General features: G+C 40.5%; 2 protein-coding genes across 3 annotated transcripts; one reads left to right on the forward strand and one right to left on the reverse strand.

Moving 5' to 3' along the window:
* Positions 1–3,202: 3,202 nt before the first annotated feature.
* On the forward strand, positions 3,203–46,705 carry SPAG1 (sperm associated antigen 1). The gene is made up of 19 exons (XM_069854433.1): positions 3,203–3,266; positions 5,175–5,316; positions 5,865–6,024; positions 6,380–6,505; positions 10,785–10,852; positions 12,717–12,832; positions 13,299–13,404; positions 19,711–19,841; positions 20,484–20,590; positions 22,985–23,147; positions 26,680–27,099; positions 27,498–27,597; positions 30,947–31,099; positions 35,411–35,583; positions 38,571–38,712; positions 39,609–39,735; positions 42,827–42,991; positions 44,953–45,330; positions 45,483–46,705. Exons 2-19 carry the CDS (start codon positions 5,177–5,179, stop codon positions 45,612–45,614), a joined length of 2,907 nt encoding a protein of 968 aa, XP_069710534.1. The 5' UTR covers positions 3,203–3,266; positions 5,175–5,176; the 3' UTR covers positions 45,615–46,705.
* Positions 46,706–53,659: 6,954 nt separating this feature from the next.
* RNF19A (ring finger protein 19A, RBR E3 ubiquitin protein ligase) lies at positions 53,660–110,079 on the reverse strand. Of its 2 annotated transcripts, XM_069854426.1 has the most exons (11): positions 109,987–110,002; positions 107,969–108,126; positions 73,162–73,913; positions 68,331–68,539; positions 66,239–66,383; positions 65,500–65,662; positions 60,780–60,894; positions 58,580–58,741; positions 57,670–57,883; positions 56,258–56,401; positions 53,660–55,872 (listed from the first exon to the last, which is right to left on the reverse strand). In XM_069854426.1, exons 3-11 carry the CDS (start codon positions 73,776–73,778, stop codon positions 55,182–55,184), a joined length of 2,460 nt encoding a protein of 819 aa, XP_069710527.1. In that variant the 5' UTR covers positions 73,779–73,913; positions 107,969–108,126; positions 109,987–110,002; the 3' UTR covers positions 53,660–55,181. The 2 variants fall into 2 exon arrangements, with proteins under 2 accessions (XP_069710527.1, XP_069710529.1); XM_069854428.1 differs by lacking the exon at positions 107,969–108,126 and having other exon boundaries at positions 109,987–110,079.
* Between the last annotated feature and the right edge of the window lie 34,100 nt (positions 110,080–144,179).

Genomic DNA, 144,179 nt, shown 5'->3' on the forward strand with positions numbered 1-144,179 from the left:
GAAAGGTTTTTTTGAAAATGCTGTATGCTCACTCAGCTTTTGCTGAAGTGCAATAGTCAAATCCTCTCTTACCTATAGATAAATCAACAACTTAAAACTTGGTGATTTTGAGTCATCCCTTCAGGAATCTCTGAAATACTTTATCTTTTAAGAAAATGAGCTTGAGGCTTTGGAGAGCTGAGCTGAAGTTGTCATTAGTGGACAGTCTAGTAGTACCAAGAGTGGAATGTGTTCTGTGCAGTATCAATTTGATGATTTTTAGCAAGATCCTCTTTGGTCTTATTGTAAGTGAGGTTTGCTGATTTTTTTTTTTTTTTTTTGCACAATACCTCGGTATCATTCAGCTCTTGATACAAATTTGCTACATTTTTTTTTGTTGTTTGTTTGCCATAAACAGGAATTTGACTATTATGACTTTTGAAAGTGCATTAACAATGTTGGTTTTGTTTACCCACTCCCTTTCTCTTCCTCTTTCACATCAGAGTGTCATACAGAAAATGAAATAAAGGCGAGAGATCCGATCAGATGCAGAGAATGTGGCTACAGAATAATGTACAAGAAGAGAACAAAAAGATGTATCCTTTTACACATGCAGTTGAATGCAATTGGAAAGCTGTGGATGGAGACAAGGTCTGTGAGGGAAACAGAATGGAAGATAGGAGTAATTATGTAAGAATCCTTCAAGGCCAAAACTCAATACAGTAGAGCAAAGTACTGTAGGTAAATCTCAGCAGTGTGGTTGGGAATCTTGTTTTCCTTCCTGGCACTTTCTCTCTTTTTTCAGTTGTCTAGGCAAAATATAATCCGCTGTGATGGTCTGCTGGGTGGTGCACTGTAAATGGGTGATATTAGTCAGCCTTTAACAGAAGGGAAGTTAAAGACAGCTTTTGACATGCTTTTATGCAGTTAGTTGTGACTTCAGATTTAGGGAGTTTCTCTTTTGTTCTCCCTTCATCCTTTCTTCTCCCTGATCTTGTTTCTGACCACAACATGTTGTTTTTCATTAACTGCACTATTCCAGTGGTGGTTTTTGATGCCCGGTGACCTGTGCTGAAGATACGGCGACTTTATGTTGCAGTTTAATCTTTCTGATATCTTTGCTCTGTGAATCCATTGTGTATAAATGCATGCTCATATTTGTGTTTTAAGAGTATTGAAATATTAAAGTTTACTGTCTACTAAAGCTTGTCTGTGGTGTCTTCTACAAAGGGTTTCTAAAGCTGCAGTTTTCCAGTCAGAGGGTGGAGCAGTTAAGTTCAGTGATGTTGTATTCCTTTGAGTAGATTCATTACTCTCATCTAAACTTTATTCGCGTTTTAACTTTGTTAAATGTTCCTTGGACTCCTGTATGTGGTTGTGGTTTGAGTTGGTTATGTGTGAGATAAACATAAACACAAGATAGTGGCAAGTGGGCTCTTGACAGGCAACCCACCCCTCAGCACAGCCCTGACACCGCCTGCCCTCGCCTGCGTGGTCCTGCGGATATGAAAAGTAGTTACTATTAGAAAAAGTGGAACATTTTTTTTATTTAAGCTAAAGTGGAGTTAAGTTTCATCTAAGTAATTGTATTTTTTGAAAGTTAGGATGTCCCTCTGATTGCATGTTTTTTTCGGGCAGTGTTTTCCCAAACACTGTTCATTATTTGGAGACGATAACGCTTTGTGTTCAATGTGGTCTGTGCTGAACAGATGTCTCTTCTGTGATCACCTCTGTTTGCAGCCTTTCTCCATCTCAAATGCGAGGTCAAGCGGAGCTCGCCCCGAAGCTCCAAATCAGCAAGAGTTTTGACTGTTGTGAAGTTCAAAATAACAATAAAATCAGTCCTTGGAAAGTAACAGAATGTGTGTAAAATTTCTGGGAAAATTTATACCTATAAAGTGTGAAATACATTCTGTAACCTGCCTTTGTCTCATTGCACAGGATCAACAGAGATCACTGATACAATATGTGGGATATTTCAAAGTGGAATTTCTTGATTTGAGCTAAAGTACAGTTAAGTTTCGTCTGAGCAGTTGTGGTTTTTGAAACTTAGACAGAATGTCCCTCTGATAGCATGCTTGCTTTAAAATGGTATTTTCCAGACACTGTTTGTTCCTTGAAGATGATAACATCTCATGTTCAGTATGCTCTGTGCTGAACAGGTGTCTCTTCTTCTGTACTCACCTCTGTTTGGAGTTTTCATCTATCTTAAAGCCAAGGTCAAGCAGAGCTGGCCCCAAAAGCTCCAAATTGGCAAGAGTTTTGACTGTTGCGAAGTTCAAAATAACAATAAAATCAGACCTTGGAAAGTAACAGAACATGCATAAGCTTTCTGGGAAAATTTAGATAGATACATGTAAGTGGGAAATACTGAATCATAGAATCATGAGTGGTTTGTGTTGGAAGGGACCTTAAAGCCTGTCCAGCTGCCATAGGCCATAGGCAGGGACACCTCCCACTGGATCAGGTGCTCAAAGCCTCATCCAACATGGCCTTGGACTTCTCCTGGGATGGGGCATCCATAGCATCTCTGGGCAACCTGTTCCAGTGCTCCATCATCCTCACACTAAAAAATGTTTTCCTAATATCTAACCTAAATGTCCCCTCTTTCATCTTAAAACCGTTACCCTTTGTTCTGTCACTGCACTCCTTGATAATGAGCCCCTCCCCAGCTTTCCTGTAGCCCTCTTTAAGTACTAGAGTGTTGCTATAATGTCTCCCTAGAGCCTTCTCTTCTCTAGGCTGATCAATCCAAACTTTCTCAGCCTGTTCATGCATGGAAGGTTCTCCAGCCCTCTGGTCATCTCCATGGCCCTCCTCTGGGCTCTCTCTAACAAACCCATGTCCTTCCCATGCTGAGGACTCAGAACCGAATGCAAACAGATGACATTACAGAAAACACTTTCGGAAAAGGTGTATTACATTTCCCACTGGATCAGGCTGCTCAAAGCCTCACTGGGCCTGGCCTTGGACTTCTCCGGGGATGGGGCATCCACAAATTCCCCGGGCAACCTGTGCCCCTGCCTCGCGGCGAAGAAATTCCTCCTAACGCCTCACTAAACCCGCCCCGTTCCCCTCCCAAGCCCCTCCCCGGCCTGGCCCAGGCCTGCCCGCCGGGCGCTCGGGGCGGGGCGGGCGCTGCGCCTTCTCCCGGGGGCGCGGCGGCCGGGAGGGGAGAGTCCTCGCCGAAAGGGGCCGGGGGCGCTGGAGCGGCTGCACGGAGCGGGGCGGAGACGCCGTCGCTGGAGGGCTTTATAGATGAGTCTAAAGACTCCTTTGCAGATGAGGTGCTCAGGGTTGTGTCTGGGGCTGGCTGGTGTGGGTGGAGACGATGGTCTCCAAGGTGTTCTCCAAACAAACAATTCTGTGTTTCTGTGGAGGGCTGGGATGTTGCGGTTTTGTGAGGAGCGTCTCTTGCTTTTTACTCCGGTTTTGCGATCAGTGCCTCTTGCTTTTTACTTCGGTTTTGCAAGGAGAGTCACTTGCTTCTTACTCCGTTCTTGTGAGGAATGCCTCTTGCTTCTTCCTCTGGTTTTGTGAGGACTGCCTCTTGCTTCTTACTCCTGTTTAGTTGTTTCCTGTGACCGTCCGCCTCTCTGTGCATGTAATTTCTTTTCCTGTCCCGAAACTGTAAATTCTTGGGGCAGAATCCTGTCTCTATGCAGCACTGAGTTGTGACTAGTGATTGTTTAAGTGAGACTGGATCGTTAACGTTTTTGTGCCACTACAAATTAATGTGTTAATTAATTATGCTAGATGTTAGAACACATTTTAGTTTGGTTTCTAGCCGTACACAGTTGTTACCTCAATGTGAGCCGGCAGTGTGCACTTGAAGCCCGGAAAGCCATCTGTATCCTGGGCTGCATCAAAAGAAGCATGGCCAGCAGGAGGTGATTATGCTCCTCTGATCTGCTCCTCTGAGGCCTCACCTGGAGTACTGCATTCAGTTCTGGAGTCCTCAGCGTGAGAAGGACATGGGTTTGTTATAGCGAGCCCAGAGGAGGGCCACAAAGATGATCAGGGGGCTGGAGAACCTTCCATGCGAGGACAGGCTGAGAGAGTTGGGGCTGTTCATCCTAGAGAAGGGAAGTCTCTAAGGAGGCCTTATAGTGACATTCTAGTACTTAAAGGAAGCTACAATAAAGCTTCCTTAATATAATAAGGATAATGAGGGGCTCATTATCAAGGAGTGCAGTGATAGAACAAAGGGTAACGGTTTTAAGATGAAAGAGGGGACATTTAGGTTAGATATGAGGAAGACATTTTTTAGTGTGAGGATGATGGGGCATTGGAACGGGTTGGCCAGAGAAGTTGTGGATGCCTCATCCCTAGAGGTGTCCAGGGCCATGTTGGATGAGGCTTTGAGCAACCTGATCCAATGGAAGGTATCCCTGCTTATGGCAGGGATGTTGGAACTGGATGATCTTTGAGGTCCAACCCAAACTATTATGTGAGTCTGTGATCACATACTAGGTAGCTGCCCTTATCATACTTGTTAAAAAAAACTGATCACTTTAAGCACTATGATGGGGGGGAGGGAGGAAGAAGAATTTTGTACTACAGAGCTTGGAATGAAGATAGAAAAAGATGCAGATAAGCAGATCAAAGGTACAGGGAGACAAGAAGTGTCCGGTTTGAACACCTCGCTTCATCAGTTGCAGACTTACTGGAAAAGATTTAGATGAGTACAGTAATATAATCAGGCTGACAAGCAATTGGTTTATTTGTCTACAGAGAAGGCAAAGTTACCATTCCACTAGATAAATTTAGTTGGTTAATACCTTTTTTCTGAAAAAAATAGGGGTTCTTGCGCCATCTTCTCATCACCACTACACTTGCTTAAAATGGATAATGCCACATTGTGTTTGAAGAAAAACAGAGAATGTGGTATGTCAAAATTGGCAATTTTTCTTTACGCAGTCCTTCTCACTTTTCTGCCTTACAGAAGCAGTGGAGTTGTACATATTCTTTTTGCAAAAGAATATATGGCCATACTTCTGTTAGTAGATATCTGTCAAGAACCATTTGTGTGATCAGGTCTTCAAATCTGAAATTCTTCTTTTGTGGCAATAGGTCTGCTTGCATAATGGAGTAGTAATTTGAAGCATCAGAGGGGTTATTCCTTAAATTTGTGTTGCTTCAAAATATAGCTAAGTGCCAAGAGAATCACTGAATTTCTTCCTTTTAATATTTAGTTATGGATGATAAGTCAGTTCCATTTTTGCTGGACCAAGGAACTACTAAAACATATCAAATACCCATTAGTCACCTGGACTACAAGTTCATTGAAAAGTGCACAGATGTTAAACACCTGGAAAAGATTCTCAGGGTATTAAGGTAAACATGGTATTTTCTTAAACTTCATTACTAATTCCTGTTCTGTAGAATTCTAAGGAACTCGTACCAAAACACTCTTTTTGTCTTGAATCTCTTTGTGACTTTCTGATGTGTCCGCTTGTTAATGCTAGAAATCCAAGTCCTGTTTTAACCATCCAAAAGGTTTGAGTAACTCAATGCCAGGTTTTTCTCAAATGCTGCGTCTGGGTTTTGATTCTGTCCTGGAGCCATCCTGCCTGACTCTGGTGATTTTGGGTGCTGTAACTTGCTCAACTTCTGCTGAAAATTATGAGAACATTTCTTTATGAGCAGTTTGATAATTTTGAACTGTGTGTGTGTGCACATTGTTAAGTGGTTGAAGGTTAACTCAATAGAGTTTTCTGATCAAAATATTACTAGGTGGTAGTAGAATTCAGTTGCAACAGGAAGATAGTTCTCTGCAGTCACTGTGGTGACTGTGCAGAGACTACACATGGAGAGAAATATGGAGGACGCAGTGCAGTTTAGCTCTTTTTTTTTTATAACTTCTGTATCTTTGCATTTTAAAGGTCTGGTGAAGAAGGATGTTATCCTGAACTTACGTTGTGTTGTGAAAAGCGTATTGAGCATTTAGACCCAGTGAGCAGAGCTCTGAGAAAAGATAAGCCTGCAGCCACAGCTTCTGATTTTACAGCTGAGGAATGGGAAGCAATTAACGGTGAACTGATGGTACAGTATAACTCTAATTTATAATGGTCAGCAATGTAATCACTTTGATATATCAGTGTTCCTCTTCTGCCTAAGTAGAATGTAATTATTTGATTAAATGAGGAAATGATTGAATGAGTATGTTGGGGTTTTTTTTTATTATTTCTTGAATTAACATCACTGAATCTTTAATGCCCGTTTTAACTCTATAGAATTTTTTTGTAGATTACGTTTTATTCAAAAAAGCCCAATTGCTTTTTGTCTCAATTGCTTTTTCCCATTAAGAGCAGTGCATTGTAAGGATAGTTGTTAGGGTCATTGTAGACTATGCAATATATTTGTTCTACTGCTTTAAGGTACAGATATTTATTTTCAGAGCTGGCTGATGGAAATGAACGAAGATGATAAGAACCCACAGTTCCTGAGAACAGACCCATTGCATGAAAGACAGGATAACTTGCCTCCTATTCGTTGTTCAAGCAGCTGTCTTCCTGCTAATCAGGTATCTCCAGTTTTTGAATGGGTGTTAATTATGTGTCTTTCTAAAATAATGAAATCTTATATGTACAAACTTCTAGTCATTGAGCCTTTCTTACTAGATTCATCTTGTTCAACCAGAAAATTAAAACCTTTAATTTCCCTTGCAAGAGACCAAAGCTTGAACAAAAGTGCCTCCTTAGTAGTAGTGCGTGTCTTGTAATAATGTTTTTCTTCTAATCAAGAATTTGCTTTGTGAATAAATCTCCTAAACATCCTTTTGTGTTCTTTGATTCCCATTTCCAAGTGGTGTTTAAGCGTATGAACTTAGGTTCCTTTTGGATGAAATTATGACAGAATTTCTCCAGCTGCCAGGAGGCTTTTGTTCCACGAGTCCAGACAGGGGTTAGTTCAAAATAAATACCCTGAAACACATACAGTGTGAATGTTGGACCCGCTGCACCAACTGCTTCACTCTGTAGCTACTTCTATATTGGGTCGTACTGGTGTGTAGGTAGACTTTGCTTCCCCTTACTTTATACCTTGAGCTGGTATTCCAGCTTCTAGCTTTAAAGCATGCTTCCTAATTTAGCCGTAATGCACACTTAGCAAATCTTCAGAACTACAGAATAAACACTGACATTTTTAATTTTCTCATGGTTGAGGGGTGGGATTTCATTGGAATAAGTCGGTATTAGTAAATGCGTGAGCTGTGTTCCTGTGTTGTTAGAAACTAGTTCCTATTGTCAGCTGGTATTTAGACATCAGACTGAGACATGTGGGAAAACTGGGCACTCTTTCCGTTATGTGGTATACAAAGAGGTTGGGAATTTCAGTGTACTGATTTGTAAGTGATCAGTATCGAGACTAAGGTGTGCTTTTGTGGTTCTTTTGGGTGTTTTTTTAATTAATCTGTCCTTTTTTCAGTTTGCAGCATGCGTTCCAATTTTGCTGAGGTGAAGAGTGATGCTGTGGCTTCACTCTTGATTTATGTCCTGTATAAGTGTTTCCTAAACCAGAAAATGGTAAATAAAATCTGTGAATTTAGTCAATCCAGATTAGAATATAAGCATAAAATGGTGGAAAATGGCTTGAAATGTAGGTTATACAGTTTTACTAAAGAGAGTGTATTCTTCGTTCAAACCCAAAATGTTTATTCGTTTATTTTCTCTTACTTTAAACCATGTAAACAGTCTTCAGGTCAAATTTTTATTACTTTTGTTCTCCATACAAGGTTTAGGTGTTAGCATTATTACCCAGGAAACCAGATACGGCTTTATGTCTTACCTGTGGTGTATGATTTCTGTTCTTTTGTCCAAGCAAATAGCCTCTGAAATAATTGTAACCAATTCTGGAAGAGAGAAGGGAGGCCTGAAATTGAGAATTCCATTTTCTAATGTGCAGTTATCACTTACAGATCACTACTGAATGAAAGGAAGTTGTTTCTTCAATATACATTAAATTTATACCTGTAATATGAAATTATAAAAAAATTATTAACACACTTAATCAGGTTTTATTTATATTCTTTTTTTGTTCATGAAACTATGGGTAATCTTAACATTTTTAAACATGCTTTGCTAATCGATTAGGACTGTAAATATTTTTTACACTGGCATTACATAATTTTGTAATGTGGTATCAAGTATAAAGTTAGCATGATAAATTTCTGCTCTCTGATAGCAAAAAACTCAACAAACCCCTCCATAACTTTATGCTGTATTTGGTTGGAGAGTGTTCATCTGACGCATAAAAAGTTCTTCAGTGAACCGGGTTCTGGAAATCCTTATTGATCCTAAGGCAGTGGGTTGCATTAGTGAGTGCAGTTTGGTAAATGGAAGCACTGTGTGTCTCTAGCCAGATTTTCTTGCTGTTACTAAATGTAGGTATGGCTTCAATTCACTACTAATAGCTTATAACTCCACATGGTGTTTTCATTTTATTGATCTGAAGTCATGGGGAAGGTTTTCCTAAAATTAATAGAAAAAGAAAGAACTTGATGCAGTAGTTTCCTCTTTAACACAATATGGAAGTTTCTGTCTTACACCTGTTTTTCTTTCATACTGCGCAGGAGTTTACATCTATGCTGCCAAATAAAAGAGGACTGGAGAGGCAGCTTAAGATTTTCTGTTCTTAACTATCTGCGTTACTTAGGTCTTGGTTTTGTGGCCTCTATTTTTCCAGGACAGAACTAAAGGATGTGCTTAAAGATACTCACTTGTAGGAGATTCTTTTGATGGGACTTAAGCAGCCTGAAGTTGACCAATATCAAACACGCTTTCTTGATACCATTCCAGAAAGATTTCTGTCCTCGGATAGCTCCTCATGCATGCAGCAGTCCAAGCCATGCAACACACAGTCCAAGTTTTGTGTTATAAAAATCCACTGTGATGATATCTGTATAGCCTTCATATTCATATTGGATATTCTGAACTAAAAAAAAATATTGATTAGCTGACATAGAATAGTAGTGTTTTAGGCCATCACATAGGTCCTGGAGGAGAACTGAGGCCAGATTGTGTGTCACTTGAACTGAAGCCTGTCCGTACTTTGATCTTTGGTCCAGAAATTGTTCACTAGGCTTCAAACCCTGTGGGATCTGTGTGTTCTGAGTTCTGGCAAGAAAAATGGCAAGGGCAAACATTTTTTCGTCAAAACCTCTGGGGTGAGATGAAATATTTCTAGTTGAGAAATTCCTGACTCTCCTGGAGCCACAACTTGGTTACAATAGTTGCAAGAATATGAGACTTAGAATTTTTTTAATTGTGTGGTTTTGAGTCAACACGTCTGCTTTATTCCTTAGAAGGACATGCTGTAGTTCTCTCCCTAAATTAAAGTTGCATTAGTATAAATGCCTTCTGAGTTCTCTTCTGAGTATTTCACTGGTTTTGTGCTCACTTAAGTTAAGGACTTCTGGCTTGAAAAAAGAGATTTTATGCTTATTAAATTCATAAGTTTGTAATGTACACCAGGGTGCATACATAATAACTCATGTTTCAGGAAGCTATAGTTAGGAGTTAACTCCTCCAAACATGTGGTGGTCACTAAATGTATTTGTCATTTTGTCTTGCTTCTTGAAAGACTGGGAACATTAAGAGTAATTCTGTAGTTATATGCTATAAAAGTTCATGTAGCCTAACATTATAGATTGTCAGAAGTGTTTACAGGAAGGTTCACATTTTCATTATGTAAATTGAGGTGTTTACATCCAACTGCAGAAGTATTTCCTTATTACAGTGTCATCACTGGTAAAGCTAGAGTAAGAGGTTGCTGCTTGGTTCTTTGGTGCAGATTCTTTGGCCCAGTTCATCCTAAGCTCAGTTGAACTAGTACAGATATTTAAGGACTGCACTGTAATCTCTGTCAAGATTGTTTGAACCCGGATAATTGTAACTCTGTAACTCTACAAACGATTCCATTGGTCTAACTCAGTGAGTAATGGATTGCAAGGTAAGAGGAGGACTGAACAGCCAGGACAGAGTAGACGGGAATATTTTGACCTGGCTGTTCTGCTGTGGAATACCTGTTTGAACCACACCTTGCTATTAAGTATTGTTGAAGTCAACAAGCAGGGAGGGACATACCAGAAATATCGCCTCATGATTGAGGTAGATGCTAAAGGTGCCAGCTAGGGAAGTAGGTTCCATTAGAGGTGGGTTGTGATACAAGTTAGTCGAATCTGTAATAGGGACTGATTGTTGCAGGAAGGTCCTAAGGATAAATTTTAGGTAAGGCAAACCTCAATAATGGAGCTTGTCTAAAAGCTAGGAGTGTAAATAATGTTGGGAATTATCCTGGCTGGAGTGTGTGAAATAGGCAAAAGAAGTGCTATTTTGAAGTTAAACATTTATATGTTTATTGTGAGGGTTCCAAGGACTATCAAAATCTACACATTGGATCCTTGGGAATGGCAAGCCTAAAATGAGGTTATTGATTCAATCTTGGTGTCAAGCACTTCATCACGAGGCTGGGTTTTCTCAAGACTGAGTTCTGCCTTGCTGTGTTGAAAGGATGGTTTGGGAGATGACAGTGCAAGATACTAATTAGGAAGAACAATCAGGATCCTATCTGAAACAGAACAGTGGAGAGAAAATGTAAGACTGAAGAGCTCCTTGGATCACAAAGATATGTGAAATACATGAACATTTTCTTTAAAGCAAGACAAATTAAGTTTTCAAAACTATACTGAGATTAGTCATGAATAGTGTTAATTACTAGGAACATACATTGCAGAAAAAAACCAAAAAATGCTATGAAGTCCCACTGTAAAAAATTGTCTTACAGGCTGTCTGTTTCTCTTTCAGAACAAAAAGTTAAAAAACAAAGAAACAAACAAGAAAAACGTACCACGGGATTACAGTGAATGGGACAAGTATGTTAAATCCTTTGTATATAATTTTTTATTAAATTTTATTTATCTGTTTAATAATGGAACACAATGGAATACTTTTTTTAATAATGGAATAGTTTTTTTTAAGTATTTTACAGAAACATAGTGTTAACATCAGCATTTCAGGGAATTACAACACTTTGGTGAAATTTAGGATTTTCATAATATTCTGGTAAAATGCAAATGGTACATTGAGGTGCTAACAGCTGAGAACAAGCTAGGCTGTACTTCTCTTCAAGCTGCGAGAAATGCAGCGAGTAAGCAGAAAATGTAAATAAAACGTGATTTTGTTTCCGGTTTTGTTTTCCTTTCATTGTCTGAGATGTAAAAATCTACGGAGGTGTGTAAAAGCAAGGAATTAAAATTAGCTTAATTTATCAGGTTTTTTTAAAGCACTTCCAGGGTTATTTAATGTGGGTTTGTAAATTTAATCTGTGTATCTAAAGCTGCAATGCTAAATTTAAAACAAAACTGATGAATCCTTATTCCTGCACTGAGCACCACTTTGAAATCAGAATTATGATGCTGTGGAATCAGAGTGAGGAGGCACAAATTTCCAGTGCAGTGGGTGAAGAGCTAAAGCTAGAGATTGTGGGGTTTTGGTAATGAAACCCTTAATATCTCATTCTACCCCAAAATCTCTACAAGGTGCTGCTCTTACAAACAGTTGTTCATATCAGTTATTTTCATGCATGTATGTTTTCAGAAACTCTGCTCAGTTGTGGACAAACTTAAGTAGTGTATCACAATAATTTCTCCAACATTTTTTTCTATCATCCTTTTCACTGTATCCTTTAAAGTAATCATTGGCGGATTTTGTTATGTACGCGATATAAGTGCTTTAGCATGCTGACAATACTAAAGTTTGTGAATTTTTCTGTGTAATGTATATATTTTGGATTATATGAGTATACCAATCTAGAAGTTGTTCAAAGGAAGTTTTACGGTTTGAAGCATATTGTGTTTTCAAAACATTTAATTTCAAAGCCTTCAAATAATTATTTAGGCAATTTCTGAACAAAATGTTTTCACTTCATACATTCAAAACACTTACTTTGAAATGTGGTTCATTTATAATAACAAGGTAAATTAAGCCAGCAAAAGATCAGAACCACAATAGAGAACAATTAGTCTTACCTGAAAAGGTTTTGAATCGGATAAATTTTTAAAAATGTGTCTCTATTTCAGATAGATTTATTCGTTTTGCCAGGGTTATTGTGGAAAGTGAAGGCTATTTTTCATTAAGTCCTACACAGAAAAGCAGCATGTAGTGTTTCTAGGTAGGGTAGGGATTAAGCATTACTCTTTTGTTTGATAGGGCTGTGGCAATGATATTTATTTGGTATAAACTCCTAAACAGTGTTTTCAAAAGCTGCTTCAGAGCAGCCTTGGAAGCGTCTGAGACTATTTTGAAATCTCTCTGACGTTTACCGAATGAATCCTCTTGAAGCTGTTTCTTAGGTACTTTGGCAAAGATTGATAGAGGTGTTTGACAGATGTTTGATGACACTGTTTCTTATATTTTACCTGTCTTTTTTTGGGGGGGGAGAGGGTGGGTGGGCGAGGAGTGGTGAGGCAGGCTTTTTTCTTGATTTGTTTGGTTTTAACAATAAGGGAGGAGGAAGAAGAGAGGTAATGTCTATGCAGAAGCAGCACACACACAAAAACCAACACAAGGAAAAGACAGAAAGCTTAAACATCTTTTTCCTAACTAGTCATGGATAGTTGAACCCAGCCTTTATCTCTCTTTTCCTTTGGTTTATAATGGAAATATAGTATGCCTTTCCATTAACAGAGGAGCCTTGCTATGCAGCGTTATTGAATTTGTTATTTTTATTAATTTAAGGTTTGATGTGGAAAAGGAGTGTTATAAAATTGATGAAGGCTGTGAAGAAAGTAGCTCAAAAGCAAGATTTAATAGGCCAAGTCTACCTGTAATCCAGAAGAAAATAGACACTACTGGTAATGTCTTAAACACAGAATTTTTCTGTAGTTGTAATATTGTGTTATAGTGTGAATACAAACTGACGAAGCCTATTCTAGAGTTAAAAGTGTCTCTATTTTTCAGCCCCAAGAGATGCTAGAAGTTGTTAGGTCAATTGAACTTGAAGCCATAGTTGACAAAAATCTAGTCTTCATGTTAATAATCAGTTAAAATATTTATGTTGTGTTTAGACTGAGAGTGCTAGGTAAAGAAGTGAAGCATACTTCTGCTTTTATTAATCGATGGTAAAGGTTAGCCAACAGCATTCTGAATTGCATGTCTATCACAAGAATTTAGTTTTTTATTATAGAAAATAAAATACAAATTTGGTGTTTAGCATACAGTGTTCTTTTACAAATTGATATACAGATAATGAGAGTTTAGCTCAGAGCGTGTTTTGATTGCATCTGTGCAAGTTTAGTTATGTATAAATTTTTTTCCTAGGCATGACAAAGAAAGAGAAGATTTTTATTGCTACTCGTGAAAAAGAAAAGGGCAATGAAGCCTTTGCCATTGGCGATTATGTGGAAGCAGTGACATATTACACTCGGTGAGTAAATACTATTATGTTGTTTAATGTCTGTTGCTTGTGGATATCATTTTTAGAGCCATGTAATTAAATCAACTTCTTGCTGAAGCAGCTAGTGACAATTAGGTTGTTTTCAAAAGGGCAAAAAGATTTGACAGAAGAATACTTAAAGCACTCTTATATCCTGATAGTAATTTTTACTTGTCAGAAAGAGAAGTGAATAAAGAGTGATGGGATGCAATCCGCAGGCGTCAAAAGCTTCTTCAGATTTTTCAAAACCATTGAGATTCAGGGGCAAGCTTACAAAAATGAAAGGTTAAACACTGTTGAGAAACTAAATTAATTACAAATTAATTCTAATTAATCATGCCATTAGGATTGTCTCAACTATTAGTAAGTAAAATTGATTTAATAACCGCTTCTTAGGAGAACGAAAAATTGTGTGCAGCTTCATCGTAACACTGTAAATAACAGCAGACCAGGAAAAAAGACCTATATAAACACAGGATTTTTTAATTTTTTTTTTTCATAAAGGTTTTTAACGGTTGTTTTTCTTATTTAGGGCTCAATGGACTGCATTGATACTTTGGCTTTATTTATATAGAATCATAGAATCACCAGGTTGGAAGAGACCCACTACAGGACCTCTGCTGTATTTGTTTCAAAAGTAGAAAGCTCAAGATGAATAGAACTGAGCACGACAGGAAGAGGAGGGTAGTGTTTCAGCTTAGTTATCCGAGTGCTGCTTTGGGAGAGCTAGGAGTTTTTTTCTGTCACTTTTTCACTGTCCAAAGATGATGCCATTTATACGAACCAGGATTTTCACAAGACTAATGTAGTTTCCCATCTTGAGACACTAGAGGTCTGACTTGCAAAAGAGCTCACTGCTTACATATAAGACTGATATTGCAGGGAACTCAATTTTGTGTTCAACTCTGGTTTGAAATGATAACTTAAAAAAATAGAAATCCTACAAATGTCAAAGTTGTCACTTAAAAATTGAGAGCATATGGTAATTTGGGGTATGAATTACTGGTGTAAACTGAGAGTAATGCTATGGCACTGCTGTGGGATGAAGTGTTAAGATAATTCATGGACTATGATATTATAGTGGGATGTCCTTGAAAAAATTTCTGAGAAAGTGAATGCATCTGTGGTAAGTGCAGACAAGTATGGAGAATATAATGAATAGGAATAAATTTTACTGCAGCAGCAAAGTAAATATTGAACAGATTTATGTTTAGGAAGCACCAGTCATGCTGTCACTGTAGAACCGCTTATGAAAATTTACCTGGAGATGGTTGGTGTGTGTATATATATATGCACAAAAGTATTCATATTCATAAAGCACAGGCTATTTCAACTTAGGCATTTGATCTGTACTTTTTTGTTCTTGACTTGCAGCCTTAAGATCTTTCATGTTTTTTTTCAATATGTGAGTGTGTATATAAAAAACATCCATAGCTGTATTTCATATACAGTAAATAAAATACCAATCTTTAATATAAAAATAAGTAAAAATAAGTTAAAATCTCTGCTTTGAGGGCATAAATAAGCTATTAAGTAGTAAGGGTGGGCAGAGTCCTTCCTAACGGAGAGGTTTTCCATACTCAACCCCCATGGGGCACTGTATACCTTCTGAAGTATATGATATCGCACTGCATTCTGTTCTAACTGGGCACTTTTCTAAAACTCTCTGCAGGTTTCCGTTTTCTTACATTCAGCAATATTTAAATAAAACATATTTTGGAGTGAATTGATAATTGTCTGAAGAGGTTATTTGTATATGGCTAAAATGAAAAAAGATTAGAGTTCTATACAAAAATAATCAAGGTGCAGTTACTCATTCTTTTTGTCTCATAATGGGGGCTGCTGTTCTAAGGTGAAAGGGTACTTTCTATTTTGTAAGAAACAAACCCAATTTCCAAAGAAATTAAAAACTTTTGCAGAGGACATGCTTTGATATAATTCTTTTGTGCTGATGTAATTTTAAAATAAATAGATCTTGCCTATTTTTCTGCATAACTCTTAATGAAATCACTCTGCTGACTCATTTCAGCTATATTGCAGTATCATGGAATAATTTAGGTTGGAAATGACCTCCAAATGATGTTTTATGCATTGTGCAAACTGCCTTTCAAAGCAGGGCCAAGTTAGATCAGGTTACTCAGTACTTTGTTAAGTTACGTTCTTAATGCCTCCAAGGATAGAGGTTTCACAGTCTCTCTGGGCAGTCTGTTGTAGTGTTTAACTACCCTTACAGTAAATCTTTTTTCCTAAAACATCTTCAGAAGTTCCCTTGTTGTAACTTGTATCTGCTGCTTTTTGTCCTGTTGGTGTGCGCTTCTGAGAAGGATGTGGCTCTGTCTTCTCCATACATTCCCATTAAGTAGTTGAAAAAAGCTACAAGACCTCCCCTGAGCCTACTCTTCTGGCTGAGCAAACCTAGTTATCTCAGACTCTGCTCATAAGTATTCCATGTGCTGCAGCCCCTTAACTATCCTGGTGATGTGCTTGACTTGCTCCAGTCTGTTGGTGCCTTTTGTGTACACGAGAGCTTCACACAAATACTCCAACCTGTAGTCTTATAGGTGCTGAAGAGAGGGGAATAATCACTTCGGTCAACCTCCTGGCTATGGTCCTGCTAATAAGGCCGAGCACGCAGTATGCTGCCTTTGCCTTGAGATTCTGTTAACTCCTGTTCGATTTGTTTTCTGCCACAGCCCTCAAGTCGTTTCCTGTGAAACTGCTTTCTAGTTAGTTGCCATGCAGCCTGTACTGTTGCTGTTTCGGGTGCAGGATTTTACGTTTGTGTTTTTTGAACTTCCTGAGAAGTCTGCCAGCCCATTACTCTGGCCCATTATGGTCCCTTTGACTGGATTTCTGCTGTCCAATGTATTGTTGATTGTTTGCCCCAGCTTTGTATCGTTGACAGACTTCCTGGGGATGTTTTCTGTTCCATCTGATAGCTATTAATAAAGATCTTAAAAAGTATTGATCTGAGAGTCTGTGAGTAAGTGGTTACAAGTTGGATTTCGAAAGGTTCAATTTTTTGGGCTCAGCAGTCCAGTTAGTTTTCTGCCTTATTTGTCTCCTTCTTTAGTCCATGTTTTACCTATTTGGCTATAACAGTACAATAGGAGATCATAGAATAGAATAGTTAGCGTTGGAAGGGACCTTAAAGATCATCTAGTTCCAGCCCCCTGCCATGGGCAGGGATATCCCACTAGATCAGGCTGCCCAAGGCCGCATCCAACCTGGCCTTGAACATCTCCAGGAATCGGGCATCCACAGCTTCCCTGGGCAACCTGTGCTAGTGCCTCACCACTCTCATGGTGAAGAAATTCTTCCTAATGTCTAGTCTAAATCTGCCCCTCTTCAGTTTATGCCCATTCCCCCTTGTCCTATGACCACAAGCCTTTATGAATAGTCCCTCTCCAGCTTTCTTGTAGCCCCTTTCAGGTACTGGAAGGTTGCTGTAAGATCTCCTCAGAGCCTTTTCTTCTCCAGGCTTTAGAACCCCGACTCTCTCAGCCTGTCCTCATATGGGAGGTGCTCCAGCCCTTGAATCATCTTTATAGCCCTCCTATGGACCCATTTGAACAGTTCCATATCCTTCTTATGTTGAGGATCCCAGAACTGGGCACAGTTCTCCAGATAAGGTCTCACAAGAGAGGAATAGAGGGGCAGAATCACCTCCCTCGACCTGCTGGCTACGCTTCTTTTGATGCAGCCCAGGATACGGTTGGCCTTCTGTGAGTGCACACATATCTCATGTCGAAGAAGAGATCTTGCTACAAGCAAGATAAGACACATCCTCTGTTCTTCCTTCCTTCACTGAGCCACTAAGCAAAGAAATCTATTAGACTGGTCTTGGCATGGTTTGCTTTGGTAAATCTGTGCTACCTGTTGCCACTCACCTTCTTATTCTTCATGTGCTTGGACAGGAATTCAGGAAGACTTGCTCCATAATCTTCCTGAGAACTTAAGTTAGACTGACCAGCCTGTAGTTTCCCAGGTCTTCCACCTTGTTCTTGAAGAAATATGTGATATTTGACTTCACTGGTCCCCAGAAGTCTCTCCCAATCACCATGAATTTTCAAGGATGATATAGAGCAGTCTTGTGGTAACATTGGCTGTCTTCCTGAACACTTTGTCTGGAATGTGTGTATATCCAGTTTTCTTAAGTGTTAACTTCATCTTCCTCTATTGTGGGTGCTGTTTCCCTCCTACAGGATCTGCCTCTAGATTCAGGGACCTGGGAAGCCTAAAGGTAAACCTTACCAGTGAAGACTGGCAAAGAACCCACTGAGTACCTCAGACTTTTCTGTATCCTTTGTCACTGGGTCATCTGCTGTGCTGTCCAGTGGGCCTACAGCTTCCTTAATCTTCGTTGTTCTGCTAATAGATCTCTAAAAAAGACCCAAACAACCCCAAAATCACCACCACCACCACCACCACAAAAAAACCGCAACCGACAACTTTTCTTGTTGCTCCTCACATCCCTTTTCTAGTTTCTAGTTCAGTTTCAGCTTCAGCTGAGCTTTTGCTTTCTTATTCTTAATTCCATCACTTGCACTTGGCCAGTGTCTCTGTACTCCTCCTGGGTAGCCCATCACCACTGCAAAGAGTTCTCTGTTCATCTCTTGTTCTGTGCTTGCTTGACTTCCTGCACAGTGGAGAGGATCATTCTTATACTTTGAGGCAGCTGTCTGTGAAGATCAACCAGTTCTCTAAGCACCCTTTGGCCTTCAGGGCATTTTCCCTGTAATCTTGCCAAGCAGATTCCTGAACAGACCAAAATCTTGCCTTCTGAAGTCCAGGGCTATAATTCTAATGTTCATATTGCTTTTTTTTTCTCCCAGAATCTTAAACTCTACATACAATCTTACGGTAACTTCAGCCAAGGCTATTGTCAGTTTTTGCACTCGCAACCATTTCTTGATTGTCAGTAGCAGTTCCAGCAGAGCATTCCCCCTCATCAGCTTGTTGATTGTGTCAAGAAGTTTACTTCAATATGATCCAGAAGTCTCATAGATTTTATTTGTGCCTTGTCATTTTACCCTTCCAGCAGATAACAGGGTGGCTTAGGTCCCCCATGGGAGCCGAAGCCTGTAATTATGAGGCTTCCTTTAATTGTCTGAAGAAGACTTCCTGCGCTTGGTCTTCTTCATCAGACAGTCTGGAGAGGGTACTTACCATGATGTCACCACGTCAGTGTGACTTCTTATTCTTACCCATCAGCTCTCTTGACTGACTTGTCCTTCTCTTGCCTGTTCCAAGACAAACCCTGCCTGCTCCAAGACAAAACTTCACACATTTAATCACTGCTTAGGCTGGAATGCATCGCCTCCTCACCTTCCTATTTTTTCCTAAAGAGTCTGCATGCCTCTATCACAGCGTTCCAGCCACAGAGATAATACCACCATATCTTTGTTATCCCACTGAGATCATGGCTGCACAGATTTTTTATCCCCTTTTTCTTTCCCAATCTTTGTGCATTTGTGCATTTGTGTGCAAGGACTTGAGATTTTCCTTTAGCCACAGTTTTTTCACAAGGAGCATGAGTTACTTCTAGCGTGCTCTTCTGCTGGCACTTCCCTACTGTCCCTTCTTCCCACCAAATAGAGTCCTTCTTGCTACGTTAGCAAGGGTGTTGGCAAAGATTCTCTTATTCCACTTTGTCGTACACATCCCAGTTGTCCTTATTCCTCAGAGATGATCCTATTATAGAAGCTGAAGCCCTGCCTACAGTACCAGCCATGCAGCTAGGTGCTGACCTGGACAATTATAGAATCACAGAATCATAGAATAGTTTGAGTTGGAAGGGACTGTCAAGATATTCCAGTTCCAACCCCCCTGCCATGGGCAGGGACACCTACCACTAGATCCACTCACTGCTGCCTGAATCTCCCTTTTACAAGCAAGGGAGGTTAGAAGCCCACGTGCCCCCCCTCTCCCTCCAGCCCACTTCATCTTAACCTCCAGAGCTCTGGAGTTATGTTTGATACTCTCAAAGGTTTCATTTGTCAGCTCCATTTGAGTCTATATGGATGGCAGCAAGAGGTTATAGTTTAAGTGACACACGAGCTATGGCATCTTCGTTGCAACATCTCAGATCCAAGCCCTGACAAGCGACAGACCTCTGAAATCTGGTTGGTGAAATCTTGCCTCTGGTCTCACAGGAGGTAGTTTCTAACCACCATTGTGGTTAGAATGTTGGTATTAGTATTGTTCTAATATTGTTTTCACCTTCCAACAGCGAAGTGTTCCTACATTCAGATTTTTTACCTATAAGCTTATCATGGTCAATATTCCCTTTTTCAGGAGTTTATCTGTAATGCCCACTGCAGCTGCATATAATAACAAAGCTCAAGCAGAAATCAAACTTCAGGACTGGGACAGTGCTTTGCAGGATTGTGAGAAGGTACTAGATATGGAACCTGGCAACATGAAAGGTAAAGTAGAACATGAACTTTTATTTATTGCAAATAAAATGTTGCATACCCATTCATGTTGTCAGTTGACTTAACTGAGCTGTAGATCAAGTCCAAGTTCAAATAAGGAAACAGTAGCTCCCCAAAGTAATTTTAACAGTGTTTTGGGGGGCGGGGAAGTTTTATGCAGTTCGTGCTGCTGATTTGTAATGGATGTTCTTACGTGGCAGCACGGACTATCTCTTGGTTTTGACATGATGACTGTAAGATCTTTTGTATTCGTGCACTGTATTGTTTCTGTAATACTCCCACTGAAGTATTAATTGCCTGAAAAAACACATGAAACTAATGCAAGTTGGTGATTTAATCCTTTCTGAAGGCTAAGGCATGAATGTAGTTCACTATACTTGTGTGGGAGGAAGGGAAAAATTGGAAAAATACTAGAAGATGCTTCACAATTCATCTTCACTATCTCAAAAGGTGTCATGTAAAATGTCGTCATTAAAAATGATCAAGAGAGCAGTCATTATTAACACAGAGTCATTATGCAGTAAATGCAGAATTTTAGAAACTGTTTTACACTTAGTATGTCTAGAAAAAGTAGTGTATTTTTATCTGCTTTATGCTTTAAATACATAATTAATACACTTTGTTTCTTTGTAGCTCTGATGCGCCGTGCCACTGTGCACAATCAGCTGCAGAATTACCAGGCAGCTATAGAGGATCTGAGCAAAGTATTACACATTGAACCAGAAAACGCTATAGCTAAGGTAAAGGTAAATGAGTTGAATATAACTAGAATGAGGTAGTGTGCAGTTGTGGTATAAAGTGAGTACAGTTTATATTGTTTGACTTGAATATGAGTTGTGAGGACACCTGCAGTCTACTGTGCCAACAGTCAGCTTCCCAAGACCACATAGGTGCCTGGTGGTGGAAATTAGATTCATGAATGTGACCAGGTCTTCCGTTCACTACTTAACTGAGAGAACTTGTAGGTGCTCAATTATTTATCTGTTAATGTAATTTAGGTGCCTAAATCTTACTGCTGAACATACTTACAGTCTTAGTGTCGTAGCTAATCAAAGTAATCTGGAAATTTCTCTCTATAAGATCCAGTAGGATAGGCGTGTTTAAGTTTGACACATAAGTCACAAGAAAAATTCAAGAGAGAAGCCAAGCTTTTATTGTTGCAGTGGTACAGTCAGCCCAAAAGGAGGGGACCTGGGTTCTGTCCTCAATTTCAACGTGCTGTTATAAATCCTCATTTCTTACCTCCAAGCTAGAATGAAACATCTTTTTGTATCTTCTGATGAATCTGGACCTTCCTTAGCCGATTTTGCATCTAAGGAAGGCAGATGCTTTATTTGGAAACTGACAGGATGTGGTCCTTGTGCTACTATTACTTCAGCTGTTTAGGGGAAGATCGGTTTGTATAATTTCACTGGTATTTTCTCAGTGGTGTTTTGTGGGTTAGAACCCAGTTCTTGCATTTGAATTCTACATGCCCTGAGAATTTTAAGTACCAGGTAGTTCTGATACTTAATTGCTCTTTGCCTGTTAATTAGGATTCCAACATACTGCTGTGCTCCCAGGATTTTTTATGTGTAACTTCTGGATGCTGTGCAATTGTCTCATCACTTGAATTCTGTTCAGCTCTTATTGTTGGTACATTTTGAGGTGCCAGCAGCTTACTGATTGTTACTTCTTTCTGTGTAGTTATTTGATAACTGCTGTTGCTTGCACCAGTGAGAGAAGTCCAAGCCTGTTATATCAAATTCACCACAAACAGCATTCATCCCTTTAAGGGTGTTCTTGGAGCTGGATTCCTGTCCACAATAATTCCCAAGATTCACATCAACCAAGGAATTTGCTGCCTTCTTTTTCTTTCCCCCTTTCTTTCTTTTCAAACACTTGTCTCACTAGACTCAAGTTCTGAAAGAGCTTTTGGGTATTTTTCTGTCTACAAAACTGAACCACTAAATAGCTTGGCTTGTGAGTCTGTGTTGACAAACTCCATGGCAGTCTCCGTGAAACAATTATCAAACAAGTTGCGCTGAGACTTCTTATAATAGCAGACATAAGATACTAATTTTGAGTACACTCTTCTGGAGAGCCATATACAGTTGTAGATTTGAGGAGCAAAGCTGAAGCTGTAGCTGAAAGCAGACATCTGTACTTAGTCTTAATCTGTGCCAGCTATTATGCCTTGGCTGAGATATCCAGAGGTGACAGTACTTGACAGAGCGTTTTTTGAGTTGCTATTTGCTTGGAGGATCCTCAAAACCTTTGAGATAAATATGAATGTATGGAACACTTGCAGAGAGAATGTTTATGTGCAGAGTCACTAAATAAAGATAAATTGCTTGTCAGTATCAGGAATTCTTCAGTGTACTTTGTCCATGTGAATCTTCACTTGTTCCTGTCCTTGTTTTATCTTTTTCTTGGGGGAGCAAGTACTGAAATGGCACTTCCTTGTACAGCATAGAATTAAATTCAAAATAGGTCACAGCGTTGGGTGTGTCTTACTCTGCTCTAAAATTGTAAAGTGCAGTTGGAGGTTGGTTTGGGTTTTTTTTGAGTAAACAAAAATGTTTAGGAAATGAAAGGCTGTTTGATGATCCAATTTGCAGGCCTTACAAGAGGACCAAACTTTTTCATTATTTAACAGCTAAGAAATTTTCTCTTTTGGTTCTAGTTCTGTCAGTTACACTGCTTTATCAGGTAGCCATAAGACACCAAATTCCCCATAGTACAAATTTTGATGAACTGATTTTAGGCTTTTTTGAAGGTTCTGGAAAGAGCTTGTTTTCCACATGTCTCTTCTGAGTAGATCATTCAGGATATCACAATAGTGCTGTCTAACAGCTTTTTTTCTTTTTAAATAATTTGGGAGTTTTGCTTAAGATGTTCATTCAAGAAAAAGTACTTCTTTGTGTACTATCCTTTAAGTTTCTAAGAGATATTATGTGCTAATCTTGGCTTTGATACTGACTCTTGGAAAATTCACATCTATTTTCTCTGGTTTTATATTGTCAACGTTTATTTCAATAATTCTTCAGGATTTTCTGTGGTTTATTTAACAGAGTGTATTTTCTAGATATAAATTACAATTTATGTATCTATGAAAAAAGGCTTCTGCTATCGGTCTTTTTTCTCTGTTGCAGAAAAATCTATTAGAGATTGAAAGGAAACTGAAAGTTTTAAAGCCTGTATCAGAGACTCAAGGCAAAGGAAAAAGAATACTTATTCAAGAAATAGGAGATTCAGAAGGTGATGAAGAAAGAGGGGAAAATACGCAAGAACATAAAAGAAGCGGTGGAGATACAAGTAATGTTATGTCACTCCCTGTTTAATTTTAAGCTGAGAAAAAATAATTTCCTTTGATATTCCAATATTTATTCACACAATTCATCTATATTTGTTTGCACAGAATATTGCCTGTTTACATTCACTACTTATAGTACATCTGAGTGTGAAATCTAGAATCCGGTTTTGTTACACATCTTTGGAATTATTTCCGGAAAGGGTATAACAGAGGCAGATGGAAAATACTGCGATAAATCATTTAGATTCCTGTGTCCTATGTTATTTTATACCTCTCCTTTGATGTGGACCCAGTCACGAATTTCTTCCAGTATTAGTGAACATTTTGTGTTCCTTAACTCTTCCTGTTGCACAGATTTCTTGCCTTCCCACCATCATATTTTATTTCTATATTTTTCCTCCCTTGCTCAGATCAAAGGGTGTAAAAATGTTGCAGTGGCATGTAGTGTTATTTTTTTTGTCATTTGTTTTGAAAAACTATCAATCTTTTATTTTTTTAATGTAAGAGATCATCTGTGTACTCCAAAAGCTTATATGAGAGGTAAACTACATATAATTCTTCTACAGCAGGTAGTTTACAGGCAGTTGAAGTTCAGACTTCCATTTCTGGATCAGGGTGTTACTAAATGTAAGACTGCTGAGATGAAGCTACTGGCATAATCAGAATGCATGACTTGCCGGAGGAGGTGAGGCAACAGGAACACTGGCAGGTCGCTTTTAAGTTCAGCTGCCTGTCTGGGCTCCAGCCTGCAACAGAATTAACACCCCTGGGTTGATTTCCACCTTTTCTCCTTTCTTTTGGTTCTTAAGGCAGCTTGGTGTGACAGCAGTGGCTTTTGTGTTTTCCGTGACCTGTGTTGTTCTTGATCTTGAGATTAAATCTGTCTATGGGTTTTCCAACTTAATTGTGAATATTGGACTGTACATGTCTGATTTAATAACGCATTATTTGCACTCAAATGTAAGGAAGATGCATTTTTCATGATCAGTAGGTATCCACTTGAAGTCTCCTCAGCTAAAACTCTGGGAGAAAGGAATGGATTATGCTCCTAGTCTTAACTATTAGGTAATTTGGGGTTGCTTTTCATTGGGAGCATTCAGATGACTAAGTGCCTTCTAGCTCCAGAGGAAGACTCCTATTCTGTTAATGAAAGGTTGGGCTTTTGAATAGAGGGAAGATTGTCAGCTGACGTCAGTGTTAGATGTTCGTGTGATATATGTAAGTATTTTTGAGGTTTAGGAGGCATGCATTTTCATAGATTACTCTCTGTTTTAAAGTACAACTAGAAAGGAATACGAAGTCAGTTCAATTCTTGAATAAATCTGATACGTCCTGTCAATCTAACAGCAATAAACAGACTAAGCATTTCAAACCTCTTCCCTATACATCTAGTCAGGTAGTCACAGTCAGTCCAGTAAAAAAAATCCTTCTTGTACAATAGAAACAGAAAATTGCTTAATTCCTAGAGACTGGAAGAGCTAGTATTCGGGCACTAAAAAAAAAAAAATATCACGTATGTCACATATGTACTTGACAAAGCACCTGATACTTTGATGTGTTGTACCTTATGTCAGTCCACTATCTTGTGACTTTATTTCCTTTCTCTAGATCATCTGGGTTTTTTTGAATGTTGTTAGTAGCTGAATAGGTACAAAAACTCTCTCTGCATCCTTGAACTATGTATTTTGTTGGTCTTGACCACATATCCTGGTTTCTCTGTTCTCGAACATCTCCAGGGAGGGGCTCTTTGTCAGGGAGTGCAGGGATAGAACAAGGAGTAGTGGTTTTAAGATGAAAGAGGGGAAATTTAGATTAGATATTAGGAAGAAATTTTTTACTGTGAGGGTGGTGAGGCACTGGCACAGCTTGCCCAGAGAAGTTATGGGTGCCCCATCCCTGGAGGTATTTGAGACCAGGCTGGATGAGGCTTTGAGCAGCCTGATCCAGTGGACGGTGTCCTTGCCCATGGCAGGGAGTTATGAAATAAAACTGGATTCACAGTCTTTAGGTTTTTACTTTTTCTTAAATTGTTCTATGTGGAACACCAAACATTTATGTGATGTTACAGATGATTTGTTAATGTATGTGTTAGCGTTGCATTATTTTTCACAGAGGACAGTAAGTAAGGTCTTATATTTGCACTTTGAAGTTCTTTTATGTAGTAAAAAGTCTTTCTGTAATTTGGTACAACCTAGATGTACAGACTATTTTCTGGTTTGGTGGATGTAACATAGAAGTATTTTTAGCCTGTATCCTAAAGAAATTATTAATGTAGTACTACTGTCTTATTCATCTGCCTAGCTAGTCTTTCACCCTCACCCTCATCCTCCCTACCAAACAGACTTTAAACCTTTTTGGAATATTTGACACTGAAAAATGTGATAGATGGATGGATAGAAGTCTCAAATATAAATAATTTTATTTTAAGTTTTATAAAAATGTCTGTGTGGGTAGAATAGATCTATCATATTGTTGTTCCCAGTGTGGAGTATAAACTTATTTTTAAACACTGTATTTTAAAATGAAAACCACAGCAAGAAAGGATGCAGTTGGAGCTTTTGTCTATTAGACACTAGAGAATTTAGTTGTTTTTAAGAATCTAATGCTTTCCCATCCTGTTAAGTTCCATTTCAGTAACATTTTATGTAGTAAAAAGCCTTTCTGTAATTTGGTACAACCTAGATTTCATCCATGTTCAGTCAACTTAGAAGTTTAGGTTGAGTCATTTGGAACTATGACTTCAATATATAAAGGCATGAAACACTTCTGTTGGACAGATGAGCCCATTGTGTTAAGGGAAGCCGAGAGCCTGGCACCTTAATAGGACCAAAACACAGTTGCCTTCGTGTGACTGGTGGTATCGAGAGTCAGGCTCTCTGCAGAAATCTGTATCTGAATCCTGTGGTTGATAATCTGTTAAGGATTCAGGTGACTAATGAATGTATATTTGGGACCCTCATTACATGAGTTTTCCTGATTAAATTAATAATAAATAATAGTGAAAGTTCAACGATCAGAAGTCTCTATAAAAGGCTGTTTGACATCCGTAAATGAAGCCTCTTTGAGAATGATTTATAAGCTTTTATTCCTCCTATTCTGTGTTGTATTTGAGGGGGGTTTTGAAGTGTACCATTCTACTGCTTTGTTAGCGGTCTGTTCTAATTTTACCATGCAAGCATTTTGATTTGTCTGTGGAAAATCAGTGTATCAGTATTGCAACAGCCAGTATTTGAAGAGTTAATTTCAAGGTGAGTTCTGTACCATTCTGACACTGCAGAACAGGGGTTTACAGTGTGCCCAGCAAGGAGAAATGAGATTTCATAGTAATACATTCTCAGTCATAACTGCAGGGTACTCATAAGTAGGCATTTTTCTGTGTTTTTGGGAGTGTTTTCTGAGGCAAGTAAATGTTGCTAACATTAAGATGTCCAAAGGATTTAATACCGTGTTCTTTGGTTGTACACCCCTCTTTGCCAGGACGATAGTTTCTTCTGATGATGCAAGCTCTAACTCAGCTCATTAACTTCCTCGTAGAAATTGTTCCAGTCAGAGAAGAGGTGGGTACTGAGGAGGCTGCGATGGGGAACGCACAGAGAAAGTTTCACAGCAAAGGAGGTGGCAGTAAGGCAGAGGACAGAGAGACACAGAAGCAGAAGGAATCCACTGAGAGCAGGTTAAAAAAAGGCACGTCAGAGAAAAAAACACAAAAGAAGTTGTCAGACCATGAAGGTGAAGTTAATGGCTACTTACACAGTGAGCAAAAGAGTGAAAGCCCTAAAGCTGAGAAGATCTCCGGATCTCATGGAGCTGGGTCTCAGTCGGCTGGTGGTGGCAGTTCACTTCCTCCTATTGCAGCAAAACTAAAAAGTGAAGGAAATGAGTTATTTAAGAGTGGACAGTTTGGAGAAGCTGTGCTGAAATACTCAGAAGCTATTGAATGTGTCATCGGTGTAGGTGAGTGCAATACCTCTCACTTCATAGTTAAATCTGGGATTATCATTTAGATTATTTAAAGGAACTAGAAATGAACTTGCGTAGCCTTCCCCTGGATTTCTGGCAGGAGTTACTGTGCAGTAAATTCTTTGTCATTGTCAGTAGAGAATAATTCATGTGGTACAAAGTATAGGAAGATGAGCAAAATAATCTTTTGACTTCCTTGGGGCAGAGCTGTTTGCTTTTATTTATGTGTTTGAATAATTACATATTCGAGGTGAGATGATAAAGGAAAGCTCCTTACAGCTTTGCAGTGTCAGCAAACTGCATCACTGCAGTGCAACATAGGGTATGCAGGTCTTTAATTCTGGAACATTGTTTCAGTAGTGTTCTTTGATTTTGATTGTGATTTCTTTTAGGAGAACAAAGTCCAGATGATTTAAGTATCTTGTACTCGAACAGAGCGGCATGTTACCTCAAAGAAGGCAACTGCAGTGACTGCATTCAGGATTGTAACAGGTAAATTGCAACCTCCCATGTAGAGCAACAACATTCCTGATGATGATTAAACATTTTAACTGTTACATTGTTATTGCAGAACAATCTTCAATAAAGTCTGATTCCCTGCCTAAATGGCAGATAATTTTATCTATTACGTAAACAACTATGTAGAACCTAGGGAAGGAGTAACTTTTAACTTAGTGTCTTGTTGTGTGGAGGCAGTTCTTAGGCTTCTTGTGTACAGAGAAATGCATGGCAGGGTTAAATTTTGTTATATAAAAGCAGTCTTACTTCAGGGATGCTCTGTAGCAATTTATATGTAAAAGCTTTGTTAAACCAGATTCTTGTCACAATGTTGGAAATTGCTTTCAAGCATGTGTATTGTGTGTGTGAGTGTTCTCTGTGTTTGGTTTGGTTTTTTGGTTTGTTTTATTTAAATATATACTCGGCATAGTTATAAACAGCGATTACAGCTGTTCAGGAATTGAGCTAGAATCCTTTCTGCTTATTGTGGCTTTTAAAGATACAGGGGTTAGAGAGGATCTGATGCCTTCAATAACTTCCAAACACTTCCTTCCACTAAATTATTACTGTATTTCTACATTTCTTTTTTAATATTTTCATAGATGTGGTTAGTAAGACTGAGGTTTAGTATGCAAAAAAGGATCTCAAGATAGTTAGAAATCATATTAACTTATCAGTTGGGTTTTTTACAGCACAACCTAACTGTTTAAAACCCCCAAAACTAAAAATAAAATGTGCGTGTAACTTTATATTAATTAAATATTTGACTTACTGTCTACATTGTAACCGACAGAAAAGTTTTCTGAAAATGTCATCTAAAAAAATTGACTTGTTAGCAATATTTCATTAAAACAGATGCAGGACCAGAGGGAGCTCGCTGATAAGATGGCATACTTAACAGCCATCACATTTTTCTGCTCAGGAGGTGTGAAGTACGTAAGACTTCAACTGAAATCAGTAATACAAAGGGTTTGGGGTTTGTATTCTCACCAGCTGGAAGCTTTATTTTCTTACTAGTCTAATGATAGCATATTTAATGTCATGCATATTTTCTGAATGCACAAGGACCCATGGTGCTTAGCAAACACAACAGTAGCAGAAATAATTTGGAGACTGGGAAGCAGAACTGCAAAACTGCCAGCACGTATGAATTAGGCAATGCCAAGCATTAATGCTCATAAATGTCTAAAGGGTGGGTGTGAAGAGGATGAGGCAAACTCTTTTCAGTGGTGCCTGGTGACAGGACAAGGAGCAATGGGCACAAGCTGGAACACAGGAAGTTCCATCTAAACATGAGGAAAAACTTCTTTGCTGTGAGGGTGATGGAGCACTGGAACAGGCTGCCCAGAGGGGTTGTGGAGTCTCCTACTCTGGAGATATTCAAAACCCACCTGGACATGTTCTTGTGTAGGCTGCTCCAGGTGGGCCTGCTTTAGCAGGGAGGTTGGGCTTGATGATCTCCAGAGGTCCCTTCCAATCCCTGTCATTCTATGGTTAAATCTTCTCTAGGCAACACAACGTGAAGGATGATCAACAAATAGTTTACTTGATTTCAAAGGAAAAAATGGTATAGTGCTTGCATTTGTGATATAAAAAAAAGCATTGAAAATTTATCTTTCATTAAGATTTAGCAATTTAGGGCTTAGAAGTGTATCAAAAACCCTCTGGATCCCTCTCTGTCTTAAGACTCTGATTTGAAGTGTCTTTGATTCTTGTTATAGAGTGAAAAAGAACTCCTGTGCAGTAATGTTATGTTATTTGGTACTGTGGTGTGGTTTGGTCCCTGGCTGTACTATATTTGCACCCTACCCTGGAAATGTAGTTTTCAGTTCTCACTGATGCTCTTCTTTGAGCAGTGTTGTCTTTCCCTGAATTTATTTAAGGTGGTTGGTTTTCTTCATTCTTGATGTGAGGAATCTGAAATTGCATTAATATTTTTCTAAGTTACAGAATACCAAGTGTTCTTGCAGAGGTTTGCACATTGCTGTATTTTTCAAATGCCTTCAGCAACATGAAAAGAAATGGAATATTAGAAATATTTATGATATGGAAGTTGGAAATATTTATTCTAGAAATCATTGTTCCTCTGGCCTTAGAAGGAGTAATGGTACAAAGCCAAGTCACAGCAAAGAAGGCCAAACAGCCTCCTGGGCTTAAAAAAGGGAGCACAGCCAGTATAGTTGAGGGGAGTGATTGTCCCCTTGTACTCAGCACTGCTCAGATAGTGATCAGCTGGAGCAGCTCAGTGAAGCGTCACTGAGGTAGCTGTGAACGCTGGAGCACACTTGCCTGGAGAGGAGAGACCTAGGGAGTGGGGTTTCTTTAGCTTAGAGAAGAATGGCTTCCAGGGCTCCTGACCACAGCCTGCCAGTGCCTATGAGGAGATTACCCAGAGGATGGATCCTGGCTCTTCTGGCAATGCATTGTGGAGGAGAAGAGGCAAAAGTAAACTGAACCATGCAAGATTCACACTGGTTATTTGGAGAAACATTTTCCCTATGAACGGTGGGGGGCATTTTAACAGAGATGTGCAGAGATTCCCTTGGAGGTTTTCAAGGCCCAGCTGGATTAGACCCTGAACTGACTTGTCTGATCTCAGAGCTGACCCTACCTGTAGCAGAAGGTTGGACTAGAGACCTCTCAGCCTGAATTATGTTATGATTCCATGAAATCTAATTAGCTAGCCTCATTATAATTTCAGTATTTCAAAGTTTATCTCTTTTTCTCTTTAGCAAAATTCATTGATTTATAAAAGGTAATCTTTAATACTTTGTGGATTGGTCTTCATATTGCTGTAAAAGCACATGTTTTTTTGGAAGGAGTTCTTATTGCACGATGTCGGGGGTTGAAATCAATGTTGACCAGGCATGCAATCAGAAGAGTAAACACAAAATATAGGCAAAATCCTAGAAGCCAAAAAGGACAAGTATATATTCATATCTTACTAAATGTATGTGTATCCTTTCATGTAAGAAAGAACTGAAAATCATGTAGGCAAAAGCGTGATGTACTTGAAATCCCTGTAGATCTAGGGATGACTTAAGACGAATAGCTTTTGCTCTTAAACAGTTACCGTTACATTAATGTCTTCTTGGTGATGAAAGTTTTCCAGATGGAAGGTAGGGGTTTAAGTGGAGTAAGTTGCAGTAAAAGCACTAGCAACTGCATAACTGCATGCCCTTTAGGGCATTAATATGAACCCGTTTTCCTTGGTTATGTTGCTGTAAGGCCCTTCTGGAATCACAGAGTTGTTAGGTATAGTTCTGTATATCATAAAATAGTTTTATTAATATTGTTTCAGTTACTCTGTTTCAGTCTTGCTTTTTTCCTTTGTTTTCCCCAGAGCTCTGGAGCTTCAGCCATTTTCCCTTAAGCCCCTTCTACGACGAGCAGTGGCAAATGAGTCGATGGAGCGGTATCGACAGGCATACGTTGATTATAAAACCGTTCTACAAATAGACAGCAGCATCCAAGCAGCAAATGATAGTGTTAATAGGTAACTCCACTTACTAATTTTGTGATATCAGTCCAAATAGAAAAGTAGAATTCAATATTGTTTCCTTTATATGGTCCCTCAGTTTTGTATCCCACAGAGGCAGGGACGTTACAGCTGGAGGACTGGCTGTTTCATAGCTTGACATTTTTTCCTCTGCCAGCAGTAGGTCTGTTTTAAAAATGTAATATTTTAAAGGCTTTTTTTTATTGGTGCTTCAACTTGTATGTGATACCATGTAAAGTAATACTTTAAGGTCCATATTTTTTCTCCGAAGTTTCTGTTTCCTTTTCATATTATCAGTCTTCCTGTGGTAGTTGGGAATTTGCGTTAAGTGTGAATCCTTCAGTATGCTGCAGTTGTGTAAACGCTGAAGTAGCTCAATACAGTGGTTGGCTACAATCCTTTGAGGTGAAAAAACTGTAATTAAATATTACTTTTAACCTAAATGTTAATATTTCCAGCATTAATTCTTGCTGCAAAGGGAGATGTCTCAATTTCTGTAATTATATTTTAGTAGTGTAAAATTAGCTGTATGGACACTGTTGTAATTGTGTTCTCATTAACATATAGTAAGTACTTCAGTGCGTGACAAATAGGATTTTCCTTTACTTTTTATTTTTCTTTTTATCGGGAAAAATGTATTTATGAAAGCAGGACAGCCATTAATCATTGAGCAGGAACCCAAATGCATGCGACTTAACAGACAATGAAAACTAGTACCTTTTTTTCTTTTTAAGGCATAACCCTGAGCACCCATTATTGCTTCATTAAAAAATCCATAATATCTCTAAATTCTGCTTATTTGACCAGAGGTCACCAAAGGAGATCATGACACTTTATCTCCTCTTCCTAGAAGTCTTATTTTTTGTAACACAACAAATTGTTATTGATCTTCTCTATTTATGCGGGTAATAGAGCACTTGGACTGGTGAGATAACTGCTTGCCCTGGTATCTATGTGATTATACTACTTCTTAATCTTTTTGGCTTATTTTACCTGCAAATACTCTTTTCCTATTTCTTCTTGACTTGTAACTTGCTTAGTAATAAGCTTATTTCCCTTTTTCCCTTAACACTCTTCCTTTTCTCCTCTCTAGGCCTTCCTTATGTTTTTAGCTTCACTGCTCATTACTCTTTCCTCCCTGGCAACCCATCACCTTATTTCAGCTGCTTCTTCCTTCTTCTCTTCTGCTGGTAATTAATTTTTGTTTGCAAATTCTTAGTTTCTAAAACATAGACCTCCTGCTTAATTGAACTTTTACTAGAATTTATTTTTTAATATTTTATCGTTTGTGAATTGAACTGAAATTGTTTACCAAAGTATTTATTTTGACTTCCACAGTAACAGACCTTTTTAAAAAATCATTTTAATGAAAAATGATAGTTCCTCTACTGCCTTTTAAATTAAAAGGATAACCTGAAAATATAGCTTAATTTTTTTTTTATATATTAGCAATTTTGGCTCTTAACCACTTGCTGTTGTAGGATTTTTTTTGGTTTTAAGTTCCTGCAGGAAACTGGATAGTGGTACTGTAGGAAGCTGACTGGAAAAACTCATTATCGTACTTGTGTCTGAGAGTGAATTTGATAAATCATGTTCAGGCTTGTCTTTCTGTACCTACCTGTCTAAGCAGGCTTTCCAAAAATCTTAGAATTGAATGGATGTTCAGTCTGATATTTCTAATAATTCCTATGTAAAAAACCAAGTAGAATTTTTCATATAAAGCTTTTACCTGATTATTTTGCAATCAAAAGGAAGTAATTGGAAGCGTAAGTATATATTTTTATGAAAAGTCAACTGAAAATATGCATAAACAATTACTTGAGTGTTTATTATCTTGATTAGGTGATGTTGAATTGTGTCTTTTATTGGTTACGCTGAGGCGACTGAAGATAAATTGGAAGGATTGTTGTTTCTTTTAATGGTGTGTGCCAAGTCACAGGAAAATGCATTTCAAGCATGCTTTTAATCAGTGGCATTTCCCTAGCTTGTGAACATCAATGAATTTCTTACTTTGTGTATTTTAATTTCCTCTTGAGTGAGTGTTTATTATTTGCTTTTCCCTGTTAGAAATGCAGAACCTCTAAGGTAGAGCAAAATAGTGATGCTTTTCCATTTACTGAATTGAAGTTGCATTGCAGGTATCTCGCCTCTCTTAATATTAGTTAGCAAATTGCATTAGGTAGCTTGGGAGCTTTTATTACAAATTCCCCTATGAGTATGGTACGGTACAGGTCAATTTATGAGGAACCCCAAACTGCAGAATTACTGGGTCAAGTTAGGGGGGAGTGGGGAATAAGTGTGTTCATCCCAGCTTTTTAATGAGATACCTGTGCTTTTTAAACGAACCGTGGCGCACAGGTATGCATTTTTGCAAAAGGCTGTGCTTAGGTTATTATATTGCGAGGAGTCAATTGATCATCAAATCCTGCAGGATTCTTTCTGTTGATTTTGATGAGTTAGATCAGGTTTTTTTCCTCCAAATTTTAAAGTATGATAAATGGAGAAAAATAAACAGAATGTAAATGGGACTGTGGGGTACTCTAGGCTTATTCTGTTACTTTTTATGGGAAATACCTAAATCTAATGAATTGACTTTTTAATATGAAGCATACAGGGTTGTTTAATTTATGATGGTGTTTCACCTTTTTCTTAACAATTGAATTCAAACTATTGTTAAAAATATAAAGTTTTAGTAAAGTTAAAGCAAAACAGAACTTGGAGAAGCTGCTTTGTTAGTATGTCCTATAAAATCCTGCTTAGGAATGATGCAGGCAGAGGAGAGCCTTTAGAAGGGCATATGCAGCTACTGCACAGAAAAATATTATTCTTGTTCACTTAGAAAACAAATAAAGCAACTCTGTAATATTACAAAGTGTGATATTCTGTGTACAAGAAATTTATTTGCAATTAAAAAATGTAAGAAATGGTGTATTTCGTGCGGCATTATGTAATGCATAAAATCACCCATTACATACCTCTGCAAAGAGCCTTTTTAGTCTGTATTGGTTGTTAAAGTATTTTGGTAATTTCTGTTTTACAGTAAAGAAGATTAGAACAGGTGCTGCTTCTTCTGTTGGTTTTCCTGTCAGATGCTAATGGGAAAAGAATTTGGTCGTGAGTCCTCTGGGACTTTTAACATAGTATTATACTGAGGCTTTTTGTTGTTGTTGTATAGCTGTTATTCAAATATTTTAAAAGAGCAAAACTAAGCAAGAAAACTTGATTGGGTAATTTATGCTCATTTTGTCTCCTTCTTCATGTCATAGTAAAGGTTCTTAATTTTTCTTTTTTTTTGGATCTGTATTCACGTCTTATGTTTTTTTACACTTGTGTTAGATGGAAATGCACCTAATATACAAATTTCAGGTTTACTGGCTGCAGTACCAAAGTGACTTGCTTTGCTACTCCTTTCAGAATTTCTTTTGTTAAAGCAGGTATCCAACTTATCATCAGTTGAACTTGACTGTTAAGCTTGTTTTGAGATTAGAAGACGTTTATTTTACTGTAATTCTCATAACTGTAATATTTGAGTTTTCTTTAAAAACATAACAAAAATGGTAATGGAGCAATGAGATCTTGTATGGCTTTACTCATTTTCTTTACATAGGTCTTTCTCCAAAATGTATCACAACAATGGGAAACTCCCACTTGAATGGTTTTTTTGATTGAACGTCTCATGGAATGTAATAGTTGACCTACATATAGATAAGCATTCATTTAAAAAGACTAGGCAATTTTTTTCTTATTTGCATTTTTAAATGGGTATAAATTATGATTTATTGTGGAATTTCTGACTGCTCTATAAAATGCAACTCAATACCTACTTTGTGACCTGCATTGGTTATTTAGGGAATTGTGGAAAAGGTTTCATTTGACATTGACAATTTTAGGTACCACGCTTTGTCTGAGGATGTTGTAATCTACACTTGTTACAAATAACACTTACAAACAGCTGAGAAAAGTAAACAAAATAAATAACATCCATTTTTTCCTTGTGTATTTATTCCACATGGTAGGCATCATTTAGAGCTCAGTTGCAAAATCAGTCATTTACTGAAGTTTTTACAGATTGTGCTAAGTGAGCTTCTTGTCCTCTAAATGCTGGCATAAAAGTGGAAAAAGTCTGAATCTTAAATGCGTGCAATACCATTGACTGCTGTGACAATCTTTTTTTAAATTAGTCTTACAGATAATTGTTCGGTTGTTTTGTGAAAAATTGGAACATTATATTATTTATTTTGGGTGTAAGTTATTAAAGTGTGAATTAAATATCTGAAAAGTCACGTTAATGGGACTTTTTTCTTTCAGAATAACGAAGACTTTAATAGATCACGATGGTCACAGTTGGAGGGAGAAGCTGCCACCAATTCCAGTTGTTCCGGTTGCTGCTCAGGTACACAGGTGGGATGGAGGAAACTTTACTTCAGAGAATAAGCCAAGAAGTATGGATATCAACAGAGAAGAACAGCTGCAGACGAATTGTATGTATAGCTTATGCAAACATACATACAAAAAAGAAAATAATATTATTTGAGAAATGGACTATGATTTAGTAATGTCAAAGAAACTGCTTTAAACAATATTGATCAGAGATCTTTGTGAAAAGCCAAATTAAGCGATGGTCATTTACATTATTTGGTTTAATGTGCTTTACAGAGCCACAGCTATGAATATATATTTCTAAGCCAAGTGATGTTGTTTGTAGCATGTAATTTCTGCAGTTATATAAAATGATAGATAATAGAGCAGAAATAATCATCAACGGAATATTGAGTCCTATCACAGGTATCAGTAGTTTCCCTGACATCCTGCCACAGTTCTAACACAGTTTCCCCTGCAAAACACCACTCAAACAAACACACAGCCTCAGGAACATAATCGACTGCGTAATCTATAGCTGTGCTTTAATTGTTCATGAAAGCATTACTCAGCTCTTTGAACAGCAAGGGCAAACATGTCAGTGCCCAGTACTGAGGGACATGGGTGAGAGAACCTTCTGATTTCTTTTTATTTATTTTTTTTCTTGTCTTATGATGGAGTCTAAATTTGACAATAGCCATTTAGTAATCATCTTTCAAAGGTGTTAGTTCTGGGCTTCTTTATGCTTAAGTGCTGTGTGCTTAACTCGTTTAGGACACTTTCTTCCTCCTGATTCTTTTTCCCTTGGTTGCAGTTTCCAGTTTTCTCCTGCAGCAAATTGGGTGAAGGAACCTTTCTGATTCAATTTTCATTGATGTTACACATTCTTTTTGCAAAGGCCTTAGGTGTATGATTTTTCACTTCGCTTTTAATTGGCTTCCCTTTGAGTTTATATAAAGAAAAGTAGTGCCAAAGCTAATCTCGCTTTGATTAACAAGGGAGGACTGCAGTGCGTAACTGGGTTGCTGACCAAATATGTAGCAGTGGTAGGGTTATCTGTGCATAATGCATTACTGCAATAATGCGTGTCCTCAAATAACCCACAGTACTGGGCACCGCTGACTTAATGACTTTAAAATGATCTTTCAGATAGCATGTAATTTATTTGTACCTGATGTAAAGCAACAGACAATTTACAAATACCTAAATTTATAAGAATTGGATTTTTTTCTTGAGAGTAAGACACAGTTTTGAAAACTTGTAATAGTGTGGTTTCTGTACAATTTGAATAGTAGTGTGTACTAAACTTCAGTAATGCTACAGGAAATTCTTTTTAATTTAAGAAACATGAGGCATACTGATGTATAATTTAAGCTCAATTAAATTGATACAAATTTTACTTTTTAAAATGCCCAGTGACAGCTCTTTTCGTTATAGCTGTTGTCAGTGCATATTACTACTCATTCATCACTCTTACGGATTGGGCAGCAATTGGTTCTGCCTTTTGGTTTTTTTCTTTAAATGAAGCAGAAAACTGACATCTTGCACAATTGTAGCTATTAAACATAAATACAGAGCTTGAAAAGAGCTTATTGTTGTACTGATTGTTCTCCAGGCTTTTTCTGTGATTAAAGGATACAGCTTATTGGATTCTTATTTCAATATATAACTCACCTATTTAAACCTCTTAAGTAGTAGATTTGCATCTATAAAACCTTGTGTAACTTTGTTAATAGAGACAGTTTGAAGATTATTGTTGTGAAAAGTAGATAGATGAGCAGCTCCTGAGGACATCAGTGGTCACGTTTAGCAGTTAATGAAACTGGCTGTCGCTGTCTTTATGAAGTGTGCTATGTGGCATTTGGATGCAAAACACATCTCAATCTGTTTCAAATAGAGAGGGCTTTGGTTAGGCCTTGTTTTTAGAAATATTAAATGAAGACTGTGTAACAGTTTTCTTCACTGAAGGCTGATGAGGTTGCCTTCTTGGACCTGTACTAAATCAATGAGACCTGACAGTGATAGCTGGTGCCAGAAACGTTCCAGCAGTAATGTTCAGTTAGTAGTTAAATCTTACTGTTGGCTGACACATTTTTGCATCAACAGTCCCTTGTTTTTTGTGTCTTACAACTTGAGTTATAATTTAGTTGTTTCTTGCGTATATTTCTTCTGATTTCACATAGTTGCTGAATTTTTACCCTGAGTCCACATGTGGTTTTCTGGCATAGGAGACTGCCATCTTTTATAAAAGAACTCACTGGATTGGTCAAAATTACCTGGTTATTTACAGTGTTTAAATCTTGAAGCTTAGAAAGGGGTTCAGGCTCTTTAGCAAGGTACAAAAAGTAGATTTTTCCATTATGATCTACTTAGAGCTACGTTACTAATTATTGCTTGCTCAGAACAGAGACATGAAACTGCTGTCAGGATTGATTTTCCACCTCAAACACAGCTAAAAATTGTGGTCTAACCCAGAAGCACGTGCAACAAAGGAAGGAAGAAGGAAAGGCAATTATGGAAGAACACAATATTAATAGAAAGTATAGTTAGGTGTTTTCAGGCTCCTCAAAGCATCTTTTATAAGTAGTTATTAACAGAATATCACTGATGCTTCACTAACACATACTGATGTGATGTTTGTCATTGTTAGTTTAGCATAGTAATTGTGAGAGATAGTTGCTTGCAGGAGTATTGGATCAAAATATGATGGCCTTGGTGTGATGGTGGAGATCTAGCAGGCCTCTAATCCTGCTGATTACTTCTCCACCATTGTAAATAAAACTGGTGTCTTGGTGGAGGTATGTAGTCCCTTTCTCTTACACAGAAGGGGTAGATGGGAGGTGAAACTGTAGACCTGTCTGTTGCGTTCCCATCATTTTCAGCAAAACAGTTACCCTGGTTCATGGGGAAGTATGTGTTGTGCCAACTGAGGGTACAGTAGTTTGTGCCTTTCTTAGAGCAGTGGGGAGAGCTGAGACAGAAACAGCAACGTGCAGACGGATAAAGATACTCCAGTTGCCAGGCATTTATTTTTAGTCTGGGTAGATTGCTCAGCCACCCCTGATGAACTGATGGTCTTATGTAACCTTGTGATCCTTTTGTGATGTAGGTGAGGAAGCCGAGGAGAAGTTCAAGACATTAAAAAATGAAGGGAATGATTTTGTAAAAAAGGGTAAATATGAAGAAGCTGTAAAAAAATACAGTGAATGCATGGAGTTAAATACCAAGGAATGTGCGATCTACACTAACAGGTAAAGATCCAAAATCTAACCCCACTTTGTAGGCTAACAGTAGTTATATTTTCCCACTGCAAATAAAGATTTTGCATCCCTTCAGTCACTGTTGTAAAAGATGGTATTTTTTGCCCACTTGATGAGTGTTTCTAATACCAGATTATTTTTTTTTGTTAAACTGCATAAACTTTCCAAGGGAAGCAAGTATTAATGGTACTGATCTACATCTTAAAATTTTTATTTAAATAGAGTAAGCAATACTAAAAGTTATAACTAGCATAGAATTTTACAACATTCAAGAAGACTGATATGATTTTAATTAAAAACTAACTTGCAGAAGCAGTGTCTCAAATACAAAGAGTAAGGGTTTAGAGAAAATGTACATTTTGGGAAAGTAAAAGCAGGATCACGGTCATACAACAGCATTATTTTAATGGTTGACCTAAATCTGCAGCATAATTCTTTATGCTGTAATCTTATCAACAAACTAAGAAGGATTTGATTAGGCCAGCACTTGGAGATTTGCAAGTAATAATTAGGTGCAGAAAGCAGTATTGCTTATTTAATCTAGGGCGCTTTTTTAACAAGGATGGCTGTATAAAATCCATACTATGTCCACTACAATACTATTGTGTTATACTAACATAGGCTTTGCTTTTAAAATACTTACATATCTTCCTAACTACAAGCATTAGTTGTACTTGAACTTTGACTTCTATTGCAGGAACTGACCCTCTCTAAATCCATCCAATGGTGTTATTAATATGTACAGGTTTTAATGTACTTTAAGAAATAACACATTGAGACTGAATTGTGTAAAGTATTATAGTTAACACTTCTGTGTCAGATACTGTTGGCAGTGCAGCACTGTAGAATTTGCTTATATTGCAGTGTATTCTGTTTTTCTGTGTTAGAGCGCTCTGTTACTTGAAACTGTATAAATATGAAGAGGCTAAGCAGGATTGTGATCATGTTCTTCAAATAGAAGATTCTAATATTAAAGCTTTTTATAGAAGAGCACTAGCGTACAAAGGATTACAGGTGAGGAAAAAACATGGCAGGTATTCTTAAGCACTTCTAAACTTGCTTATCCTCTTCAAAAGCAATCAGACAGTTGCAGTCGATGTGTGAATAAGAAGCATGCAGCGCTGATGATGTATTTGTAGAGTAATAGGCAAACATAAAATATTATATACATTTTTTTTGCAACAAAAGCCCTTGCATACTGACTTGTAATTTGAGAAAATACAAGAATATTGGAATAACTGAGATTCCAAGTCTGTCTTCATCTGTCCAAACTAAAATCTCAAGCTATGTCTTTTGGCATCTGCTCATATTTAACTGCTTGTCAAATTAATCCAGCATTTTAATTATCTTTGTTCTCTCTCCCTTCTCCAAACACGTTACAAAACTTTGTCAGTAATCTGCTTTCTTACTCTGTGGGCCATGTGTGGACTCAGCCTTTTCTTTTCCATTTCCACCATGGTGGTGGTGTCTGTACTGTGCGCATCTTACACATAGTTTTTTTGAGTATCCTTTTGCCTGATCTTCATAAATGCAGAATTATATCGCTCATACCCATTGTGAATGTGACTGCAAATCTTGTTTCATTGCATGAACCATGTGGTTCCTTTTGTCCACCCTCTCCCCTTCTTCAGTGACGTTAATTAGCCTCCATGCTTGGTAATCCTTTCATAGCAATCTGCCTGCCAGCTCTTACCTGGTATTGATTTGTCTTCTTCTCACTTCTGTTGCCTCATGATGGCAGCTGTCATCGTCTGTGTATTAAAAGTGTTTTAACCAAGCATTTTAGGTGCTTTCTGCCACTTTACTCTTATAAGTGGAGGCGATCGCTCCAAGTGTCCACCAAGCTCCAGCAATGTCCATCAAATGAGCGCTTACCTCAGACGTCTCTCATGTTTGATGCCTTACCAAAACAGACGTAGTCGTCTCTCAGCTTACAAATCACCTGAAGACAACCTGTTTGTGCTTAGTGTTATACAAGCACAATGTTGTAATTCCAAATGCAAATTGTAGGAACCGTGGGATCTTTTTGATAAATTTGTTCCTCTGTTACAGACACTGTGAAAATTTGCATTGGTTAGTTTTCAAAGAGGATGAAAAGTCTTGATTTCATATAAAATCTTTTCTACCTGATATATATAATCTGTATTAATTAATCTGTATCTGATATCAAGCTACCCAATATTAATAATCTGTAACCTGATGTTGAAGTTGATAAAAAAATCAGTATAAATACGAGCAAAGGGGTATAGTGATTCTACCGGTCAAAAAAACGGAATTACACACTGGTGAAGAAATAACTTCTGCTTTTTTTAATATCGTAGAAAAAACATGCTATATTTGTGTTATTGCAAACAAGCTGAAACACACTTTTCATCAGTTCCTTCAGAACAGTCTGAGCTGCAGACTCCCAAAATGTTTTGTTGTGGTTGGATTTAATGCCTTCACTATTGCTAATTCCAGGGATGTGAGCAATTTGTAAAACCAGAGAAAGCAACAAAAGTGATTTGTGGTTGGCAAATGACTATAAGTAAAAAGTTTAAGAGCTAAAAGCATGTAGTTTGGCAAAGGCCTAATTAAGCTGGGAAGTGTTACTTGTGTATAAATATCCAGATATTTAACCACAAAAGCTGCAGTGGAATTTAATGTAGTAAATGAGGGGTTTTTTTATAGATGAACTAACCTGTGGTTAGGAAAGATCAGGAAAAAATGATGCTTGTGCAATGAATTGGACCTACAGCATGGGACACAGGACCCCAGAATGCATCTCCTAGAGCGGATAGTCCGGTCCCGTGCTTTGGGTACAACCATCTTGTGTCATTGTTGTTGAGAAGTATAGCAAGCTGCAGTTCTAAATCCAGGAGGGCTGGATGTTTGCTGCCCTTTGTGATCGTTTTCAGAAGTCTGTTGCAGGCTCCATTTCTTTGTAGCTGTGAGTCCTCGCATTGGTAGTTGGAATGATTCAGCTTAATTAATAGGTGTTTTCTGATGAAAGCAATCTGCCTTCTTTCTGCATTCATTCGTTATGGCTAAATGATTCTAGTTCTCTTGCTCTTCTTTCATGATAGAGCAGATTTCGGTTCACTTACAGACTTTCTGCAATGTCTCTGCACCTGGTCATCAGTAGTGAACAAGATATTCCATGTAGGAAAGAAAATTAATGACTTGTACACTAGTGCTTTTATAACAGTTGAGAAGCTGAAGTACCTCAGCTGGTCTGTGAGGTATTCTTTCATGATGATATGAATGACTTAGAGTAACCTTATGATACTGCTTGGGAACAGAAGAAATATTAGGTCCCTCACACAAAGAAGTTATATGGGTCTTCTGTTGTCTGTATGGTCTTCTACTTTTTACTGATACATTTAATCCTTCATTTTGGTACTTGAGCCCTTAAGGTGTCTTGATTTTTCTCTGTGATATTCCGGTCTTCCACAGAATTGAGGCCATTAACTCCATCTCTTCAGAAACTTTAGTCTAAAAAAAAAAGTCATAATTCCTAATGTTAAAATTTGAAATAAAAACATTAAACAAAGGACAAGACTGATTATTGAGGAACTGTGCCCTAAAGCCACTCTATCACTGTGTTCATAACGTAATCCCAATCTTCTCAACTATTACCAAAAATTTCCCATCTCAAACTGTACGAGATGGTCTGTTGGATTGAAGCCCGGAAGGATTAGGTGTATTTTTAATCTAAGACTAATTTATCTCTCTTTTACTGGCAAAGCAAGAATGCAAACTGTTGATGAACTCGCATTACATTAATCCTGAGGAAGTGTTACACTGCAAGCAATTATGCTTAAAAGCAACAATCTTCAATAATTTGTTCTGTGATAAAGGGAATAGATTTCTCAAAATCAATGATTTCACGTTACGCATTTAATATGAAGTATTCAGTTGTGAAACACTAACTCAAGCTCATCCTCAGTTTCCTTTTATTCCACTCTAATGAAATTACACTGTCTGTATTTAGATTATTTTTGTCTACTTAATGTCAAAATCCTAGCATGTTTATTTTTCTTAATTGTGAAGAACAATCTGATAATTCAAATTTATTTTTTCTAGTGGTGTGCTATGAAAAAATTATTTTCCTGTCTACTTACAGAATTATCAAGCCAGTATCGATGATTTCAACAGAGTACTTCTAATCGATCCAGATGTTCTTGAAGCGAGAAAGGAACTGGAGGAGGTAACACAGCTACTTAACCTTGATGGCAGTGCTGTAGCTGGCAGTCCACAAAAGCAAAGGAAGAAAATAACCATACAAGAGGTACAGCTGTTCATTTTTAAAAGCAGGCATACTTTTGTTTTGCATTTCTTGCTCTACATTGTTTTGGGGGTGGGATTGTAGTTTCTCATGTTATTTTGAGGGCATGTTGAAGGATTCTTGCTTGTGATGTGTTCAGTGTCCGCTACATTCTGTTGTAAAACTTGGAGTGCTTTGAAGTGTGTATATAGAACCACAGCAGAAATGGAAAGAAGTACATTTAGATCTCACTATATGTGAGGATGATACACTCCTTGTAAACAAAAACTGCTTAGACTTTGGAATACCTGTTTTACAGCATAGAGCTGTCAAATAGCAGTTTTGCTTTTCAAGCTTGTGTGATTTGGGAAGGCCCAGGCTGTGCTGGTGAAGGTTCGTTGTCAGCGGGTGTGCTGGCTGCTCTCATGCTGGTAGTAACATTGCTGGTCTGAGGAGTGAAATCCTGCCTTGAAGAGTAAAAATATGGGTAAGGTATCTGTAGGGTCTTAGAAAAGAAATGCATAACGTAATGTTATGTCCTGGATCAAAATGTTAACCTTGCAGAGTTCTGGGTAGAATTGGGCGATGAAAGGATTTTCTCAGTGATCTCATGGGTTTGGATTTGTAGCTTTGCTGGTCCTTCTAGAATGTGGCTTTTTTCCCCCTTTTCGTTTTGAAATGTGTAGTTCAAGTATATCATTACCAGTCCATAGAGTGATGCTGAAATCTGGTAATGTAATTTCAGAATGGGGGTGTAACGGAAACTGCAGTTGTTAGTGTAGAAACAACTTGGTTTTTTTGAAACACTTTACATAGTCACGAGTTCTGGGATTTTACGTAACCAGCTAAGCCGGGTGTAGTGTTTGTTAAGCTCTGAGTTGTGACAAACAAAGGGACCTGGAAGGCGTTAAAGAGGAGGCTGAGAAGTGACTGCATTGTTCAGAGACCAGCTGACTGCTGTTGCTGGCAATGGTAGTTTTTCCAGGGGTGGGGTAGGAAGCATTTATGTTTGCTATCTTAATTACAGCTTCCCCTTAGTGAGCCTTCCCTGTCTTATCTGCTGTAGTAGAGGGTAGCTCTGTGAAAACAGACTGCAAAGAAAAGTAAGGAAAGTCTGATTAGAAAGCGGGATTTATCATTATTATTCCATTTTAACAAAGCTGTAATTATATAAAAGACAGTTAAGATTTCTCTCTTGATACTAAGGGTTGTTGAAAAAATAGAACAAAGTATCTATAAGCCCAATGCAGTATTTTCTGGAAGTGACTAATGTAGCTCTCAGAACAACGCCGTACTGCACTACAGGATCTTCAGCCTTTCCAAAAACCTTGGCATCCGTTGAAGAGACCATGTTTGATTTGAATTTAGTCAGTTTATACTAATTCCACAACTGTTGATGGCTCAAAGTGGATTTCAGCTAATGTTAATTAGCTAAAATTATTGGTTAATTTCTATTATTTGGTTGCTAGAAACTCGGTACAGGATGCAAACTCTGGGGAAGTTAAATGGGGTATTTGGGCAGTTGGACCGTGCTGAGCTTCCTCCTTCCCCAGAGAGACTGCAAACAGCCACCTAATACAGCTGCCACCTTCCTGTGCTGTTCTGAAGGCACCGCAGTGAAATGAAACATGGGTATCTGGTGACTAAACTTCAGTTCTGCTTGTCTTCTTCAGCTTTGCATTTAATTTATGTATACAGGCCTCGTTAGCTCTCTCCCAGTGGTCTTCAGTTGTCTTTCTACAGTGGAGTGCCAAGCAGTGAAAGGAAATGTAAAATACGCTTTTGAGGACAAGCCTTTAGGGATGATTTAGAAAGGTGCTATTCTGGGGGGAGGCAGGACATAAGGGAACGTAGATGCCTTTCTTTTATGAAGAGTAAAGTGCTAACTTGAGTTTAGTGACATTAATGATGGATTTGTGCGTACAGCTTATGAATCTTCAGGTTATCCCCGTCAAAATGATTTGTTGCCATTTATTTTTGTGAAGGTGACTGAATCTGATGAATGGGAAGAGAGACAGTTTGCTACATCAGAAGATATTGCAGCTGATCATGTTACTTCTAAGGAAGCAGATCAAGAGAATGTGCCACTGACGACCTCTGAGAAACTGCATATTTCTGAACCATGTAACGCTTATGACTTTGGTCAGATTATGAACGCAGTGAAAGCAAATAAGGATAAAGCTGCTTGTGCAGATCTTTTAACAATGACTGATCCGAAACAATTGCCAGTGCTGCTAAGTAACAAACTTGAAGGAGAAATCTTTTTGATTTTTATCCAGTCATTGGAGTATTATGTAGTTGGAAAAGATCCTGGCCTTGTATATCAGCACCTTTTCTACTTGAGCAAAGCAGAAAGATTTAAGGTAAGAACCTAGATTGAATGTGTACTTACGTTGAGCAGAAACCTAAAGGAAATATTCATGTCTTATGTAATCGGTGCATCATTCCCTTTTATCTCTGTCGAATACCATGATTTTCTGTTATCCTGTGCTAATGATAAACATTCTTTTTTCAGGTGGTGCTGGCCCTTCTTAGCAAAAATGAGAAAGAACACGTTCAGCAACTGTTTGACTTGCTTGCAGAAAACCGGAATCATCAGTACTCTTCGGGAGATCTGAAGAGCCTTAGAAAGGTTTATGAACTTTGAGAAGTTAAAATTTATTGGTTGCATGCGTATGGTTCATGTTTATAAGATGGACGTACGAACTCTGCAGACTTGCATGGGTTGAAGTGGGTCTTTACCTGAACTGTTTGACTTCTGTTTTCTTTGACAGCATATGCACATTTAAAACTTGCTGCTCTTTTTCTCTTGTAGTTGTATGCATTTTTAATCTTTAGAATTTAATTTGTGTCTTTGTGTTCAGTAAATAGTTCTTGTTATTTGGATTTTTTAGACTATGTTAATTATATGTAAAAAAATATTTTACATTATATATATATATATAATGCAAAATATCTTGGTACGAGAGTGGATACACTTTTAGTCATCACTTGTTATATTTTATCTGTTGTATGTTCTTGTAATAAAGAAGTGTCTTCAAGTTAGACGGGTCAGTTGGCAATAGTTTTGCTAAAATGGGTTTACAAAAAGTATTAGCACTTCTCAGATAAACTGCTCCAGGACATCTGTTTCTTCACTGTCCCTGCTTGATACTGAACAGATTTAAATATTTTTGGTGCAATACAGCTTAGCAGCAAAGGGGAATGACTAGAGTGTTAGCTTGGTATGGAATACGTTGAAACAAAAGAATTTTTAAATAAATGGGTATGGTTTTTAATCAATTACAAGTGAGTAATTTTTAGTGCACAGAGAATTATTTTTCTCTGTGTGGGTGGAAGAACTGGTTTGCGGAGCTTTTGAAGTGACAGTGGTTAAACAGGAGAACAAGCAGCTGCACTTAGCAATAAAAATATTTAACTCTGAATTTTGTTATCAGATCATTTAAAATACCAGCTATTTACATTTACAGACATATCCATAAAGGTAAAAGTAAAACCATTTTGTGGACCAGTGTGTTTTTTTTTTTTTAATCTCAGGCAGTAATTATGTTTTATATTTGATTCTGACAAAGCTCCATTTTTCAGGATGAAGCTTTTAAATTTTTCAAATACCCCAATGCCTTCTTTGCACATGATATAAATGTGTGTCAAATTCACTAGCACCACAGAAATATCATTAAGAATGTTGTTCTAATGAACATCTTTCTCAGGTGTGCATTAACTAAAAAAATAAAGTTTTTTTTCTTGACAAGTACAGTTACAGATTTTTTTTTTTGTGGGTTCTGCACTCTAAGGCTTGTAATTCTGACATGTGGATTATAAGTTTTTGTCTTGAAGTAGTGTGCCAAGAATGAGGTGTTGAATTCCTGTTTTTTTTTGTTTTAAATGTCCTCTTCTTATGATGTTCTGTGTTCACGGGAGATCTGCCGTGCATGTGATCTGTGTGTCACCCACTGTACTTACCCAGCGAAGTGCTGGTTGGATTCCGCACGGCAACGAGGCAGTTGTAATTCACTGATTTCTGTGTTTGTGTTCTCAATCCTTTTATTTTTCCCACTGCAGTTCAGATGTACAGAGGAGATTCATTGTGTGTGCAGCTTGCTGGCAGGGTAGAGAAAACGTGATCGATTTTCATTTAATAGAGTTCAGAGTGTTTTTAAGAACAATAAGTAACAAGTTGGAGGATTGTATTAGTAATACAAGGAAAAATTACTTTTGCTAAAAGAAAGCATAAAAACCAGCTTGTGTAATTTTAAAATAGTTTTAGTGGCTTGAACTGTGGATGAGTAAGAGCCAACGTCAAAAGCCAGCACATCACAAGAGCTCTGATGAAGTTAAATCTTTCTTTGTGCTGCCAAAATTCCCAAGTATTGAAAGCTCCTAAAGTATCTTCTAAGAAGAAGTGTTGACTGCTAAAGGTTGTGTCTTAGTCTCATTTGTGGTGTTCGTTTTGAAAATGAAGACAAAAATCAGAATTTTTGCAGTAGTAAATCATAATAAAGATAGAATTTAGTAAATTTAGGAGCCAATCAGACACTGTTAAAAAGACAGGAGAGCTTTAAAAGACAGCGTTTTGAAAGGAGTGTTCTTGACAAGTCATTTATCCACAAGGAAATAGCCAAATGGCTTTTCATTACCTGGTGATTACCAGCATCAGAGCTAATTTTAGGACAGTTTTAATCAATCCTAGCAGTTAAACTAGAAACCTAAACATAGTCCAGCAAGGTACCTTTTCTGATGGTACCTTCCACCTTGAATGTCAGCTAAAAGAGGTTAACTCAGTTTGAGGTAAAAATTACACTGATCAGCAGCTCAGGAAGCTAAAACTACCCCTTGGTAAGAAGTTCTAAATGGAGAACTGCAGCAGTGTGTGCAGGTGAGCTGGTTACCTGGCCGGCAGGTGGGAGCCGTCACCACCTACTGCCAGAGCTTTGTGCCCACGTGTGTGTCAGACGCAGCTGGCAAGAGACTGAGTAACCAACGGCCCCAGATTTGAAAAATCAGCTCTTTACTGTGAAGTCGCTCCTGCTCTAAAGAGCGGGCGGGGGGGGTGACTCTGTTCAGCTGTTCAGCACGAAGAGGGCAGCTTTGGCTAGAAAGCATGAACTCGGCTCTGCTCTGCAACAACTGGGATTCTGCTTTCCCTGTGATTCTGCTGAAGCAGAAGCCATGTATTTATCATGTTCTTTTCATAGAATCATTAGATTGGAAAAGACCTTAGAGATCATCAACTCCAACTGTACCTGTCCCCTACTAAATATGTCCCCAAGCACCTCATCTACCCATCTTTTAAACACTTCTAGGGATGGTGACTCAACCACCTCCCTGGGCAGCCTGTTCCAGTGCTTGAGAACCCTTTCTGCAAAGGAATTTTTCCTCATGTCCAATCTAAACTTCCCCTGACACAGCTTGAGGCCATTTCCTCTGGTCTATCACCAGTCACTTTGGAGAAGAGGCCAGCACCCACCTCTTTGCAACCTCCTTTCAGGTAGTTGTAGAGAGCAATAAGGTCTTCCCTCAGCCTCCTCTTCTCCAGGCTAAACAATCCCAGTTCCCTCAGCCACTACTTGTAAGGCTTGTCTCCCTCTGCCCTCCATAAGCGTCCTCTCTCCTGCTTGGTTGTGATTGAGCTGCTTTGCCAGGCAAAAGTAAAAGTACGTCCACCATGGCCGTGATGGCTTTCAATGGGGCTTCAGTGGAAACACAGGAGACCTGAGACAATAGAGTGGACAAAGGGGGAGGTGGGAGGGTATGATAAAACCTGCTTTGTTTTCTTGCTATTGTTTTTTACAGCCTTTGAAGGATGCAAGAATTCCTCCTTAGAAGAGAGCAAGAGACTCTGAGTGGCCCACATGGCTTTGTGACAGGGAGACCCGAGGCGCGGCTCAGTGTTGCTCCCTTGGACTTCTCATTCACCCCCTCAGCATTTAACATCCATGTAGAAAAAAAACAACCGTCCCCACACAAAGAAACCCAAACTCACAAACAAACCGAACCCAACAGCAGTGCAAACACCTGCTTCGGGAGAACATCAGTTATTCAGGTGATGGGAACAGGCAAGTGAAAGCCCTCAGCACCACATATTTGCCTCCTCCTGTCTGGTGGCACAGGCAGCCGGAGGTGACAAATCCAAACACCCCCTGGCACTCTTCACTCTTAGGTGGAAAGCTCTTTCCACTCATCAGAACCTGCTCTGCTTTCCGTAATCCAGTAGCACAAACGCAGAACCGCCCCTGGCTGCTGGGCCTTTTGGAATCGGCAAACTGAAGTATTTAGCCTTGTTCATTATGATAAACAAATAGAGACTCTGGAAGAGCAGCAAACAAGCCTCCCCTGGCTGCAAATCAAGATTTATGACCTGAGTCAGCGCGACTCCGCTAGTCACCCAGGAACTGCAGCCACCCCAGGGACAAAGGGGCACTAAATATCATTTATCCACAAGCAATCCCCATTTACGGGGTCTCTGCAGGTGTGGAACCGTTTACCTGCCCCCCAGGGTGTGACACAGCAGTGAGATGCAGCCTCCTGCTCTGGCAGTGCTGGACCCGGTATCATTTCCTTGCAGCCCTGTGCGATTTTGCAGCTGCTGCTCACTAAATGTGGCCCTTGCAAATAAATTCAGCAACATGAGAGTCTTTCTGCAAGTTAGCAAGAGGGATTATAGGGGGATAAAGTGCCCAGCACACAGAATGGTGTGTTGAGAAACATCCCGAGGCCACAGAGACTGAGAGTCTTCTTGGACTTCAGTAAAGCCTTTGACAGTTTCTCACAGCATTCTGCTTCAGAAACTGTCAGCCTCTGGCCTGGACAGGCGCACACTCTCCTGGGTGGAAAACTGGTTGGATGGCCGGGCCCAGAGAGTGGTGGGAAATGGTGTGAAATCCAGCCGGACGCCAGTGACAAGTGGGGTTCCCCAGGGCTCAGTGCTGGGTCCAGCCCTGTTCAATGTCTTTATCAATGACCTGGGTGAAGGCATCGAGTGCACCCTTAGCAAGTTTGCGGACGACACTAAGCTGGGTGGAAGTGTGGATCTGCTGGAGGGTCGGGAGGCTCTGCAAAGGGATCTGAACAGGCTGGACCGCTGGGCTGAGTCCAATGGCATGAGGTTTAACAAGGCCAAATGCCGGGTCCTGCACTTGGGACACAACAACCCTGTGCAGTGCTACAGACTAGGAGAAGTCTGTCTAGAAAGCTGCCTGGAGGAGAGGGACCTGGGGGTGTTGGTTGACAGCGACTGAACATGAGCCAGCAGTGTGCCCAGGTGGCCAAGAAGGCCAATGGCATCTTGGCTTGGATCAGAAATGGCGTGACCAGCAGGTCCAGGGAGGTTATTCTCCCTCTGTACTCAGCCCTGGGGAGACCGCTCCTCGAATCCTGTGTTCAGTTCTGGGCCCCTCACAAGAAGGATGTTGAGGCTCTGGAGCGAGTCCAGAGAAGAGCAACGAAGCTGGTGAAGGGGCTGGAGAACAGGTCTTATGAGGAACGGCTGAGAGAGCTGGGGTTGTTTAGCCTGGAGAAGAGGAGGCTGAGGGGTGACCTCATTGCTCTCTACAACTACCTGAAAGGAGGCTGTAGAGAGGAGGGTGCTGGCCTCTTCTCCCAAGTGACAGGGGACAGGACAAGAGGGAATGGCCTCAAGCTTTGCCAGAGGAGGTTTAGGCTGGACATTAGGAAAAAATTCTTCACAGAAAGGGTCATTGGGCACTGGAACAGGCTGCCCAGGGAGGTGGTTGAGTCACCTTCCCTGGGGGTGTTTAAGGCACAGGTGGGCGATGTGCTAAGGGGCATGGTTTAGTGTTTGATAGGAATGGTTGGACTTGATGATCCTGTGGGTCTTTTCCAACCTGGTGAGCCTATGAGGAAAGAGTGGCTTGAGCCACATGAACACCCCTACACCGCTGCTCTGGTGCCTAGAAAGACGTTGATGCCCTTTTATTGTTGCGATGGTGAGCAGCAATGGCCTTTCCACAAGGCAGCTCACTGGGATCTGGTGAAAGGAGGGCAGGCACAGCAGACTCACCCTTGTGGTCGAGCTTCCAGCTGTGGCGAGGAGGCGGATTCTGTGCCACATGGATACCTGTTCCCTCCACTGCCTGATCAAGGCCCAAATGTCAAGGTAAGCCCAGTGCAGCTATTCAATCATGTTTTAGGTATCAGCCCAAGGGCTGGCAATATGTTCTTACCCTGCTGTGCTCCTAAATACGGTGCCTCCTCCTCCTGTGCCACATTTCCCATGGAGCGTGCGGTCAAACCCAACGCTTAGAGCTGGCGAGGAGGCTGGTGGTGGGGGTTACAAAGAGCATCGCACCCAGGTCTGTTTGTCTGTGGAACTTGGTGCCCTTGCTCTCTGACACTTTGCCCTTTGGAACACAGGGAAGAGCAGCAGGAACCCATTCCTTGGCCGTAACATCCCCTGCCTTCAGGCTCCCCTGTGCCCCTCAAGCGCCATCTCCGCATTTGTCCTGGCACCATGGCAGTTAGTATCTTTCAATACTGGTCATCCTTACAAAGCATTCGTGCCTATGAGAGCGACAGCATTATCAAGTAGGCAACTATTTAAAAATTAATGTCTACTTGTGTATTGAAATTACTGGGAGAGATATAAATCTGGAAAAGAAACGCTGCCGTGCTGGTAGAAAGTGACTCTTTGTGCAAAAGCTTGAGACAGTGATTCAGGGGAAGGAGGGGGTGTACGAGACCAGACACGCTACAAAAAGAGCCTGTGCAAACAGTGGGAGAAAAGCCCTTGTGACAGTTTTTACCTAAAGTTGTAACCATCTCACGTGCTCTGATATAGCAGATGATAAAATTAATTTCCTCTTGAGATTCACAATCTCATATATCTGTCAAATTGGGCAGGAACCACAAAGAAAGCTTCTGAAAAAGAATCACCGCATTGCAAGACCAGATGTAAACTTGATCTGTTCTGTGGTTCATTTCATGAACACAAAACTGTGCTACCAAATTCTTGTTGTGGTAGATCTGCAAGTAAGAGAAACGCCTTCTGTATTTGTGGATTCATGGACGTGGTGCATCTTTTACTTTACAGACTCAGTGCTGTGTTATGTGTGGTTTAAGCTGCTTCACAGGTGAAATATCACCTCTGACCAAAGAAAATGTTAAAAAATGAATCAGCGAGTTTTCTGCTAAAAACTTATCCAAAAGTGAACAGAAAAGCTTACCTCTCCTCCAACGTTACCTCTTACTGTTGAATATAAAATTATCAGTGTTATTTTCAGTCACTCTGAAATCATCAGCTCCCTGCTGTTACATTGCTCCAAACTGACCTGCTTTAGTCATTTCCTAGGTGTAGTGGGTAAAGCCAAAGCACAGATTTTCAAAGCCTGGGACATCAGCAATAATTTATTGCTATTGCACGAGACATTGGATTCAAAACTAAACTCAAGCCAAATGCCAAGGGGGAGGTTCACCTGCTGCTGTACAGCAGGAAGCCCGGGTCGAGACGGTGGACGCACAAAACTACACAGAACCATAACTCACTGAGAGGTTTAGGAACAGGCAGCCTTGAAGGGCACCCACCAATCAGATGGTAGCCACAGAAACACAACTGGCTCACCAAGTCACATTTTGCTCCACTTCAATCTCCAGCCTCTGCCTAAAGGCTCAGTTAACATTCGAGTTCATGACTAACAGACATTTCTTTAGAGGCCTGAAAAGTTACATCAGAATTCACAAACCAACGTTCCAAGATGAACAGCAAATGCTTTGTTCTTTTAAATGCTGATCTGAATTCAATACTTTCATCAGTAACAGAGTTGCTATTAAGTGTTCAGACCGGGAGGGTGGAATCAATCGGGAACAAAGCACAGAGAGGAACCATCAACATCAAACTCCTTATGAAATACATTTCCTTCCAATTCAATGTCCAATGACACTGCAAAACCCACCACCCATATGCCTTGCCAGCATTTCTCGGGTACAATGGATTTCACACATCCTATTTCTTATTGCTTCTTCGAGCACCTGTCATTGGAAATGATTAAATAATGCTATAATTGTAGCAATAATTGTATAATTGTTATACTCTTAACAGGTATCTAAATATAACTCACATATGGGTTTGGGATGAGGCAGAGCCAGCTGTATCTTCAGTAGCACATCTCGATCAGTTTCAGTTTCTTACTTCCTGAGCCTGTCATGATGCAGGTGAGAAAATAAGCCTGATGAATTGGCTGTTCAGCCAAGCAAAAACCACCCCTTGTTACCCAGAAACTCTGGCCAATCCCCAATGTTTCAGAATGAGCTTCATACAGACTGTGCCAACTGAGAAGAACATCACTTGAGATGGAGAAAGTTTAGCTCAGTCTGACCACGGCCCATCCACTCGTGCCAAGATGCTGCAGTTTTGTTTACAGCAATAGGCTTAATGTCAGAGCCGCATCCTCGCAGAAAACCACTTACCCTCCTGCCTGCTGCAGAAGCAGCTCAGCTTGCTCTTCTGTAAGATGAGAAGAAATCAGGCTGCAGTCTTGTACAAAATCAACTCACTTTAGATCTTGTTTTCCAAGTATCAGAGCATTCAACTTCCACAGCCACACCTTGCAAAACAGAAATGTTTAAAGGCAGGAGGCGGCGACAGAATCAGTGCCTCACAGACAGGAGGCACCTCCTGGGAAGAGACGGTTGTGTAAGGGCTCACCAGCACGTGAGCAAAGGACCACTACAACTCAGTATTTAGACATTTATTTATTTCAGATATGCAGTTTACACGCTTTATTATTGAGCAAAACTGAATTGCAAATATACAAATACCGTAACAAGCATTATCAAATAACATAACTGGCACTAGTGTTATAAGCATATTACTGAAACTGGTGAGGATAAGTCATGGAAGAAGACTGCAGCTCATGGCATTTTCTTTTTATCCGACCAAACTTCCAGTAGCACCATAATGGCAATACATGAGACACAAGACAGAACATTGTTAACTGTTATTCAGATATTCACAATTTTTTTCCCCATTTTAGTGAATTACATAGCAAAAAAAAATGTTAACAGTGCAGGCGCTTTGGCCGACTTCAGCTTGTGTTGAGCTGTGCATCTTCCATATGCAAAAGGAAAAGAAGAAAGCCAGCATATTTGGAACCCATCTTTGCACTTAGATTCTGGGACTGAAGATACGCACATTTTGCAAAGAGATGTCATGTCCACTAAAGCCTGAGTGAGTCTTTGGTAGGCTAATACTTCATTATTATTATACATTTATCTACCACAGTCATTCTATTCACCCGAATTTTCTTTAGTGATCCAAGGTGGCCAAAGAGGATATTCTGGTAAAGCATTACAGTAAAATCCTCAAACGACCAGGCACTTCAAACCCAGTCTTTTCCAAAGGCACCAAGAATTGATGGGGCACCATTTTCCCCCTTAATGAAAGGTGACTGCATTTGCTTTTTCTACAATGCTTATAAATCACTGGATTGTTATTTTACAGATTTTATACGCTATATAGTAGCCTTATCTGCTGCATGGTTTGTTGCATGAATAAATAAGTAACCCCACTGTTCTTCACAGGTGACATCTCCATTCCACTCTACATTAAGTACCAATTTCTTCTGTTTCAAAATGATGTAAAACGCCGTAACCTTGCTCAAAGTGTACACACACACAAACGGTTCTGACACAGGCTACATCCATCTGAAGAGATGAGGTTCATTCTACATGCATTCTAAATACAGTGCGCCCAGTTATGAAACAAAATCATCATTACAAATAGTCACGGTTGAAACATGTTTGTATAGGTCTCTGCAAAACTTCTGCTTTCCTTAAACGGAGTTCACGCAAGAATGGGTTTAAGTCACTAACACTCAGCTAACGCCCATTTATCCCAAACCCTATATTTTCCAAGTGAACAGTGCAGGACGTATTCATTTCAGCATTTAACATATTAAGAATTTACCAATTTTTATCTAAATACACCAAGTATATGGTTTCAAGCAAAGTTGTGGCAAAAATACAAAACATGGACGTATTTGTACTGCTGTAATGCACTTGGTTAAAGCCTTCATGTCCCTTCACGCGGGTCTAAGATCCATATGAAGTATTTTGCCTTATCAGACAAGTATATAGAAAACAGTTATATCAAAACCTTGCTTCTGCTGGTCACCCGAAACTTACGGAAGTCGCATGTAATTCAACCAGCTTTCAGACAGGGTTCTTTAGTGGTAAATATATTTTTGCAGCACTTACAGGCTTAAATTTCAGTCTGAATAGCAGTGCTTAATTCTGCAGCATGGTGAGAATGGTTGTTGTTTGTTTCTTTCAGTGTTTCACCAACACCTAAATCTACATCTGTCGGAGATCCAATATTAATGCTTTCCTCAGCAATGTAACTCAGCTGTGGAACATCAGTGCTTGGGGCTGTTGGAATAGGCGCAGCGATTCCACTTGGCTGTGGAGAGTTTTCCAAGCGATCATTTTCCACCTCTGGGAGAACACTGACTGTGGTAAAGCGAGTATGATAGTCGCTGGAACCGTGGCTACAGGAAGTTTTCATACTTTCCATATCTGAGCAACTAAACTCAGAAAAATGACTCGAGTGGGAATCTGCTACAGAGGGAATACTATCGCTAAGAGAGGGAGAGTCAAATTCACTGGAGTTTGTGCTTTGTTGTTCCAACAGCTGAGCATCCATGTCCTCTCTTGTCTCATTTATCTTCATGCTACTCTTCTTTCTCAGCTTACCTTTACATTTTTTTCCTGCTGTTGTTTCTTTGGACCACTTGGTGGCACTGGATTTACTTTCTGGCACGCAGGCGGATGAGCAACCGGCATTACTACGACCTGCAGCGCTGCCATCATCCACACTACTGCTTCCGCTGTTGTGTCTGAACTTGGCTGGCTTCGATTCAATATCCACTTGCACTTCCATACTGTTGCCTTCCCTAGAACAAAAAAGAATCCGTTAGTCTAGTGGTCATCTGAGACAAGCCAGCGAACACAGGAAAACAAACTCTTAATGCTTTTCAAGACGCATAGCAAAAGAAAGTTAGGAAAATTGAACTTGTTTGAGAAAAAACGAAGTTTTTAACCAAATAAACAGCCTAAAGAAAACCACAAAGTCTGAAAGACAAAATGCTTTACCGAGCTGGAGCCACGGTGCTCCTCTTTGGAAATAGCCTTGGCAAATATAAGCAGTCACATGTAATTCTATTTGTAACAAAACTTGCAGTTTTGAAGGGCAATCATTAAAGCAGAAGAGTTGAGGCAGCTTAGAATATCCTTTAAGAAGCGAAGCTTATTAACCTGCTTTCACCACATTTCTCTTACCTGTCCAAAGGGATGTAGGAGTTCAGAATGGATCCTGCCATTGCTTTGGTACTGGCATTATCACTCACTGTTCCCAAGCTAACTGTGCCAGATTCTCCACTCAGACTGTATCGTTCTTTCTGCACATCTGCTTGTACTTCCAGCCTTGGAGAGAAACAAAGAGTCATTAGTTACTCCACTATTTACCCTACTGAAACAGGTTCTCTCTTCCCACTGTCAAAAATGACTATTTTCCTGATTAAAATAACCCCCAAATAAAACCACTCCAAATCAAAACCAGATTAATTTCCCAGCAAAGCAAAGTCTTGCACGTTAACCACAGGTTTTGGCTTCTTCCCTCCCTAAGATTTACAAGAATGACTTCCAGGCTTAGCTACAATTCTTTTGCAGATCGTGTGGTGTACTCTAAAAATGGAAAAAACAATCAGAAGGGTACTTAAGTTCAAGATATTGTAGTTCCCCTGTTTCTCCAGCTGCTTATTGCTAATCAAAAAACAGAGAGAGAACTGTGTTTTGTACTCTGCTTTTTATTGTATTGTTATCAATCACAGCAGGAACTTGAGCAACCTTAAGCTGAGCTGAGTGGATAAACCAGAAAGCAAATTAGAAGCTCTTTTCCAAATGCCTTTTGACATTTATGTTCTGACAGTGAATTGGAAGTGTTTTTTTATTTCGCTTTCCACTCTCAGCTCTTATTTTAAAGAGGATACATACACCTCAGCAGCTTAAAACACATAAGTAAACTCTTGATGCTATTCTGGCCTCCTTATTCAATGTAGTCTGGACCTGAAAATTACTCAAGAAAATGAGCACCCGATTTAAAAAGCAAATTCCACTGAACAAAATGTTAACAATCCTTTCCAGACATGCCCTTTCTCTTCAGGACACCCAACAGACAGTAAGGCCCCAATTCACAGGAGGCACTGAGCACATAAAAGAAGTTGCTATCTCAGCAAGGTCAGGTGCCCATCTGCCTCCCCTCCTGCCCAAGCCCATTCTGGTTCCGTGCTCCAGCCAGGTGTTCCGAAGACACAGCCTAGTACTTGTAGACCGCTGAACACGTCAGCAGCTCTGACTTTGGGGTGAGATGCACTGAAGAACATGACTGTGCTGGACATGAGGTGCCTCCCTCTGATTCCTGGGTGGAGGCTGCTCTCCTGAGAAGCAGGAGAACAAGATCTCAGGCCTCAGCCACCCTGAAAACAAACATTCAAACTCTTCTTTAAGGATTGGGGTCTGGCAGGATCTCTTGGAAATCAGCAAGTTTGTCAGAGATCAACTGTCTCTAATGCCCAGAGGCAGTTCTTTTAACTGGAACCAATTTAAAAAAAAAAAAAAAAAAGCCTAGTAATACCACTTCCTCTGCTTACATGCAGAGCAGGATTCTGTAAAGCAGGAAGCACAGCTCTTACCTGTTAAAGCAGTTAACCATTGCACTTCCCGAGAGACTCCCTGTTATACTGGCCCCAGCCAGGGCCATGGTACTCGCAGTTTCACTGAGATTGTCTCGAATGGCTCCTATTCTGTCCATGTGGCTACCACTTGCACTCAAGCTGCCAGTCAGTCCTCCAACACTTCCTTCACCTATGCTGGGGTTATGACGCGCCTCCGCTACTGAAGTGGTATCTAGACAGAAATAAGGAAGGCTTGTCAGTCATGGAAGCACAACTTAGTTTCTAGAATTGGCCCTGGAAACAGTTCTTGAAATGATGTCAATAAAAAGGATTTATAGAACATTCAGGGATAAAAAGATAACTTTGTCAAAAAAAGAAACCAAAACAAACCCAAACAAAACCACCTCCAAAACAGACAAGATGCCTTTCTTGAAGTTGCTCTAATGGATGCTTGACATTACATACTTAAGATACCAAAAATTTAACCATCGATAGGACAGGTAACACTGAGTCAAGGAAAAGAGAAAGATCCTATCACAAAGGATACTTTCACACAATTAAAATGAAAAAAGCATTATATCAGTATTTAGTTCCCCCTTCTACAAAGAAAAATTACAAAACCTGGCAAGCTTCCACAAACGAGTGTTCTGAAAAAGCAGCACTAATTTTATCTTAAAACTTCTATCTATGAAGAAGACTTTACTCAAGTCTGGCTTTAAGATGGGAAAAAAAGGCTTAAATGCCCACATCACAGCACAGCACAACACGTACGCAGAGAAGCTGTGCTCATCTGAGAGCTGGTGTTTCAGCAACAAGCGGAGGGAGGCCTAAGGCTTAACTGCACCTCTCCTGCAAGTAATCACCCTGGAAACTAAATATAAATGTAAGTCAAAGCCCAAATGTACAGATAATGAAACAATTGTCTTACCTACAGCTGTATTTGTTCCACCAACATTTATATCATTTTCATCATCAAATTCTATCCTGACACCTTTTCCATTGCCTGCTGACACGCCACAGCCTCCACTTCGGCAGAGGGAAATTGGAACAACTCCGTACACGTACGCCAGCATAATCGGAACACCAATACCTACAGAGGAAAGTACAGTCTTTCATTAAATGTGACTTATATTTTGGAGCCTTTCATAAAAGCAATTTCATTTTCCACAACTACTTAATGTTTCACACTTGAAAAAAATCAGGATGGAGCAAAATTAAGAAATATTGGTAAATCACTGAGGTGAAACAACAGGAAAGTACTTTCAGCAGGCAGAATAGTCTCCATTAGTGCTGGTATGCAGAGAAGCCTAATGTTTGATGAATTAATACTTTCAGTAAGTCTGTAACATCATATAAGCTCCATTGGGGACTGTAATAACGTCCCACCTGAGAAGCAGAAATAGCAGATATAGAAATAGCATATTTCAAATGTTATTCAACTAAAAATGTTAGTACCTCTACTAATTTAATAAGGGGCTTGATTTTACATCCACTGAAGTCAGACAGGACTCTTTCAATTTAATGGGACTTAACATTATCATGGGATCTTCCATATTTACTCTATCACACTGATTCAATTTAAGAATTTTAATTAAATGATTTTCTCTTAAAAGTAAACAAATCTTTGGAGCAGGGTGGCAGAAATTAAGGGAAACCACTGAAAGGAACTGTGGGCTAAAGCACACCAAGATATACATACATATCCACCCCAACACTTCTAGTGGTCTGTGAACCTTTGGCATATGAATTAAACCATCCTATGGCTTTGCTGATGGGAGTACACAGGAGATGAAGAAAAATGGTAGACTGAAAAAATGGCAGGATGGTGTGTTATGTTATAAAAAAAGCTAGGACAGAGGTAGACGATGCAAAGGCTCCTCTATCTATAACCTAAAAGAAGGGTTCCAGTTATAGGAGGCCCCTTTCACTAGAAACTCCTCAGCATTCAAGGAAGAAATACATATTCTCAAAGTCATTATTTTGGAAGCCATACAATGCCCTGAGACTGGAGGCCATGTGTTAACAGCAACAAGACAAAAGCAAAAACTCCAGAAAACAAACCCCAACTGCTTTCCCTAAAAAGCCAAGTTTTATCACTGGTCAGGAACAACATACAGCTTGAAAGAATGATATGAAGCAGACCTATAAATACATCTTTGAGACTGTGTCTCCCACTACCTGTTTAGCAGGGATCAGACACCACAGCCACATAAGAACAGTGTAAAGCAGACAAACACCAGAGGCGGTTTGGTCCACCATTCCTAACAAGTAGTTTAAAGCCACAGCTCCTTGGCCTATTGAAACCATCACTTGCTAAAAGCAGCTCTGCCTTCCCGAGGCCACTGGTTCCTCTGAGCATTACTTTTGGCACAAGGGGGAACACTGCATACATGACTGCGTGGTGAATCGGATGAGGGGACTGACCCAGTCTAAAACTAAATGGTGGTTCTTAATGTGAATCAGTTATCCACGGCAGCTCACTAGGCAGCTGCAGAGATGCCTGTACTGCAGCAACAGAGCAGCATAGCAGTGCTGGGCAAGCGTACTCCTTTCAGAAAAAAAAACCCCAGGGTTTGTTTACAGTGATCTTGAAATTCCATGGTAAGAAGACAAGTATTTTGTAACATACAGCCAGATCTTCCTCAAATGCTATCCTCAACAATCCCCATGAGCAAGAACGTGATAGAATTCAAAGTGACTCCCAGAGTGTAACAAATTATTTGTCAACTACCACCACGTTAAGTGTAACAGACTGTATTTTTCTTCTATGTTGAAAAAAGTTTGATATCAAGTTATTCAAATATGAATAGACTCTGTGACAACAGTTTTTCCTTAGTCAGTCATTAAAAAGCTTTAAATACTTCAGCTTTAGAAGCCAGATATGTCAATGTGGAAATTTCGATTTACAAAGTAAAAATTCATTTTTAATACTTATTTTTAATGCAGCATTTCCTGAAGTACTGCGTTCTCCCTTCTGCCCCAATAAATGCATAACCTCAAACTGCTCATTGTCTTGGTTCCTCCACCTGTTAAAGGGAACTACAGGACTTAGCTGTTTTATTCATGAGTGCTTACAAAGTTCTGGTTGCAAGGTGTTACCAATATACAAAATAGAAATATTTGCTTACCTACAGTTACTGCAGCTACGACTGGAGAAACAATTACAGATAAGGTTACACCACCTGCTATAGCCAAGTTTCGCTTGTGCTTTGAAATGTCTTTGCCTTCATATCGATTGTGAATCTGAGAGAAGAAAAGAAGAAAGGATTTTTAGAGTATTATTACCATCCATAATACATTGCTGCAAGGATTCCAGGACTGACATATAATAGGTTGGCACCTGTACCCTGCTCTCTTCCAGGGAGACTGCATTCTATATCACTATTTATTCCTTATCTCAAATAAAAGAAAATTTACACATTTCTTAATTTTAGGCAGCTTCTTAAAAGTTAGAAGTCCTCCCATCCAACAGCTATGCATTTACTTTCAGTCTCAAGTTAGAAAAGCTAAATAATTGAACAGCTTTTTTTGATTACATATTTAATTATTACTCCAGCTTACATGGTTGGAAAGGGTCGACAATTTTCAAGACCAAAGAATTACCACACCTGATCAAACTGACACTTCTTATTCCCAGCCACCTCTCTCCTGAGCAATACAGAGTGAAACTTCCACAGACCATTAAGTCTATGGAAAGGCTGACATAACAGAGCAAGAAAAATCCTGTAGATAGGCAGCCTACACCAAGCATAGCCTGGGAGGAAAGAGAGCAAGAACTCCATCGCTTTGGCACCCTCTCATGACAAACTGTTGAGACACAAAATACTTCAGCAAACCCGAGCCTTAGCTGTGCTACTCTACCAAGGAATCTGCTAAGCACAACCCTTACTGATGGTTCCAAGACTGCAATAACTCTGAAACGTGTCTGCCTCAAATTTACATGCTGCAAATTCCACATGAACCTGAAAGGCCCTCAAAGATCACTGTTTTACAGAGATTTCCCACTTTGTGTTTCATTTACTCTCTCTAGGAACATGGCTTTTCAGGGATACGCGCTTCATCTATCATCATTCTTGGCTGAGATGCGATTACAAAGGAACAACAGGTCATTATCTGAGTGGCTGTCATAAGGCTAAATTAATCCTCACTGCATCTAAGGAGGAACAGAGGAGTACTAAGAGGATAATCACAGTATTTTTGTATCAATATGCTACTGCAAAAAGAATGAAAAAGTGCTTGAAGTTTTATTAAATGCTGTGCTTTCTAAACTATAATTTCAATTACAGAACTGGTAGCATAGTTCTCATTTTGGACTAAACTTAAAGTATTTGTTCAGGCAAGAAAGGCAAGGAAAGGGCAGCAAAGACCCTGCACTTCATATAAGGAGAATGCATTTACTTGATCTGAGGTACTTTATACACAGAGCAATGTAGAGCGAGGGAGCACTTGAAGGTAGAACACATGGATTAAAAGGAAAAATGGAACATGAATACCCTCACAGCACAAGTGTGTAAGAATTGCAAACCCAGGAAGATCGGGTTTCATGGGGCTCTGGGCAATTAGCAGGATCATCTCAGGCATTGTGTTTTAATGTTATGAGCGATTTTAACTACCAAAACAAAAGGCATATGAAAACCAAAGGAATCTGTAAAGGCTACTGGATTCCTTAAACGTAAAGCAACAAAAAGAAATGCAAGGAAGTGGTTACAGGGAAGAAGCTGATTGAAAACATCAAGACAGAAGGCTGCATTGGTAGAAATGATTATGAAGTAAGAGACTTCAGAGTATTCAGTAAGGAAAAATGAATATCCAAATAAAAATACTGGGCCAGAAGAAGAGGGATTTCAATAAACACAGAAAACTGGTAAGTTACAAGACTTGTAGTATCTATAAAAGGAGAGAACTAGCACTCCCTTAAAGAAACTATCAAAGCACAGGCACAAACTCTTCCAACACAGAAGACAATTTTGTAAAAGAACAATGAAGCTTCTTTTACCGAAGCAGCAGCAGCATTAAGAAAATAGAAAGTAGGTCAGATTACTATGAATGGGTATAAAGGAACAGCATGACAGCGTCAGGACAAAATCATAAAGGTTAAAACAGAGGAGACAAAAAGCAAGGGACATCAAAGTCAGTAAGAAACGATTCTACAAGTACAGTGCTAGTAAGAGGAAGACTAAAATGGGTCAATTGGCTATTTAACAAAAAGGTAAGACAGCCAGCAGATGAAACTGGAGGCCTCTTCAATTGTTTTCCCTTCAGCTGTCACTGAAGATCAACCATGAGCCAGGTGACTGGTGACAAAGTAGTAAGATCTGTATGAAAACAGCAGGTTAGAGCATACTTACACGAGCTGATCTGAAAAACACCCCAATAGGCTCAATTTCACAGCCACTAATAATAATCTTTGAGAGTATTATTCATAGATAAGTGAAAAAAAAACCAAAACAGAAAAACTGGAAAAACGCATAACAAGAAGATGGGGAATTGAAGACCAGTGAACTGAACCTGAATTTCCCGAGAAATGGGAACTTCTAGACACCAAAGCAAATGCAGGAAATAGAGGCCACATTGATTTTTTTTTTTCCAAGTATAAATGTCAATTTAATCTTCTTCTGTGACAAGATAACCAGCCTTGCGGATGGGGAGAAACAGATTGTTGTCACACAACAACTTGAACAAAATTTTGACTTCTTTTTGTATGACACTCAAACAGGTTATGATGGTCCAGACTGAAAATGCAACTAGAGAAATCTACAGTTAGCTTCGTATAAAACAGAGAAAACAGAGTTATCATTAAGTTTTTTTACTCCCCAAATTAAAACTTTATCCTATACTTTTTCCAAGAGATAGGCCCTGGACCCAAGAGTATTCATCAGTATTTTTATTAACCTGGAAGATGAAAGAAGAAGAATGTGTATGTTGATTTTCAGGCTAATACAATCTATCAAGGCTGCGAGAATGCGAGAACTCTTACTAGTCTTGAGAAATTGAAAAAAGTGGCCTGAAATTACTAAGATGAAGCACAATGGGAATAAGTTCAAGACTACCCACGGGAAGAGACCCATCGCCTAAATTACCAGTACGATGGGGAAGGATACGTGTTTCAGAGCACACACAATGAAAACAGCATGTTGTTGAGAAACATAACTGGCTGTTATACGCACAGGATCACCCTTTCATTTAACTCAGCAGTTGTAATGCATCAGATTCGCTGCTATATTCAAGCTGGACAAAAACAAAGGCAGTATGAACAACTGGAAAGAAATCCAGAACAGAAGATGAAAATCACAGGTCTAAACCAGTGTTTTCTTCACAGTTTGTCAAGAAACTAAGTGCTAGATTTGTTTAGACATAAGAATGAAAGCAGACTCAAAAATCAAATACATAATGGGATATTGCAAAGCAAAAGGATTCTTTGTCAGTTGAAGAAGGGGCAAAAAGAATTTAGAGTTTAGGAAAAGAATTTACATTAATGCTAGAAAAAAATCAATTTTACTAAGAAAATCAGGCTTGGAGAGGCTGTGGAATCTCCATCAACAGATGTTTTGAAGACAGGCACAAACGTGTGACAGGAGTCACCGTAAAATGACCATTAAGCAGTGAGGTACAATTGGAAATTCTCATGAGGCTATCCTCACAGAGTAACCTGCTGGGATTTTACCATTAATACATGGGGAGTGCTCAGTGATGAGGACTTATCCCAAAATATAATGGGAAAAGCAGAACATGTAATAGTAATTTGAAACAGGTAACTATTGCTTTCTTCCTCTTTCAATTTTTAAGGTTCCAATGACTGTATAGGACTAAGACAAAACAGAATAAAGAGGTAAAACCAAGCTGTAGCAGAAGGCAGCTCTTGCTTGAAAGAAAAAGATGAAATAATACAGTGGAAAAGCTGTATCCCTCAACTTTTGCCAAGCAGCAACTGCTCCTGTGAGAGAAACTTGCCCCCACAACCCAGTAAATGTAGAATTATGTGCCTATGCCAGTCATTGTGACAACCTATGCTGATAAAAAAGAAAAGCAAATCATCTGCTTATGCCACCCAGCAGAGATAACTGCACACTTAGCACCTGCTGAACCAAGCCACCATTTCAAAAAGCCTATTTTCAAAAGACATGGATAACTTACTACTTATTCTAAGTTACAAATAGGAGGAGATGTAATTATCTTCTGTTTTCCTTGCAATTTGTCATTTACTTTCTACTAAAAACTATTATATTTTTGAGAGGAAATACATCAACTGCCTTCGGACTAACATGATCATCTCTAGCCCACTTCCACAAACACTAAAATGAAGACAGATGCTGTCTAGCTACCTCCACCGAATACTGCTCCACATGGTGTGCCTGCCCAAGGCAATTAACAAGTTGCCGAGTATAAATGCTTAAACATGTGCAAGCACAAAGCTATACCAGTCAAATTTTACATTAAAATACTGGTAATTATCTGCTTCTAAGAAAAATAAGAAGGATTTCCTTTTGACATTCACATAGTCTAAATATTGTTTAATTTGAAAGGAAACCAGAGATTAAAAAAAAGTAATTTTGAAAGAGTATGCAAGAAATTCCATGGCAAGATGCAGAAACTGGAAATTGTTTGGCATTTTGCTCTGCCTATTTTAAGAAAAACTACATACTTAAAAACATTGCTTCTCCTTCTTGTACAACTGAAACAAGCATCTTAAACAATTCAGGGATTGGTTTGATTGTTTACTGGGGGGTTGTTTGGGTTTGTTTTCTTTTTGAAAGGCTGGTGAAGACTGCCAATTGAACATAGTATTACCCAAGTTATACAATGCAGAAGGTAAACTTGAAGCAAGTTCGGAGTTGTAGCACATTTTACCTTACGTCCCACATACACGGGAATCCCAATAATCATAGCAGGAATAGCAATCCCAGCTATTAAGGCAATTCCTACAGGAGCTCCAACAAGCGTCCCTAGCTGCCACAGTATTTTCTTCTTACGGCTCCACGGTTTCTTTCCCCAAAACGTGCAACCTGATGGGCTGATAGAAAGAAGGAAGAAAACTGTAAATAAATTGTAAATGAACCAACATAACTACAGAGTCCTGAACTCTTCTCCAGTTACAAAATTAGTATTCTTAGATTCAAGTTACAGATGTTACACATACTATAGCACCAGTTACAATTTCTTCAGAGTATTTTTCTGCCCTTACAGCATTATTTTGCCATGTAAAGAGAAGCATATTGCATACTACAACATGCCAATCTGTGGTTCACACGTAACATATCATATTGCTTACTATGATGACAATACAGCAGTTTTAAGACCTCTGTAAAAATTCTGGGAACATTCATCTAAAACACTTCATTTTTTTTGTACTAAGTAACATTGTATGCATGAAACTTATGAAAATATTTTAAAATACAAAAAATAACAAAGCACTAATTTAAACATATGTATTGAAAGTTAACTCAATGCTCAGATAAGAATGCTTCAGCTGTGATTCTCTACACCAACAGGAAGAAAGCCAGACTTGCAGCACCCAGGAATCTACTTCTATACACATTAGGAAAAAAATTAACAACCACATAGATTTTTTTTTTTTTCTTAAATGTACCTTAAATAATGCAAATCTGAGATCTCTTTCATACATAGCCAACAGAATTCGCAGCCACAGACAGCACAAGTCATATGATTGCAGCTTCCATCATTCATTTTTATTATATAAGCAGCACAGCGCGGGCATGGCTTTATGTCATCAGCTGTTTAAAAAGGAATATTAAGATCATATTAGTTCTTGAGACAAGCAAAATATAGACATAAGTTTGGAAAAAACTGAGTGAACCATTATCTGAAAACAACGGAAGAACTTTATTAAAAGTTTGGTCTACAAATCTTGATTTGGCAATGACTTGATAGCTATTTGCATTTGTACCTTGAAGCAAGCAAACCAAATGAAAATGAGGTGTATTAGATCACATTCAAGTAACTGAATAGTTAATGCATACACTTTGTTCACGGATTTTCTAAGCTTAATGCAATATATATTAGTCTGACATTAAATATGTACATTGATACAGGACTGATAATACAGCCTCTTGAAATATAATCTTCTTTTACATTTTATGCTGTCATGAATCTTTTACTTGATTATTCCACCTCCACTTTGTTGTTTCTTCACAACTTCCACATTAAGTGAATTTCTTTGCTATCACCAAACTCCTCTGGAGTTCTTTTTACAACCCTATACTCTAGAAAAAAAAAGTATTGTAGCAAAAAAATTTGTGGAGACTCTCCTTCCCCGCACCACCGCCGCCAAGTCAAAAACTAAAAAAAGCAGGTAAGTGACTAGCGCTATCATTAACAACCAAGGGTCATTGAGCAACAGTGTAGCTTGTTTACTAACACAACCACATTCGTGATCTTTGTTCCTTCACACTACTAGTTTTCATTTGCACTTTGGCACAAGTTATTTACTCACAGCAGCAGAAATAACCCCTAGTGCAGAAGCCCCAGCTCACTGCCTCTGTGCTACTAGGCAGGATTAAGGTAAAAGAGGCATTATACTTGGTATAAGGAATATCCAAAGAGGTACAGAACCAGCAGAAACAGTACTTCGGCCAACTCCAGCACAGAAGGACAGTGAGCAGCTGAAAGGATGCACAAGCTCATCTCACATGGGAACAGATGCAAAACCGACAGGGCAGTAACTAAACTGAGCAAGTTCTTGCAGCGTAGGTATGGCAGAGCTACTGTGCTCGTGCTGGAAGGGACTGAAAGGGGAAGAAAGGAACTGGCGTACTAATTTAAAGTTTATTTCTAAATTTATTTGAAACTAGAGCAAGATGCCAGTCTTAAGACAAGATGGAGTGCCTTGTTAAAATGAGCCAGCACAAACAACAGATTAGAGACTCCCAAGTCTAGTGCTGGGTTGGAGAATGACAGGTCTATAACTACACTTAAGGTGCAAGAGAGACTTTTCCCCAAATATCTACCTCGTTTAGTCAGGCAAACATAAAATCTGCCAAATACAGAGTGCAGTGACATTTAGAGCTGGTTCTTATCAACGGAAAACTGGGCTCCTGTTCTGCAAGTACTATTCTAAATACTTTATCCTCTTTTTTTGGGGTTACAAACAAGTTTACTTTTAAGAAGATGGAACACTTTGCTTTCTGGTAGCCAAGACAAATGAGCATTTTATTGAAAAACAGAAATTAGTACCAACAGATGTCAAACAGAAGAGCTGGCATCAGACTAATGGTCTCTCTTGAAAGCAGAAACCGGTGGGTTTGAGTTTTATTTTTAACAGCTTTTATTATTAGCAGCCCTGTGAAATTTCACCTAAAGTGGAGGAAATAAGAAATAAGTGTTCCCAGTGTGTAAGAGATACAACTAATGAAGTCAGCCTGCCAAACACAGAGTGCTTTGCAGCAAATTCCTTTGACCTCACATTTTTCAGCTACAAAGAATGAATTTAAAATGCTGACAAGCCTGTAAGATTTAAGTCGGGTGCTATGGTCAAAGTACTTCAAAACTGCAACATTTAAAATTTGAATTAAAACTTAAAATTGTATTGTGTATTTTATGTTTCTGAAAGTCAAAGCAGCTAGGAGCCACCATGCCACTATTCAGGTCTTTCCTTTTTAAAGTTAACTGTGCAAATGTACTAGAAAGATACTCTATGGACATAGCATCCTGGTCATAAATACCTGCTGCTCCAGATTCCTGGCTGTAACTAATAGATGAAGAACGAATTGTTCTCAGGCGCAGGCTTTGAGCTCTCTCCTGGCGAGCAGCATCACACGTCTGGTTTGGATGCCAAATCTGCTTGCAGTGGTAGCAAAACTCGGTTCCACAGCCTTCTCGTCCACAGGTAAGTTTGGGACAGCTGGCACATCCAAAAGCGATCACAGCGTATCTTGAATGATCAAGAAGGGCAAGAGAGTTTTGTTAATAAAACCAGTCCCGTCTGTAGACCAAAGCAGACAAGATGGCTGCAAGAGCAGCTGAAACAGGTACAGATGCAACCAACATCAGGAGTTAACACCATGTGGCCAACACATTTTCTTCACCACCTTCCTCTATAACTATCACTATTGCATTAGATTAAGTCTGTACAGAAATATTACAATTGGCATAACACTTTGCTCTACTCCACCGTAACAACTTCATGCAGTACTAAAATGTACTATATTTAAGGCTGAAGTGATTTGTAATCTATTACTGCCAAGGCATCTGACTTCGTCCTGCATGACATGTTAGGATTTTGCTGGTTGCCTTTTATCATTAACGTCATTCTGTACTTTAAGTAGATGTTTGTTTACTCTTTGTATTTTAAAATGTCAAAACAGCAAAGCAAGTATTTATAAATAAGGATTTTAGTTTCTCAATTATTACAACAATTTCATTTTATTTGGCAGCTTACAAAATACATTTCAAATTGTAAACGTCTTTCCTGTGGCAATACTCTAGAGCAAAAAGCTCCAGAAAGGGTGAGACTTGCAAAACTGTGTTACACTTTTGTAATCAGACGCTACATGAACAATTCTATACAATGACAATGCTATTGCCACAAATCAATTCCTCCATCAGGTTTAAAAGTCACATGATAAAAATATGAGCTCTGTGTATTACAGTTCATAATACGTACACGCACACGTGCCTAAACTCCTACTCACTGTAAATTTTTCAATGATTTTATGTAATCTTTCTTTTAAATAGAAAATAACAACAGCTCCACTGGTATGAATACTTAAAACAGATGTACAGTTTTATTTACATTAACAGTCCCCTTGAATAGACTTCAGATTTATAAATGCAGCTGGGCTTAAACTTATGGCTGTTAAAATAAAATTACCTTCATTTGAAAAGACTAAAATGTTTATTTTTACCCTTGCCCTACTTACAGCAGTTGCATTAACTCAAAATATTATTTCAGTAATAACACTTAGAAAAAATTTATTACCACTCTCATATTTATCTGAAAATTTAGCTACTTTGAGAGTAGCTAGGTCTAACGCTCTGTAAAGTTAAAGCAAATCTTATGTCTTCCATTAGTGTTTTAAAACAGCATTTTTGAGGTTCCCCCTAAGAAGTTCTGCAAACAAATACAAGTTTTTAACCTTTAATTTACGCATGATGCTGTTACAAATAAGAAGAATATATATGCTTGTCTGTTTTTCAAGTAAACATTTGTTTCAGTAATTGCTAGACTCTCTGAGATTGTTGCCAAGTTAATCAGTTCCATTTTCCCACTTACTGAAACTGAGGAGATAATTGCTTTTTACATACACACATAGCCTCTGATTCAAAAGCTTTTTCAACACACAGGGATATATCCAAGACTCACTAAAGTTAAATCAAACAATCTCAAGTGTAGGCCACAGTATCAATCTCCATCCTGCCTCCCACTGCTGATAAAGAATGGGACGCATCCCTGAAGGCACTCGCTGTTTGGGACTGATGTACCTTCAGGCATCACTGGTGGGTCTTTTCCAACCTGGTGATTCTATGATTCTATACCTTCAGAAAGTAACTTTTTAGATCAGAGCTCAGATCAAACTGTACAAGACTTCAAATTTCATATTTTGCATTAATTTTACAGGTCATAAGAAAGCCAAAAATTCTTGTTAGGCTGAGAGAAGGGACAAACAACCAAATACAAAGTAAATACATGCAACCCATCCCCCTCCCCAAAAACCATAAACAACCAAGAGGTAAATAGCAATTTATTAAAGAAAGGATGTACAGTGGGAAGAAAAGAGGAATGAAAGATTTGTACTCTTTGTCAAGTGAAAAGCAGATTGGGCAAAAGGTAAGAAAATCTAGGAATTGCTGATCTCCTCCAATAACGTAAGCAAAACAATCTCAGACCAAAACCATTAAACAGATCAGGCAGAAGAAAAGACAGAACACATTCGGAATATTGATTCACCAAGGCTTCTTAAAATGTCATTATAAAACTGATAGGAAGAAACAGAATCTGAAAAAAAATTGTCTGGAAGAAAGCCCAAGAGTTTTCCTTATCTGTTCTCTTTCCTCCCAGGGAAAGATCACCTGTCTGCCAGTGTCCCCTACCAAGTCACTGCAGGAAGGCTGCAGCTGGTCCAAAGGCTTTTACAGTATTCCAAGTAACAACAATAGTCAGGATACATTTGGAGTAGCAACACAAGCTGAGGATGAAGTAGCCCAGGATCAGAAAGACCACGGTGCCAGCAGTATGAACCACTTTTGGCACTAGACTGCTTTATAAAGTGCTAGAGACCATGCAGCTCCCAGACAGCTCACCCAGCACTCTGCTACTGCAGCAGAGGTTCTCCTCCAAGCTAATCCACAGTTCTCTTGTTGGGAAGATCATGAGAGGTTCTTCACTGGCACAGGAGAAGTAGCAATGAACTTCCATTGTAGTTAATTTTGTTTCAAGACCTCTTTGGTTCCAGTTTTTCCATCTCTAGGCAAAATCTCTGGTTTTAGCCCAAGGGAGCAGGTAAAATAGACCAGCTTTCCCCCAACAGTGAAAGACAGCTTAAAAAGAGGTACTTATTTCTTAATTATCCTTTGTGGTTTGTAACACAAAGTTAAATAGTCTTCTGTTAAATAACACAGGGGCCCAGGATGTAGGAAAAAATAGTGTTTATCAATTTAATCTGATTTGAAATTAGTAATGAGAATTCAGTGAGGCTGTACCATCTCTGCATTGAAAGCAAAATCCATCTATCCCTGTAAACCATTTACCTACCACATAAAATGTATCAGGAAAAAGCTGGGTTGTCAAACGTACAGTTAAGGTCACCCACATAGTCCTTGTTTGTTCCCCTCACGCAAAAGCTTTGCACAGTTTAGCTGTCTGGCAGCGTAGTGTGTTTTCCACAGGATTCCACCCTCAGTGTAAGAAGTATGCAGTAGGCAGTTCTGGAGCAACGATTTAAATATTTGTAATATACTAACCAACACATTGCTGTGGTCCCCCACACAACTGCACAGAACTTTTAAACTTTGGTCTGAAGACCCACTTTTTATTTTTATAATGGCATTATCCATATCAATTATCATTACAGTTTCTGACCATTTAAAGATAGACAGGGCATTTCTCCTAAAACAGATGAGAAAACTGAAGTGCAAAAAACAGGCAAAGTCAAAAAATGTCCATTAAAAACACTTGCCTTAGTCTACTTACTTAAGAACTAAAAAAAAGTATCTGACTCACTGAAACAGTTTAACAGCAAATGGTTTAGCAGTTCTTGCATGCTTCCACATTCTTTCAGTAACAAGTTTGTCCAGAAAGCAAAACCTCAGGGAAACTAGAGCACAGCATACTTCTGCCTATCCAGTATCGCCTTCTAGTGGCTGCTTTCTTTTGCAATGTCAAAATATGAAGAGCAAGCTGTACTGCATTTTTTAATCCACCTGACTTTTACAAGCCCATGCAGCCAACCCACCTCAAATCATTTTTCCTTCTCTACTCAAACTATATCACAGTAAAGCCACCCACTTTGGACCTAAGAAACCAGCACATTCCCAGTCCCTGTTTCTGACTTGCATTAGCAAATTCTATTTCATTTAAAACTATGAACGCAAAATTGTATTTCAGATATTTCTTAACATATAATTTAAATTTAGAAGTCTTCTAAACATTAGTGCCTGAACATTAATACTGGAATAGTTTACCTAACAGTCAGTTCTAGTTTAACTGCTCTCTGCCAATACTCTTCCTTTTCTTCTTTCTAATTACTGCTCATTTGTGAGGCTTTGAAATAGAGATGTCATCTTCCATAACATCCGGATCGCAGTCAGGGCTTTAGCATTTAGACATTACGATAACTCAAACCACATCTAAAAAAAGCAGCTTGCTGAAGAATGGCACAATGAGACACTGACAGCAGAGAAGCGTGACAAGTTGCTCAGTAGTATTCAGCCTACTCGTGTCAGAATTCAGAATGGTTTCAGAACTGTTTAAGTATTAAAACAATGTTAAAACATTATGTTCCTCAGATAATAAACAGGAACAAGCTAATTATTATCTCACATCAGAATCCTGTTGATGGGCAACAAGTAGTGTCTCAACCAGCCACAAGATGGAAGATGAAAAGCTGGAGAGGTCTTTTTATTGAAATAAAATCTTCAGTCATTTTTCACAGTTAAAAAACCCCAAAATACTCACTGTGCTTTAACAAACAGACTACATTAAAAGTACAGTCACTGAATTTACAATTTTCTTTAGTTTGAGCTTTGCACTGTTGCCTTGGCAGTGTAACATCTAAGGGTTTTTTTGCCTGCTGTAGATACATAGCAACCACCTACCAATAAGCTTCATGACATTGCTGAAATTCCCTCTGTGCAGAAAAAAAAAAAAAGTCCTACTTGAGGAAAGGTTTTATTTTGGAAGGCGAGTTGTAGCCTGGGTTGTTTTGGTTTATCTGTTAGCATAATACATAATAAAATGCTAAAGCAAAGCAATTAATTTTTCAAAAAGCGTAATTCTATGAACATTATCAATTTATGCTGACACTGTTTTGCAGATAATAGGGAAAAAATACATACCCACAATCTGGAGCTGGACACCACCTACAATCAGGATCCGCAACCAGCCATCGCCTAAGCATAAACTCTTCGTATTTTTCCATCAAGATGTCATCATTTAATATCAAACGAATATCATGAGGATTAAATCGTTCTGAGCATTCTGGACAGCTAATATTAACTCTGCTCTCGGAGATTTCTATCCGGAGATACTGACGCAAGCAATCCACACAAGATCTGTGGTGACAAGTCATTATCTCCGGGAACCTGTCCTTGGAGTGCCGCAAAAGGCACAAGGGGCATTCCATGAAGTCTCCACTTGGTTTGCTGCTAGAGGTTGTTCCGTTATCAGAAGAGGTACATGTGGAGAAAATAGAGTTCTTGTCTGTACACATTTCTGAATGAATACTTTCTATACTTGCAATTCCATCAACACCTCCATTTAAATCCCTAGACTTGCGCTTTGTGTCTTTTTTCCTTCGAAAAAGAGAGCCCAGTGAAATTCTTCTTTTCTTTGGTGCCTTTTTAACTGATGGCAAGCTCACCGAAGAAGCAGAAGACTGGAGGTCCCGATCAGAGCCCATTTGCCGATGTAAACTCATGTCTAGGTCACTCATGAGAAATAGGTTAAATTTCATATAAAACCCTTATCATTTTTAAGAATTAAAACGGAGTTAGAGGATATAGGCATAATATGATGTAATCCAGTTTGTGAATCTTCCTGCAGAAATTTCATACGTATCTTCTTCCAGCAAATTCTTCACAGGAATTCCCTATATTAGGAAGAAAGGTGAAAAAAAGATGAGATTAGAATCATATCCATTACTTTTGGTTCTGAAAGATCACAGCACTCGAATGACCTGTTGTTCATATTACTACCATCTTCACCATCTGACCCAACACTTCATTCTGTCAGCTTTTTCTATCCTTTACATCCTTCTCATCTTAACAAGCCTGAAATTTCCCTGTGGTTAAGGAACATCTTTGGTACACTTAAGCAGTGCGGAGAACAGCATCTTCACTCCCCTGCTCCCTCAGGGGGCTGGTGTGTGTGTGCGTGCAGGCATGCGTCAAAATTACCATAACCCAAGGCAACAACTAAGTGAACATATAACAAGTTCTCCTATAAAGCACAAAAACAGGCTTACAGCAGTGGAAACTTGCCTGTTTTCTTTACCTTACATTTTCTACACGTGCTATAAGGTCACATTTTAATTAAAAGAAATTAAATATTTTTGTGTGTTTTGAATCCATTTAGAATACCAGAGAAATTAAGTCGCTGTGGCGAATCAACTCAAGATAGTCTCAAAGCTGGAGGGCTCTGAGAGAAGTATGTAGATGCATATTTATAATGTAAGGCACCTGAATATTTCAGGAAGCAGAGCTGCAGAGCGAGTGCCAGCAAACACTGCCTTGCCATTCAACGTTCACATTACAATTCAAGCAAAGACTAGAGTGAAGGTGACGACATTTCAATTTTTCATCATACTGATTTTAAAAAAGTAGCCCAAAATACAGATTCCTATCACATATAAAGCTTCAATTATTCCTTATGTACAACACAATGGCAAAGGCTTCCTTCTGTTTAACTGACTGGCTTCAACAACAAAGAGAAAGCAAGGTGTTTTCCTATTCTCCCCCAACAGAGTGGGAGACCACCTCCAACCAAAACCACTAACTTCCCCAAACATGCAAATACTCCCACTTCTTGGAAGCCTGAGTATACAAGAGGAATTTTTCTAACTCTCAGCGAATCACTTTTGTAATACAAGGCAGCAGCAGAGACATCATTGTTGCATGTCTGGATGCAACTACTGCTGGCATCTTTCTTCAGCATTTCCCAACTTGCCTCCCAGCAAGGGGTGCACTGGGTTTCCATGATTTTATCATACGATGATAGAAAGAGAAATTGGATAATAAAACAAACAAACAAAAGCAAAAAGGCGGAAAAAGCAATGCGGAGGGGTCACCAATATTTTCTAACTTACATATCTTGGTATGGAGAAGATGAATGGAGACAAAACCCCAACACGGACAGAGGTGAAAGCGTCTATTTACCAGAGCCCAGGCAGCCCATACACCAGCTGGAGAGCGGCTGGAACAGTCGCACGCCGTGTGTCTCAGAGGGGATCACCGAGATGTCTGGGTCACGACTAGGAAGTTTCAGAGGACCGGCAGAGGAAACAGGAATCCCTCTCCAAAGAGGAAACCCAGAAATAGCCCACAGGCTGTTCAGCTCACCAGAGCAATGCAGGCAGCAAGCACGGGGCTGGGTCCTCTTCAGGCATCTGTAGCTTGACATAATGTTTGCACTAGCAGGTAGCTGAATCAACACTTAAGTTATACTACCATTCAGTACAGTAGCACTCCACAAAATTGCTACCTTCCTCAAGTGTAAAAATTCAAAAGAAAAAAAACAACCCACAATAAAAAACCTCAACCATCTCCCCCCTCACGTCTGCTGGGTTAGTTTCCCCAAAATGTTATGTTTTGGGCCACTAGATTTTTTCTTTTTAAAGGAATAATTTAAAAGTCACTGTTTTTTTTTCTTAAACACTGAACTACTATTACTTTTTTCTTTTCCTAATAAAGGAAAATATTACCTCTGTGGAACATAACCCATGAATTATTATTTTATCCCCAGGGTCTGTCTAAAATAAAGCATGTTTCAAGAACATAACATACTCTTCCTTCCATCCTAAGGGAACACTTTCAACCTAAAATCTAGTCAAAAAGGAATCTTGGATGCTTTACCTGCTTCTGTTCCCAAAACAAATTTAATAGTTTTACAGCTGCTGTTTCTCATTAACATTCCCTTATTGAAAGAAAAAAGGTGAAACTAAAAAAATCTGCTTAACAATGATAACAGAAGGGAATATCCTCCTATGATCTCAGCATGATGTTATATCCTAGATATATGCAGCTGATATATGACGTGTAAAATAAACTACAGATACATAAATCCTATAGCCTATGGGTGACGTTAAGTTTATATGCCTACAAATGCAAGAATAACCTTACAAGCATAATTACATATTTGCTAACATTTGTACGTTCACACAGATACAAAAAGTACCAACCCACACCAGGAGAGCCCTTCAGGCAAGAAGGTTTTTGTTAATAAAGAAAATAAAAAAAAATTAGGAAGTAAACACAGTAACACAGCCAAGCATATGACAAAAAGCCTTCCCCTCCTCCCTTTCTCTGGAGAGGAAAGAATGCGTATGACAGCATTTTTGCCAGTTCCAACAGATGTACAAAATCAAGAAACAGCAGCTCTGGTGGTAAACCAGTTATACTTTTTTTTTTTTTAAATAAACAAAGATTCTCCCATGCTCTAAAGAAAGACCAGTACGTCCTACGGCTCTCTTTGCGTAATGGGATCTGATAAGCAGTCTCTCAGAAATAGCAGATTGCTCTTCTAAAGACAATGGTTAAACTCCATCAGGATTTTTGAACAGAGAAGTTGCCAGTTATTTCAGACAATCAATTATGCTCTCTAGATTTCAACACATAAAGCTGGTTTTAAAAGCCATACTCTTCCTTATATAGTAATTTTGGATTGCCATTTTAGTGGTGTTCAAAGATGACTTTGATGAAGTGAAATATTCAGCAGATGATTTATTTCAGGAAAAAAAATGAAGACAAATGTTACAATGCAAATAACGATCAGAGCTTTTCCAAATATTAAAAGCCTTACTAACGCAATCTGGAGCACTGGACAGCATCTGCATGTTTTTGCTGACAAAAAGAAGGAAAAAATACTTGATTCTGTACAGCTCAAGAACACAATGCCTGTATTATTCCAGTAACAACGAGTCCACATGAAGGAAATATCACTGTGTGAAAGAGGAAGCTCTGAAATGAAAGGACTTGAAATGGTTTGAGACACACAATTACAGTAATAGTAATGAACAATCTAATTTCAAGAGGCAACATTCACCACAAGGCCTGCACTACTCCCAGTGACCAGTATAAACTCTGTCACCATACAGACGAAGCTAATATGGGCAGCAGCAAAGGCACAGAAAAAACACAGACTGAGTAAAACTCCTAAAAATCAAAGTTCACCACTGTCCTCAACATTTCCTCAAAAGCACTTTCCGACTACAAAAGAACCATTTTTCTGGCTTTCTGCCACACCAAAAGCTGTACCACAAATCCAAATTCCAGCCATGCTTTGCATTCTCTTTGCACCACAGACTACCACAAAACACTAGCTGCCACAGCACAAGCACACCTTGTCATTTGAAGATTTCCAAATGCAAAAATGACCTTTACAGATGTAACTCACCTAAAGCTCAGTACTTCACTGCTACACGTTCATGTAACCCCTTCTAAAGTGTTTGCTGGGGAAACCTAACTAACATCCAGATAATTTCATTCTACTATTCTTTTTGATGCTGCTGCTTGAAGTAAATAGTATTGTTGACCATATAATGGAATGGGAGTGAAAGGAAATCAGAATAATCTGGCAAAGGGAGAAGTTTTCAACTTGAGGAGTTGGGGGTGAAAAATATCTTCTAGTACAGTGCTTTAAGATATAACCTTTGCTTGTCTCATCTCACCAGTCTCAAAACTTTTAGAAAAAGCACTAGGGCAGCTGAGCATAACCCCACTGATTTTGCAAGAACAGAGCAATAGAGCCCTACTTCTGTAAGCCAGCTGCTGCAGGAGACTAACTCCCCAGCGCTCCTACCTGTCCTCCAAACATGCATATGCTCAACATGTTGCCTCCTCTTCCATTACATATTCAACTCGGTGTGCAGGAGCAACAAACAGGGGAGTGTCTGCCACCAGGACAAGCAGCTTCACACTCATTTGCAAAACGAAAGCAGGCTTAAACATGTGCTGGAAAGGAGAAAAATACACCATAAACACAGAATCACCAGGTTGGAAAAGACCCTGCCTTCATCCAGGTCATTGATAAAGACATTGAACAGGGCTGGACCCAGCACCGAGCCCTGGGGAACCCCACTTGTCACTGGCCTCCAGCTGGATTTCACACCATTTCCCACCACTCTCTGGGCCCGGCCATCCAACCAGTTTTCCACCCAGGAGAGCGTTCGCCTGTCCAAGCCAGAGGCTGGCAGTTTCCTAAGCAGAATGCTGTGAGAAACTGTGTCAAAGGCTTTACTGAAGTCCAGGAAGATACATCCACAGCCTCTCTCTCGTCCAGTAGTCGAGTCACTTTGTCATAGAAGGTGATCAAGTTAGTTTGGCAAGACCTGCCTTTCATGAACCCGTGTTGACTGGGCCTGATCACCCGGTTCTCTTGCATGTGCTTCATGATAGCACGCAAGATCACCTGTTCCATGACTTTTCCCAGCACTGAGGTCAGACTGACAGGCCTGTAGGTTCCTGGGTCCTCCCTCCAACACAGATGTAGCTACATCCTCACTAAAAACCTTAAATACTCCCTCATGTCATTTGTGCTTATACGGTAAATTTTGACCCTTCCTGTTGCAAAGGTAGACTCTTCATTTTAGGCATTGCTAGGATTGGTCCTCCTGGCTATCTAACCAAGCACTGACTTTGTGTTAGTTATTTTCTGATTAAAATTGATTATTAACAGCTTCCTCCTTTGACACCTTTAATTTCCAATATCTATGCTCTGTAGTTGCTTTCTGAGATGTACTGCTCCAGCTTAAAGAGAGCTGTAACAAAAACAGACCAGAGCTCCAAGTTTATCCACCAACAATGTGCCTTGAGACCTGAAATACATTTCTGCCTCTCCCTTCCAACGAGCATCTCCCATTGTGACTCCCACAGGATCCTAGAATTTCTAAGCTATGATGTTTGTAATAGAGGTAACTCTACATATCCAAGAGAGGCATCAAAACAACATTTTCCCTTTTTCTTAACTTCATGGTATCAGAATTGTAAAATAGTGGAATAAGATGTAAAACAAATATACAAAAGCTTAAGCTACCAAATTAAATATTAATGCAGAAGATTTTTAAACCACAATCAAATTTCTTGTTTCAATAGGCATTTTCCTTTAAATGTCAATTTATTCTACAACAGTTAAAATGGGGGGAAAATATCCCACCACTTCTGTCTGAGGATTCCTAAAAGAATGTACCCCTGCTTGCTTTGCACATGCCTCAGGTTCAGCTAAAAATCTGGTATCACTAAGAGTTAAAACAGAGTGAGTAACAGCCTGAAAAGGCTTAACAATTTTAACAGCTATGTGCTTCTGTAGCACTAGGTCCCATTAAAAAAAGCCCCACCGCTCACGTCAATGCACACGGTGCCAAAGCATGATAGGACTGTTATTTGGTTTAATCACAGACTATTTAGTAGAAGCAGAACCAACACTCTGCTACTTGGAAGTAAACAAATGGAAATTATGCTGAAACCACAAAGGTTCTGGCAGAACATCTATATACACCAAGCTGAAAAATAAAATCCTTTAATAATAACATAATGCAGCATATGTGAAATGCTCATTTATGATTAACAGAATGTAATTATGACTACTCCTTCATTCCACTTCCCCTCAAAAAATAAGATAAAGAATAGTGACATTTTCCATTTAATGTTTAGAAGACTGTGTAGATATTTAAATTTAATTGGGGGGGGTTATGTCTTCTTACTTTGATTTCTAATAAAACATGGAAGTAAGATTTTGTACTATTTGCATTAAACCAAAAAGGTTATTCTATAAAAGGAAGTTAAATATGTATCAGAAGTTTCTCAAGACCCAGACCTAAGATCCTTTCTGTCAAACATTTACAGTGATTTGTCACAGTATGCCAAGGATGCAAAAATGTAAAGTCAAAGTGACTTAAATAATTGATTTAACTCAGACTGGGTTGTGTAAAACTGCTTCAAAAGTACGCTCATGTAAATTCCACTTCATTATGGCTTTTCTCTTTTGAAAATGAGGACCCTGGTATGGTAGTTGATGTTTTATAGAATTTATCCAAGCAAAAAGTAACTTCTCTTTCAGAGACTTTTGGAGGAAGATATCTTTACTTTCCTGTCCTGCTTTGTTCCAAGAGCCACATATGTGAATACTTCTCTTAAAGCACAAAGACTACTTGTTATCAAAGTTAGCAGAATTGCTTCTAATGTTAATGAATCTTTTTCAGAGTGAAAATTACTTCATCATTTCCTTAATTAGGCTCTCACTTCTTTATGTTTATGATGAACTACTGATACCTGCATAGAGGCCATTATTTATAAACAGGACTCCCAAATCCACAACTGATGAAAGGCAAGATTTTCAAAACCTTCACTCACTGATTTCACACTGGAGCTTGCAGCAGGCTCAGGGAAGGTGCTGACAAGGTCTGGGACATGCTCATTATGAGCACAGAATTGATAAGTAGAACAGAGCAGGGCCCTTACGCCTAAAGGATAAGGGAATCAAACCCTCTGGGACAAGTTAGCTTGACACACTGAGGCCATGGAACTAGTGCCAAGTGAGAAACAAGAGATCATCCATGAGCAAGAGGACAGACTGGGCGAGTCTTTGAGTGACCTGATCTGGGGGAAGGTGCCCCTGCCCACGGCACAGGGGTTGGAACCACATGATCTTTAAGGTACTTTCCAAGCCAAATCATTTTATGATTCTATGGTACGGGAGTTCCTATAATGCAAAGTAAGTTTACTTTAGGACAGTCTTCTAATAATTAGGATCAGTTGAGACAGTATGTAATGCTTTGTTAAAATTATACAGAAGATTTACTAGCTACCAAAAGCAGACAAAAGGTTAGCACAATTCCCACATATACAGCCCTTCCTTTCAGCTGTTAATCTCCACTTCAGCTGGGACGTTCACTAAAGCAAGAGCAAGAATGCTTTGTAAACCATCTTTCAACAAACATTAAAGGAAAACACCACGGTTTCTCTAATCAATGTTATTTCCAGATTGTTACTCCATATTCTAAATTATGTTATAAACCCCCCAATATTCATGGATATTATATAAGAATTTCAGAGAAAAGCACTTGTGAGGCAGAGATACTTTACTCTTAGAAATCAATACACTGCACTGTTACCAGGTCCCAGTTTATTATGACTGCACTTTATTTTTCCTTAAAGCCCTGTGTCAATTATCTGGAAATTCTATTTTCCCTTACAGAACAAAACAATATTGTTTGTAAAACAATGAAGTAAACAGACAATGAACCCGCCTGGGCTCAAAGGCTGAGACAGACAGTCAGACTGACTGGGCATTAAAATAAAAAGATTGACAGTATTTAAAATGCACAGAAGCCTGCAGAATACACACTGCAGAATTGCCAAACGTTAACTGATATGCAATGTTCCATTTTAAAATTCACAGTGGTATGTAGCACATGACAAACCAATCCTGACAGCTAGAAAAATCTTCAGCAGCTTATTAAAAATAAAAGTTATTCCTCTTCCTTAGAAATGTATGTGCAATACATCCTGTATCATGTGGCCATGACAGCTGCTATTAGAAAAGGAAGTCTTGCAAGCTGCCCAACTCACTTTGAAAGTCTCTGAACAACTGATGGCCAACTGCAGCAAAACCAGTCCTCTTGCAGATAATACTTGTAAAGAGGAGACTGCCCTCAAAGCACCTCCTCTAAGCGTGGCTGGATTTCTTATTTTGGTCATCATCCTTTCAAACCCCAGAAGAACACACTGTAACCAAACAAAACTGCTTAGAAGAGAGACATACTTTTCCTCTAGGATTCAAATGTTAAGTAAAAGATTTCATCAGCACTTTCACAAGCAAGGTCAGCCACTGCAAAATGGAGATCTGCTGGCACTCTGAAGGGGCCACATTGTACTTTTGCTAAAAAATGGCAAACAGGCACGAATTCCTTCCTTAAATTCTAAAAACATCAATTTTCCAAACCAGCAGCATTAAATCTGGGTATATTGAGTGCAACCATTGACCAAAGCTAAGAAGTTAGTGGAGAAATACTTTCTATTTGCGAACCTTCAGGCCTACATCTGTTGCAAATGAGACTAACGGGATCAATTTTCCCTTATCTCCCTGAACAGAGCAGTCTTAGTTCAACCATGCAGTCACTCACTGTGTCAAAAGCTTATCCTATGCACTATGGTGCCTGCTGTAAGCAAACGTACACCGAACTCAGCCAACACAAACCAAAGTCTTGGAAACTCTGAAGGAGAGGGGGGAGAAAGGAAGGAAAACAAAACATCACCAGAACCTTTAACTATTTTAATCCTTCAATCATTAAAATTGTCACACTAGAACAATTGTTTTCTTGTGTAAGTGACAGTAATTCTCATTGTATTCTCTTGTGCAATGCTGGGCAAATATTTTCACTTTGTTGGGAGATTTACTTCTATAGATACATTGAAGTAATGTCCTGAAACATCTGACTAGCCAGCGTTCTGGAAAGTGGAAGCAACACTAAGGGATTAAAAACTGCACAAGCTTCCTATGCACCTAAACCAGTTTTAATCTAACTGTATAAATACTTCAATTAAAATTAAGCATTCTTTCTGACCATCAGCTGAAAAGATAGCCTGTATGAACAAATCATTCAAAAAGATTGACTGTTTGACCCAAGACAAATAAAATCCTCCCATAAACCTCAAATTTTTCCCATCCCTAAAAATATACTGCAAATTCTGCTTTTAGAATTCTAATCTCCTGTAAGGAAGACATAAAAACAATTAAAGAACTTAATTCTGAATTCTGTCTTCTTAGAATGCTGCATGAAAATCTGGATGAACAGATAAAGATACTTCATCAATGCAGTCTCAAGAAAAACAAATGAAACAAAGTAAATTATCAGGCAAAAGGGATAGCAAAATAATCCCAACATCAATTTTCCGAGTTTTTCAGCTCTATATTTATTTTACTTGAAAGTATTCCCTACTTTTGGTTTTGCTCTTTAGAGCTACTGCTGAATGACACCTCCGAATTTACTGTAGCTGCTTTTTATTGTAAGCTATACATTGCATAATAATTGGAGTAAAAATATACACCAGTGAAATAATATCAGAAAGCTTTGTTTCCTGTAGCGTTACCAATCCTACAAGCGGAAAACATTGCAACACTCCTGAATGCTGAGATCATTCCTGCAGAAAAACTTCCCCAACATGAAAACAGCCAAGACTCACAAATTTCCAGAATACACAAGATATAATTTCAGGTCTACAATTCTGCTCACACAGTAATGGCTATACACTGAATTGACAAGCTTTTGTTTTTCATGCAGGCCTTAAAACGTTCCCTACTATAAAAACAAACCAAATCTCACATACCTATGTATAAGGTGTACCACAATTGTAGTAGATCTAAAACCAAAAGCGGTAGTTTCAGAGAAAGCATGTAGACAGAATTTGAGCAGCATACCATAGAGATAGCAGCCTGGGGGGATACATAAGAGGTAGCAGATCTCAGTTCCTTGCACCTATTGATTTTTAAATTCAGCAATTGCCAGGGGTTTCTGTCTGGCACTGGGGAAAGATCTTATTGACCAGCTGACTAACAGCACCTTCCAGCTCAGTATTTTCTCTGGCATACCTACCCTCTATTTTCAGGGCAGGGGAGGGGAACTCATCTTGAAACAGCTTTGCCTATAAGAAATACTAGAAATTATTCTTTTATTACTTTTTAATTCTACTTTAATGCTACTTTACCAGGTTTAACAAAATTGATATACAGATATACTCTGGATAAAGCTTACAAAGTAAACTAACTAAAGCAACTGAAAGGGAGCAAGTTAATAAGAGTTTTGAATTCTTCCAGTGAGATTAGTTAGGCTGCAGTACCTTACATTGATGTCCAGGTTTCAGCTGGGATAGAGTTAATTTTCCTTCCAGTAGCTTTTGTGTTTTAGATTTAGTATGAGAATAATGTTGATAGCAACAACCAAAGCAATATGAGCTAGGTAATGCTTATGCTTAGCTGGGATAATTTTCATCCCTGCAGCCACTGTATTTTAGAGTTAGTATGAGAACAATGTTGATAACAGACGGATGTTTTTAGTTGTTGCTAAGAAATCAAGGACTTTTTCAGCTTCCCATGCTCTGCTAGTGAGCAGGTATAGAAGAAACTGGGAGGGAGCACAGCCAGGCAATTGACCCAAGCTGGCCAAAGAGACATTTGATACCATAACACATCATGCTCAGTATATAAGTGAGAAGCTGGCTGGGAACCAGGGTTTACTGCTTGAGGATCACTGCTCTGGAATGGGCTGGGTATCAGTCTCTGTGGGTGGTGAGCATTACTTGTTTTGTACATATTATCAGCGTCATTACTATCATTCTCTCTTCCTTTGCTGTCCTATCAAATGGCCTTTATCTCAACCCACAAGTTTTGCTCTACCTCCCCATTCTCCCTGTCTCACTGGGGTCAGGTGTGAGCCAGTGGCTACATGATGCTGAGTTGCCAGCTGTGTTAAACCACGACACAGGAGATGGGATGTGGTCACAGTTTCTGGAAGCTACTGTGACAACTCCAAACAACTTACTAAGCCACTGTAAACTGACAGTATGTCAGCCCTAAGGAACCAAATAGCTACTGCGTATGGGTCTTTTTTCATGCTAGTTCTCTTTATAGAGAAACTAAGCATTTTGGTAAATATAAATCAACAGAGAACTTTTGGAAAAACTTGGGTGACCGAGTGAATAATCCCAGCCAGTCTGCTCTAGCAGCAGCAAGTCAGGATAGAGACAAGAACTGTGACAGGGTTTTCTGAACTCTGTTATGACTAATGCTGTAAATACTGAAACTGCCTTCAGGTCAGGTACAATGTTACACCACTGTAACTAGTCATTCCCCTTCACTCAAGAAGTGAGATTAATGCAAAAACCTAGTATAAAATGCACAATTCTAATGTTGCCTGGCCCGTGAATTTATTCCGTCAGTATGTTAACTGAAAAATCACGCATGGATGTATTTCAAAACACCAAGCCCATTTTTTGGTTCACAACAGCTCTAGTTAAGCTGGTGCAGTTTTAAATGCAGACCAAAATAAAAAAAAATAAAATAGAAAAAAAAAAAGAATTAACAACAGAGGGGAAAAGAGACAAAAACAAAGACAGGGAAAAGTCTAGCCAGGGAAACAAAAATACTCTATCCTGCCAGGAACAGTGCCTCTAGCTTCCAGACAGGAAACACTGCCTCCAGAAAAACCATTGGCGTCAGGAAATGGACCACAAAACTTATCTCACAGCCGAACCTACCAGAGAACGAAAGCAGAACATTAGAAAATGAAGGTAAAGGCAAACAGACCAGCCACCAGGCACACAGATCTTTGCTAATAAATACATGAGGTAAAAAGTTCAATCTTACTGACCCTTCCTTGGGAGAAAGAATTAGTGGAAAGGATTCTTCCAGTCCTACTGAAAATAAATAAACGACCAGGCTGAAAAGATAGCGCCCATTCAGCACAGACAGGGCAAGAGAAGGGGAACAATCTAGCAGCCTTTACAGACAGATTCCACCAGCATTATAAACAGTATAAACACTAGTTAAAAAGCACAAAGGAAGAAAAAGCTGAACGCTCGTCATTAGAAGTACATCTGACGCTGTACCTACGCTGGAAATACAAAATATGCCAGCAAGAGGAGTTATTCTGCCAGCAGTTATTCCACCTACAACAACATCATATACTACGCCAAAAAATATGCTATGTCAGCACACAGCGGGATTTAGCTAGGTTGATGTGAGTTTTTCCAACCATTCTTCACTGACGGCAACGCAGTGTAACCATAACACAGACTGGGGACTAAGCAGAGTTTCTCTATGCAAAAATACCATTTTACGTGTCTAGGAAAGTTAGTGCAAAGCCACCCACTTATGGCTTTAGTCTAGTGAAACTTTCTTATTCCTCATTGCCTCCTTGGTGGTATCCAAGCAAGAAGCAACACAGAGGAGTTTGGCAGATACCCTGCAAACCACTGTGCATCAGCCAGAGACCTTATCCCTGTGCATCAGGCGGTGCACTGGGTCATGCGGTGCTGATGAAACCTTGGCAACGCTGTGACATCCTGCACTGGCAGAATGCTTCGCACCAAATTTTTAAAACAAAATACGCAAATGTTCCCTGCTGTATTTCATACATTTAACAGCAGAATATAAAGTCAGACAAAAAAAATGCATGGGGCCTACAAACTTTTCCTCTGGCAGCTGAGGAGTACTGCAGTGTTTGGTGGCACACTCAGTGAGCAACTGCCCCAACCGAGAAAAGTAAGTGTGGGTCAAGACATCTTTGCACTATTTCATTTACTCCATGACTTCTGAATTAGCAAGTACATCTCCACAGCCAGGCCTTGCAATGCAGGGAGTACTTCTGAAATGTAACTCCCCTGCCCTAGTGCTTCTGAGGAGGGCAAAGCCCTTTCCCCTAACACTCCCCCCTCCATTCTCACAGGTACGTGTGCAAACTTGCATCATCTTTCTAATGCATCTTTAAACATGCTGTGCTGGATGTTAACTTTTTTCCTCCTTAAACAGCTCTTTCTACACAATTATGGAAACACCACTTAAGCCCCTTTATGTGACAGATTGTGACACATCATCCATTTCAAACAGTTAAGAGGCACAAAAGAAAAGAAACGAAGCAAGCATAATGCAATTCCTAGAAAAGCTACTGTGCTTATTTTCTCCGTTATTTAGAATGGCTAAACACTTTCTAATTATAGTCTTCAAACAAACCCATGTTATTTCAGGTTCTGAGGTAAAACCACACTTTACGTTTCTTCAGAAGTAACACTGGTTTATGCCTTCAACTCTACCCGTTTTACTAAAAATTCTTTAAAAAAACGAGCACTGAGTCAGACTTAAAAGCCTCTCAGACTACAGAAACAGCACAATTGCTAAACTTAATTAGTACAGAAGATGCTGCCTCATGCCAAGAGTAGCTGTTAGCCTGAACCCGAGATACAGCCCTCTAACATCAGGATGAGCTTTTCCTTTAAGAAGTAGAGGGAACAATTTGTAAATGCTACAAAACCTTATTGTTTATTTTTTAAATCAGCTGCAATCCTCCAGCTTGACTTAGAATCCTGTTGCAGTGACACCCACAGTTCTGCTCTGATGGCCTTAAATATAGCTCTCCTAAACTGCATGAATCCAGATGTATCTTAGATGAAGTAAGTATCTTAAATTGAATCTAGCACACAAGCTCTCATTTATTTCCAAGCCAAAGATATTTGTTTAATCAGCAATATCAAGTCAGTCGTCTTTTCACCTTAAAAATAAAATACTGCTTTCTCTAGATCATAAATTCACAGTGTCTTGAAGTCCTTGCTTTCTTTCTACTTGCAAGTTAACCATTATGAATTTCAAATTGCAGTAATTACTGATTTTTCTTTTTGCTTATCTAAACCTAGTGGTAACACTGGGGGAAAAAAAATAAATCCTTGAGCACTACATGTACTTTGCTTCTGAAAAATATCTGCACTTGGAACACCAGCAAAGAAGTGCTACTTTAATCCCAGTTTAGAGGACTAAAAGCAATATCCTGCAAGCCAAGAGCGTCAGGCACAAATATTTACAAAATAATCTGAAATGTCTGTTGCAAATTGGACAATACATAGTTTGTCAAGTACATTTTCTAACCACAAAAGATATACACTGAGCAGCAGGCTACAAGCACCATTCACAATGATCCCCACCCCTTTCCGAACTCTCTTTCAATTCAATATGCCATTACCCACACCAACCCCAGTAACTAAATGTGCGCAATGCAAGACCTCACCCTAACTTTGCTGACATCAAAGTTTGCCTGCCAACAGATGCTTTGGAATTAGTTACATAGCACAATGAAGACTCAATGCAACTCACAGGCTGGATTCCCAAATCAGAAAACAAATGCAGACAGAGGGGTAGGACAAATTCAGTTTTTCAGCCTAAGACAATGGCTGCATTGGGCACAATCTCTCCATGTGACTGGCTCGTCTTCCAGGCTTCAGGTAAATTCTGTGTATCAACCAGCACCCAGAAAAGCCTGAAGTCAGCTGAAGCACTCAGCAGCAGTGAGCAGGCGAGGGGGAGAGGCACAGGCTGCTGCCCTGTTCGCATTCCCCTGCAGGGAAGCAGCACAAATCCTCAGCTAGCACACCTTGTCCTTTCAGGCCACGCAGCCTGACCCAGACACAGAAAGGAGAGACAGAAGTGCATTTGTCTTCTCTATCTTCAAAACCAAACCAGATGCCTCAAGTAAGGAACAGTCATTTCAATTATTCTAAAAGCAGAAACTGAAGCCAAAGCTAACAGTATGCGTACTAGGCAGATCACTTAAGGCTAGGGGATTCCTGAAACTGCCTGCATGCACAGTGTCCACGATAGCAGCAGAATACCTCACGCTGGCTTAGCTGGGGAACAAACAACAATGCAAAGAAGATCAAGATATAGCTCAAAATCCTCCTCTATTCGCTCTGCTTTTTACACCTACCATGGGTCACCTCTGCTGTAGTCAGTAACATCCTGAATTTTGAAAAGTAACATTCACTCTCAACAAGCCACACAGACACCAAGACATGTTCATAAATGAAAGCTCACATCATACATCCTCAACAAGCCACACAGACATGCAGGCATGTTCATAAATGAAAGCTCACATCGTATACCCTCAAACTCAAGCCTGTATCCAAAAGGCCACTCGGTCACCTCACTGCACGAGGACCTTGCTCTTCAGACCCTACTCTGTTACTCATACACATTTGTGATAAAAAGCTCCTTACTTCTGTCAGAGCTTCTACCTGAAATGTAGCGAGTGCCACATAGAACACAAGAACCTTCACAGAGGACAGCAGAAGCTGAAACAGATTTAAATAAAATGTGGATTCTACCAGCGTGCATGTGAACGTTCAAGGATAACATTTAACTTTCACAGCCACTGACAACACAACTCGGTCCTTGAATGAAAATCAGCTCCTGGGAGAAAAATAAGTCTATGACAGAGAAAACAGACAAACCAGAGGTGATGTTGAAATCTGAAGGAAAACCAACCCCAAAGAACTTCCAGTTTCATATTCAAAGGGCCATGTCTGCCTCCAGATAACTCAGTGACACTATCAAACATTACTCGCAGTTAACTGTAGTTTACTAAGAGATACCGTTCCAGCTCAGTGGACTGTGATCTGGACAAACCTGTATTTGTGTTTACCATCTCCCTGCAAGACTGGATCAATACAAAATAAGTGAACACGGTGCCAGCTGCTCTTTGGAAAGTCCAGGAGTCACAGCTTCCTTCCCTTCAGCTGTAAGGATTACTACACAGGTATAAATCCCAGGCTCTGGTCAAACCCCGGAGCTTTCCTCTGGCTATTGAAACAAATCCAAAAACCCTGGTATGTTTTCTCAGGGGAGTGGAAGGGTGAGGAAACAGCCAAGGTAAACAGACCCTAAAGACTATGAAAGGTTTCAAGAATGGAGCATTATCACCAGCTCCATTCTTCAGGCAAAGGTGAAACATCTGTGCAAGAGATTTATTTTCTTCTCAGGTCTGCTTTATAACACAGGACGAAACTTCCACAGAATTAATAAATATCCTTGATAACTGCTTTGTATTCTATTTGAAATGTACTTCTGTAACCTTGTTACACTGCAATATGCCTGTGGTTTCCCTGCTAAAGCTAGCATGAGACAAAAATGAATCATACGCTGTAACAGTGCCAAAACACAGAATAAAACAGGCCCAATCACTGTTATTGAGGAATGAAAGTCCCCTGCAAAAACCTCAGCTGCACATCTGTTTCCATTGTAGGACGAACATTTTTAGTGATGTTGAAATTTAACAACTTTACCCAAAAAATAAAGAATATGAAATGTCAAAGAAGTTCTAGTAGTCTAGATGACATTTAAATAAGATCATTTTAACATAGATAAGTTGCTTAAATAATAAAAATTCCTATATTGTAGTTATTTAGAAGCTTCAAGTCTGTGACTCAAAACAATAGATACTTCCAGAATTTTATTTACTGTGCAAAAACCTGCAAATTTTTTACATTCCTGGTATAGTGTGTTTTCAGTAAAGAGATTTTATAGACAATTCTCCAACCAATTACTCAACACTGCATTTTAAAAAAAAGATGGTAAATTAAGTTTATTCAGAAATTTATTCTGAAACTTTTAGCTGCTCTTTCCTTCCACTTTTCCAAGTCTTTTTTCCTGCCCACATTTTTTAAGGTCACCATTATCAACGAAGTTCTTTATAACAATTCTGTTTCTGTCCTATTTCAGATCTTTCTGATTTGCAATCCCACTGCTTGACACTCAAATCATTCTACCGACTGAAAGTCACCAAATACTGCATTGGAGGAACATAAATGATTTCTTACTCTTTTAAGGCTTGTAAGTACAGAAGTATTCTGCTCAACGCTTCTAGCCAATATTATTAAAGAATCCTCCTGAGAAGAGCAGAACTGTTGTCACTCAGCAAAAGAAAACTGCAGTTGTGTAACTGAGCCCTGTGCAATGGAATTTAAGGAAGCAGAAAGAGTAAGGCACATTCAAAAGGATTTTAACATCAAAACAGGTGAAAAATATGAATAATAAATGCAAATAAACTAGGACAACAATCTGCCAAATCAATTCTCATGTCACAACGCTATGTCCAAAAAGGAATCGTTCCAGCTTGCATCGCAAGACTTTCATCATTTACTTATACTACCAAGCCTTAACTCAAATTGAAATATCTGCCAAGTGCAGCCTTTTTAACATAACTGCTGGTCAGGCTGACATTGCTCCATACTGGGAAGATGACAGCTACGTTCGAAAAGATATCACTTGGTTTAAATTTCAATTTTGATGTAACTGAAGTAGTTCATATCAGCCCACACTTCTCCACTAGAGGTTACAGCAGATTCAGCTACATTTGTGGCTTTTCAATGGAAGAGCAGAGAGTTTGTGCCAGACAACTAGTAAGTTACCAAAACTTAACAGCTTTCCTTGCCTGGGTACAATCCCTCTCCTTTCTATTTAACGTTGAGTCAGAGTCACCTCTGGAACTGCAATCCTAAAGAGGATTGTGCTGTTGAGACAAAAAGGGGAATAGGAAAAGAAGAAAGACAGAAGAAATACAAAATGGGCTGGCGTGAAAGATAAGCTACCAGAGAAGTCACAAGTCACTACAACGGACACGCTGATGCAATACTGTTCGTTCACCTTACCAATGACATGATACCATACAAATTACTGAGAAGAGGGAAAGGGGAAGGAGGATGTGACACATTGTTCTCAGCATAGTAAGGAAAAGTAGTACAGGTTTTTAGAAGATGCCCTTTTTTCCTCAGGTACTCTCTCAGCCTGCTGTAAAATTGTTTAAGTGACATCTTCTGCTCCCCTCCTTAAGCTTGGCTTGATAGTAAAGAAGGAAATCAATACACAAGTATGGATCACACCCATATTCAGCATCTGTGACAACTAGGGTTCCTACTTTAACTTTCTATCTTAGTAATGACACCTTCTCTAATCTTTTTAGATTTGTGCAGAGTATCAAGATACACCAAGAAAGCAGAACTACCAAGTCTTTTTCTAGCAACCAGAATAATAAAGTTTTTGTACTTAAATGTTTTACATGTAGAATCAAGTATTGCCCACAGGACACTTAGCTCTACCACAGAACTCCAACACAATCATGTCATATCTGGCAGGAATTGCCCAGCAAGGCACATCAGAAGTGCTAACATGGTTAGAGGAGACACCATCTTATACTTCTTCTGCCCCCAAGAATGCCCTTGCCCTAACAAATAATGTTATTTGCTCATGACATAAAACATTATTGAATAGCCGTTCATACTTCTTGAGACCAGTATTTGCATTGCCTTACAGTGCATCAACTATACAATCAAGTAGATGGACGGGGGATGATGAATTTAGTTTTAATGGGCAGCTTGCATTCTACTGTCCTTCATTTTCTGAGAGATGTTAAATGTCCAAACAGTTCTTGGTATAGGTTTGTGTGCCTCTGTTACCCATAGTGACAGAGAAGTTCAGAAGCCAGACCTAGCCTTTGGGATACTTCCATCTGTCATACCTCTTGCCACCACTTTCAGGGAGATGGGGACATCACTTCCCCTGTTCACAACAGAGACCTAACTGCTAGGGTGCTATAGGCAGTTGTGTAGATTAAGTGGGGCCAGTTGTTTCCCACCCAAACAGCTGGCTTGCTTACTACAGGGACAATTTGTGAGTACAGCATCAGGTGGGTGAGCTCTAGTTAGACACGATGGAAGACTACTGTGTTTGGATCCCACTTAGTGCTCTAGTCGCCATTTCCAGGTCTTGGGGAGGGCACCAAGACAGATGGAAGTATCCTAAAGGCTGGGTCTGGCTTCTGAACTTCCTGTAGGATTACAGACATATGGATTGTTCTGGAGCAGGCCTCATTCATTTCATGGGCTATCTCATTTAAACTATATATCACCTAAAAAGTCTGAACCAGATCATCCTTGAGGTGCCTTCCAACCTGGCATTCTATGATTCCATGGACGTATTTCTCATTTCCCTAGTAAATGAGGCCTCATACCTTACGTATTGTACATTTTTTTGCTTTACAACAACATTATGCAACACCCAGTTCACAAATATCACACAAGTCCAAAAGACGTACTAATCAGGCTAATGGCTTCAAAGATGTTAGGAAACCAATCTTCCAAGTACTTCCATGAAATCTTCATAGTAATTCTCACATGGAAGATACTTCTCCAAATTTGCAAAACAGGAAATAGATCAAGGCTATAACCACCACCTAAAATAAGATAAGATATTGCAAATTGCCAAAGTTGCTTGTAATGTTGTTTTGTGTCAGAATAGGACTGCATAAGTTCAAAATTTACCTGATCATTGACAACAGTAGCTCCTTGCAGATCAGCACCCAAACATCTAAAGATCAGCATACAGAAAACAAACACCTAGCTACTCTTTAAAGGTCTTGCCCAACACGGCATAAACATTCCACAAATGAGGCTACCAGAGACTATTCATTCTATCTTTTGCTACCCTAGGTTTATACACCAGCATGTTCCAAATAATGTAGCTGTTATCTGAAGTTATTTAAATGCCAACCATATCTTTTCTGTTGTTAGGGCATGAGAATGTTCTCTTACACAAATTTCATATAATTTAGTAATGTGCAGGCACCAAATGAGAACAATCAGCAACCATTCACTAGAATTAGCTTCTCTTTGAAACATCTACACTCACAACAGATTTGATTAACATTAGCCCATGGGTTTCTTAAAAGGAAAACAACCCTAGAAGAATACCTTCCCTCAAGGAGACTACGGTCTGCTGCGGTGCTTTTCAAACTAAGTGTTCAGTCAGCCTCCATCTGAGCTACCAAGCATTAAGCCACAATAACTTCACAACTTGCACTCACCTGCCTGTATTCTATGTAACACACCAGCCCAGTCCCTCATCGTCATGGTTATCCTTAAAAACATTTATAAACTCCACCACGATTTGGAGCGGAAACAGAGCATGTTTCTTCCTCCCTTGTACGAATCCCCACAGTCTCTCAAATATCCGTAGACTACGTCAGTACAAAAAGATTATGTTTCTCCCTTTTATCCCCCATTCATTTTATAGTACAATATCCTCCATATCACTGACATCACTGGAGGAGGAGCTCTTAAATTTTTATTCACTCAGCAAATTGCACGGTCTGTAATGGTAGCCTGGAGGTATTTAATGCCATTCAAGAGTAAGTACGCCTTTCTCATCCTTGAAGGATCTGTATATCTAGAAGAAAAGACAAATACTTGATAAAAAATAAAAGATCAAAAACAATCCCAAAGAACTTCGTGACATTTCCAGCACTAACTTCATAAACTGTAACAGAAAAAGGTTGACACTTTTAGATTGAATTTTCTGTAGTTAAGCACCTAATAATACTTAATCTACACATAAAAAAGCTCTTTATAAAAAGAAATTAAAAGATTGAAGGCCTTACTTTTGCTTCCCCAAAGTTAAGCAGTCTTCCCTAACAGAGAAATAAATATGTACGAGACTGAGACTGCAGTACTGTGCAACTAATTCTGAAATAGAAGTTCAATAAGGATTTAAATACTATAATACTGTAAACCTCAATTTAATTAAAAAAAATTAAGCAATTATTTCATTTGATTATGTTTTTCTAAAAGAAACTGCAAACTTCCAACTGTGTCCTAATTCATAAATCTGTGAATTACAGCATGAAAAGATCCCCTGTTGGAAATGCTTGCATTTTCCCAGGCATGTGCTAGAAAGAGATGGGATTTAGCTTTTATCTAAGACATTCTTTCAATGTACCTTTACTATATATTGTATAAAAGCCAATCTATATTTTACTCAAACATCATATCTCACAAGAATATATTAAAATGTTACAACATTAATACACTTCAAGACATCAGTAATCATGAGAAAAGACAGTTACTTAAATAATCACAGACATTCCCAACGACTCTCAAAGTTCCCCAGAACACAAGAACAGTTGCACTGGCTTTCACAACTATGGGATCATGTCTCCACAGCACGCAAGACTCCATGGTACAGGTGAAGGGTGAAAATCTACTGGACCTGTGCCCTAAACACAACGTCTTAACATGTCAGACTGCTTTCAAATCTAAAAAGTAAGTTTACCTCCCTACCAGTATATTCTACCACTTTCTATATTGCCATCCACATATATCAAGTGTCTCTCAATGCTGTGGATGCCCAAGAAAGCCTATGACAATGTGCTCACAGGCTAATGGTACACAGCTCAGAAAAAACTCTCCCTTAAAATCACTATTTCATTTGCTACTAATCTTACTGAGTATTTTTAGGTTCTCACACTATGATATGAGAACAGAAGTTCTAACTTAGCCTCATCTTCCTCATACCTGAACAGAATTGCCACCTGGGGAGATGTGAAGCAGCAGGATTAGCTGGGGAAGCAAGTGCATAACCAAAGACTCACAGAGGGAATAACTGTATAAATCTTTGCACCATTTACAGGTACACATAGCCACCTGTGACACAGTCAAGTACGTATTTTCTAGATTTACAAACAGTAGGAGAATACTAATTTTTGCTATTGTCAGTGCATTAGCAGAAAACCAGGAAATGAGTCAGACTGAAGTAATAAACCTTGAGAAGAAATACCATGAAATTTTTTGGCCTTACATATGATTCATTCTTTTTTAAAGTGACAAACTTCAACAAACTGTTTAAAAAAAAAATAAATCTCAGGGTTAACAGAGAGTAAACATGGACAGTTCAGAAAAGGAAAACAAATTTGGGTCTTTTTCTTTATTATGGCATATCACAGGTCTCTTCTAGTCTTTCTGATGCATCACATCTCCATCCGGCTATTAAGTAAATGGGATTTAAGCGATCCCTATATAAATGCACTGACTGATCACAGAACCACAGAATCGCTAGGCTGGAAAGGACCTTTGAGATCATCAAGTCCAACCTTACCTGCTCACTACTAAATCATATCCCTAAGCACTTCATCTACCCATCTTTTAAATACCTCCAGGGATGGCAACTCAGCCACCTCCCTGGGCAGCTGTTCCAGTGCCTGATAACCTTTCAGTGAAGAAGTTTTTCCTGGTGTCTAGTCTGAACCTCCTGTGGTGCAACTTGAGGCCATTCCTTCTTGTCCTATTGCCTGTCACCTGGGAGAAGAGGCCAGCTCCCACCTCACTACAACCTCCTTCAGGTAGTTGTAGACAGTGATAAGGTATTCTTTTCTCCAGGCTAAACAACCCCAGTTCCCTCAGCTGCTCCTCATAAAACTTGTTCTCCAGCCCCTTCAGCAGCTTTGTTGCCCTTCTCTGGACACACTCCAGGACCTCAATGTCTTTCTTGTAGTGAGGGGCCCAAAACTGAACACAGCATTCGAGGTACAGCCTCACTGCTGCCAATTACTGGGGCACAGTCACTTCCCTGGTCCTGCTGGCGACACTGTTTCTGATACAGGCCAAGACGCTGTTAGCCTTCTTAGCCACCCAGGCACGCTGCTGGCTCATGTTCAGCCAGCAGTCAACCAAAACTTGATGGAGCAGCAGCCAAGGCAAGAGAAGAGAGGAGGGTTGACAAATAAACATCAGTGCCAAATCACAGTGAATCCTTCATTTTCTTTCCAGCTTTGCCACATGACAGGCTTTATTTCTAATAACTCTGGCCTTCTGTTTTACAAATACGTTGCGCATACTGCATCTACATTCCAATAAGACTTCCTTCAACAAACTTTAAGAAATTAAGATACAATAATCACAAACAAAAATTAACCTCAAGTTCTGAAATCACTTTCCCATGCAAGTGCAAAACCCTGTCATCCTTGAAAACCATTGCTTCTGGATTGTCCCATCTCATACTTAAGAGGAATAAAAAATTACGATGTTAAAAAAAAAAGACAGAAGCCAATCAATTAAGAAAACATTTTTCCATAAAAATTAAAACGGCAGTCAAAAGACAGGATGTCACATTGAGAGAGCTGTCTGATTGCATATAGAGAACAACAACAGAACCAGGCTATAACTCCAACTAGATACTGTATTTATCACTTGAAACTAAACTTTGCACCAAAGTATTTTTTCCCCCCCGATAATCAAAACTGGTTGGGGAGAGAGGGAGGCAGGGAATGAACAAAGCTGCATCCTGAGCAGGTACAGTTTTTGTCTTAATAGTAAATTTTACAGCAAACTGACAGCACATTTTTTTCTCATTTGTGATGAATTATTAAACTTGCAATAGAATCCCCTTGGAGCACGCTGGGTGTCTTTCAGCTGACACTGGCATCTATTTCAATGATTTAATCCCAGGCTGCAAAGTTGTCCCTAGCCACATGCAGGGGTCAGAAATAAATGTGCCTCTCCAGGCTGGTGAACGGACTGGGACTAGGACTAGGCTTGGTTTTGGTTTAAAGGGGGAGGGGAAACTTGACCTCTTGTCAATCACTGTATCAGCTACAAAAAAGTATGGTGTACAGCAGGAATATTGCAAAACTCTGTATATTACTAAAAAATTTTAGACACCTGACTGAGTGTGCATAGTTAAACCAGGTACCGCACTTTGGCTCAGTGGTAAATTGTCATTGTTTTCATTTACGTCACTGCTGTTTTCACATTCCCCCCTGATTATATACAGCATCTAAACTAGCTCTCACTTTTTACCAAAATTGTCAAATTAAAGACAAATATCTAATATTACAACAGCAACCCAACTGCTGAAAAGAATTATGTCTACTCTAAATCTTACTTTTTTTCATTATTTTAAATGCCTTAGAAATACATCAGTTAGCTATAAAACTAGTTTGCAACCATAACTTGCAAGAGGGAAAATCTTTAAACTAATGCCTTGGGTGTCAGATGCTCCATTAATTCAATTCCTTTTAAAAAGTGTATTAGCATGCAGTTTTTAGGGAGGAATACAAGCTCCCTTATATCTCGAACAAATTTGATAAGAGTATTAAGCCAAAATTATAACCCTGAAGTTAAAGTTTTATGGCCATACAAATACATATTAATATGGCTTGTCAATAAGATATTTCACTAATCAGACTTGGAAAATGTTTCTCCAAACCTACCAAAAAACTGCTGTGAAGTAGAAATGATGTTATTTCCAGGAAATTGCTGAAAGCACTGTAATACAGAGAGCAATATTAAAGCACACTTTAATAAAAAGTTGTGATAACACACCAGAGCAAACAAAAAAAAGCATCAAGGTTTTGAAAATGCTAAGCATACACTTACAAACACAGCAGGAGTACACACACTCAGCATCCTTTAAGCATGGGGGAAAGGAGTCCTTGCAGGTTAGATTTGCAGAATAAATGAACTGCCAGTGAAGTCTAAACAAGACAATTTTAGAGGCATTCAATGCTCTAGTTATAAGAGCAATGAAAACAAATGGGTGTCCAATACTTATGAATCTGATCTGTGTGCACACATAAGCTTATTTCAAGATTAAATATCTGCAGGCATACTAATTAAGTAGCCTTTGCCAGTAAAAACTAATATGTTTTAATTATATTCCTAAAGTAATGTCCTGGCTAAGCAGAGCATGACAACAGATGGTATCTAATCCATTTTTGGGATACTTCAGCTAAGGAGAAGAAGAAAAGACACTGACCTGCAGCATATCACTGCAGAAAGTTAGCTGTATTACCTCTTCTCTTCAGGGAACTCATCTCCAAGAACTTTTCTTTTCACCTCACTATAATAAAGATATGCAACAGATAGCATTAAAAAAGATCTACTGTATTTATTCCAATTCACAGAATTACTTGGGTTGGAAAAGATCCTCAAGAACATCAAGTCCAACCCTTAACCTAACACTACCAAGCCTACCACTAAACCATGTCCCTAATGTAAAATAATTGGAGGTGTCCTATACTAATAATTCTTTTCCTAGAAAAGACCCAAGATTAAAATCCCTTTAGATTTATGCACATGAATTAAAAAAATGCAACAAGCTAAGGTATGTTTGGGCTTTATTCATTTGAGAAAGGAAAGTGAACTTATTTCACTTCTGAAGGACGTTCTTTGAAGTCAGGAGCTTAACTGTTTACCTGAAACCACTTATTTCCTCCTACAGTTCCAAAGAAAATAGTTACATAAATACATTCGAGGAAGCAGGTGTATAATTTCATTGAAAAGCTATTTAAGTTTCTTGAAAAGGAACTTTATGTCAGCACAGGAGATCTTTCGAACATTTCCTTAAGTTACTTGCTAGAACATATACTTTAATATTAATCTTACTACCTCACAAAAGGGAAGGAACTAAAGTGTATTACCCCACAGCACTAGCAATCGCTGCTCCATGGCCCTAAGCTCAAAATTAAATAAGTGATTAACAGTGCCAGGAAAATGCCAATGTCACTTCAAGTTGTAAATATATGAAGAAAACCCTCAATATCACTACAATTAAATGGTGAAATACCTAGGGACACAACAATTTTTAAAGAAGGGAAAAGAAGCTTTAAGCTACACCACAGAATTCCACAAGATACTATGCCCCTTCTTTTCAATATGCCCTCAGCTTTACTTCAAACTTAGTTTACTTTTTATAAATCAGTTATCACTTAATTTACAGTAACACCTGGAGTTGTTTAAGACTAATTAAGCTATATATAACTTTAAGATGTGTATTTCCACAGGAAAGAGACATTTACCAAATTATATTAATGTGCACTTAGGCAGCTTGCAGATTTTTTTATATTTTAATGTAATTTCCTCCAACAACGCACAAAGCAACTAGCTGTGGAAACAGAGAGACAAGTTCTACTGGAATGTAGACAGATACGAAGCTATTTCCTTGCATTTTAAAATGCTGAATACTAAAGGGAATGCATCTTCTCCAACACCCAGAGCAAGTGGCAAGGGTATAGACGGGCATTATGCTCTGCAAGCTTTACTGTGTAGTTTGAGAGAGTAGTCCCTACTGAAGTAGCTTAAAAGATTTAGATGTACTACAGTAGCTGCCCGTGATGTCTCTGTTGTGGGTTAACCTACCCTGCAGCAGAAATTCAGAACAGGGCCACCTTGCACTCTTCAGAGAGAGGTCAGATGTTCAATTTAAACTCTGTAAGATACATCTCAAGATCTGAATGGAAGCAGGAGCACTCATTTTATTAGGTTGATGGCTGTACGTCAGTAAATTCCAAGAGGAGGACATTAACAAATAGGTGATAACAGATTTAACATTTTAAACTACTGTCTATTTGCTGAATTGTCTTTACAATAGCATCTAAGCTTCCAAAGTAGCTTGCTATGCTATTCTGTGGGACTCGCTCCTAAAAGGCAAACATTTACCAGAACTTACTCTACAGAGTAGATACAAGCAGCACATAAAAGAGTACAGCAGTCCTACAAAAGGCAGCAGCAGGCTTAAAGCAAGGATGGATATAGCACCTCATGGTTAAACAGCAGATGTTATGGGGGAGGAGACTGTAAGCAGTCAGATTAAGTCAAATTGAAAAAAATATAACTATGCTATTGAAAACAGAAACTAAAGTAATGAGAAGTTAAATGCATTGTGACTCATCTCATTTTTACAGCTAAGCCATTTATTCTAGAAGACAATAATTTCTTGTTAAAGAGAAAGGCTAGTAACTATTATTAAGACTGCTTGTCACTTCCCACTATACCATCCTATTTCCAAAGCTTAGAATCTTCAAGCAAACTGGGCTGAAAGTTATATACTAAGACCTTCAGCATCCTGATTTCAACCAGACTACTTAAGCCAATAACAAATAAAACCTCCATATCTCAAACAACACCAACACTTTAATGAAGAAATTGATCTTGTAAAAGCAATTGAGAACTTGCAGTATTTCCCCCAGAAATGTTTAGCACTAGCACAGTCAAAAGTTGGGATTTCAATTCTGCCCTGTGCATCTAGGATGTACATTTTATCAACCTTCCAGCAATGTGAATTTATCTGTGCTTGCAAGTTTTTCGGAAGGGGAGAAGATATGTACTCTTTGATGAAAATTGTGTTATTTGCTAAAATCTCTCCTGAACTCAATCCAGTCTAGAACCAATCAGAATTTTCCTTTCATGCTTCCAGGTGTACAATATGTCAGGTCAAAATACTAGAAAATAAAGCTAGAAAGGTGACTTACCCTCTCCAAGATCCCACTACTAAGTAACAGCAACGCAGAAGACATTCTCACAAAACATGGAAGGGGCATGATTAAACTCATGGAGAGAAGGGGGTGCAGGGAGAAATAGTAGATGAAACCAAGAATGGATATACTCTAAACTTGCTTAGACACAATCCTGAGCAATCTGATCTAGGAGCAGCCCTGCTCTGAGCAAGGGCTGGGCCCCGTGACCTCCAAACCATGCTGCAATTCTAACAACCGTGGAAGTGGTGCCTGCCAGAAAGGTAACTGACATCTGCACCTGAAGAGTAATAGGATGGCTGAATGGAGAAAAACATAAGAAAAAATGGGGACTGCAGGAGACCAACATTTGCTGTTCAGTGAAGTAATCTGGGAACTCTAGCACAAGTAATGGAGACAATATATCTCATTAAAAACCCAGCAAGGCAGGAGAACTGACTGGCTGACCACAAATACTAGAGGAAAACCAGCTAACAAGCATAGGACAAAGATAAGAAAAGGACCTTAGAAAAAGTATCTGAATGGGAACAGAGAGAGGGAGTATCTCCAAATGGAAGACAAAGACATCAGATTAGGTATTTAAAAGGATATGAGTTTAGGATGGCTAAGATATCTCCCTAACAAAAATCATAACTGGCTTAATATGAATAGGATTTGGATAAAACACCTAAGTATGTAGAAAGTAAAAGGTATATTGCTGGTGACAAATAAAAGCAGCAGAAGCAGCTTGTGCTGTCAAAACATGCCTTCCTCTAGCGTTCATCCTCCACAGTCCAGACATCCATAAAGCCCTCTACATAAGCACATGGATCATACTGTCTAGAGTTCATACCTATAAAGCATGACTGAGTATTATTGGATACCACTAGCTCAAACAGCAGCAGTCTGCCTAGATAGTAGCTTCCAAACCTGCTAATATGACTGCAATTATTATTTTTAACAGCTAGGAAACAGCACATAAACTACCTTAGAAATAACTTCAAGTAAACAGAATTAAGCTTTGGAGCTTGGAAATGAGTGCTGAAGTACATTATGACAGTTTAATTGCATGGCTTTTTCCCCTCTGCCCCCCTCTTTGCAATTTTTGCCAGGTTCACATTGTACCCCCCATCTAAAAACAGAAAAAAACCACTGCATGTAATGCTTCATCGAAAGCAGGAACTTAGTTCCTCATAGGCCATTGCAGACAACTGATATGTTAGATAAATGGTGCTGAAACAGTCAAATACCATACCCATCCCATTGAAGGAACATGTTTGTTATCCCTATTAAAATAATACTAAAGCATATTATTAAGGATAGATTTATTTATCAACTTCAGGTATCCGATCTGAGATATCCAAGAACTTAATTTATTTCAGACTATGTTATACAGCAAATTGTACGTTCAAAGATACCTGCAGAATCCACCATGTACACACTCACCTCACACCCCTCTGCCAAATCAAGAACTACCACAATAGCCAGGATTCAGATGCCCTCATCAGACAAGATGAAAATACTGTTTTCTGCTTTGTATCTCCAAATTTATTCAAGGAAACAATTGCCCTAGAGATGAGCTTTACTGTGTCGAACCTAGACAGACACCTCAGCAGACTCTGCCGATGTATTCTGAGCAATGCTTCTGCAGGGAAGAAGAAAAACAAAAAAAACCACAGACGTATAATCAAGGACTGTAACTTAATAAAGGTAGGCACAAAAGGTAATCAAACCATGGCTGTTTGGTCAACCTTAATTCTGGGATTCCTTAACACTCATGTAACTTCTACAGAAGCCATACCTACCTGTTTCTAGTATTTCTAGTGTGCTCATTAACATCGTCTGAGGAGCAAAGTTTAACTATCTGCATCCTGAAGGCTGGTAGTCCTCCCGTCTTTACAACAGAAAGACAGAGTTCTTGCATTCTACACACTATTTAAACTGGAGCAATTCTTCACTTACAGGATGCACCATCCATTAGAGAACAAAGTTACAACAAGCACATATGGAGCCCACATACCGAGTTAGACAATAGTTACTCAAAGCCATACACTGCAGTTAACTACTTTGATGACTTGACAGTCATGTGATAATGAAGGTAAATCTAAAAGCCTCCCTGTTTTTGAAGAAAATCAAATCACTGAAAGTTTTATCTTCATCACCAAATACTCCAAGACCACCCTTACTCAGTTACCAGACTACAGAAACACTGCACAAACAAAACATGATTTCAGAGAGCTGAACTTTAAAAGGTGAATAGTTCTAAATTCAGAAGGGCTACATTTTACAGAGAGCTCCAGTACCTAAACTGCGTTTTTACAGTTAAAAGCATCCATCTACCAGTGCTGCCATAAAGTGGAGTATTTCACTGTAGTGCCAAGTGTAAGCTCCTTCCTTCCAGAGTTCTATTTTGTTCTCTCACTCAACGACTTTTAGCACAGTAAAACTATCCTTCTTCATATTCTTAGATGTGTTTTCATGCATTTCAGGAGAAACACTAACTATATAAAAATGCATGCTCTTTTTTATTTTTACTTTCAACCACCAGAGATGAACAAAAGCAAATTTACAGAAGGTAATCAGAAGAGAATCTATCCCACAAATGCAGCATACTGTGGTTTTCCATCAGTTGTGCATATACCATTTTCCATGCAATGGCTTTAAAAGCCATACAGTGCAATATGGCCATAGCTTATGGGAAACAATTTAGGTTGAAACTGTGACTTGGAAATTATCTGTTACTCTTGAAATAGAAAGGTAATACTGTATGAGGTTTGAGATATGAAGAAAGTACGTGATTATATAGCCCTAAACCCAATACTGCAGTACTTCACACCTCAAACAAAACACAAAAAGCAACAATGAAAACAAAACTATGTCACTGTCTTCATATTTTACTGAAGCACCACTTATTGGTCTAGATTTGGCCAGGATATTACGCTGATTAGGGCAGGCTGTGGGAGATGGGAAGAAACTGTTTTGACTGCTTACTCTTTTAGAGAAAAAGCTGAAGCACTGCTAGGCAGGACTAAATAAGATGCTTTCATCTCTTTACCTACTCTCCAGTAAACAACACCTCCTTGCAAAGCTTCAATTCAACAGCAAAAGATAAGTTTATCTGGCACGTAGCAAACCTTATCTACTAACTAAATTAACACTGAAAACAGGGGAGCTTGTTCCTCCTTTCCCCAGACAGGCAGGCAGCATGTAATCCAAATAATCTGAATTCTTTCAAGGCAGGATCTTTCTTTGTTTATCCTTGTTCTCTTTTCATTAGTTAGTTAATCCATTACCTAGTTCATCCTGGAATCATCTTAAATTGTTAATAATGGAAAGACTCGGGACTCCTCTGCTGAGCTTACAGGGCTCTCTTCTATTCTTACCCTGGCTGAATTTCTGCCTGGTGTCAGGTCACAGAAGGCAAAGTCTACTTTTCTGCAGCTATACGCCACCACCACAGACAAAGTCTGAATAAAAGCGTACTGCCCTGTCAGGAAGAAGGGGAGGCAACAGCAAATAGGAATAGGAACATGAAGGGGAAGAAAGAAAAGTAACTAGTCAGGTAGGAACTTAAGGAAGTGACTTTTGATCACTAGGTACAAAAAATGGCTCAGTCCAAAGTGAGATGTTATGAAATTAATACAAAAAATGGGCACAACAGCTTTGCAGGTTTCTTCTCTATGTTGTCCCACAGATAAACTTGCAGCAACTGAAGAATCTTACACTTCAGGAAAGCAACAGCCTGGCTTCACAGGCTATAAGCACTAAAGATCCCTTTGCTTAAAAAGGACTTAGAAGTTTGATACCTCCATCTCTGACCCTGAGCAAAAGGGCTCCTGGTCTCCCAAAGTCTATTTTTAGCACTGTCATATAAAGGAAAGCTTGACTCCTTTTTCTAAAAATGCAAAGTCAAACAAAAGCTATCAGATACAGCTTCACAGGTAAAATGAAACTGAGAAGCTAACTGCTCTTCTCAGGAAACTGAAGCAAAGGCTTCAACTCAGCAAAAAAAACCAAAACACCCTAATTTTAAAGGCTTTATGCTGTTTATATTTGACTTAAGCTGAAGGAACACAAAGTCAGAGCAACTCCATCAGAACACAGAGCAGAGAAGTCTTTGATAAAAAGACTTTTCCAGCACACATTCTAAAAATGTCTTTAACCTTGAACACACTTTGTCTTCCAGCCACATTTCTTTGCATCGATCAAGATATTAGATTGCTTATTACAGAAACATGAAAGGTAGACCCAGAGTAAGACACTTCCCAATGGCTGAACAGAAGGAAATGTTTCTCAGCAGTCTTCACCTTTGCCAGTTGGGTGGTCTCACTACAGCCACTACTTACTCCCATGCAAATGTTCTTCCACTATCAGATATTTGAGGGACAATTGGATGTTCCCTATATAAAGCATTTGGATATGAAGAAGAAAAGCCAAACAGTATGTTGCAACAACCCCACTGTCAGTATCTTCCCTTATTATATACAGTCCTTATACAGATGCTCAGTTAATACTTAAAATATTTACTGTCAATGTCCAATTACATCTTGAATCAAGGAAGAAACTCGGCAAAGAATATGGGCTGAGTATGTGGCTCCCAATTTTCAGGTCATAAGAAGCCCAAAGCACTCATCAACTATCTAATTTAGACAGAATAAAAGCATTTTATTTCCTGGAAAAGGTGTAAATGTTTCTTACCCAACGGAGTTCTGAATAATGATACTGCAGAAGATCTGCCAGAACAGCCCTCCCCTTGCCCAATCTCACTGAAATATACTGTAACTCCTGTGTACCATGTGCTTTCAGCACAGGAAATGGATGAATGACGCATTTAGACATGACACCATCAACTATCTTTTCCTCTGGAATGCAATCATTATGGTGCTGAGAAAGACTCTTCTTTGTCTAGGAGCAGAGAGTTGACAATGCTGTTTAATATAAATTAAAAATAAAAACATAAGTTAAAAAATACAAATTAACAGAAATTAAAAAATAAATTAAACATAAATTAAAAATATAAATTAAAAATAAAAACAAGGCGCAGCAACACTAGTGCTGTGATGTCATCATATCCAAAACACTAGCTAGACAGCACTGTAAAATCCTCATGCCTCAATAAAACATTCAGTCCCTCCTAAACCTCTACTGTTCTGTAGATCCCCTGATGTGCAGGCCCACTTCACACTCCCTACAAACCACTTATTGAAAACATACACAAGGTAAAATTGTCTCACCAGAAATCCTGCCCAGTACACTGAACAGTATTGCTAGGATCGTCATACAGATTAGGCATTTTCACATAAAATTAGAACTCTGTTAACTTGATGAGGCCGGCAGTGTTTGGTTTTACCCGAAAAATTGTATCATCTATTGAGAAATGTAAAACTGATACTTATTTTTGTGAATAAACAGCATCAGTGAAACATAATGAGGACAAAGCAATATGACTCTAAGTGCAGACAGTTTCTCCAGTTAGTCCTCTTCCTGAAGCAGTTCTTCATTCACTAAATGGAACAACTGAAATAGAGAGCCAAGGGCTCCAATTTAGAACAAGAGCTCTGATCTACCTTATGGGAACAGCTAAAGGACCTATGGAAAAATGTTTAACAGTAATTCATCTCAACTATAAATGGAAACAGAACAGAACTGACATAGTCCCACAATGACAGTTTGTGCTGAACAATAACAGGATACGTGCATTAACAGAGTTGTGCTCTACTTGGGAAGCAAAAACAAGTGACTACACCAAATTGAATTGGTACAAATATTTTTTCTGCAAGATGCTGTTCAGACCTCTTACTGAAGGCATCATTAAGGGATATGCTGGCCTCTAGAGAGAGGAAGTTTTAATGCTTGAGGAAACACCTGTGTATATGTAACTTTTATTCAAGATCATTTCATTGGGTCTCTTCGCTAAATTCCTTTAGGTTAAAGCCACTCTCACATCAGCTTTTCTAGACTGGTGCAATGAACCTGTTGGAAATTTGTCCTTCAGTAAAAATTTCTACAGCTATACATCCTGTAAATAGCAATTACAGTTGCAGAGGTCTGGCTACCTGTCCAACAAGACACTAGTAGCCATCCAGCAGGTGACTGGCTTCAATCCACAGTTTAAGAGTGAGAAAGCCTACAATAGTATTTCCATTGCAAAACAAAACAAACAAACAAAAAAAAGCAGCCCAGAATGGAAACACTCCTACTTTTTCTTGTTCCATGGGCAAACCCCAAGTCAAGGTTAGTTTCTCTTAGAAGTATGTGTCAACTCCCATGGAAGGGAAGAAAAACAGACAGTCCAGGTGCTCCTCGCTTGCCTTAATGAGGAAAGGCCTAAGGGTAGTATCACAAATGACATTTCAAATCAGCTATGGCATTTTTCTTTCTTCTCTGAATTCTACTGTCTTTGAAGAACTTCACTATTCTAAAGCTGGTATAAGCCACGCTCATAACAGGAAGAGAGCTTCTAGTAGAGGCCTGTGATACTTTAGTCCCACACATCATCTACAATTCTCTTTAGATCTCCATTGCTTTGTTTTGTTTCCTCAAGTCTGTACCTGCACTAACAGAAAAAAAGAAAGAACAAGCAACCCATGCCAGGGAAGGGCCAGCACTCAAAACACATTTCTGCAGTGCCCAAGAATTGCCAGAAATGCACGTGAAACAACCAGTGATCACCGAAGAAAGACTAAACTGCATTATGATGAGATGAGCAAAGTCTCTTCTTGCCAACTAAAAAATAACCTTACAAAAAATCTGGGATAACTAGTGTTTACAGAAGTCTGGAAGAAATCTGCCAACCCGTAAATATCAGCAATAGACCACATGCCTACTTACATAATAACTTATTGCAAGGCACTAAGAAATAAAACAAACAGAGTGCCTGAAGAAATCTTCTGAAGCAACCCTCAAATAAGTAATCAAGAGGAAAGACTGAAATTCTACTCTTTAGTTTAAGCTCACCATTGTTTATTTGGACTTCTATTTCTTTCTGAGTTAAAGCAGAACAATCAATATCTGAATACTAATCTATATACAAAACAAAAATGTAATTTTTTCTTAAATATTATTTCACTGAACATATAAAAGAACTACTAGAAGTGAACTAACTTCAGACTAAATCACAGATAAAGCTTCCACCTCAGAGAATTGGGAAGAAAAAAAAAAAAAAGACAAGTCTCCTGTTGTGAAAAACTAGGAACATTAAGAAAAACCACATGGCTGTTTTCTAGGTACTAATACAGCCTCTTCCATGTTCTTCCTACAGGGAAAAAAACCCTTGTACACTGCAACAGTACTAAAAATCAATCAGTTCCCTAAGACTCAGTGTAACTTTTTACCTTCTTGGTGGGAGTCTACCTCCAGGTGCAATTCAGATGCTTTTAGCAATATAGGATCCAACACCATTCTCAGTATCTTGAAGCTGTTAACGTACAGTGATTCATTCAGCTACACGTCTTCTATCAAATTACACAGCAGGGACAAGAGAAATTTAGAGCTAAGGCAAACACAAGAACAGAAAAAACTGAAAACAACTCCTTTATGCATAAGCCAGTTTTAAAATGAACACTGTTCACTCTTTTTGGGTGAATACTCAAAAAGTATTCGCTGCCCCTAAGAAAGAATCAGACTGACTCACTGCGCAGCTACAAACCAGAAATCACACAAAGGAGAGTAGAGCCTAAAACATGTATCTATCAACTCATTTTAGTCAGGTATTAAAAGTTACTCTACTAGGCTGGTATGTGGTGTTTATATACAATTCAGAAAACAAATCCCAAAGCTAATTATGGATGTCTGACCATGGGCCAGACAAAACTGACCCCATAATGGAGACCACAAGCTTGGCCAAAGGCATCAGAGGACAGTGGGGCAGAACAGTTCAAAGACCTTCCAAACCAGGATTGAGAAGTCCTGCAAAAAGATTTAGGCACCTTACTTTGTTTGCCTGGGAAGGGGTGTGGGAAGGGAATCTTTGAGGAATACTTTAGTAAGACTGAGGATCAAAAAGGCCCAAGCAAACAGGAAAAAAACCAAACTGGACTGGTTAGGGAGAGTCACCTATATGTGGAACAAATTCGGTCTGAAGTTGCTGTCATAAGAAGCAGCAGCTAAATGCTGTTAATTAATAATAATAAAAAAAGAAAGGATATATGTTTTCCATCACAAAAGGCTCTACCCAATAGCCAAAAGAATTCAAGGGTTTGTGATCTTTCACAGGTTGGTAACATTAACACGAAACAAGTTTTCCTAGCATATAGTAACGCTAACTAGGAATCCCACACCCAAAGGAGTTTTAATGATTCATTTACTAATGGAAAGACTAGGATTTGTATACACTATGGAGGTAAACAAATACATCTGTCCAAGTATCTTCCTTCCTCCTGAGCATCAGCTAGCATCATCAATCAAAATCCGATGATTGCTCTATGCAAGAAATGTGTCATTTGTCTGGCAGTTTTAAGGGGAACGGAAGAAAAGAAGACCACACATACACATTTCAACTCCCTCTTTTAGGAAATGATGATCTGATGTTCTCAAACTCAAAACCAGCTGACAACGTAACCGTAACAGCTAGAAGTCAGCATTTTCCAAATGCTGAATAGTATAAACACAGTGGAAAGCCTGGCATACTTCAAGAAATAAGCATATTGAAGAGTTATGTATGTGTAAGCCTTTTAGTGAACTGGTTTTGAAAAGCAGCATTATTGTCATTATGCAAAAGTGAAACTTTCATTTTCATTTTCTGGACCAAACATGCCTAGTTCACATGCAATTAAAAAAAAAAAAAACCCAAACAAAACAAACAACAATCCCTTCTTTCTCAGCTTTCTGAAAGCATTAAGTCAGCGTTAAATGCTTACACTTAAATAATGGTAAGATTTTGGTTTAATTACATTACAAAGCCATCAGTTCTAATCACGCAAGTGCATCCCGTTAGACGGGCGATTCAGAATTTACAGCTGCTTGACGTTAAACCGAAAACCCTTCCCAATTAACTTGGTAAAGAAACAGCTACAGGGTTTGAGGAGAAAGAGGAGTGGCGAGGCTCTGGTTTTTCTCGTCGGGGAAAAGCGAGGGGAGAGGCAGGCGGCCACCACCTCTCTGGCAGGGAAGGACGGGGAAAATGGGTAACAAACGATCCGAGGGATCGTTTGTTACCCATTTTCCCCGTCCTTCCCTGCAGGAGCTGCCAGGTGGGAGACTCCCAGCTCTGCAGGAAGGACCCGCGCCAGGAAAACACAAAACACCCCTCGGGGCACCCCCCCCCCCACCCCGAAAAGGGCCCCGCGGAGACAATGGATGACTTCACCCCGCAGCGACGCGAGCGGCCCCCGCCCCGGAGCCCAACCGGTACCTGCGAGGAGCCGCCGGGAGGACGAGACGAGGGAGGGAAGAAGGAGGAGGAAGAAGCGGCGGCAGCGCCCGGGCCCGGCGGAGGAACCGCCTCGGTCTGTGTGTGTGTGAGAGAGAGAGAGAGAGGGGGCGGCGGCGGCGAGAGGGGGGGGGAGCGGCGCGCTGAGCTCACGCGCACGGAGGCCACGCCCCCTCCGCGCGGGGCGGGGGTTTTCCCTGCGGGAGGGGCGTGGGCTCCCCTATGGGGCGGGGCTTACGCGAGGGGCGGGGCTTAAGTGAGGGGGCGTGGCCTTCACTGCGGGAAGGGCGAGGTGGCTCCCCGATGGGGGCGTGGTTCCACCAAGGGGGCGTGGCTTAATCTAGGGGGCGTGGTTTGCCGCCCCCGCCCTGTTTCCCCTAAGGGCTCTGCCGCACCCCCCCACCCCGCCCCGCCGCTCCGCCCCTCCTAGGGTTCTATCCCCGCCCCCCTCCGCCGCTCTCCTCCCCAACCCAAGGCGGTGACCTGCCTCTTAGTCCCCCCGCAAGCCCTGAAGGGCTCTGAGCTACGCCCCCTCCCGCTGCCGCCCCCCCCCCCCAGACGACACCCTCTCCCCCGTCACTCCACACCCCCCCCTCCAAGGCACTGAGTTCCCCCTTAGCCTCCCCCCTAACCACTCCACCCCACCCCTTCCCCGGGCACTGATCCACCCCCGGGGCTCTGAGCTCCTCCCCCCCGCTGCCGCCCCTCCCTCCCGCTGTTCCCCCTCCCCCCGGGCTCCCCCCCACGCCGTTCCCCCTCCACCCCGTGCTCTGCTGCACACCCCGTCTTCCCACCCCGCAGCACCCCTCCCCCGCCTCGGGCTCCTCCGCTCCCCCCCCCGGCTGCCCCCAAGCCGCTCCCTCCCCTCCGTGCTCTGCCGCCCCCTCGGCTACCTCCCCCGCTGTCCCCCCCCCCCGGCATCTTCCACCCCCCCTCAGGCTGCCCCCCCCCCCCCCCGTTTCCCTTCCCCGACCTCCGCCCCACCACCCCCCCCCCCCGTGCGACCAATTTCATGCTGTAAAATACAGGGGTTCCTTTCTTTCCACCCTCTCCCCCCACCCCTGCTTCCCTGTTTGCCCCTGAGCCCCTGTTACCGGTGCCCTGGGCCGGCTCAAAGCCCTCGCCCCTCCGTGTTTCTAGAGTTATTTATTAATATTACATTGCTTTTAAATGGTGTGACTTTCTTTCTGTCTAGTTAATCATTCACGGAGTCCCGTGTCATCTCCGAGTTCCCTGGAACTCGAGTTCATCCTCTCTTTAGGGATGACCTCTGGTGCTGCCCTTAAGCCAGCTACAAAACCTAAAAGCTTATTCTGGAATAAGTTACTAATGACCCAACCCACCTTTAACGTGCAAATATTGTGATATTAATAAAATATACCACGCTTTTCCCATGGGATTTGCAGTGCATGGTCTGTTCAAGGCTTGTACATGCGCTCACCTTTATTTATGTGCACAGTGCCATTTAAGTCAGTAGCACTGCTTCCAGCACATCAAATTAAGGGTGAATACGAGTCATTCATAGAATTATAGAACCATAGAACCACTAGGCTGAAAAAGACCTCTTAGATCATCAAGTCCAACCATTCCTATTTGCCACTAAACCTTATCCCTGAGCACCTCGTCTACCCGTATTTTAAACACCTCCAGGGACGGTGACTCCACCACCTCCCTGGGAAGTCTGCTCCATGGCAAAGTACGTAATCTGGAATGACAGAATAGGTGATTATTTAATCTAAGGAGGAATTTCTTCACCATAAGAGTGGTGAGGCACTGGCACAGGTTGCCCAGGGAAGCTGTGGCTGCCCCATCCCAGGAGGTGTTCAAGGCCAGGTTGGATGGGGCCTTGGGCAGCCTGACCTAGTGGGAGGTGTCCCTGCCCAGGGCAGGGGGTTGAACTGGGTGATCTTTGAGGTCCCTTCCAATCCAAACTATTCTATGATTCTATGACTGCTTCCAGCTCATCAAATTAAGAGGGAATACAAGTCATTCCATGGTGAGATACTTAATCTGGAATGACAGAATAGGTGATTACAACAAACAGGGAGGGGAAGTGGAAAATAATGGTAACAGCAATGCGATTATGCTGGAATTTTGGTATGCTGTGTTACGTTCTAAATGTCCAGAGGGATTCAGCACATCAGTCCAGATATTCCGAAGTCTCTTGTCTGATGCCAGAGAACAAGAGGGGGATGGAGCACAGGTGTTTTAAGATTCTGCACTGGGAGACTGGGTGCTCAGTGTGGTGATGGAGTAGAAGCTGATGAGGGACGAAGCAAACCTCCAGCCAGCAGAGAGCCTGCAGCCAAGTAGGTGCTTTTCCTCAGCAGCATTCAGAGCAGTCAATGAACATCATACAGAAAAGACAGGAAGGAAAGAAAATCTTTTCGCACAAGCTGTACACAAAAACTGACAGTGCTTTGTTTGGATTTGTAGGAAAGATATGTTTGTTGGTTTGCTTGCTTGCTTGTTATTATAGAGCAGGATGACAATGAGGTATTTAGGAAAAGTAAGGGCTGCCCAAACCCTTTGACAAAGAGGAAATACCTCATGCGTGCTGCATTTTGTGAAGAATGCAAGATTTATGAAAACAAACAGGCCTGTCTTTCCACAATGCTTTCTGGAGAACATCTAGGATTGAAACATTCTGAGTATTTAGTTCAGCTTCTGGCAGTAAAGTACAAAGTATTATATCAGAATACAAAAATACTGCCCTCCAAGCAAAGCATCTGGTAGGTTCTAAGCACACACAACACATTGTCAAACGTGGAAGGATAATAATTATATGAACATCATGATAAATGAGCAGACAGGACTGAGAAAGAAAAGTGCTTTTTCTCTCACTGATAGGCAATGGAGAAAAGGTATGACCATGGCCAATATTATCTTAATTTAGTATATTCTTATAATCTGCGCTTGATGGACTGGTTACCTCAGGATAGTTTCACTTACTTGTGAAGCACTGCTATCACATGTGAAAGGGTGTTGGAAAATCCAATGCCATGGACCAGGATTTCATGTGCTTATGGTCTTTTCTTTAAACTTATGTTGGAAGAGTGTCAAATATGATGGGTAAATGTTTCCATTTCTCTGATCCTGTATCTGACTCTCTCTCTGAAATCTTTTTCTGTTTATTCAACTATCATCTTGAACAAAAAACTGGCAAAGCCAAACTTTTTTTTTCTGTAGATATTTTTATGTTTCCTGCAGCCTCGGCCATTATCTGGTGTTCAGTCCATTGTCTTGTCTCTCATATTGTGCTGAAGAACATCCTTCATTTGGGGATTCACCACTCTCCAATGTTTTTTAGCTCAACTGTCTTGCCAATTTTCTTTTTTTCTGGTGAGTTTATTTTTAGCATCCCTGAGTTTACTGATCTGTCTTACAGTGTTGCCCCCCAGATGGCTACACGTGCACAAGAAGCATAGCAGAAGATTGATGTGGCAGCAGGAACAGGTAGCGTGGGGAAGGCAGAGAACTGTTTAGATCAGTTTTTCCACTGGGGAAAATGCAATGTGGAAATGCACTCTGACTTACAACCAAAGAAGAAAGGATAAAAGTCTTTGATGAACTAAAATACCTGCAGTATTTGTTGGCTGCAAAACATGCTTTCAGAGTGGGCATGCAAAAATACAATATACTAATAAGTATCAGTATACAACTGATAAATATCTTATTATATATTAATATAGCTAAGATACAAATTGCATGGAACAGGAGCAGGTGTTGAATTCTGTCAGGTTTCTGTTTATTCTTTGTGAAACATCATTTGTCATGCATTGATTGATTGTCATCAACTGTATTGAGTGCAGTAGTTTAAAAAATATATACTCTAGAAGAAATTCAGATTAGTTTTTTCTCAAAAGACATCATTAACTTGAAGATAAAATGAAAGACGTACAGGCAACCGCTTCTCACTGATCCAAATTACAAAGCAGCAAGGTACCAATTAACAATGTGCCGGCTGAGAAATTTCCAAATTATCTGCATTTCATAAATCATTAAAGATTAATTCTTCCATCGCTGTTTCAGACATCTCAGGTATCTTAGAGTTACATCATCTGACCTAATCAGTTGCTATAGTAGTCAACAGAGAAAAAACAAAGGTAGAAAATTTAGGATATCTAGAACTGCAGGCCCTAGAGCATGCCTACCCCAAGAAAGAAAATCTGTTTAAAATTATTAAATAAGTTTATTTCCAGTCTCAATAGAGGCAATAGAAGCACTTAGAGAAATCTGGGTGCCTGAAACAAAAATTGTTCCTAAACACATATCAGATGTTACTCAACTTATAAGGCTCTAAAAGCCTGCAAAAGACTTGTTAATGACCTTAACATTTCTTGAACACCTAGAACTCCTCTCCTGGCCTTGAGTTTTAAGCTCTGGAGACTATTCAGGAAATCAGGTGTCTAAACACGAGGCATACCAAGGTGCACAAGTGATACCTATGTATTTTCTTGGCACTAGCCCTTTTTAAATGTGAGTTGCTGTGCCTCTTGGTATCCTTTGGTAGCTTCAATTTTTTAGAAAAAAAAAAAATTAAAGTCAAGCAAGAGTTCTTCTGTGAAAAGCAGCAGACCATAGTTTCTGTTGCACAACACTGTTTCCATTCTAGTCCCCTGAGTTTGCCTTCTCTGTTACTCAAGAACAGCCTGAAACTTCTGGTTTTCTGGGCTGAGAAGCTATGTGCTTAGTCTACGCTCAAAGGTGAAAATGTTTCTGGAAATCTTCAGCAAGATTGTTTTTGCTGTTTTAAGTGTGAGAACAGTGGATTGGGGTGGGAAGAATTGCATAAAGGTAAAAGTGGTTGAGAGTTTTCTAAATAACTTTTTCATCGACATCACTAGATGTGAAAAGACGAAAGTCATGGTGAAAATAACCCTGCTCAGGAAAACCTATACTTTTTCTAAAGCTGGTCTCAAATCAGTAAGAGGGTCCTTAAAGGAGCATGTATGGTCCATCTTTGGGAGAGCTAGAAAGTGCTTAGACTTGCCCTTCTTTGAGGAGCTTCTATCTTATCAGATTTAGTTTTCCTTCGTGTGCATCCATATTTTCATGGTGACACGCTGACTGCACCTCAAAGTCCTAGTCCACTAGTTGGCCCATTACTGCATAGTCCTTCCCGGGGCGGATCATCTGCAGTGTGTCTACAGGTTTCCTCATGAATAAATAGACTTGGATGTGAGAGGCTGGTGAGGGAGGAGCTTGGTGCCCGTAGGGGTCCCAGTTCAGTGTGTTCTGTGACCCTGGTCTGCAGCTGATGGTATGGGACCTCCAAAGATGTCACAGAAAGCCTTGTGGCCTTGTCTGTCTGCATGTCCTCAGTGTTACCATTCACTCATGGGCATTTGAAAACATCCGTGTGATGACAAGCAGCCAAAGGGAGCCGTTGTCTCTGTGTCCATGGGGTATGCAGAGGCAAAGCATTTCTCCGTGGGACCAGTTCATTATGTCTGCTGACCTGCCTCAAGTCAACCCGCCCCAAGTGACAGGGGACAGGACAAGAGGGAATGGCCTCAAGCTCCGCCAGGGGAGGTTCAGGCTTGACATCAGGAAAAAATTTTCACAGAAAGGGTCATTGGGCACTGGAACAGGCTGCCCAGGGAGGTGGTTGAGTCACCTTCCCTGGAGGTGTTTAAAAGACGGGTGGATGAGGTGCTGAGGGGCATGGTTTGGTGATTGATAGGAATGGTTGGACTCAATGATCCAGTGGGTCTTTTCCAACCTACTGATTCTGTGATTCTGTGAACTACAAGTGGCTGTAAAATGAACTTGTCAGAGAGGCACACACAGGCCAGGGGCTCCCAGTGGCATCAGGGCAGCACCAGTCAGCCAGGACCTGAACGTCCCACCACCCCAGCCCAGAGCCAGGCAGCCAAGGCACAGTGGGACAGCCTCAGTCCTGGCATTGGGCACCTCCCTGAGGCCAGGATGGGACATGAGCCCACAGGTGGACCTGTCTTGGTAGGTCCCGTGTCAGGGCAGGACTGTGGGAGGTGGAGACTGGCACTGCTGTGGCATCACTGGGGCATGGGCTGATGGCCCCGGGGGGCTGATAGGGGGTCCCTGGGCAAGGACAGTGTCCTGAGGCTACAGCTCATCCTTATGGAGAGACTCTGTGTGGCTTTGACCATTGCTGACTTCATAGGAGCTCTCGCAAGCAGAGCTCTGGCAGGAGCATTGGTGTATTCACATGGTTGGTGGAAAAGGACAGAAGTGGGAGTCTGTGAAGAGTGGTTGCCTTTAGACCCTTCTTAGAGGGCATCTGGATTCTGATACGAAGTCTAAGGCTGTGAGAGCCAACAGGCAAGCAGCAGTAGGACACTGGACCTCTGTACAGGGAGAGCTTTCCAGGACTGTGTCATCCCTCCTGGCCTCCCCAGGGCACATAGGCTATTGGCAGGAGATAGTTGCTTGCTCTTTGTGGGGAGATGTGAACACAACTCTACCAGGTCTTCTGGCAATTCCTGCTTGTAATAAAACATCGTGCAGCCCCAGCCACTGCCCAAGGGTGGAGAACATGAGCAGGGCACTTTGAGGCTGTCTGGTCCTCCCATGCGGGTGGATTCTGTGTGTCATGCACTCTTCTCTGTACTACGAATGGTTGGACTTGATAATCTAAGAGGTCTTTTCCAGTCTAGTGATTCTATGATTCTATGATTCTATGCACTGACACCACTGCCGATGTGGCAGTTTTGCCATGGGCATTGCGCTTGTGACCCTGCCTGCCTCCCTGCCAACATCTCTGGCAAGTTTGCTATTTCCTGTGATTGCTCTCAGCGTGACGATGATGAAGCAGCAGTTGTGGCCTTTACCTCTTGCCCAGAAGTCTTCTCTGCTGTCTCTCTGCCCTTAGGTTAGCCAGGAGCAAGGCTCTCAGACCACCTCCAGCATGAGGCAGGAACCTCTTGCCTCCTTACATGCAGCTGACTCCAGACACAACTCATTAACAGCAAATTCCCATGTTCAGGAGCATCCAATGACCTTTTCAACAGCTCCCAAGAGTTCGGAGAGTCATTGCATAGAGAGAGGGCCGTGACCACGGTGCCATGAGATTACCCAGGAATGGTACATGGTTAAATCTTTGACAGAGAGCTCTAAATAGTTTTGATTCATGGTAGACAGCATACCAGAATGTGCTTAATTTGGCCATGATGCAACATGACTGGAACATAACTGCTAATCTCAAATGTCCCTTCCACATGCAAAGGAAGTATCTGAGGCATCTGAAGGTTTTCGGACTAGTCATCACTCAGACCAGGCTACAGAGAAGGACAAATATCAGTGGAGACTGTTGATGTAATCCCCCAAATCTTTGATAGAGATTAGCTTCTGTCTACCAAGCTTCTTCATCCTGCGGTCTAAGCTGGTGCTTACAGAAATGTGCATTGTCTATGACTAATCCTCAGTTCCTGACAACTCTCCCGGGTACCTGGGCAGTTAGCTTTGGAGGACTGTTCCAAGTAGTACTCCCAGGATGCAGTCTACAAAAGGCTGAACCAAGCTCCTGCATCCATGCAAAAGGTTGCAATGCTGGCCCTGAGGATGTTGGTATCTTCAGGAGATGTGCTCCAGTGGAGACCTGAAGGAAACCATTGCAGAGGAGTGTCGGCAGAGGCATCTGCAGTAGTATTACCGTCAGCTGCAGATCCGGCCCTGGTGGGAATCTCTTCTCCTACATGTGTAAGGAAGGAAGCTGAACTGGCAGCTGATCCATGAATTGCTTGGGTTAAGACTTCAAGGGCAGCTCCTGCGAGCTCCAGGGCTGGAAAGAGAAGAAGGGAGCACATCCCACAAGCTTCTTCCTCCTAGGTGTGTAGCAGTCACCCTGCACAATGAGAGGGCTTGTGACAGGTGAAAAGGCCACGGGAGCATTATGGGGGGGTCCTTCCTTTTTTCAGTTTATTTAAAGACCAACATACTTCATGGGTAAAAGGTAATTTTGAATTGGGTTTTTCCAACCTTTTTGGAATTTGAAGTACTTCTGTCTACTTTCTAGCTCCTCTCTGCATTCTTGAAGCCTTTGACAGCTCAGTTTTTTGTTTGAACAGGGATGAACAAGCCACCTTTACTCACTGAAAGAACACATGGGTTCTGGATCCATGAAAACCAAGAAGTGAATTCCACTGGGTTCATTAAGAAGATCTGGGCTTTTTGCTATCCATTAGCCATTTAACTACATAGTGGACTGAACATATTCCTGGGAATATCTCAGATTGGCTGGGAACTGTGGTGTCTGGGAGAGGATCAGCTGTGCGTGGCTGGGAATGGGCAGTGGGTCTTTATCCATAACAGCTTCCATGCTAACAATCTTCTGGACCAGCTTTGGGATGATCCTCTGAACCACATCTTGCACAGTCTTGTCATGTTCAGTCTCTTTATCATGCTCAAACTCGTAGGACTAAACCCCATATTATGCAGTTGGTACACGAGGGACTTTATGTGCACTTGCATTGGTGGCAAAGATGAAAATACTGTGATGTGTTTTCTTCTCCCTGCTCACCAGCAAGGTCCCCGGGAGGTGGCCCTCCATCCAGCTTCATCTCTGCCTTGCTACAAATGAGGTGGTACAGCTCTTGGGCGGTGTGCCCGCTTTGTTGGTCCTTTTCAAAAAGAAAACTGAATTGATTTAAAATATATTTAATATGTGTTTTAGGCCACAGAAGTTAATTTCTAGAACCAAGTGTCCTGAGTTAGCCTCTTACTTTCTTTCATACTAGAATTTACCTACTGCCCCAAAGTAATCAAAACAGGAATCAGTAGATTTGGCTTCTCTGAAGACTGTCTGCCTCAACTTCTCCAGAAGGTACGGAGGTACGGTGTATGTTGCTGTTGCTTCCTTTTTTTTTTTTCCCCTTGGCTTGTCTTCAGAGGGTTTCTTTCCCTTGATTCCTTTCTATTTTTGCATTAGATCAACTAAACACATGACACCTAAGACTTCACTCACTCTTCCCCCCCTCCACCTCCCGCACTTGGTTCTGGCCAAGATACATGGATAGAGATTTCCTCTCACCCAAGGGTAATGAGTCACAAAGTCTGGATGATTAGCAGGAAGAGTTAGGGTTTCACCTGCCTTTTGGGAGATCATTTTCTCCTTCAGATACCATTCCTAAACTTGTACTCACTGCAGATGCAGTCTACCACAAGACTTAGAGAACTGAGTCCTCTCTGGAGACTGCAGTGCTACTTATCACTTTCTGGAAGGTGTTTCTGCACCACATTTACCCCTAAAAGGTTAGAACTGACACTTGACACTGAAACTTGTTCAATTTTTTTTTGTTAGTTTCAAGTTTCAATAAAGTTTAACCACTGAGATAGTCCAGGTCTCTATTTGAAGCAACTAAAGGGCAGTCATAGTGCTCAGTAAGCAGGCTCCCTGATGTTGTGGGATTTATATATAAAGCAGGGCAAGTAGATGCATCTGGGCTAGGATTAAATGGGTTCAGCTGGCTGTGCAACCACAGATTCCAGAACCCAGTGAAGAAACCAGCTTACCAGCCTTCCAGGCTAAGTTCTCTGTGCTGTTGCAGCATCAATGCTGACAGTAACCAAGTCAGTTGAGATCTTGAGATCTTAGTCTTGCCATTGCTACTTGATTGTTCTGTCCTTTACTTCAGTAGGCAACACTGAAGTAGAGCAAACCAAAAATTGAGATTTGGTATAAAATGATTCCCTGGAACAGTAACTGGCAACACACCCCTCTGCTCATGTGGAGGTCTTTCTGCAATGCCAGGAGTGTGTGTTTCAAGCTTTAGGTCACCCCAGTTCCCCACCTATTTAGGTCTCAGATCTGGACCTCGCAGTATAGGATGTGGTGCTATTGATGACTGGAATTCATTATTACACCCAGATCCTTCACTGACATTTATAAAAGGCTGGATGATTTTATGAGCGGTAAGAAATTCATGTAACTACGGAGCTGAAGAAGACAATAAGCAAATGATGCAATCTACTAACTACTGACCAGGGAAGAATTTGCACCTCCACACATGCCTTCAATCTTCATCGTAAAGCTGTTCTTCTGAAGCCTTTGATATTGCCCATCGCTGGAGACAGGGCTCAATGGAGTAATTACCTTAGTCATAATGACAGATACTCCGATGCTATCAATTTAAATCCTTTTCACAGTGCTGAATTACAGCTTGACAGCCAAGATCTCATGACGCACTCCTGCTTCTGATTCCCCACCTGCCTCGTGACAATCATGTTGCTTGGTTGCATTAAAAAAACAACATCACTGCCTTAGAAGAAGACAAAGTGACAATAGACTTATTTGTATGAAAAACTTGGATTCTTTGCTATTTTCTATTTGCTTTCTGTATTTGTTGTTTTTCCTTTTTGTAGGATTTTACATTTATTGGGACTGAATTGTTTCATTGCTTGCAACTTCCCACTGTTCTGATGTGATAGCTTTCTGGTTTGCAATTTCTTTCTGTGTGCCACTAGAAGTTAGGATCCAGTGTTACTGGCAGCATTTTACTAGGTTGCAGTTTACACCCTCTGTACTCGGCACTGGTGAGACCGCTCCTTGAATACTGTGTTCAGTTCTGGGCCCCTCACCACAAGAAGGATGTTGAGGCTCTGGAGCGAGTCCAGAGAAGAGCAACAAAGCTGGTGAGGGGGCTAGAGAACAGGCCTTATGAGGAACGGCTGAGAGAGCTGGGGTTGTTTAGCCTGGAGAAGAGGAGGCTGAGGGGAGACCTCATTGCTCTCTACAACTACCTGAAAGGAGGTTGTGGAGAGGAGGGTGCTGGCCTCTTCTCCCAAGTGACAGGGCACAGGACAAGAGGGAATGGCCTCAGGCTCCGCCAGGGGAGATTTAGGCTGGACATTAGGAAAAAGTTCTTCACAGAAAGGGTCATTGGGCACTGGAACAGGCTACCCAGGGAGGTGGTTGAGTCACCTTCCCTGGAGGTGTTTAAGGCACAGGTGGGCGAGGTGCTGAGGGGCATGGTTTAGTGTTTGATAGGAATGGTTGGACTCGATGATCCGGTGGGTCTCTTCCAACCTGGTTATTCTATGATTCTATGAAGCACCTCCCCACCTCAAAAGTGAGTTTAGGGTAGTTGTCAAAGGTGTTGGGGGGATGGATGCTTGTTTCAGTTTTGTTGACAAAGATGGAAAAAATCTGTAGCTCACAGATAGGAAATTATGAAGGCTGAGTTTGTAAATAGTTGGGGTTTTTTTTGGTTGGTTTTTTTTTTTTTTTGCATACCACGGTGAAACACAACACTTGAAGCCTGAGCACCTGCAGTTAGGATATTAAGGATGTACCATACTGCTCTGAGGACTGGAGATTCTTAAAGTTTATATTTGGACACTGAAGTCATAGGTTAATGTAAACATTTTATCATATATCCAAGGCATGCCGTTTTCCCATGACATCCTGTAGCCTCATGTCAACTAGTTGTCTGTGAAGAATCTGTATGAATCCCCTTCTGGCTGCGTCTGTCTTTCTTCTTCCAGTGTAGAGAAAGCACAGATTAGGATCTTAGATTCATGCTCACCATTTCAACAGTTAAGGGTAGGTGAGATGAATTCTGCCCTCAGATTAGTCAAATCAGAAAAAAATATCACATGTTTCTTTCTTCGTTCCTCCACAACTAAAAATCTAGGTAGTGATTCTTGCAGAATTATTTGATATAATAAATGCTCATCCTTAAAAGCAAAGTGCTATAACTACTCAGTGATGATAGCTTACATAGTTTAATTTGCAAATAAACTCGTATCCCATTTCTAAGACCCTTAAACCAATTTTCCCACAGCTGGAGGATTCTGTCAGCCAGATCACAACAGGCAACTGGAGGGAAGCAGTGGGGGCTCTTTGAAAAGCTGGGGATTTATTTCTGTGCAAAGATGTGAGCTAGAGGTTTGGTAGCTTTTATTCCCCTTTATTGCACATAAACCTTGATTCAGTGCCTGTGCAGCACCAGAAATGTGTAAGGGATGCTGCAGACAAGTACAAGGCACTAAGAGTTCCCCATGTGGGATTAAAGCATGTCAGGACTAATGGAGGGTTAGAATGAATAGAAGAGAAAGTACAAGATCACAGGGTCTTCATACCATACTGAACTGTCATTTTCACCCTTTTATGAGTCCCTTTTTCATGAAGGATCCAGGCCGAGCTATAAAACTTACTTAGGGAAGTAGGGCTCCTCAAAAGACCATTTGAGTCTCCTGCTTAGAGGTAAGGAAGGGGTTTGCACGCGTGGGGCGCAGCTGATGTAGGCACCCTGATCCAACAGCTTGCAGGCATTGTCTCTCTCTGTGTAGCTGCTGAGGGGCTAGAAACCAGCCTCAGAGAGGAGTGCTAGGGCTGTGCAGTAGTGAATAAACCAACAGTAAGAGGTTTTCTGTGATTCCCTTTGGTTATTGCTGAGACTTTGAGAGAGTGAATGATAAACAAACAGGAGACAACGCTACTCTGGAACATCTGCTCTTGAGCCTCATTGCATTTCTGAGTCCAAGCCCACGTTCCCCACACAGAAGTCAGAAAAGAATAATTCTAAACATATTGCGAAAACCAAGACTAACCCTCAATACTGACCCTCAATAGGTTAAGAAGAACCCAGAGAGGACAGTGTTAACATCCTCATAGTGCTATGCCCATGAAGGCCTGCTTTCTTTTTAGTCTTACTGCTGAGCAAAATATAGGATGCATAAATAGAAACACTGAATATAGACTGCAGGAGATTATTTTAGCACAGTATGAAGACATGATGCCAGTAAAACTGTAATTTGAATATATGTTTTTGTTGCAAGATCTAGTGTTCTCTTTTACACATAGGCACACATGCATAACGAGAGCAGTGGGGCTGTCAGCTCTGGCCATCTCTGTAGTATTGCAGAATTCTGAAGAAGATGACAAACTGCTGCATTCCGTTGAGAAATCAATTTAAGCAAAATGCTTAGAGAAAATAGATTGTTCTCTATAGAAAAGGGGAAATCAAGGGCAAATGGAACTTCACCAAAGTATGCCCTGTTTTGTAGAAAGCAGAGAAGTTCCAAGCCACAAATGGAGTCTAGCTTAAACACCTTGGGCAATTAAACTTCTTGAGGTAGTTTAATTGCAATAAGAATAATCCATAATATCTAAAAACTCTGTTTCCTGTAACTGAAATTAAGACTAGCAGAATATAAAGTACTTACAGTAAGGTACTACACCAACAGTCAGAGAAATATTCACAATAATTCCTGTGTGGAGCGAAGTAGCAGGGCAATGAGAAAAGCATGTGTAATATTTTAACTGGAGTTAGGCAAATCTTTGGGCATTCAAGCTGTCTAGGGCTCCTTTTGCTGAAGTAAAGCACCTGTATGTACCTTCTGGGCATTTTCCATTTCAAAGTTTATTCATCCAAGGATCTCTTCACATGAGAATGTATCAATAGGCAATTTTTTGATCAATAGTTAGAAATAATAATTTGATATAGATGTAATCCCACTGCCATTCTCTAGAGCTAGGTGAATGAAAAATAGTTTCAATATAGCTGCACAGAAAGAAAAACCTTTCCTTCCCTTATTCCATATGCACAAATAGACTTGGAGGACAGTGTTGATAGCATTTTCTTTCCTTTGGGAAATATGGGGAGCTATTCCAACTGGCTTGGACAGAGTTTGCTGGAGAACAGCCCTGCTGTTCACCTCCAGTTCTCTTCAGCTTGGTCACTTTTCCATCTCATATGTCCCTTCCAGTTTAATGAGATTATTTTACTTTGGTGTTTTGTAGGTTTTTCCTGTCTGTTCTTGTTTTTCAAATGAATAATCATGGTTACTAATGTTTTATCCAAAAGGCCAAGACTTGAGTGTAGCTTTGGAAATACTGCATGCTGTGAACTTTCATTTGCCCGTTGTTTGTGCCTGCCTTTAGATTATTAATAGAAATATTCAGAAAAAAAAAAGGTAAAAGGTAACAACCTACATAATGCTCTACTAAATATCCTTCCTGGCAGCTAAAGATAGTGTCTCAGTATTAGTGCACAGAGTGAGACCGGTTCTTTTAAATCTGCCTAGAAATTTCCAGCTGTGATCTATGAAGATCTGCCTGGTGGTCCCCACAGTCTTGTCTGATCACATGTTGCTGCCTCCTCACCTTTTACAGCTGCTAGCTTCTAATAAAAACAGCGGAAACCAGTATTCCACAGAAATAGTGAATATAGTTGTCCCAGAGGTATTCTGTGAACGTATGCTGGACAAAAGATGATCTCTGCAACCCTGAAATCAGGGGAGAGAGTGTTTTCAAGACAATCTCTTTGTTGACCTGTGATCTACCATATGAAAAAGTTGGACATTTGAGTGGCCTTTTAAGTCCAAGTTCAGTTAACTTCTTTGGGGCCATTCTTTGCCCTCATCTTCTTCCCTACAGTTGCAATACATTGTTAAAAATGACTTTTCCCTTAAATCTAGATCTCTAGAAATTAGATGTAGGATAATATCCTTAGCTCCTGAGGCAGGGTCATTTCTCTGCCAATGCAGGACTTTTTAATAGTCCTACTCTTAATCTAATTACTTCTCCAGTCTAGTTTAAAATTTTCTCAGTCAGTGAAGAGTTCAAACAAAACTGTAGGCTGTGTGAATAAGCCTATCCAAATGGGAATTTTCTCTGACTAAAGGTCATGTTTGGCCTCTGAAGAACAGCCAGTGTAGTAATGAGTGTTTGGCTCTCTTGAAAATTGCAGTTGTATGTAAATGTCACAAGAATACTTGCACCTTTATTTAAAGAAGTGAATTTTTTTTACTGGGTTGCTTAAAACAACATGACTGAGGTATTTTACAATGCAGCTCTTACAGATGACTCCAACATAACCTCCTTTGCAATCAAAGGAAGGCATGGAAAGTGTCAGATCTTCAGATAAGAGAAAAATCAGTTGTAGCTGTGCTTAGGCTCATCACTTTTCTCTAGAAGATGACATGGATCAAATCCTGCCCTCACACCCGTACAAGCTGGAGAGTCAAGGGGCTCTGCTTGGCTCCGTGTGCAGCCCACAGAGGGGCTGTCTGGGGCTCAGCCTCCTCACACCCCACTCACCTCTGAGAACTGAAGTTGGGGAGAGCTCCCTTCACGCTACACCCTCTTTCACGCTACTCAGTCAGTGCCCCACAACAAATTCAAGGTCCTATTTCATGAAATTCCCTCCATATCCATCTTCCTCTCCTGTTTCATGCCTTCCTCTCTAGAAGAAATCTTGACCCTGGCATGTCCTTGGGGCTACAATAAATTTATATTGGCTAAAATAAAGCAGAAAAGAAAGACTCAAATACCTACTATTGATGAACAAATAGCTTTTATTCCAAAGGAAAACACGAAGTGAGAAAGTATCCTTCTGACAGAGGATTGCAGAGATGTATCAGTGGATGTTCACACTCAGCGTGGCACTTACTGCCACCCTTTTGACAATTATCACCTCCTGGCGTAACCCAGGGCTGCTGAGCTGACACAGAGCTGGCTCTCCCACTGCGGAGGCTGCCAGTGAGGTTAAACACACTGCTGAAGGGACAACGTGTCTCTGATGTGCTGCTGGAGCAGAGCCGTGGCCAGCCCCAGCCTCATCTCCAGTGGGTCTGTGGTGCTGCTTTTCTGTCTCACCCCAGCGCTGTTCTCTTCCCAGAGCACAAGCCTCACTTCTTGCTAGTTCTGAGCAGCAGATGCTTACGATGCCAACCCACATACTTATTAAGTGCATGAGCAAGTCCTATGAAATAGTGCTAGCTGCAGTCATGGATGCATAGGACACCCTACTACAGTGATAGCTTCTCCTTGTAAATGACTGCAGAGGGAGAGGGAATGTTTTTGAAAGGAAATGAAAGCAGCAAGGTGATGGCCAGGCAGAGGTGCAGGGGTCAGACAGGGAGAGGCGGCATATTGTATCCTAGGAAGAACGCAACTGAAACTGCTGGGAGGGAGCACGCTTCTGGCATATTGCTTTTTTCCTCCAAAGCGTGATTGTGTGCTTGTAGCAGGAGTCAGTGAACAGCTCTGCTTTTTCATAGAATCATAGAATAGTTTGGGTTGGAAGGGACCTCAAAGATCATCCCGTTCCGACTTCCCTGCCGTGGGCAGAGACATCTCCCACCAGCCCAGGCTGCCCAAGGCTCATCCAACCTGGCCTTGAACACCTCCAGGGATGGGGCAGCCACAGCTTCTCTGGGCAACCTGTGCCAGTGCCTCACCACTCTCATGGTGAAGAAATTCCTCCTTATGTCTAGTCTGAAACTGCCCCTCTCCAGTTTATACCCATTGCCCCTTGTCCTATCACTACAAGCCTTTGTAAACAGTCCCTCCCCAGCCTTCTTGTAGCCCCTTTCAAGGTACTGCATGACTATTCATTTTTTTCAGCTCACTGCAGACTCAGGGGAGAATTACCTAGACACACAATGTTCACATTTTGAAATATTCTTTTAATTCCACAGCCATAAAGACTGGAGAATTTACATTTTGAAAATGAAAGAGAATCATACAATAAATTGCAGACACACATAACAGCTTTTTACAGGAGGTTCTAGACAATTTTCTGACTCCAGTTAAGCTGTAATGAATGTAAAAGAACACATACTGGCACGGAAAAAAAAAAGGGAGGAGAAAGACAAAAGAAAACCTATTTACTTTTAAAGGTCTGTTGGCAAGCTATCATAAGATCAAAATTTAGGTTTTGAAAAACAGTGCATTTTTACCAGGCAAAACAAAATGAGGCTGATTTTTAAGCAACTTAGCACAATTACATTGATTGCAAGAGCAATTTAGGTGATTACATGTGGAAATGACCATAATTAGTCAGAAATGAGCAAGAACCTTGCAAATGTTCACGTATACAAGATTTCCTTCATCTTTCTATGGGATCTTCTGTGCTTACTACAAGCTCATTTCTTTAAACCAACAAAAAGGTGTAGTTAGATCAAAGAAAGTGACTGTTGTAGGTTCATAAATGATGTGTCATAATCTGGATATCTAACCCCCCCCTAACCATGGGGACGGCTCTGAATTGTTACACATGGCCACTAGGATTTTTTTGAGGAAAACTTAGTGTCCATTGTTGCAGTAGCAATGCCCAGTGACACATGCAGCAGCATTTTGGTATGCAAATGTGAAGGGGGAAGAATCATGTATTTTGTATTGAAGTTCTGTCTGGCATCATGTCAAAAAGTTAATTTCAGTGCAGTAAGAAGAACAAAGAACAATTTTAGGAAGGGTTTGATATTTTATTCATATTTAGATTAGGTCCAGTGAGATGATGAGTATGTTAATTGGTCTCTCTGAAGAGACAGACATTCTCATCAAGAAGAAAAATTGTCTCAAGCAATTGGATATTTTTTCTTCATTATTCTTTTTTCTCTTTTAATCTTCTGTATGCGAAGCTAAAGAGAAGCTGAAGAAAGGCAGGCAAAATGGTAAGAAAATGAGCACAGGAACAGAAGAGACTTCAACAACATTCAACTGATGAAGGGAATTGTGGGCAGCACAGACAACAGTCAAAGCAGGTCCTATCTTTCTGGATAGAAATGAGTTGGCTAGGACCTCTCATAATTGTTTATGATCTGTTATTATTGTTGTTATCATTATAGATCTCTAAAGAAAGGAAAGTAGCCGATGGGAATTTATGGCAACTTTAAAGACAAAATGGTGACTCGGTAGAAATTTTCTCTGTTAAAAAGCCATGATGGGTGCTTGCAAGAATCTTCTCTGTTTAAATAAGTGGTCCTGGTGATAAAAGCTTCCCAGCAGAATGCTCAAAATAACAGTCTGAATTGACTATCACCATAAAAATCAAGCTACTGCCAGCAGAGTTGTGGTTTTGGCAAAACTCACCCCATTGTTGATCAATGCAGTGAACTTGCTCTGTAAAACTCATCCATGGCCTAGCTGGACAAGGTTCATAAAATAAATACAAAACCAAAGAAGATTAGCTTTAAACCTCTAACCAAGAGGTGGCAAAACCAGGCAGGTTTGTGCCGAAGCCCTGTCATTCAGCTCTGACAGGCTATCTCCTACGTTAATACCTATTTTCCAGTGTTCAGTGTTATTTCAGTTGGCCACAGTACTCTTGTTTCCTGGTGTTGTTCCATCACTGTTAATGTTTTATATCTGCGTTTTGACTGTTTTTTCCACTGAGCTCTCCTGCTGCCTTGGTGTTGCTACTAAACATGACACAGAAGCCTGGTAGATGTTTGGGGGGCTGTTGACTTTGCTAGGACCTGATGACCAGCTCTGTCCCACCGTGTCTGACTTGACCTAGTCCTGATAGCCTGAAGAAGAAGAGTAGCCACGTCACAACCTAATGTGAAATACATTCTTTTGTTATGATAGCAGAGAGCAAACTCACCCCACATGAGCAGGGTGAGTAGTGACACTACCTGCTGTTCTAGCTTCTCATCTTGAGGTAAAGAAGTTATGGACAAGGACTGAAAGTGAGAAAGTATTTAGCAAGCTTTCCTCCCAGACAGGGGACTCACTGCTCTCCCTTCACATCGCCGAATTGTTGCAGAACAGCTGCAGTCAAAGTGAAGCAGTTTGCAGGCCACTGAGGAGAAAGTCATCTCTGCTCAGGTTGCTCCATGGAGTGGATATTGGCCATCTGACCAAACAGCCTCCACGAGGAGGCAAGCCCTTATTCATCTGAGTCTGTGGGATGACTTCTCATCTTTGGGGAGATTTTTCTGCCAATTATTTCCTGTTTGTTCAAGTCCACCTGTTTGATTTCCCTTTGGAGATGTGGCATGCTGGGCATTTAGGTAGGAAAGGATGGTTTTCCTCAGAGGCTGGCTGGGGTCTCGAGCTGATGTTTCCTCGATCACCCCTGAGAGTGAGCCTGCCAGTTAGGTAATGTGACGCTAAGCTCCGAGCTGGAAACATTTATGGAAAAAATTATAGGTAGTGGGAGACAGGGCTTGGCAACCTCACAAGCTCAAGACAGTCGTGCCTGTCCTGTCCTGTCCTCTCCTCTCCTTTCCTGACAGCTTCATTCCTTGCAGTCCACACCACAGTTTCTGAAGAAGCAGAAAATGCATCATTGTTGCTAGTGAAAAAGCAGTAAATGCCCTTGTGAACTGTCTTGACCTGTAATGATCCACAGCCCAGCATAAATTTGGGCTAAATCTGGTCCTGGCTTCTGCTGTCAGAGAAATGAGCGCAACTAAATTTTTCCACCTTAGTAGGATACGATACCTGATGAGAGTTGTCTGTCTATGGATGCTGCTTAAATGTATAGTAAGATGGAGTATCACATTCTGATTTAAGTAAAAAATTTGTTAATTTGAAAGACAATGCTTAATTTGGCATCTCAGGGAGTGAGTGGATCAGAGCTTCTGCTGACCCATGACTATGTGACTTCATCCCCGAGCTATTATGGCACATACCAACAAAGGAGCTGGCTTCAGAGCTATGATTACTTTTGGCCCATATTATCTATCCTTACTTTGCAAACAAAGGGAATCTGCTCATAAAGTAAACATCCAATATGCTCTATGAAAGATTTGGAAAGCAATTATGCCTGTCTGAAATGCACTCCTATGTAGCTCAGTTTCATACGTATGTGTTGATAGCTCTTTTATGGGCTGCTTGGGATACATCAGATGTATATTATAGCCTCTTTTGTTACAGTGCCACTGAGTCTGGCTCAGCTGTGTAAAACTCGGCTCCTGCGTAGTCCACAGTGATCATTTTCACCACTTGCTTTGGCAAACTTTCATAACCTGGAAAGTAGCTTTAGTAGTGTAAAATTAATTACTTTTGAATATTCCTGTGCTGTAAGCACTGGGTGCAGTTCCTGTGCTGTAATATTAGATTAAACTGAGTACATTATTAGCTTTATCAATGATTCATTACAATGTTAATGCCAACCGAAAGGACACAGAGCACCCATTTACCGCCGTGCCCCTAGCAAACACTGCAACACACACAGGTGGTTTGGGTTTTTTTTGAAATGCCTTTATCAAGGATTACAAAGTAGTAGAAATTTCCTGAGCCAAGTACATGTGTTTCAAGTAGATTATATCAGAAATAGGAAGCACACCCCCCCAACACATTTAACTTCAGACTTAAGGCAAGGGCTCAAGATGGGGCTTTAAGCCATGTGTTCCAGGCAGCCAGGATTAATATAAAATCTGCGTGACAGCAGACAACTGCAGACTGAGAGCTAGAGCGTTTGTAACACTGACTGACAACTGTGCTTGTGTTAAGTCGGTGTGAAGGCTGGAGGAACTGTATGCAGATGTGAAATAGGGTTGAATGAAAAAAAGGGACTCGTGAGGTCTCTCAGAAGCATATGGCACTTGAGCGACTGCCTCTCCTAAGCCATATCCTCCTTGCTTTTCCCCACACAGTTTGGAAGGAGCTGTCTCCTTGATTGTCTGTCGTTTTCCTCCAGTGAAAAGTCATTCCTCTATCACTCACCCCTTCATAGCAGGCCCTGAGAAAAGGGTGGGCAATTCTAGTGCTATTAACATGTACAGAAATGGAAACTAATAACAGAAAGAAAACAAGTGACTTTTTCCTTTCTCCTTCAGATAAGCAACAGAAGGGGTATTTCAAAGAGTGGACTTCAGACAGATGCAATGCACAATTTCAAGGCTTCCCTGATGTTTTTGAAAGCTGAGGCATTGGCTTGTGTCTGCAACTGTGTACTCACCCCTGTGGGTTTGAATCAGATCTTATTACACCCCAGTTTATCACTGGTATAACCACTGATTTCAGTTAAATTAGCCTTTATTTACAGTGGTGAGTATGAAGAAAGGCAGGTTTGCTAAGTACAGATCACATGAAACCAGTCATCTTCTTCAAGGGAGCGATTAGTCACCAGTGCAGACACTTTGATTTGTTCTTCTGTACACAGCACAAGCAGGCTTTCGAGAAAGTAAAAGAGTGTTTGTGTGGGTTTCCTGGGATGTCCATCACTCTTGTAAACCCTTGTGCTGGTTTTGGTAAGGTTGGTTAAAATAGGTAATCGTCAGCTTCAAAAACAAATCAATGAAACTCTGGAAAGAAACCACACCGGTGGTTAGAAGCAAGGGCTGTCATGTACGAGGCTGACAAGGAAATACATGTGTCCCAAGAATAGCCCACAGCTGTTTACAGCATCTCTATTAAGACCTGGAGGATGGGAATAATGCCACGCGTCTCAATACACATTTATGATAAATATCACTCACTGGTAACCATTTAAACATGCCTCATAGAGCTCAAAAGCCTTCTAAGAAAATAGTTATTAATGATAACAATTCCATTACTAGGGTCTTTGAAACCCTACTGGGTTCCTCTAACCCTGGACCAGGAGATTCAGTAAACCAGGAGTAAGAAAATTAAACTTCCTGTGATTAGGTTTCATTTCATGGTAGATGAATTTGTATTTCTGCTGGAAAACATTTAGGGTTTACTGAATCAAAAAGAGCAGAAGCCTACTGACTCCTGCTTAAGCAAATAAGCAAAATAAGCAAAATAAGCAATTGCAGATGAGAGTAAATGACATTACATAACTGAGAAACTAAATAATCAGAATTATATGTTTTGCCAAAGCAGAAAGAATCACAGAAACACAGAATGGTTGAGATGGGAAGGGAGCCCTGGAGGTCATCTGGTCCAAGCCCCCTGTTCACACAGGGCCACCTAGAGCCAGTTGCCTAGCACCATGTCTAGCAGCTTTTGAATATCTCCAAGGAAGCAAACTGCTCCAGTGCTCAGTCACTGTTGCAGTGAAAAAGTGTTTCCTGATGTTAAATGCATACAATGAGTCTTAATTTTCATGCAATGCACACACAAATCATTTTGGAAACTAAGAAATTGGGGTTTACTCTCCCTCCTTAAAAATGAAGCAAGCAGAATGGGCAATTCCTACAAGAGATAAGTAAACAGAAGAAATTTAAAAATAATTTCTCATTGAAGTGCTTCTTCAAAACATTTCCAGCCCAATCTAATTAGAAGAGTAGGCTCCTAGAAGCTTTCAGAAAATGTGCCCGTTCCTTTCACATACACTTTTGCAGTTATCACTGCACTTCACCTTATCAGTGGAACATCTCCCTGGAGAAAACTGGAAGGTTTTGTCTTTGGTACACATCTCTCAGTTCACTGCTGCTGCACTGCTGGCAGGAAAACCAGCCGCCACTGTATGTTAGCTAAGTTACAAGGCAGCTAGAGAAAGGCAATGCTTCATAAGTACTCAAGACATATTAATTTCTACATTTCCACAGATAATGTACTTACGTACATATATATATATTTAAAATGCTGAGCATTTAAATCAGTACATATGTAACATGTATGTATATATATGAATGCTTTTCAGAGTGTATGTGTGTGCATATATATGGGTATAAACTGGAGAGGGGCAGATTTTGGCTAGACAGAAGGAGGAACTTCTTCACTATGAGAGTGGTGAGGCACTGGCACAGGTTGCCCAGGGAAGCTGTGGCTGCCCCATCCCAGGAGGTGTTCAAGGCCAGGTTGGATGGGGCCTTGGGCAGCCTGACCTAGTGGGAGGTGTCTCTGCCCACGGCAGGGGAGTTGGAACTGGATGATCTTTGAGGTCCCTTCCAACCCAAACTATTCTATGACTCTATCATAGAATCATAGAATAACCAAGTTGGAAGAGACCCACTGGATCATCGAGTCCAACCATTCCTATCAAACACTAAACCATGTCCCTTAGCACTTCGTCCACCCGTGCCTTAAACACCTCCAGGGAAGGTGACTATACACACACAGAGCCAAATGCATTTAAGCTTATTTTATTTCTCCTTCATCCTCTTCCTCCTCTACCAGTCTCCTTAGACCATAAGCTTGTTGGATCAGGTGCTGTGCCTGTACTGGTGCATCTTGTCTTTAGCAGGGGGAGGAAATGGCGATATTTCTATGATATAAATAATAATTTATAACCCAAAATCTGTGCTCTAAGAACACTAACGCTGCGAAGTCAAGCAGCCAAAAATAGGAAAGACCAGGATTAGGGAGTTGTGTGCTACTTTAATTCAGTCTCCTTTGCGTACTTCTGATCACCTGATCATATATTCTGCTTTTTCCGTTTTCATTGCCTCATTCAGTGTATGAAATGTGCAGTACTAACTTATTGAGCAAAGAGGTGAGATTGGTTTTCCTCTGACTTTCCACACATGAATTTACACCCTAGTAACTGCATACTGTTCAAACCCTGCTCCCAAGAAAAAAATGTTGTTTCTTCATTTCTTATCATTGCATCTTATCATTGCTCATCTCTATAGCCTTGGAGTGTCTCATGCATTTCTGTTCATGACATTCTCTCTTTGGTGGGAGTGATGTCCATCACTGATGGCAAACCAAGCAGGATTAAGGTAAGGTAGATTTGATCTGGTTAAATTGAGATAGATTAAGGTGAAAAATCAAAAACCTTGCGGGACACAGTTTACGGAGTGTTCTGGGTAGCTTCCAGAAAGAGCTTCGATGATCTTCTTCAGCTGGCTTGGCACCTCAGGTAATCCTTAAAGGCTGGAGCTGAGGCAGTGTGCAGCAGCTTGAGGACTGCTCTGTGCGTGGGCATAAATTCAAAGGTCACAAGAATTGCAGAGGCTCTCACAGTCACGCACAAAGGCTGACTGTGCCAGCTGAGCTGGGAACAGCTTGCACAGAGGAGAGGCAAAGAGCCCGTGAGAAAAAAAATCAGCACAAAGACTTGAAAGGAGACAAATTTCTTAAAAACCACACTTTTTCTGCAATGTTAACAAATTGTGCTCAAGAAATCCACCTCTTCTTTTAGAAAAAATTCACCCGACTTGCTCTTTCTCTTCACAAATGTTTCCAAGCCCAAAGTGAGTGCAAACAGATGTAAGCATGTCAGAGGCTGTGAAAATCTGGAGAACCTTTACAGGCAACGGCAGCCCCAGATAAATACACCCAAGATTGACTTTGATTGACCAGGACTGGTGTCAAGGGGGATGACTTTCATGAAACATCCAGTCATTTCAGCTATTCCACAGCTCACGGTACCCCTGCTACCTTCCCAAGGGCTGGCAGCTCCAGTTCTACCCGCCTGTCTACCAAAACCTCTGCTGCCACTCCCATGACGTAGCCCAGCACTTTTAGCATTCTATAGTGCAACGATAATGTAATATTTAGGAGGAGCATGAAATTAAATGTGAACTCAAACTAGGTCTCCCCAGGAACGTTGCACAAGGTGCATTATTCATTTTCATATTTAATTCATTCCAAAACTCCATTTCTGGATCCCATGATGTGTTTTGACCCAGAGCAGCACTGAATCAAGGTTTCTCATCACAGAATGTGTGGGGACACACATCACAGGACGGACAGAGCTCAGAGAGCCCTATTTTACTTCCTGCGTGTCTTGAACATAACTGTAGAGGCGCACACATGGATTCCCATGGATCAGTGGCTTGGGCCTGTGATGTGGGGTTTAAGGTTTGCCTTGGTGTTCTCTGGGCTCATTTATCAGAAGGGCTGAGCGCCAAACTGAAGTCTTCAGGAGCTGACCTTTGGAATTACAAGTATTATTTGGTGATGGTTACCCGACTTCCTTGCCATAAATAATTACACATTTTCTTTCTATTATGTCTGGCAAGGAACTGGAAATCTGTGTTGTGGACTTCAGAAATAGGCCAGGAGCATGACATTTAGGCTCCTGCTTCTCCAGTTTGTGTGCGTTATCTCTCTGGTGTGGACCACTGTGGATTAATTGCTATTGCCTTTTATGTACTTTAGCTGCCTGCAGCTGCTTGAGACACTTCTAAATATCCCAACAACTCCAATATTGTTTGCTGACGCTTTCTAAGTGCTCAGCTCAGCATATGGTTATCTTGTTAGCACTGAATCCCCTGTTTCACTTGGAGGCAGCCAGAGGCTTTGGTTAAGGGCCTGTACAGGTGTTGCGGAAATAATCCAGAGCAGTTCTAGCACCAGCTAAAAGCCATACTGTTTATTTTTCTGTACACATGGGCTGCTTATCACAACCACCTGGAAAATTCCATACTTGCAGTTGCCTCAGAACGGGACTTTGTGACAGTGCAAGAAAAATATTTTTTTCATCTCATTCACTGGCAGCAAGCCTCCAGTAGGTAGGTAAAAGCATGTTTGGGACAAAGTGGGAAGGCAGAAAGATAAGAGAGAGCTTTAAATTAAAACGAAAGCTGTGTTGGCATAGAAATTTAACCCAAATTTCTGCTGTTGATGGCCGGAAACCTGCTCCCTTACCATGGCCTCAGCTCCCACTGTCAACTTATGCTTGCCTGGAATTACATTGTGAGTAGTTCACAGCTTCCTGCATTTGTGCCAGGCTTGTGTGTCAATACAACTTGCTATACTGACAGTTTACATAGAAACACTCTCTCGTGGCTGCAAAGCACTTGCGTTCTCCGCTGCTTTTCCCTCAGCTCAGCCAAGGTGGTGAGAGCGGCTCTGTGGAGATGAGCAGGTCCTGGATGCAGGTGTGCTGGGCAAGAGGAAGGCATCAGTGAGGCTGGGAAGGGAGAGCCAGAGCATGCCAAGCAAGTGCCCGAGGTAGGGAGTACCCTAAAACTGGAACCCAAGGCAATAAATGAGTCTGAGATGGGGGCAAAGTGGCCTACTGTCTCAGAAGCGGTGCAAGCAAGACATCATGAGCCAGGAAAGTGAGAGTTCCTCCCTCTGCCTTGCTTTCTTCTGAGGTACAGGTGATCTGCTCTTCACTCCTACTACATCACCTCTCAAGTTTGCTGAAAGGTGCTTTGGGATGGCTGAAAGGGCATTGTAAAGCCTGTCCTGCCCTTCACCTACTCCCTTTGATAGTGCAGTGCAGTAGCCTGTGCCTAGCCTTTCCCTTCCTCCTCCACCTCAGCTTCCAGCCTTTTCTTGTGCAAACATGTGTAGGACTGAAAACAACTGTAATGTGAGTGACAGGAGCCGTATGGCCGTTCCTGGGTGACCTGGAGCATGTATGCTGCAGCAGCTGGTGCTAATAAGAATGGGAAAGCTGTGGCCCATGTAGTTGTCCTTGTAATCCTGCAAATGGTGATCATGTAGGGATTTCCTCTCTCTGCTATATCTCTAGTCTGCTGCATGACAGTGTTGTAGAACTAAACTCTTTAGGGGCACCTCCTACCACTGCTCAGAGAGAATCCAGCTAGGTAGATGTCCAGGCTGAAAACTGGTGTACCAGGGAATACCATGCAGCATGTCAGTGCAATGAAATCACAGGTGTTTTGAAGTTATCCCCAGACCATTTGGATGCTGTAAGAGGGTGACTTCCCTGCAGATATTCCAAGCCCTCTCACAGTGACTGGTCATCTCACAGTAAAGTTTCCTGCATCAGTACCCAGATCTGACTTTTGCTCTGCAGTGTTAACCTCCTCATTCTGGCTTGGGTCTGCTGCCTCCTTTAATGCATTATTCATTTTTACAACTGGTTTATCAGTCCCCTCCCCATGACCTATCACATCACTATTATCTTCCTTATTAATCATATCTGACATTCAATTGGCATGTTTTGAAAATCTTATCAGTGAGATTTGTGTTCTCATTTGACCTCAGCCTGTTGGGGAGGGGAGGACAGGGAGTCCTTGAATAAGCCTCAGCCCTAATGATAAATACTGAGCAGAAGAAACGTCTTTCTTTTTGACCTCTTGCCATGTTCTGTAAGAAATGATGGGGGAGCTGAGTGCCTGCACTGAGCACCATGGGACCCTCTGCTTTCACTGTGTTCAGCAGGCACTGCCAGAACACACACAGTACTAGACCATGTAGTACTTAATCATCTGTTTTAATGCAAGGAATCATATGCCTGTTCTTTCGCAGATCTCCCTCCACCCTGCTGGTAGGGTTGAGAAATGTAGCCCCCGTCAGCGTCTGCCATCAGCTTATGAGCCCTAGAGCATGAACTCCTCTGAAGCTGCCCTGATATCACACCTGTCAGGTCTCACCAGTGAACATTGAAGAGTGATCTTTTACCTCAGGTTTCTAAAGGGATTCACAGAGACACTGGAAATTGTTTTCAAACAATTTGTTTCAAAAAACGGCAAAGTGACAAAAGACACAAAGATTAATGAAGACTAATCCACTACAAGATTAATGGAAACTAATCCACTACAAAACTAAAAGACTGCCCGTGCTCATGGTGACACCTCTTAGGCTGTGAATTCCTCAGGGCAGAGAATCCTCCTCCCTTCTGTGCTTCGTAAAGCAAGGAGGCTTTAGTAGTGCTGGACACCTGCTGAGGGACAGCAGGACACCTGGTCTCAAAGTGTTTTGCCAGATAATGCTTTTGCATGGCTTCCACAAATGCTTTTCAATTCCAGAAGAAATACTGATCAAGGCCTTCAGGGTTTAGCCCATGAATTGTGATTCCCATAGCACTCATGGATCCTGAGATGGTTTGAACTAAAATCATGTCAGGAAGGTCCCTCCTCCTGCTTGTGTTTCTGGTGGGGCAATAGTCCTTCTGTCTGTAGCTCTCATGATTGCAGCTTGCAGGAAGCAATCACAGATGAAGCCTGAGCTGCCTGGCCTCAGTGCTGCCTTCCTGGGACTCGCTAAGCATCTGTGGACAATTGGATGGATAAAACGTGCTAGCAAACATATTTCCTCACACCAGGCTCATCCTACTGCTTACATCAGTTACATGTTGGAGCCAGGGCAAATCAGGTGGCTCAGATGAAGGTTTCAAGTGCAGGATTGTCTCCAAGCAGCACATGCTTGATGTACATCTGTACCTTACCCCTGCGCAGAAAAACCTGGGGAGGGAGGGGTGGAATACAAAGAGCTTTCCAACAGCCATTCTGTGCAAGTCTACCTTGCAAGGGAAACTCCCAGAAAACTGAAGCTATGCCTCCTTAGATTTTTCCAAAATCAAAATTAAGACACTAGAGAAGATACAAGAACAGGCAAGACTGTCCAGATGCCCTGGAAGGGGGAAGCCCTGGAAGGGGGAAGCCCTGGAAGGGGGAACTAGCTGCAATGTGATGTAGCCTATAATCCCACCCTCTGTACACCAGCTCAGTTTTGGTCCGTAACGCACTGCACGCTCTTTCCCCAAACCCACTGGCAATTTGCCAGGCGGACAGTTAGAGTTATACAAATCTCACACGACATGTCTATACGAAGAATGTCATCCCCTAGCTACTGCTAGGATGTTCCTGGAAGAGGGTCCCATTAATTTTTTTTTCCCTCCCTCCAATGACACATTTTCTAGACCACAAAGCTGCTTTGATTTGGACATCAAGAGTCATGCTGTGCTGTGGGTTTTCCCCCAAAAACTCTTGGCAATTACATACACAGGCAGCTATCCCTCCCCTGGATGCTACTGGTCAGAGGTCCTCCAAATGGGCTGGGTGCTTTGACACAGCCCTGGACCTTTTTCTTCCTGTGACCTTGATCCACAAAGGCTCTGCTTGTCTTTGCATTTTGGCTGCCTCGGGCAGCTGCAGCTGCTAGCACACTTGAGTCTAAGCCTTCCATGTATACAAGAACTTGATCTGATGTGAGCCTTGCACTGCTGACTCTTTCCTCATGTTCCTCATCTGCAACCAGGCCAGCACACAGGACTTTTGCAACGTGGCACTCCTATTTCATGACCCATATGGATCAGACACAATTGGACAGACTGATCCATGATTCATAGAAAAGTGGCCTCTGACTTAGGGTTCAGGACAGAAGAAAGGCTTGTTTCTTTTCACATGTGATGATCCAGCATGGTGCTACCACATGTGTCAGAGAAGTAATACTTGGAGGTCTGCTTATTTAAATGGAGAATTTGGCTTCAACTGACCTGGGTTTAACCACGTTGCTGACTGAAGGGCTGCTGTTTTGGGTTTTGATTTCAACTTTTAGAGCAGATGGTGTGTGGGAGGTTGTGTGTTAGCTTCCTGCCTGTTTCTGCCTGCAGCTGGATGTGGTCCTGGAACATCCTTTTGGTGATAACCATGAGGCACCAGCAGAGCCCAAACCATCCTGCCTGGCAGCCTCTGTGGGAAGGGTGTCCCTGCTGTCCAGCAAGGACTTTGGAGCGGCTGTTTAAAGGCAGCAGAAATAATCTTTTCCAGACTGCCGGGACAGCACTGCAGGAGCCAAAATGGGTTTCAGGCACAGAAAATGCAGATATTCATGGTTTTGTTCTTGACCTCTCTGGGAAGGAGGGAAAATTTTCAGCTTCCATCAGCTGCACAGTGCTCTGCAGGAGTGTAATTGGTGGCATCCATCCATATCCCCATGGGCCATCATCCATGCAAAAGCTGCCACCAGCCATGTTTACAACCAGGCTAAGTGACAGCAGCACTGTGTAGAGGCAAACTAAGTGAGTTTCCTTCGTTCGTTCGTTCGTTCATTTGTTCCTCCCTCCTTCCCTCCCTCCCTTCCTCTCTCTCTCGCTCTTTCTCTCTCTCCTCTTTCTTTCTCACCATGGCACTTCAGGACATGGTTTAGCAGGCATGGTGGTGTTGGCCTGACATTTGGACTTGATGATCTTAGAGATCTTTTCCAACCTTAATGATTTGGACTTGATGATCTTAGAGATCTTTTCCAACCTTAATGATTCACTCCAAAACATAGAATCATAGAATCATAGAATAACCAGGTTGGAAGAGACCCACCGGATCATCGAGTCCAACTGTTCCTATCAAACACTAAACCATGCCCTTCAGCAACTCGTCCACCCGTGCCTTAAACACCTCCAGGGAAGGTGAATCAACCACCTCCCTGGGTAGCCTGTTCCAATGCCCAATGACCCTTTCTGTGAAGAATTTTTTCCTAATGTCCAGCCTAAACCTCCCCTGGCGGAGCTTGAGGCCATTCCCTCTTGTCCTGTCCCCCGTCACTTGGGAGAAGAGGCCAGCACCCTCCTCTCTACAACATCCTTTCAGGTAGTTGTAGAGAGCAATGAGGTCTCCCCTCAGCCTCCTCTTCTCCAGGCTAAACAACCCCAGCTCTCTCAGCCGTTCCTCATAAGGCCTGTTCTCCAGCCCCTTCACCAGCTTTGTTGCTCTTCTCTGGACTTGTTCCAGAGCCTCAACATCCTTCTTGTGGTGAGGGGCCCAGAACTGAACACAGTATTCAAGGAGCGGTCTCACCAGTGCCAAGTACAGAGGGAGAATAACCTCCCTGGACCTGCTGGTCACACTGTTCCTGATACAAGCCAAGATGCCATTGGCCTTCTTGGCCACCTGGGCACACTGCTGGCTCATATTCAGTCGGCTGTCAACCAACACCCCCAGGTCCCTCTCCTCCAGGCAGGGACATGTTCCCCCTTCCCATGTTTCTGTTTTCTGAGGGCTTTCAGCTTCTCCAAACTCCGTTGCTTTCCCACCCCATCCTTTCCTGCCTTCCTCTCCCAGCAAAGGCGCTGTGCTCTGCAACAAGTGTGAACTATGCAAAATGCTTTGTCTCCCATCAGGTGTAACAGATATTACCGTCATTTCTGCCCAACTCCACTGCCAGTAATAAGGATGTAAATAATGCATGAGCCGATGCTAGATGATGATCAAATATGCACAGCTGTGAGTTATTGCGTGGTACTGTACTTTAAGGCTGGTGAAAAGAGCCCCTGTACAGCTACTTAGGATTTCTGTATTTTATTCCCAGGAACTTTCATCTGAATGTGCTCACAAGATAACATCTTAATTAGTCACAGTCCTTCATTTCAGTCTCTGCTTTGCTCGACTTTGTTGGTTAAACAGCTGTCCAGGACTTCCTGGACCAGGGTCATAGCAAAGCCAGTGGGAGGTGGGTAATAATGGCTGTTGAGATTTTTCACTGCAGGAGGGCAAGCGGAAAGGTTTCAGGTAAAAGAGGAGGATTGTTCTCATCCCTCTGCCTCTCTCCTGGCTCAGAAGTGCCCTGAATACAACCTAAACCATCCTCATCTTGAGGGCTATGGAAACCTCCCTCCTTTGACTGCAGAATGGAGAAAGTTCATCCGAGGCAAGATGCTAACATGGGGAAACAAAGCAGCTGTTTACCTCTCCAGAACATATCGACTGTGCCTTATTTTCAAGTTTTCACACTATGTGAAATGACAGGTAAGTCAGGCACAACACAAAGCATATCGTCTCCAAAGTCATCAAAACAATCACTTTTGGACACTTTCGTGTTCAGCTATTACAAGTACGCTTTTCTAAATCTTTCCCTCTTTGTTGATGTCTCTGCTTGCTCACTAAGACACATCAAAAGACTTGCAATGCTCTTTTCTTCTCCCATGCAAAAGGCATCTGTGCCTCTTGCATGCTGATTTCTTTCTAGCACACTTGATACATGCAGGTCAATGTTATTTCTTCTGTTTCTGAGCTTACATATCACGAACAAACTTCTGCATGTGAGTGCTCTTTTCGCAGCCCAGGGAGGCCAGGTAGTGTGGCAAGGCAGAACGGCTGAAAAACGAGCTCAGGTCAGGAAGGCTTTACTTTGCAAATCATCTTACTGGGGATGATTCAACCCCAAGGCAAGGCGTGTGGAGAGGCTCTGTCGTGAAATTTCCAGCCTTCCTAGGTTAGAAACTGCAGGCAGCCGAAGTGAATGTCAGAGGATCAAAGACAGTGAAGATGCCAAGTTCCCAGGCTGTTTTAAGATTATAAAGAATGTTTCAAGGTTATAAATAAAGTATTTTGGGAACAGAGGAGGCTGAAAGGTCTGTCCTTCTGGCTGGTCCATTTTCCTCAGAACTGGGATGGTATAGGGGGGATAAAGCAGAAGTCTTTGCCTCAGGATGCTGTTTCTCGGATTGGAGCAGAGGGAGAGGTTGGGGCTGCCCGTGGAGCAGGGAATCAGGCCTTGAACCGTGGGGTGAAGCTTGGGCACAGCACTTGTCTCGCCACCCATCATGGTGTTCCAGTGCCTTGGTGAAGACATCGTGTGTGGTGATGTGGGGAAAGACTATTGTAATGCACAAGGCTAAGATGAGGTGGTTCAGCATTTACTTTAGCTTTTCCTGGTATCTCACTTAGCAGCTTCTAGCAACTTTTCATCTTTCCATCTTGTTCGTGGAACATGATATCTGTCCCTTGCTAAGTTGTTGCTTTGTTTCTAGTGAGAGCTCCATGATGTTCTTTTCTCAGGAACTCAATGCAGTGTTTTCCTTTAAGTTAACCTTCCTTTAGAGGAACTGAGTACCTGGTACTCACTGTTCTTCACTGGAATATCAAGTGCAGGCTAACGCAGGCACCAGCTTAGGGCCAAGAAAGGACAGCGACCCTGTGGGAGTGTAGGGGGAAGCAGCCCAGCAGTGCCTCTCTCCTCAAACAAGGGCAGCACCTTTTTCCAGTGTGAGGGCAGGGGTGGGCAGAAGGAATCTGTGCATCTCTCATGATGACTCTGCAAAGGAATGTGCATTTTCTCTAGCTTTGCAACAGGGAGAGGCTTTTGGCCTGGCCAGTTGCACCCAGGCTGCCTCTCATTGCTTTGGAGGGCACTGCTTGGGGAGAAAGTAATCAAAATCAAGACAAATAAAAGAGAAACAGTTGGAAAGATTGCAGCTTGTCAGCGCCCAAAGCCCAGGCAGGAGCAGAGCACACCAGCAAACAGAGCTCTCGCAGTCACTGAGGAGGTAAATTGGGAAGCCCCACAGCTCAGGGAGCCTGGAGATCCCCCTGAGGCTCAGGGTAGGGCTCATGATAGCAGGAGAGGGATTTCAGAGAGACATGAGAACAACAGGGAGTGCTGCTGGCTGATTGTTTGGCTGGTTTTCCTCTGTGTCCCTTAGGGGACACCTTGTTATGCCATCTCAGCAGCAAGAGGCATTACTTATTTGTCTGTGGTCATTAGAAATCCCTTTTTAACTTTGCTGAGAAAAACAACAGTCCATCCAGCGCCCTGCAGCTATGCTTCATTTAGTGGCCTTCTTTTGGCTGATGGGTTGTCAAAGGTGTTTAAAATCATAAAATATACAGAACTCCCACAGCTTTGCTGGGTGATGTGCACCAGATTACTGCACCGTGAATATCTGGAAATCCCAGCTGGGATCATTTCTAGGTTTCCTGTGCTCCGCAGTGCTGCAGCAAGCATTGCCAGCTGCCCCCGGGATGCGGTCACATCCCTCTCCCGTTCACTGACATATGGAATGAATAGCTAACAGCCTTATTGGCATTTCTACACAGGGTACAACTGTCATAACAAAAAGATACCCAGGCATCCAATTTAGCTGCAAGTTTACCTCTGTCATACAGCTCCCAGAGCTACAGTTCTGAAACATACTGCCATAACAAATACCAGATTTTTCCAGTATGGGTACTAAGAACTTCAGGTATTCCCACACACTTCTCTGTCATCCTTTCTTGATCTTTCTTTTCTCATATAGCATGTTTTGAATCTAGAGTGATAGAGCCTATCAGTAGTAAAGCACTTGGGTGGCTTCTACATTAATGCTCAGGAAAACAGTGTCGAAATTGGGAAATAAGGGAGTGGAACAGAAAGAGAGGAGGCTTTTAATATAATTTAATGATGTCTACTAATAGTTGCGATGTCAGAAGATGAAGCAACATCATCTGCATCTGCAGGAGAAAAGGAAATAGTTGTAGTTCCATTTTCAAATCCTAAAGCTTATGAAGTGACAAATGGTGTTTATCCTATCTGGAAAAAATGTTATTCTTAATTGTAATACTGTCACTGCTGCCAGCTCTCACAGCTTCAGTGTATGGCTCGTGACAAATGGTGTCTTTTCAAGCCCTGTTTTGATTATATAGGAATTTCAAGAATGCTTTTTTTTTCAAGCTTGAAACTATAACATGTCCCAGAGCAAAAACCTGAAGGTTGAAAAAGTGGAAGACAGAGAATTCACTATATATTTACTTAAAAAAAAAATCTTAATTTTTAAGGAAATCTAATAATTTCTTGCTGTTTTTCAGTTTTCCAAGTCAGCAATACCACACTCGGGAACAGGAAGGCACTATGTATACATGTACACATACATACACGTCACTTCATTTGTCACTGCTCTCTGCAGAGAATAACCTTTGGTTTTGCATTTATCATATTTATACATGAAAGCCCCATACTTTTACATACTATCGGACATTTACATGTACAGAAGGTGCAGGAATATGTAATTACACTTCTGTTTGTTCACCTGGTTACATCTCCTGGACTAGTTTGGGACGATGCATGCCATAATACCCCAAAATGTATTCATACCATAAGTCTATGACGAGAAACTTTCTGCCAGATAAATAGTTCTCAGGTCTAGTCAGGCACTAGATTTTCACATCAAGATACAGAGAAACTGTTATAGAAATGAAGAAAGCTTCCAGGA

The sequence above is a fragment of the Phaenicophaeus curvirostris genome, chromosome 3, assembly GCF_032191515.1.
Source record: "Phaenicophaeus curvirostris isolate KB17595 chromosome 3, BPBGC_Pcur_1.0, whole genome shotgun sequence".
NCBI classification, from domain to species: domain Eukaryota; kingdom Metazoa; phylum Chordata; class Aves; order Cuculiformes; family Cuculidae; genus Phaenicophaeus; species Phaenicophaeus curvirostris.

Bases quoted from the DNA above. Each gene is read 5' to 3' on its own strand.
- RNF19A (XM_069854428.1), bottom strand. From the start codon at position 73,778: ATGAAATTTAACCTATTTCTCATGAGTGACCTAGACATGAGTTTACAT. The intron at 56,402-57,669 runs GTAAGAGCTGTG...TTTCTCTCCAAG, and splicing joins ATGGTTAACTGCTTTAACAG to GCTGGAAGTACAAGCAGATG. The intron at 55,873-56,257 runs GTAAGAGAAATG...TTTTTGTTCTAG, and splicing joins TCCTACATCCCTTTGGACAG to GGAAGGCAACAGTATGGAAG.
- SPAG1 (XM_069854433.1), top strand. From the start codon at position 5,177: ATGGATGATAAGTCAGTTCCATTTTTGCTGGACCAAGGAACTACTAAA. The intron at 19,842-20,483 runs GTAAAGTAGAAC...GTTTCTTTGTAG, and splicing joins GGAACCTGGCAACATGAAAG to CTCTGATGCGCCGTGCCACT. The intron at 31,100-35,410 runs GTAACTCCACTT...TTTTTCTTTCAG, and splicing joins GCAAATGATAGTGTTAATAG to AATAACGAAGACTTTAATAG.